Source organism: Notamacropus eugenii, chromosome 1 (genome assembly GCF_028372415.1).
Source record: "Notamacropus eugenii isolate mMacEug1 chromosome 1, mMacEug1.pri_v2, whole genome shotgun sequence".
Taxonomy (NCBI): Eukaryota; Metazoa; Chordata; class Mammalia; order Diprotodontia; family Macropodidae; genus Notamacropus; species Notamacropus eugenii.
In genome coordinates, this window is record NC_092872.1 from 618,336,332 (window position 1) to 618,480,510 (window position 144,179).

Genomic DNA, 144,179 nt, shown 5'->3' on the forward strand with positions numbered 1-144,179 from the left:
ACCTAAGTGACAGATCTCTTGGAATAATATTATAAATTATTTACAATTTCAGCAAAAATATTCTAATTAAGAACAGTAACATGTTTCCTGTTGGAAGGTGGGGTAGGAAATAAGAATCTAAATGTGAAATAAGGCTCCAGCCTTATTTTTGTATGTTTTCCCAGTTCTGAATCGAGACAAAGTGAATCCATTTTGTAATACATTAATGTGATGTTGTCTTTGAATGACTGATTTTACAATTTGCTTCCTGGATGCAGCCTAGAGGAACGTGGGCCAAGGTAGAGATAGCAGGTGTTTACTTCAATAAAGAAACCGTCCTAAAAGTTATTACTTACTCATAGAAGAAATCAATGAAGAAATCCATTTTATTTATTAATAGCCTATTGTATGCCAGGTACTATCCTAGGCATGGCGCATACAAGTACAAAGAATGAAAAAATCCTTATTCACAATCAGTTTACATTCTGATGAGGGAGACAATATATATACACACACACAAATACAAGCATATATAACAAATGTATAACATAAGCACAGAACAAATATATGCAGTATAAATATGAATATAAGATATGAATACATAAAGTACAAATATATACAAAACAGACAAATGTAAGGTAGTTTGAGAGTGAGGGCATTAGCAGTTGGCGGAACAGGAAAGGTTTCTTGCAGAAGATGGCGCCTTCTTACACTTGCGTCTTTGAGGAAGAGAGGGATGGTGTGAAGCAGAGAGAAAAAGGGAGTGTTAGCCAGTGCAAAAGCATAGAGTCGGAAGATGGAGGGTTGTTGTGCGTGAGGAAAAGAGACAAGATCTGTTTGGCTGGATTTCAGTGTGGAAGAGCAAGGCTAGAATGTCCAACGAGGCTGGACAGATACATTCGGACCAAGTTAGATGGGGTTTTTAAAGCTAAACAAAAGAATTTGTGTTTTATTTTGGAGGCAATAGAAAACCAATGGAGTTTGTTGAGGAGGAAAATAACAAGGTCAGATCTACATTTAAGGAAAATTATTTTGGTAGCAGTTGTAGTGGAGAAGAGACTTGGGGCAGGAGACCAATTATGAGACCTTTGCATTAAGCTAATTGAGAGACAGTAAAGGCTTGAACTAAGGTGGTAACTGCATAAGTAGAAAGAAGGAGTTGGAGGTGAGATATTGTGAAAGTAGAAATTGTGAAATTTGGCAACTAATTGGGTTTGTAGGAGGAGGGACCTAACCAAACCCCCTCTGCTTATGGATATAAGGCTACCTTAGGGCACCCTTTCTTTCGGAAGTGTGCAATATTCTCTACTATCTTCTTCATGTAAAGCTTTCTATCTTAATTTCAAGTGAAAAATAAAATATTACTTGGGATAGCTAGGTGGCACAGTGGATAGTGTCTGACCTGGAGTCAAGAAGACCTGAATTCAAACTTGGTCTCAGATACTAGTTGTATTTTCTGGGTCTATCTCAGTTTCCCCATCTGTAAAATGGATAATAATGGCCCCTACATCCTGGGGTTGTTGTGAGGATCAAATGAGATAAAAATTGTAAAGTGTTTAGCTCAGTACTGGGCACTACAGAAGTGTCAGCTATCATCATCATCATCATCATCATTATTTCAAATGAATAGTGAAATCCATTAAAATGGTACTTGGGGCAGGAAGAGCTTGATTCTCTATAAGAGTCATTAATCTTCAATTCAATTAATTCCAACACACATTTATTAATTGTCTACTATGTGCAAAACACTGCATTAACTGTTCAGTATACAAAGACAAAAATTAAAAATCTATCCCTGCCTTCAAGGAACTTAGCCCTCCTTCACTCAAAACAAAGTCAAGTGCAAGTCATGTCATTATTTCTCTGATGGCATGGTCTTCTTTGGCAATGAAGGATGAACACAATTCTCCTAGTTAGATAGAGTGTATAAACAGATAAGTTAAAATATGAGATTATTTGAGGAGAAAAATCAATCAACGAATCAATAAAAATCTAAGTGTGCCAGGTACTGTGCTAAGCACTGGAAAGAATTATTATAGGAATAAGGAAAAGTTTCCTATCATAACAGGCCTTGAAGGAAGCTAAAGATAAAGAGGAGAGCTAAAAGGTGAGGAGGAAGTACATTTCTGGCATGGCAGCCATCCTATGCAAAGGCATGGAAGCCAGAGATGAACTGCAGAAGAGACCAGTTTGTCTGAATTGTAGATTTCATAAAGGAAAGTATTATGAAATGAGTCTCGAAAGGTAAATTGGAACCAGATTGGAAAGGCATTAAATGCTAAGGTGGAGGAGTTTGCATTGGGAGGCACTGAAAATTCTTTAGCAGGGAATGACATTGGTCAGATCTGTGTTTTAGGGAGATCATTTTGGCAGCCTTGTGGAGGATAGATGAAGGGACATATGGACTGGATAGCAGTGAACTCTGAGGAAGAGTCCTGGAAGGAATCAAGAGTAACAGAGTGGAATATGAGGAGCACAAAGCAGTAGAAAAATCTGCATTAGACCTGCATCCTGGATAAGGAGGAATGAAAAGCTGGAGCATGTTTGCATTTTTACAGTGATGTCAAAGAAATGCCATATTGATCCAAAAAGAGTCATACTTTCCCTCCAAATCTGATTCATCCACAAAGTGACTGCCTGTAATACAGCTTTATATGAACCACAACAAAAGGGACAAATAAGAAGAAAGCAGGATTGGTAAGAAATTAAGTGTCTTTGCTTCTAATTTCAATAAAAATATCTCCTTCCCCACCTTTACTGGAAATCAAGCAGATCTTGAATGATTGCTTATTGGGACTGACTTAACTCTTGCTTCAGGTGTAGAGTGCATTAGGTGAGCTCTGAGGTCCCTTCCAATTCTGTAATTTTGATTTTGAAAAATTTTCAGGCTATATTTGTAACACCTGTATTGGCTTTGGAACTACTTTCAATGACCACTTGTAATGTTAGGTTGGGTCCCCAGAGCAAGGCTACGTCTCCCTTCAGAGTTCTAGGGGCAAAAGTTAGTGACTGGGGATATCTTTCTCTAGTACTATAATTCTTCAGATCCCATCTAATATATTTCTCTCATTAATATCATTGCCAGTTAATATTTCCCCAATATCATCTAATGAGAGATTAGCAAAGCAATACCAATTTGCCTGTTGTAAGAGATCCTTGATATCCCTGACAATCAATTAACATCTGCTTGCTTTTTCAGAGGGTATTCACTGAGAAGATATAGCAAGAGCTGAAGTACAAAAATATCCTCCCAGGTTGGGGTTTACCCTCCTCCCTCCCCTTTAGTTTCTGGAATCAAACTTAAAGAGACAGTGCAAAGCATTCCTCCCACCAAGCTCTCTTCTGGGTGTGGCAGAACCAATGGACATGCAGTTACCTTGTTTGCTGGACAGGGAATCTTTGCTGTCCTGTCCACTGCTGGCCTGGTCATGCAGGGCACTTCTCAGGTTCATCAAGCTTCACTTCTGTGTCTCTAGCCTGCCATTACTTGATATCTGGAGGCTCTTTTGATCTTTTGAGGTTCAAATGGTTGTTCTGTCTCTAATACTCATTTACCTAGGATCAGAAAGAAAGAAACACAACAGAAACAGAAGAAACAGAAACACCATGCATTCATAGCCACATGGTAGCCCAGGAGGAGAGCAGCACCCTAGCTGTTTCTCTCCTCATCTGGAGCCTTATAGCAGTTCTTGCCTCTCTTGCTACCAGGAAAGAGAGAGTTTTCATCTGTTTATGTCTCTTAGTTCCATCTCAGTAACCCCTGAAAAGGTTTCTCATCATGACAAAGACAAATTTAAACAGTCGCAGAATACAAAGCATGTTCTAAATCAGGGACAGGGTCCTCTAGCACACACTGGCTTCCTTTAAGCCAGAAGCAGGCTTAAAACTCTTCATATGGATATGCAGAAGAGAACACTGTTCAGGAACTGGGCTCACCATTGGTTTGAGTCTCTTTAGTTGGTTCAGTAAATAGCGTTGGAGTCAGGAAGTCCTAAATTCAAATCTGGCCTTAGATACTTACTGACTGTGTGTCTCTGGGTAAGTAACTTAAACCTGTTCACCTCAGTGTTCTTATCTATAAAATGAACTGGAGAAGGTAATGGCAAACCATTGTAGTATTTTTATTTTTTTTATTTATTTTTAACACAGTTTATAACAGATAAAGCCATTCAAACTTTTGGTCAGGTGATACTTCTTTTTAAAGTATTTACAATATGGACCACAAAAGAATTTTTTTTAAACATTAACCAACTGAGACACAAATAATATTTATGTTGCTAACTTCACAAGTTCTTGACCTAATTGTCTCCACAGCATTACTAAGACTTAAAGGACCCTAATTTATTGTTGTTGGTCTAAAGTCCTAGGCCTAATAGCTTAATTTTAGACAACCTTGGATGTTCATTGTAGTATCTTTACCCAGAAAACCCCAAATGGGGTTACAGAGAGTCTGACACAACTGAACAACAACATAATTTTCATAAGAAAATTTTGCATAGATATTTCTTCAGAGAGGTAGTGGATAGAAAGTTTGTCTTGCTTTTGACATACTGACTGTATGACCCTAGGCAAGTCACTTAAACTATCTTGTGATTTAGGCATTTTCTTAAGACTTAGTTGAAGAGAAAGTTTCAGACAAGCCACATTGATGGAAAGGAGTCCCCTCATTTGGGAGTTCTCTATACTAATGACATCACAGATCTAGCCCCTAACATACCCACTTGTGTGACCATAGGTACTTAGCATCCTTATATCTCAGTTTCCTCCTCTGTAAAATGAGGGGATTGGACTAAATGATTTTCCGGCTATAAAACCTAAGATCTTATATATATTTTAGTAGACAGTTGAGGGTGTAGTTGGAATAGGAAAAAATGGTCAGTTTTGTTTGCTGAAGGACAGAGTAATGATTCATAACCATTCTATCATTCAGTAAGCTATCTAAGGTCAGGTTCTATTTTTCATTTTGCCTTTATATTCCCAGCATGCAGCTAGTGCCTTGCACATAGTAGGTATTTAATGGATAAATTTCAAGTGGTAAATAGCAAATAAGATGCTTAGGACAAACACTACAAAATTCACCAAAGGCAGACATAATAAACCCAACAGGGGTGAAATTGTAGAAATCCAATCAATTTTTAAGGATAAACTAGCTGAGGATTGGCTTGAGAGACTTCAAACATTCACCAACCTGTGGGTTGGGACCCTGGGTCACCTTCTACTGAGTAAAAAGATGTGAGAGAAGGAAACAGATTGGAGCTGGGCTGGGCAGGCACTTACCTGGGGTGTAGGGGGAAGGAATTGTACTCTCTGATAGCTTACAATAATAATGAAATATTCTTGCTAATTAAGTGCTAATCTCAGGGGTTCTACTTACTGAAGTAAATGTCGTCAGTACTTTCTAAATTTCAACATTCTGGAACAAAACTCTGGTTGCCCCAGGCTAATTATGGTACAGCTACCATTTCCTTCTGGTCTCATCAGTTGAACAAACTGAATGATTCCTTGACCCTAATCACTACTTGTGCCTTGATAAGCTTTTGTACCAGTAAGTGTTTAAAAAAACCCAACAACCCAGAAAACCAACAAATAGCTGTTAAGACAGCTGACTCAAGCTAACTTTCTATTCAAGGAAGATTGATTGACTAGCCCCACCTCTATCCCTACCTAACAGACAGTCATTTTTTCCCGGTAGGTAACAATGGATTAACTTTTTTTTTTTAAGATTCTTTGAAAGTATGCTTTGGTATTTAGTAACAATTTCCAGAATGTATTCTAGGGTGTGCTAGAAGTTGGGAAATCTGGGTCACATTTCTAGCTTCCCAGCAGACTACATGTGGTACCTTGGGCAAATCACTGAACCTCTAGGGGGACAGTTTACTTCCTCTGTAAAATGAAGGAATTAGACTTAATGATCTCAATGATCCCTTCTAGCTCTAACATTCTATCACTAACTCTATTTTGATAGGAGTCTTCTATGTATAGGAGTGGCACAGCAGATAGAGTTCTGGGCCTGGAGTCAGGAGGATGAGTTGAAATCCAGCCTCTGTGTGACCCTAGGCAAGTTGCTTAACCCCAATTTACCTCAACTTCTCCATATGTAAAATGGAGATAATAATAGGTCCTACCTCCCAGGCTTATTGTGAGGATCAAATGAGATAAAATTAGAAAGTACTTAATACCTGGCATACATGTGCTATGTAAATCTTATCAATTATTATTAGGATCAAATGAGAAAATGAGTAAGAGAGGCAAGTGTAGACAGTTTTCATTATTGTTATTGTTTAAGGGGATCATTTCTGGAAACTTTACTGAAGTCTTCATTGGCTATCTCGCCTTGTGGTCATGTTGAGGTGACTCTGGATTCCCAAAAGCTGTTGTCCCCATAGGATGTAAACTCTGGAAAGCCCTATCAATCTGAGGAGCCTTGGAGTATGGGCCTATATGAATCTGCTCTCTGAAAGACTAGTCTAGCCACATACCCCTGGAGAAGACTGGTAAACAAGTGGAGGGGTTTCTTTTCTCGGTCACCCATTAAACAAACAAAAAATAAGAAAGGAAAATAAAACCTTTATTGTAAACATAAATAGTTCAACAAAACAAAGTCCAGTATTGTCTATACTTGAAAATATATTCCTCTCTCTGCATTTTAAGTTCATCACTTCTCTGGTAGGAGGTGAATAGTATGTTTCATTTTGGGTTTTCTGGACTCATAGTTTAATATTTCATTGATTAGAATTCTAAAATCTTGCAAAGTTTTTTTTACAATGTTGTCATTATATAAATTGTTTTATAATTTTTATAATTATATATTTTGTATATAATATATATATTTTATAATATTTATAATTGTAAATTATTTTGGTTCAGCTCACTTTGCTATATATGTTTATTAAGATCTTTCATTTCCTTTAAAATTATCCATTTCATCATTTCTTGTGGCACAGTAATATTCTATTACATTCACTATCATAATTTGTTGAGTCATTTCCCCAAAAGTGTAGCCCCTTAGTTTACAATTTTTGGCTATTACAAAAAGAATTTATATAAATATTTTTATACATAAATGTTATTTTCTTCTTTATTCGGTCTCTTTGGGGAATAGACCTATGTATTGTTAATGTATTTTTGCTTAGTTTGAAGATCTTTCCCACCCATTAATAGTCCTGTATGACCTGCTTAAATCGCACGGAAACCTAAATCACATCTGGTGGAAGGAGCTGCTGAATGGGTAGAACAGGAAGGGTGGAGTATAGTTGGGAGAAGTTTGTGAGAGCAGTTAGAGCTGAGGGAGAAAAGGAGGATACGCTAGGGTTGTGAGTGTTTGCTTCTGGGAAGGCCCCAGCAAAAGTGGGGGAAGGCTTGGAAATGGTGTTGTCCCCTGCTGTGATAATGTGTATTGAATTCTTGGTTATTATGAGGGATGCCTTTCTGGTGTTGGGATATGGCTTTCTGGTGTCTGAATAAATGTTTTTATTCTACCTTTTATATGGAGACTCTGTTATATTTTGTGATTCAGAACTACATCAGCGTGCCATCAGTGCTGTGAACATTGCCTAGGTGATACAGACTAGTAATTGTACTGCTTGGGTTGAAGAGTTTGTATAGTTTAGTAACTTTTCAGACTTAATTTCAAATTGTTTCCCAGAATGGTTGGAACAATTTACAGCTCCACCAACAGTGCATTCGTGACCCCCAACATTTGTATCTTCCTCTTTTGCCATCTTTTCCAGTCTAATGGGTGTGATGCATTTTTCTAATTATTAGTCATTTAGAATATTGTTCATGTGGTTATTAATAGTTTGGGTTTATTCTGTTGAAAACTGCCTGTTTATAACCTTTGAACATTTATCCTTCGGGGAATGTTTTTTATTCTTATAAATTTGAATCAGCTGCTTTATTTGAATCAGAGCTTTATTAGAGAAACTCGGTGCCAAGGTTCCCCCACCCCCACCCCCATTTACCAGTTTCTTTTGTAATTTTAACTACATTAGGTTTATTTGTTCTCATGATAAAACCATTGCTGGCTCTTGGTGATCACTGCTTCTGTATCTAAAAGCTCAATTACCATTTAACAATATATTTTAGAATCTTGCCAGGACTTGAAGATTAAGGTCCCTGGGTCATAGTGTGCAAAATTAGACTTTCTTTCCTTCTTTTGAAAACGTAGTCCCATTCCACATGATATTTTGAAGATTGTTGACAGTTACTCAACGATAACATCTGCCAATTCTTTCACAGCCTTTCAATGTCTGTACCTGGTGACTTGGAGTAAACAAGGACAGGAGGAATCCTAATTATTTTCTAATTTATCTTGGGTTTTGACTCTCTTTGCCCTTTTTTGGTCTAGATTTGTGATTTCTTCTGTATAGAGAACTCCCCATGAAGAAAGTCCCTTTACCAAAGTCTAGTAGTAATAGGTGAGCAATTTATAGTCTTAGAGAGTTACTGGACACACTGAAAGATTGTGGCTTTCCCAGGGTCACACAATATGTATCACAGGCAGGACTTGAACCCAGATCTTTTTGACTTTTCAGCTAGTCATTTATCCACTGTCCTACACTCTTAATTAAAAAAAAAAATTGCGGCATTTTCCCCTCAATTACATGTAAAGACAAATTTTTACATTCATTTTTGGAAAGATTTTGAGTTCCAAATTTTTCTCCCTCCTCCTTTCTTCCCCCCTCCCCAAGATAGCAAGCAAGTTGATACAGGCTATACTTGTGCAATCATGATGTGAAAGAAGAAACAGAACAAAAGGGAAAAAAACATGGAAATTTCCCCCTCCCTAACAAGTGAAAATGGTATGCTTTGATCTGCTTTCAGACTCCATCAGTTTTTTCTCTGCATGTGGATAGCATTTTCCATTATGACTCTTTCGGAATTATCTTGGATAATTGTATTGCTAAGAAGAGCTAAGTCAATCATAGTTGATCATCATACCTGTTATTATTACTGTGTCCAATTTTCTCCTGGTTCTGCTCATTTCATTCAGTATCAGTTCATATAAGTCATTCCAGGTCTTTCTGAAATCCTCTGGCTCATCTTTTCATATAGCACAATAGTATTCCATTACATTCATATACCACAACTTGTTCAACCATTCCCCAATTGATGGGCAATCTCTCAATTTCCAATTCTTTGTCACCATAAAAAGAGCTACTATAAATATTATTGTACATGCAAATCTCTCCTCCTCCCCCTTTTTTGGGGGAAGTTTGGGATACAGTCCTAGTAGTTGTATTGCTGGATCAAAGGCTACGCAGTTTGATTGCCCTTTGGGGATAGTTCTAAATTACTCTCCAGAATGTTGGATCAGTTCACAATTCCACCAACAATGCATTAATGTCCCAATTTTCCCACATCTTCTCCAACATTTACCATTTTTCTTTTTGTCTTATTAGCCAAACTGCTAGGTGTGAGGTGGTAATTCAGAGTTGTTTTAATTTTCATTCCTCTCAAAATCAATAATCAATAATGATTTAGAGCATTTTTTCATATGACTATAGATAATTGATTTTTTCGTCTGAGAACTGCTTGTTCATATCCTTTGACTATTATCAGTTGGGGAATGACTTGTATTCTTATAAATTTGACTCAGTTCTCTACTATCTCTCTTCAAATTGCTATCAGCTAGTTATATTTTATTCTGTCATCTTCAATACAGTTATAATTTTTCTTGGCAGAGAAAACAGAATCAAAATAAGAATTGAGTAGTTCTACCTTCTCTCTCTCTCTTATCCATTATTTTCATTCCATTCACCTCAAGATGGAGGCCTTATCCCTTCTTTGAGGCTCATCTTTCTTCCAATATAGTCAAATTTTCATAGTTGTTATCCTCAATATTCCTCCCAACCTCATTTTATTCTAAGATTTAGCAAACTTGACACTGTTCTTAATTAGGCAACTCATTGCCAGCTGCACATACATAACAGAGTCAGGAATGCAGTCAAATGGGAGAGGAAAAATGACCTTGCCCTCTGGGCTTAGGTTTTGTTTTTTTGGTTTTTGTTTTTTTTGCTTTCTTAGATTCATTTGTATGGTACAGCTCAAAGGACTTTGGGTACTCAAGAAAAGGCAATCTGTGAGTCAGTTTTGTAGTTTTTTTTTTAGGGGGGCAGAGTCTCTACCTGAAATACACATAGGATCAGTTTTCCTGTATGGAAATTAAACTAGAGTTACAAGGATTTTTTTTCTTCCACCTTTTAAAAATATTTTTATTTCAAGTTTTGAGTTCCAAGTTGTATCTCTTCTTCCCTTCTTTCCCCACTCCCCAAGATACTAAGCTGTCAGATATAGGTTACACATATGCAATTATGTAAAACATTTCCATGTTAGTCATTTTGCACAAAAAGACTTGAATAAAAGAAAAAATGAAAGAAAGAAAGTGAAAAATGGCATGCTTCAAACTGTATTCAATCAGTATCAGTTCTTCCTCTGGAGCTGGATAGTATGCTTCATTATTAGTCCTTTGGGATTGTATTGCTATAAATAGCTAAGACATTCACAATTCTTCATCAAACATTGCTGTTACTGCTTACAACATTCTCCTGGTTCTGTTCATTTCGCTATGTATCAGTTCATGTTTTTTTAGGTTTTGCTGAAAATATTCTGCTTGTCATTTCTTTATTTCCATCTACTTAATAGTATTTTATTTTTTCCACTTATATGTAAAGGTAGTTTTTAACATTCACTTTTATATGATTTTGAGTTCCAAATTTTTCTCCCTCTCTCCCCTCCCTCTCCCTAAGATGGCAAGCAGTCTGACATAGGCTATACATGTACAATCATATTAAACATATTTCCACTTCAGTGATGTTGTGAAAGAAGAATCAGAACAAAAGGGAAAAATCATGGGAAAGAAAAAGCAAACAAAAAGACAGCAAATAGTATGCTTTGATCTACATTCAGACTCCATAGGTCTTTCTCTGGGGGTGGACAACATTTTCTATCATGAGTTTTTTGGAATTGCCTTAGAACATTGCATTGCTGAGAAGAGCTAAGTCAATTAAAGTTGGTCATTGCAACAATGTTGCTGTTACTGTGTACAATGTTCTCTTGGTTCTGCTCACTTTGCTCTGCATCAGTTCATGTAAGTCTTTCCAGGTTTTTCTGAAGTCCAACTGCTTGTCATTTCTTATACGGTAATTATATTCTATTATAATTATATACCACAGCTTGTTTAGCCTTTCCCCAACTGATGGGCATCCTTTTGTTTTGCAGTTTTTAGCCACCACAAAAAGAGCTGCTATAAATATTTTTGTACAAAATAGGTCCTTTCCCCTTTTTTGGAAGTTTGTGGGCTATAGACCTAGAAGTGGTATTGCTAGATCAAAGAGTCTGCACAGTTTTATAGCCCTTTGGGCATAGTTTCAAATTTTTCTCTAGAATGGTTGGATTAGTTCACAATTCCATCAATAATGCATTAGTGTCTGAGTTTTCCCATATTCCCCCTAACATCTAACATTTTTCTTTTCATTATACTGGCCACTCTGATAGGTGTAAGGTGGTACCTAAGAGTTGTTTTAATTTACCTTTCTCTGATCAATAGTGATTTGGAGCATTTTTTTCATATGACTAGAGATAGCTTTGATTTTTTTTGTCTGAAAATTGTCTATTAATATCCCTTAACCATTTATCAATTGGGGAATGACTTATATTTTTATAAAATTGACTCAGTTCTCTATATATTTGAGAAATGAGACATATATTTCAGATACTTGTTGCAAAAATTTCCCCCTAGTTTTCTGCTTTCCATATAATTTTTGGTTGCATTACTTTAGTTTGTGCAAAAACTTTTTAATTTCATGTTGTCAGAATTATCTATTTTACATTTTGTAATGCTCTCTGTATTTTCTTTGGTCCTAAATTTTTCCCTTATTCATAAATCTAACAAATGAACTATTCCATGCTCTCTTAATCTGCTTATGGTATCACCCTTTTATGTGTAAATCATGTATTCATTTTTGATCTTATGTTGGCATATGGTGTGAGATGTTGATCGATACATAATTTCTGCCATACTATTTTCCAGTTTTCCCAGCAGTTTTTGTCAAATAATGAGTTTTTGTTCCAAAAGCTTGGATCTTTGGGTTTATCATATAGAAGATTACTATAATCATTTACTATGATGCAATTTGTACCTAATCTGTTCCACTGATCCACCACTCTGTTTCTTAACCAGTACCAGATTGTTTTGACAATTGTCACTTTATAATACAGTTCGAGATCTGGTACAGCTAGACCACACAAGGGCTTTCTAAACTTAAGTCAGGAATAGGGACCCTGATCATTGAACATAAAGTTAAGATTAAAAAACAATTAGTCCTAGCATATGCTAATTAACTGGCTCACTGCTCTGTTTTTTAAGAGAGCTTGGCCATTGAAATTGAGAATTCACCTTTTGAGGAAGAAAAGTATGCTCTGAGAATAGAAAGAAAGCTAAGAGTTTTTCACTAATACAATAATGTTGAAATTTAATTCTTTGAGCTTTAAACTAAAAGAGAGATGGTAGAGTCCACTCTTCATCTTAGGGGAGATAGATAGTACCTTAGCTGAAGACTTCAGCTAAAGTCAGAGCTAAAAGCAAAGAGTAATCCTACAATCATATGCCAAGAAGAGGCTTGTTTGGCAGCAGAGCATCGTCCAGCAATGGTCATGTGAGACTAACTGGGGATAATGCCTGGCACAGATGACATGCCACATCCACACACCTAGAAAAGAGCACATCTGGCAGACATGTCATGCCATGTTCACCAGGGAAGGGGACCTGCAGGACCAGAATTATGACATCATCAGAAGACATTGGCAGCTCTTCACTGTAAGAGGAATGAGTTATTCCTTCATGTATGTGACCTGGCAATGAACATTCCCTATGAATTTGCTCTTCTACACATGTGCCCTACCCACCTGTGTTCTTAAGTAAATGACATTCCATGAGAATATCCCTAGGTGTATCCACTCTTTCCATTGATGATTAAATGATAGAAAGGGAAAATGACAAATGTTGGAGGGGATGTGGAAAAACTGGATACAAATATACTGTTGGTGGAACTATGAACTAGTCCAACCATTTTGGAGAGCAATCTAGAATTATGCCCCTAAAATTATAAAACTGTGTATGCCATTTGACATAGTGATACTGTTATTATTAGTTATTATTATTATTATTAATATTATACTATCAGATCTATTTTCCAAGGTGATCAAGGGAGAAGGAAAAGATTCTATATATTCTAAAATATCTATAACAGCTCTTTGCAAAGATCTGGAAATTGAGGCCATCAATTGGGGGATGGCTAAACAAGTTGTGGTACACAGTTGTGATGGAATACTTCTTTATTGTAAAAAATGATGAGCAAGTTTATTTTTGGAAAAACTTACTTGAAATAACAAAGAATGAAGTGATCAGAACCAAAGAAACATTGTATGTAGTAAAACATCATTATTACTTAAAGAGTAACTATGAATGACTAAACTATTCTGAGTGTTATAAATACTCACATCAACTACAAAGGACCTATGAAGGAAGACACTATCCGTTTCTAGAGAAAGAACTAATAAATAGTGGTATGCATAGTATGGTTTCACAAACACATACACGTACACACACACATCAGATGGTGGCCTTCTCTAGTGTGGGATAGGGAGGGGGATGATTCAGAACTTAAAATGTAACAAAAATTAATTTAATAAAAAAAAGAAAATAAATGAGAGTGATGAGGGAAAATTATGAAAAGACAAATATAGCTTGGTAAAAAAAGACACAAATTTGCAGAAAATAATACCTTATAAAACAGAATTGGCCAATGTATATAGTAACAATATTATTGTTCAAAAAATGTGAGTGACTAAGCTGTTCTTATATCCATAACAAAGGAGTCAAATATATAAACATAAGAGCCATTTCCCAATTGATAAATGGTCAAAGGATATGAATGGGCAGTTTTCAGAAGAAGAAACCAAAGCTAACTATAGTTTTACAGAAAAATGCTCTAAATCACTATTGATTAGAGAAAGACAAACAACTCTGAGGTATCAACTGTGAACTGGTTCAGCCATTCTGGAGAACAATTTGGAACTATGTCTAAAGAGTTATAAAACTATGCATACCCTTTAACCCTGAAATACCACTAGTAGATCTGTATTTCCAAGTGAATGAAAAAAAAGGAAAAGGATCTACACATTACAAAAACATTTATTGCAGTGCTTTTGGTAGTGGCAAAGAATTGGAAATCAAAGGGATGCCCACCAATTGGAAAATGGTTGAACAAGTAGTACTATGTGATTGTGATGGAGCACTATTTTGGTACAGGAAACGATGGGGGTGCAGAGGGGTGTTAATTTCAGAGAAAATATAGCAAGACCTGTACGAAATAATGCAAAGTGAAGTGAGAACTGGGAGCTCATTGTGCACAATAACAATGATGTCATAATGATGATCAGCTATGAAAGATTTGTTACTCTGATCAGTACTACAATTTTAAAGGACTTATGATGAAAAAATGCTATCCATCTCCAGAGAGAGAACTGATGAACTCTGAGTGCAAATTGAAGGATGCTTTTCTCATTTTCTTTATTTTTTTGCCTCTTTTTTGGCAATAGGGCTAATATGAAAATATGTTTTACATGATTTCACATTTATAATATATATTATATATATGTATATATCATATAACATATTGCTTGCCTTCTCAGTGAATAGGAGAGCAAGTAGGAGAGATGGAGAGAATTTGGAGCTCAAAATTTAAAAAGAAAAGAATATTAAAAATAAGTTTACTTTTTAAAAAAGAAAAATACTTCTAATGATTAAAGAAGACCTCTTTTTTTGTTTCAAATTCTTTCCTTTTAAAAAAATTTATATATACATTTTTAGTTTTTCAATGTGTTTTATATATGGTATCTCATTTGACTTTAAAACAACACTGGGAAGTGGTATTATCAAAGATAACATTAAAGAAACATTATCAGAAGACAAAAATGTCAGATGGTTTCCATGAGGAGACTGAAGGATAACAGATGAATAGCTTTGAGTGTTACCCAGGATCATATAAGCAATATATACCAGAGGCAGGATTTAAATCCTAGTCTTTGGGGTTCCAAGGCCAGCTATCTATCCACTACACCATCCACAGGTGAAGTACTTTAACTGCATGGCTCACTTTAAAGTACTTTAATACATTGACCATTGATGTGACTACTTCTTCCATCATTGTGGATCTTGACCCAACAGCCTTCTTATTTCATTCAAGATATCTGTCTTCTTCCAGATACATTCCAAAGAATAGAGGTCTTTCTTTGGGGTGAGTACATTCATAAATATAGATATGTTAGTGGAGATCAGTAGTGGCAGAAGTTGATATAAATATTTTCTTGCTCAAATTAATTTATCCAAATCTAAATAACTGTGAAATAGGTTTCTTGATTTTGATGGTATTTGAAGTTAGACTCATACATCTTTTATTTTAATTTTCAAATATGCATATTCTATGTGATAGTATCAGACCAAAAGGGAAATATCCAGATAATTCAAGTAAAAGGATTTTTCAGAAATTAGTTTATTTCCGTTCTTCATTTCAATTTGCTTTTGTAGGCATAACAACTTAAATTCAGTAGTTACACTAAATAGCAAATGAGTAAATTAAATAACTTTAAATTGATTATCAAATTCTTTCCTTTCCCTTACCCCATCCCCCATCCAGTGAGAAGGAAAGAAAAACAAAACCTTTTACAAATGTGTATGGTTTTGCAAAAGAAATTTCCACATTAGACCTGTTTCTGGAAAAAAAAAAAAAAAAGAAAGAAGAAAAAAGTGCTTCAGGTTTCTAAGCCAGACTCACTCATCTTCATGGAATACTTTCAAAGAGCAGCAAAGTGTCTGGAAGAAACAGTCATGTAATGGCTGTAAACGGAAGCAAGCAAAATCTCCATGTAGAGCAAATTTTCTAATACTAGTAACATCTCTTCATTTCTCATCTGCTGTTCTGCTTTGGGACTCTTGACTCTTCCTCCATGTCTCCCTGTTGGGGACCTTCCCAGGTCACCTCAGCAATTTTCCTTTTCCTTTGTGTGTTGTCTTCTCCCCTCAGATTGTAAACTCCTTGAAGGTAGAGGCTGTCTTTTTTGTATTTGTATCCCCAGCACTTTGCACTTTTGGCACATAGTAGGCACTTAATAAATGTTCACTGAAATTGAGTTATCAATTTCAGCATCTGGTGAATGACACTGGAGGAAACTTGATTCCTGTTGTATCTCATTGACAGGATAGCCTGTTCAGCAGTAAGAAAACAGCTTAGGTCCAGAGTCAGAGGACAGGCTCAAAGGATCACCACCTGTCTAACTTTGACCAAGTCATTTAACTTTCCGAGGTCTTTATTTCTCCATCTGTGAAATAAGAGAGTGTATTACATGGCTTCTGAGTTCCTTGTAGCTGAAGATCTATGATTCTATGACTGGTATTTTCTTTTAGTTACAGAATTTAGACCTGGAGTGGTCCTAAGAAACAACACAGGTCCAAATGAGGCCTAAATACATTATGTGATGTACTTTTCAGCCATTTGTCAGTAGTGTCCAGAATTTCATGACTCCACTTGGAGTTTTCTTAGTAAAGATACTGGAGTGGTTTGCCATTTCTTTCTCTTGTACAATTTATAAATGAGGAAACTGAGGCAAACAGGGTTAAGTGACTTGTCTAAGGTCACACACTTTTACTAATGTCTGAGAGAAAGTGTTGCAAGAAAAGAGAAGAGATATTAGGATGGACTCTTGGATTATACCCACAGTTAGATGGAGATTGAGGAGTGACCAGAAAGGTAGAAGGAGAATCAAGAGAAAACAATGTTAGGAAAACTCTTAGAAGAAAAAAATATCCAGAAGGAACTGTCAAGTGTCAAATGCCCCAGAGAATTCAAGAAAGCTGAAAGCTGAAAAGAGGTCATTGGATCTGGCAAACCAAGAGATCACTGGTAACTTGGTGGGAGCAGTTCAGTGGAGTAATGAGCTCCGAAGCCAGACTACAAGGGGCTAAAAAGTGAACGAGGGGAAAAAAAGTAGAAGAAAATATCTAAATAGTTTTTTTCTATGATAGGGAGAATACAGAGTGATATCTTGAGGGGATAATGGGATCAACTGAGGGTATTTTAAGGATCAAGGAGAGCTGAACTTGTTTGCAGAGGGCAGGGCAAAAGCCAACAGAGAGGAAGAGATGAAGAGATTGAGATGGGGGTGGAGGTGGGGGAAATGATCACTAGGGTAATCTGTAGAAGGAAAAAGAGAAGAGTATCAGGGTGTAAATAAAGGGGTTGGCCTTTACCTGTCACCCTGCTCCTATCTCCTCTAGACAGAGCCTGAAGGAAGGGAGAAAACAGGAGATGATGTAACAAGATTTTGAGATGAAGAAGACTGGAGAAAACGAAACTCACAGTGGGTACCCTCTGCTTTTTCATTGAAGTGTGAATTGAGATCTTCTATTGAGAGGCTAGTAGAAAGGAGTGGTGTAGGAGGCTTAAGAGGAGATGTTTGGAACAGCTGGTGGGGAATATCATAGAGATTAAAACAGAGTAAAAAGATTGCTTTGTAGTGAGGTCAAGTTGAGAATAGGTAACATAAATTTATAGTTACCTGATTATTGACTGAGTGACTTCTTCGAGTCCTGAATATGGGTAGGAGCGGAGCAAGAAGAGGGTGGGGTATAGTCTAGGGCAATCATAGAAGAGAAAGATGGCCAAGGGGCTATCATTCTGTATGACTTGGCACATCCTATGAGGCTATCTACTGCTCAGGGAAATAAATCCTCAGTCATCCTCTGCCTGACCTGGACCACCAGGAAACTCAAGGGTCTCTTGCTCTGATACTACAATAGATTTCTCTGCTTCGTTTACTCTGAATATAATTGTGTTTGTTCCATCCAGCTGCTTAAACCTCAGTTGGAAATGAACGTTGTAGAGGTACACAGAAAGTGAGGCTGCTTCCACAAGACAGATCCTCATAACCCACTCTGACCTCTGTTACCCTATGTATTAGAGAATGACAAACTATATTTGGGGCTTCCTGGGGGCCTTGGGCAGGCATCAGCAGGGTAAAAGGGGAAGTGTCTTTCCATTACTTCTGCCACTGGAAAAAGAGTGGTCAGTTTGGAGCATGATGGTTGGAGAAGAGAAAGTCACATAGTGGCAGTGACGTGTGAATGGGAAGTAATGGAAATAGGTTAATTAGTTTCTTTTCAATTGTCAAGTCTTCTTGATTGAGAATTTAGGATCATGGAAGACTGGGATTTACATATATTTATGTCATGTATATTATACATACACATATACAGATTATGATAAATTGGAGCTAATCTCAGAAGGAAAGCATTAACATTAAGAAGAAATTGCAAAGACTTCTCGTAGAAAATGAGATTTTAGTTGAGATGTAAAGGAAGCCAAAAATAATCAGGAGACAGAGGGAAGGAAGATGAAAGTGCATCAAGTCAGGAGGTGGAATGTCTTATGTGAGCAATAGCTAGGAGAACAGAGACCATTGTAATGTAGAGCATGTGAAGACGAGTAAGGAGCAAGAAGTTTGGAATGGTAAGAATGAGCGAGGTTATAAAGGGCTTTAAAAGCCTAACTGAGGATTTTATATTTGATTCTGGAGGCAATAGGGAGCCATGGGAGTTTATTGAATAGGGTATGACATGGTCAGAACGCACTTTACAAAGATCACTTTAAGAGCTAAATGGAGGATGGAATGGAAAGAGTAGAGACTTGAGGCAGGGAGACCAACCAGAAGGCTATTGGAATAAACCAGGCATGACAGGATGAAGCCCTATATTAGGGTTATTAGAGTGCCAGAAGAGGGTATATAAGAAAAATGCTATAAAGGCAAAATCAGCAGGGCTTGGCAATAGATTAAATATGGGGGTGAAAGAGAATGAAGGGGGGGGAAGATGTTTGGAACAGCTGGTGGGGAGTATCATAGAGATTGAAAGAGAGTAAAAAGATTGCTTTGCAGTGAGGTAAAATTGAGAATAGGTAACATAAATTGAGGTGATACCTTGGTTGGGAGCCTGGATGAAACTAATTTGGATCTATACTTCAAAAGTCACTAAATTGAGCCTACCTTTTAACCTTGTGATATAGCTACTAGATCTATATCCTGAAGAGATAAAAAAAAAAAAAGGAAAGAATATTTATAGCAGCTCTTTTGGTTATAGTAAAGAACTAGAAACCATAAGGGTGACCATCAATTGAAAATCATTTTTTAAAAATTGTGGTATTTTAATGTAACAGAATATTATTATACCCTAAGAAATGATGAAAGGGACAGTTTTGGAGAAGCACAGGAAGAGTTATATGAACTGCTACAGAATGTAGTAAGCAGAACCAGTAGAAATATTTACATAATAACAATAACAGGGGAAAAATCAACATTAAAAGACTTAAGAACTGTGTTCAATGCAATGACTGATCTGTGGTCTCATTTACAATCCTCTTTTTCTCTTCTATTTTGTATAAGGAAATTCACGTTTCATTTGGTGTTTGTTCAATTGGTGTAAGTTAGCTTTATTAATTAAAAAAAGATATTGGAGAATTATGAACCTTTCCATACATGTGGAAGATAGCCTTGGAAAGGAAAGGATAAGGTGAATTTAGAGGGAGATACTTTGAAATGGGTGCAGAAGTGTGCTGGTAAATGACTAATACTTAGCTTTCTGAAGAGCATGCTATACTTTTAAGTTTAATCTACATTACTGACATTTCCCCATCTCTTTATTAAATCTAGAAATCAATAAAACAACAAGTCAAGTGTTGATTTGTAGCATTTACCAATTTCCCAGGTACAAACGCTGATACTGAACTTTTAACAATTGGGTCTAGTGAAGTTGTTACTAGCTGGTCTGGTTGTATGCATCTGGACTCTGGCCTTAAATTCCCCACTTGCAGCTTCACTAGTAACACAGAGACATTTCCCCTTCAGGGTTTTAAGGATACTTCTGGGGGGCAGTGGGATTCTTCTGTGTAGTTTGAGCTCTCAACCAGTGTTTCTTTCCAGACTGTGAAGAACACCTTAGTTTTTATAAGGGAATTTTTACTGAAAAAATATAGTAAAACCCAAATTGCAACTACTTGTGAAACTTAAGGTGTCCTCTCCCCTCTAAACACCCTTTGGTCCCTGGGGAAAGGAGATTCCAACCTAAATATTTCCTATCTGAGTATGGCATGCCTGATGTATGAATTACTTCTCTGTTTGCTAATCACTGTGTCTTGGCTACCAGGTGGATCATTGCTGGTCTGAGTCAAGCAGGCCACTCCTCAGGGCTAGTTCCCTGCTGGGCTCAGCTGCTGGACATCTGTTGCCTCGTCTGAATTTTTTTTTTTTTTTTTTTTTGGGAAACTCACAAAGTTGCACCCTGGACTGTTCTATCTACTACTCATTCACCTAAATGGAAGAAAGAAGAAATAGTAGCCACGTTTGTTCAAGGCCATATGTGAGCCCAGGTGGAGAGAGTAGACTTCTGGCACCATCTCTCTCCACACAGAGGCATTCAGCAGTTTTTGCTTTGCTTTCCATTTGGGAAGAGAAAGATTGAGTTTCTCTAGATACACTCTTAGTTCTAGCTTGACAGTCAGTTAAGGCTTTTCTACACCACAAGTGCAGTAAATGGACAGGAAACAGAGAACCTTCTCTTACTTGTCATCACCATTTTCTAGAAGCTGGCTCACCAAATCCACCATATGCATTAACAGCAGGCAAAACCACCATGCATGCTCTGAGGACTAGACCTCCACTGAGCAGTCCCTCCCCCTTTTTGGCCCCCATCCCCACCCCATGCAGAAAAACTCTGGCTCTTTGGTCTTGATTTTTTCAGAAAAGTAGGGGAATGCTTTACTTTCAGGGGATGGAGAGAGATATGGGGATTTTGTGGTTTAGAATAGAAACAGGGAAGCATCCTTACCTCTCACTATCCTGTTCTCCTCTACCTTGTTTCTTTCTTCAAATGCTAAATCCTTAGGTTCATTTAAAAATATTTTATTTGAAAAATTCCCCATTGCTGTGATAAAAACCAAATAAAATGAGCCCTTACATAAACAAAACATAACAGAAAAAGAAAATTTGTACACAAACTGCAAACCTGACCTTTGCAGTCAGGCAAAGTCAGGCTTCCTTCAAGTCCCAACTGAAATGTCATCTTTTATTAGAAGACTTCTCCAACCCTTCTTAGTTCTAGTGCCTTCCTTCTCTAATTATTTCCTATTTATGCTTTATATGGCTTATTTTATATATATTTCTTTGTGTGTTATCTTTCCCATTAGATTGTAAGTTCCTTGAAGACAAGGATTTCGCCTTTTTTTGTATCCCCAGGGCTTACCGCAGTGCCTGGAATATTTTGTTGCTGTTGAATCATTTCAGCCTCCTCTGATTCTTTATGAGCCCATTTGGGTTTTTCTTGGCAAAGATCTTGGTTTGCCATTTCCTTCTCCAGCTCATTTTATAGTTGAGGAAACCAAATCAGACAAGATTAAGGGACTTGTCCTGGGTTACCTAGCTAATAAAAGTCAAAGGCCATATTTGAACTCAGGAAGATGAGGCTTCCTGATTCCAAGCCTAATGCTTTATCTACTGTGCCACCTAGCTACCCTCACTAATAGCGCACATAGTAGGCATATAGTAGGTGTGTAATAAATGTTTATTGATTGATTGACTCTTCATCATATAATAGCTTGTTTTTCCTTCCAAGTATATGACAAACTCAATACGTAATGTTCAAAGCTGTACCTCTTGTCTGTTTCCTTATGATCTTCTGTTTTCTTCACGCATCCAAAAAGGAAAAAAAAGGCTTCAATGCCCTCTTTTTTCTTTTGGCAACTCTTTCATATCCTTCTCTTCCTCACACTTGCCTCTTTCCCCCACTGGAAAAAAGCAAACAAATTAGGTCCATTTCTGAATCTACTGTGCTCTGGAAGCCATGGTTCAGGAAGGACATCACCTGTCTGGAGTGTATCCAGAGGAGGACCTTCCAAGAATAATTGAGGAACTTGAAACTCTTTTACACTCTAGACAATGAAAACCCTGAGGCTATAGAGGTCATTCATGGTCTAAAAGAATATGAGGTATACTGCAAGGTGGTAAGAGAGGGATCTCACCTTCTCAGATTGCACCAACTTTAGGTGAAACATGCCAAGAACCAACGCTCCTTCCTGTTTCTTCATACGCCCTTCTCTTTGTCTGTTTATTGTCTGTTTGAGATGTTGGTACAAAATCTTCTCATTGAATGGAGGGTTCACATATGGCCACGTTCACAATGAGAAGCCTTTTTTTATATATATGTTGCTTGGGGGAATTAAACAGCAGTGTACTATTGGTCTTCATAGACACTGTGTTCCAGACAGTGACCCCAGCAGGTGTTTGGCTTGTAAACCTGTTCTTGTTTGCAGTCATAGCAATGTCAGGGGCTTTTAACTTGGGGTCCTGTTTTTTTTTTTTAGTATTTTGATAATTGAATTTCAACATAATTAATTTTCTTCATAATCCTATGTATTTTATTTTACAAATTTGAAACCATTATTGTGAAAAGGGGTTTGTAGGCTTCACCAGACTAGTAAAGAGGTCCATAATGTGAACAAGGTTAAGAAGCCCCACTCTAGACATACTGCAATCCAACCCCCTTTTTTAAAAAGATATTTATTTATTTATTTGTTTTTAGTTTTCAACATTCGCTTCTGTAAGATTTTGAGTTCTAAATTTTTCCCCTCCTTCCCCTCCCACATTCCCAAGACAGCATGCAATTTGATATGGGCTATACGTGTATAATCATATTAAACATATTTCTGCATTAGTCATGCGATAAAGAATTAGAACCAAAGGGAAAAAACCACAAGAAAGAAGAAACAAAAAAAAGAGAGAGAAAATATTATGCTTCTATCTGCATTCAGACTCCATAGTTCTTTCTCTGGATGTGGATGGCATTTTCCATCATGAGTCTTTTGGAATTGTCTTAGATTCTTGCATTGCTGAGAAGAGTTAAGTCTATTAAAAGTTGGTCATCACACAATGTTACTGTTACTGTGTACAATGTTCTGGTTCTGCTCACTTCATTCAGCATCAGTTCACGTAAGTCTTTCCAAGTTTTTCTGAAGTCCACCTGCTTATCATTTCTTATGGATCAGTAGTATTCCATTACATGCACATATCACACCTTGTTCAGCCATTCCCCAACGGATGGGCATCCTCTCAATTTCCAATTCTTAGCTACCACAAAAAGAATTGCTGTAAATATTTTTTGAACATGTGGGTCCTTTTCCAATTTTATGGTCTCATTGGGATACAGACCTAGAATCAGTATTGCTGGGAAAAAGGGTGTGAAACAACCCCTCTTTTTTTAGTGGAATCTAAGGGTCAGAGAATGACTTGCCCCAGGACCACAAGTCAAGATAGTGGCAAATCAGAAACTAGAATCCATGTCTTCTGATTATATCTAGCAGTTTTTACCCTGTTCTGGGATATCTAGAGGAGAGGGGCCAATGGAAGGACCTGAGAGCAGGAGGAGAGATGAGGGAACTCTTATCAGATGACCTCAATTTCTTGAAGATGAAAGAGAGAAAGGGATGAGAGGGGAATTGGAAACTTACGGAAAGAACAGTAGAATTAGAATAGCTGCTATGGAGAATAGGATAAATCAATAAAAGAGGAATAAAAGCTTAGTCTGAAACAGTAATGGCCCACTTGGTGCTAATTAGCATAATTGGCAGTGGGGCCAGTCAGCATCCTTCTGTAACTTCTTCTACAAAAGACTCAAGACTTGGACAGAGGATGGGCTAAGGAGTCATGTGGAATTGAGAACTAGCATAGCAATAGCAGAAGATAAGAAAACCAGGGATTCAGGGGTGGAGAAAAGGGCATAATTGAAATAGCTGTCCACAGAGTCAGGACCTGGGAGGGACAGAAGTAAAGCTAGAACAGAGATGGTAGCCTAGGAGAATAGGGAGGGATGAAGGGCCTGGAAAGGTTCAGGAAGACTGAAATCATGGAAAAAATGTCAGGACAGGAAGTTGGGGTTGGAGTTCAGGATCTAGAGAGCTGAATGGTTTTAAGTGATGGCAAAGTGTATAAACTGATTTTTACCACTGTTTAATCAACAAAGGATCCTTGAACAATTCTTCAACAGGAGCTTTGGTCAGGGGAAGGATGGCTTTCTTCACTATGGTTAAAAGTTGTCAGAAGTAGAGTGTGCGTCCTGGATCTGTCCAGTTTTGTAACTTTAGGCATTCACCTCTCCAAATGTCATTTTTCTTACTTTTAAAATAAGGGGTTGAACTTCCAGTTCTAGCAGTATGCCAAACTATGAGTCTGTATTTGAAGGGTTATCAAATTTAAAGAGAAATAAGAATTACTCTTGGCTTCAAAGTATAGAATTGAGGTCAAAAGATTGGGGCCAATTTTGGTTCAATATAAGAAAAAAATTTCAAACAATTCTAACTGTCCATAAACGGAAAGGACTACCTCATTGAATAGTAGGTTCTCTATCATTCGAGGTATTTAATCACAGACAGTATGACTACTTTTTCAGGGATATTGTTTCAATGACAACTTTGCTAAGATAAGAGCGATAAAATTTTCGTTTCAACTGTGCTTTTTATGTCAAGTCAAAGTCCATAAATTGCCCCCACCTTCTACTTTTCCTTCTATTGATGCTTGCTAGAGAAAAAGCAGAAATTCATGCATTTGCATCAATTCAACAAACATTTGCTAAACACCTAAGTGCACTAGGAGATTTACAAAATTTAAATGAGATAGGTCTTGCTCTCATGGAATTTATAATGTAGTGTGACCTTTAACACATATGCAGATAACCATAATACTTCATATTACGTTTTAAGTTCCTAGAAAGATGCAAAACAAAATGCTATATGAATCCCCAAGGAGTAAGTTACTATCAATGGTGGGATCAGGGAAGACGTCATGAATGATGGGACATTTGGATTGGGCTTTAAATGTAGGACATTCTGGGCATAGAGAACGATGTAAACAAACTGATGGAGGTTAGTAAACGTAGGATAGAATGGGAATGAGGTGGAGGGGGTGGCTCTATTTGGTTGGTGTATAAATTGAGGGATATAGTATTAGCTAAAGCTTCAAAGGTAGGGAGGTCTCAGATTGTACAAATCTGTAGTTTAAATGCTAACTTCAGATAGACCTTGCTAGGCATCCTTTTTACTAAAATCATAGCCCTGTAATTTTAGAGCTGGAACAGACCTTTCAATTCATACTTATTTTTAAAATTAAATTGATTTAATATTTAATTCATAATTTAGCTCAATACCTTCATTTTATAGATGAGAAAATCGAGGTCCAGACTTGTTTTTCACTGTGTAATTTGTTCTAAGTTTTCACAGTGGCAGAACTATATGGCCTAGTTGAAGGGGTGGGGAACCTGCAGCCTCAAGGCCACATGTGGCCTTCTAGGTCCTCTGGTGTGGCCTTTTGACTGAGTCCAAGTTTTACAAAACAAATCCTTTTATTAAGGGGATTTGTTCTGTGCCTAGAGGGCCACATGCGGTCTTGAGGCTGCAGCTTCTCCACCCCTGACAGTGGTGACCTTGGAGATGAGAAAACTAGGGCTCAAATCTTACCATAGGTACTTCCTTGCTATGTGACCTAATCAAGTCATTTGACTTCTCTCGGACTGTTAATACCTGTGGCACTTCACAGAATGGATGGAAGGATCAAATGAGATAATTTGCAAACACTGGAGCTTCTAGAGTGAGAACTCTCTGGCTTCACTTTCCCAGAGCAAGGCCAGCTATATTTGCCACTTGGGGTTTAGGAGTAACCTTGAGAGGTTGGGAGGAACAGGTTCTTTTTTAATGCCTTCAGCCTGATCCTTTATTCCAGAGGTGCTCCCCACTCTGCTAGACATGAGTGGCTAGCATTCCAGTTCCTTTTTAACTAATTAGCATCAGTTAGCTTTTACAAAGGAATATTTACTTCACAGAGAGCAAGAACAGAAGTATCAATATTTTCCCCAGTACCTCAGAGGCACATTCTCTACTATACTGGTTCAGTCTCCGGGGAGAGTGGCTCAGACTTAGCACAGTTTCTACTTAGCATTTATCCCAACAAGTTTACATCCAAATAAATTATCATTGCTGCTGGGTAAGTCCTTATTTCAGCTACCTCTGGGTTAGGATCCTAAAGGTTAAGGGCTGCTCTTCTCTTCCTAATGGCATCAATGCTGAGATAACTGTAAAGTCCAGCATGGACCCAAATCCTTGGACTTTCAGTAAACTTGCTCTCATGATCTTTCAAAACTCACAAGGCTGTAGCCTCCAGATTAATCTCCTTTTCTTTTACCTATATGTAAAGAGAATAAATACTGAAGCAAAGACCTGAGGTCTCTATTCAGAAGACCACATGTTGATCTCCAACGGAGTAGACCAGAGGCCTCTCCCTTCAGAGCACTGTTGCTCTTCTCTCAACAGAAAGTACCCACACAGGGGAAAAAAATAGCTGAGGATGTCAAATTAAGAAAGAAAACTAAGTCAATTACTGCCTTTGGAGTGCATCTCCAGTTCTAACCACGTAGCCAATCAAAGAGGTTCCTCTTTACCAGGTGGTTAGCAGACTAGAACCAGTTACAGAATATTTATTCATATTCCAAATTTCTCCAAGGCATTTCTATTACGCAGCATCATAACTCTCTTGGAAGCAGGCTCCCCAGCCTCTACCATGTAGGGGATATAATCAGCAGTATCCTGAGCATGCTCATAAGGATTGGGTCCAGTGACCAATCCCTCATTACTCATCCTATAAATGCCAATTATTAGTATTATAGCTTGAATCCAGGATTTTTTACTCCAAATCCAGTGCTTTTCCCACTCATTGATTCTCTAACTCAGTCTCCACTGACTGACTGTTCCCCTCAAAATCTAATCTCACTCTTCCTCATCCTTCCCTGACTCTCAGCAGGTGTGTTGGTCTTTGATATTATTGAGAAAGTCAGTGCCTTTTGTTTTGAGTTTCTGCATCTTCCCTCCTGACTCCTCAGAATCATGTTTTTGAATGAATAATTAAAAAAAAAATTTTAAGATTACAAAAGAAACCAATTATATTGAAATAATTATTAAAATAGTTTTTAAAACTAACTTCACAGACACCAGGTTAAGAACCTCTCCTCCACATTCTGTCTGATAAAAATAGATGACCCCTTTCTTTTCCAAAATCACTTAGTTCTCTATCCACCACACCTCATTACAGATGGCCATTCTTTTCCTGTCAAAGCTTCCAATCCCCTTTCAGAATGCGTTCATTCTCTCAGTTATTTCTAGTCATAGAATGACAGATCAAGAATTGAAAGAGACCTTAGAAGCCATCATGTCCAAGTTTCTAGATGGGAAAAGTGAGGCACAGAGTGGCTAGGTGACTTGTCCAGGTTCACAAAGCTAGTAAGTGTCTGAGGCAGAATTTGAATCCAGGCCTTCCTAACTCCAAGGACAATATTTTATCCATGATGCCATGCTGTCCCACATTGCATCTTCAATTTCTTTCTCAAGGATCTTTCTCCTTTTTCTTCCTTTATGTGCCCATTTGGCCTTGGTACCTCCTTAAGTGAAACTTTGATTTCTTTCCTTCCTTTCACCACCATGCTTCCTGGATGGATGATCTCCATCTGCTGTTTCCATTTTCCATCCAACTATTTCATTCTTATTGGTGTATGGTCCTCATCTCTTTCCTAAACCAGTGCCACGATCACCTAAAAGTCAAATTCAATGTCCGTTTCTCATTTATATTTTACTTTAACTGATCTAAACCATTTGGCAACATTTACTCCTCTCCCTACCTCTCCTGGCCATTTTGAAAAATTATTGATTCTTTGGTCTCACTGAGAGTACACTTATTAAGCTTCTTTCCCTGCTTTTCTGAAGGGGCCTACTCTGTCTCTCCACCTCTGATTCCTCCTTCCATCCTTAGATGTGGACATTTCCCCAAGGATCAGCCCTTGGCTCTCTCAATGCCCTTTCTGTTGGCAATCGCATCCTCTTCCCTGGCTTCAAAAATCACAGAATCTCAGAGTTGGAAGGCCCCTCACAGGTCATCTGTTCCATTCTTTAACTGAACAAGAATTGTTTCCATAACATCCCTAACAAATAGCTCAATCTTTCCTTAATGCCTCTAGGGAGAGTGAAACCACCACCTCTAGAGGCTACCTATTCTACTTCAGGATAACTAATTATTAGGAAGTTTTTTTTCTTTTGTCCAAACTAAATTTGTCTCTCTGATGCTCCCATTTATTGCTGCTAACTCTATCCCATGAGGGGACAAGCAGAACAAATCTATTTTCTCTTCAAAGTGACAGTCCTTCAAAAGCCTAAAAATGTCTATTGTGCCTCTGCTCATTCTCCTCTTTTTCTAGACTAAATGTTTCCAGTTCCTTCAAAAAATCATTATATATTATGATCTTGAGGCCCTTCACCATCCCAATTGCCATCTTCTGTATGAGCTTCAGTTTATCAATGTCATCCCTAAAATGTGGTGCCCAGAACTGAACACAATCCTCCATATCTTATCTGACCAGAGCAAAGTATAGGGGACTGCCACCTTCTGCATGTTGAACACTACGCTATGAATAGTGGCTCCTCCTTCTAGACACTATGACACAAAACTACTTTATTATGTTTTATATTAATTATTTTATTATTATATTAATTTTTTCTTAGATTATTGATCATGTTGATTGAATCAATGATGACTATAATTATATTTGATTATATTAATTTTTTGATGGTCATGTCAGTTTTGATTTATTTCTATGAGCATGACTACCAATTATAAATTTCTCTTGATTTTTCTCCTTAGTTCTTCACCTTTCTCTGCCTTCTAGATGTCTCCATTTACATATGAAACCTCAGACTCAACATGTTTAAAATTAGATTCATCATTTTCCTCCTTCCCCACCTCTCAGACCAAGTTCCTCCTCTAGTTCACCCTGTTTTTTGCTAATGGTGCTACTATTCTCCCTACCACCCAGGCTCCAAATTTCAGCCATCTTTGACTCCTCTTTTCTCCTCATCACTCATATCTAATCAGTCATCAAATCCTGTCAATCTTTCCTTTATGATTTTTTCTAGTCTTTTCTATTCCCATTTCCAACACAGTAGTCCTTAGCATCTCATGTCCGTACACTTCCTGTAAAGTCCTAACTTAGCTTGCTTTCTCTAATCTCATTCCATTCTGTATAATGCTATCTGCTGATTCCTTTTAAATATGATTTTCTTTAAATTACTTTCATGTTCAAAAACCTTCAACTGCTCCTCAATGCCTGTTAGATCAAGTTCAAATCCTTTGTCTGTTTTTCAAAGTTATATTCAACTTATCCAAGCCTATTTCCTACTACTTAAATTTTTAAATACTTAAATTCAGCTTACATTCATTCTTATTGTTCCTTCATGGGAGCGTTCCATCCTTATTACTTTCTCTTGATCTCCTAGCATCATCCACTGGGATAGCAGTGACTGGCTGAAGTCCTAGTGGAGAATCTCTCCAATAGGCTTGCCACAATGGTACCTTGAGGTGATATGTGATATCTCTTCAAGGCTGTTTCCTTAGCCAATCTGAACTCTCTTATAGTCAACATCACTCCAGTTTATCCAAGGACATTTCATAATTATTCTTCAGTGTTTGTTTGATTGATTGGGACTTCTCACCTTGTTAAGATATCAGAACATCTTACTTTAAATGGAGTTTTCTCAATCAATCCCACCCTTGCATATATATAGCTATAGAATACGGAATTCAGAAGTGGAGGCTGCAGCTCCTGGTGAAAGTCCTTCTTGGAAAACAAGACAGAACCACAACCACCAAGAAGCTTTTCCCAGGGTACCTTTGGATCATTCTTGTTGAGGTGTGTTGGAGCTCTTGGTTAGGCAGGATAAGTAAGAGAACTACTAAGACTCTCTTTATGTTTATCTTTTTTTTGTAAACATTATTTTATTTTTTCCAATTACATGTAAAGATAGTTTTCAACATTCATTTTTAATAAGATTTTGAGTTTCAGTTTTTTTCTCCCCCCTTTCTCCTCCGTCTCCAAGATGGTAAACAATTTGATATAGGTTATACCTATGCAATCATGTAAGCACATTTCCACATTAGTAAAACTCTCTTCATAAAGAGAGAAGGGAATAGAGGGAGAAGACTGGGGAGAGTATGCTTGAAGCTCTTTTCCAAGCCAGGAAAGAAAGAAAACAAAAAATATAAAAAACACCCTTTTCAGAAGAAACAGCACTATCAACCGAGAAGAAAGGAAAACAAAACAACAGCATTATCAACCCTTTTGTTGTTGTTGCAGCTTAGTTGTTTTAGTTGCATCTGACTCTTTGTGACCCCATTTCAGGTTTTCTTGGCAGAGATACTGGAGTAGTTGGCCATTTCCTTATTCAGCTCATTTTACAGATGAGGGAATGGGGCCAAACAGGGCTTAAGTGATTTGCCCAGGGTCATAGACCTATTAAGTGTCTGAGGTCAGATTTGAACTCAAGAAAATAAATTTTCCTGACTCAAGGTCCTGGTATACTATCTGTTGGGTCACTAAACTGTCCTTACTTTCACTGATAAAGATGACTATAAATATATTTTTTTGTACCAGCCTACCTTTTTGTATTTGAGTTTGTCAACTCTTTGCAAGTTTCTTCTTTGCTTACTCAAGTTAGATAGTTTTACAAAAGATAATTATAAAGCAGTTATGTATCTTGTTCAAAGTCCATTCTAATTTAATGTGGAAGAGATTAGCTGATGGGGAAGAGCACCACCTGTGGGCACTATTCATTTTTGGAGTGAGAATTAGATTGACCTTACATAATTTTTTTCATGCCATTGATGTTCAGCCGGACAAGATAAATTGTTCAGAATTGCTGAAGTTAGGGGTCCAGTGAGTCCTTTGGCTCCTGTTGATATATTCTTAACTCTAAGTGCTCTGGTCCTCAGTTTCCTCATCTGCAAAATGAGGAAGCTGGACTAGATGATTTTTAAGATTCCCTTCAGTTCTCAGTCTATGATCCTATGATCCAAATCAAAGCTATGGATAGATACAGAGTCACTCATGAGTTTCCATTAAGATGGTACATGTGACCTTTACAATGTGATTCAGCCCATCAGACCAATCTGCCACTTCAGTTAAGCAGGAAATGTAAAGATGCACAGACAGAAGTGTTTCCTATGAGGGAAGCTACAGAACAGCTGATGGGCTCCAAAGGAACTGGTGTAAACCTCACAATTAGTAAGCTCCAGAATTAGCATGCTTGTTGTGAGAAACACTATCAGATGAAACTGGTGAAAGGGAAGCATTGAAAGAGCATCAGTTTAAAATAGTCATCATTACTTCCTTAGGGTGAAGAGGGGGGAGCTAAGAAAACTATGCTAAGGTTCATTCACTAGGCAAAAATTCTTGACACAGGAAAAAGGCAAGAGACATAGCTTCCTGATGCTTTAGTGGAATGATGAGTCCCGGCAGAAATAATGACTCCCTTGTCGCCATCTATCTTCTCATAGTTTGCCCCACTGCTTTCACATCCTTTACTGATATAAACTGCCCACTGCATAAGCCATTACAGCGGGGGCCTGCTTCCCGTATCAGAGGTGACCTTACTGTTAAGATGAAATTGACTTTGGCAGCTCTCCCTGTGAAATTTTCTGGCATGGAATATGTTCTAATCCCTAGAGATTTGCCAAGATATCGCCCTTGTTTGGTTTATCACTCCTAATTTCACTTTAATTATTGCTGGGTTTGTTTTTTTTTTCAAATCTTCAAAGAAAATTACCAAAAAAGCTATGGGAAAAAAGTAAATAGGTGAAACCCAGCAAAATGTGTGCTAGTCACTTAAGATATGTAAGTCCATATGGGTTGCTAATGTGTAGCTCAAGGGAGGCATTGATAGGTATGATTTGAGGTCTAGACCACACTTTGAGGAGGGCCAGCATGATAGCTGAGTTGGGAGAGGGAGGGAGAGGCAAGGTAAGGATTTATAGAAAAAAAATTTCCTGGCCATGAGGATTGTAGGAATATGTAGAGGAAATGAAAGAAGAGATACAGAATGGAAAAACTAGGGAGGAAAGAATATTAAAGAAAATTGACACTTTAGAACACCTAATGGAATACCTTACTCAAGAACTGAATGCCTTGAAAATTAGAATGAGCTAGACTAAAAATAGTGATTCAACAATTCAAGAAATATTTTTAAATTCAAAAAAAAAATTAATAGAAGAAAATCTAGGAAATGCATTAAAAACTGCTAACCCAGAAAATAAATCAAGAAAATAAATCAACTTAAGAATAATTAGACTTTGAAAATTATGATCAGAAATAAAGTCTAGATACCATATTTAGAAAATTAAAAGTGATAATTATCCAGAACTCTTAGAATGAGAGGTTAAATTAAAAATAAAAGGAATCTGCTAGTCACCTCCATAAAGAAACCCAAAATGAAAACTCTCAGGAACATTATAACCAAAATCTAAAACTTCCAGAAAGAAAAAAATGCTACAAGCAATGAAAAAGATTTTCAAATACCAAGGAGCTATAGAAAAGATTACATAAGATTTAACAGCTACTAATGTAAAGAAGAGGGGAGCTTAGAATATGATATTCCAAAAGGCAAGAATAAAAGTTTACAATCAAGTTTACAATGAATAATGAAAAAAATAGAAAAAATGGAAAAAATTCTGACAAAACTAAGCATAATTTTAAAAGGGAAAAATAAACCTTTAATAGAATAGAGGATTTCCCAGCATTCTTTATGAAAAGACCAGAATTGTGTAGATATTTGGAAAGATAAATGTAGGCATGAAGATAAACATAGAAAAGAACATAAAATTTCATAACCAAAAGGGAATTTTAAGGGATGAAATGCTTATATGTTATTGGGGAAAATAAACAAATGTCTTCTCAGAACCCAAATATCTTTAAGGTTAACAGAGACAAGTTAAAATAATAGAAAGTCTGTGGGTAGTTTGTTTTACTTTTCTGATTTTAGGAAAATACAAAAATAGGAAGGACAGAGTACTATAATAACTAGGAAGAAAGAAGGAAGAAATCACTATTGCATAACAAAGATATGCAAGATGAAAAATATATGGCCAGGGAAGATGACCGAGAGGAAATGGGTATCTCATGAACCTCATTTCCATCTGAATTAGATAAAAGAAGACCACTCTTTACTCACCTCCATGAAAACACATTGAAATCTTGGTGTGGAAATATGTTAAATTCAAAAAGGAAATAGGAGGGAATAGGAACAAGGCAGGGAAAGATAAAGACTTAAGAGGGAGAGCAGGATAGGTAAGGGCATAGTGATAAACCAAACAATCTCAAATGCTGGAGGGAGAAATGTGAAGGGAAGATTAAAATGTAAGGAAAAAGAATAAGAAATGATGGGGGCAGGGAGAAAAGAAGAGCTAAACAGGGAGGAAAGAGACCGTTTCATAAGGTCACAGTTATTAGGCAAATTTCCTCTCTTTTAACACCTAATTATTTCTTTTTGCCTCAAATTTATTAATTTGTTTCCAGTTTTCAACAATCACTTCCATAAGTTCCAAATTTCCTCCCCTTTCTTCCTTCTTTCTTCCCCAAGACGGCATGCAATCTTATATGGGCTCTACACATACATTCCTATTAAACACATTTTCACTTTAGTCATAATTATTTCTAAAGAGGAAGGTAGTAGTTAAGATAGGGGAAAGTACAAGTGGCAGAATAAAGGGAAATATACAATTAACAATCATAATCATGAATGTGAATGGGCTGAACTTACACAAAAAAACTGAAGAGGACAGCAGAATGAATTAGAAATCAGACTCTGATAATAATACTGTTTGCAAGAAACAAACTTGAGACACAAAGATTTACATGGAGTTAAAATGAGGTGCTGAAATGAAATCTATTAAGCTTCAGCTGAACTCAAAAAAGGCAAAAATAATAGTCCTGATTTCAGATAAAGCTACAGGAAGTATAGTAAAGATAGAAAAGATAAGCAGGGAAATGATGTTATACCAAAAAGTACCATTATCCATTAATTAATGTCAATTTTTTATAGATACATGTAATAACACAGTATCAATTACTTGGATAAGGAAAAGTTAATCAAATTAGAAGGAGAAATAAAAAGCAACACTATAATAATGGAGGATTTTAATTTACTCAGACCTAGACAAACCTAAACAAAATATAAATTAGAAAGAAGTTATGAACTTGAATAGAATTTTAGAAAAATTAGAGATGATAGACCCCTAGAGATTACTAAATAGGAATAGAAAAAATTTACATACTTACGGGCTGTATATGACACGAGTAGAAAAATTGACTATGTTTTAGGTTATAAATACCTCACCAAAAAAAAAGAATAAAAAGGCATAAATGCTAAACACATCATTTACTGATGACAATGCAATACAATCATATTAAATAAAGGTCCTTTAAGGAAAGAATTTAACCAGATATGGTAATACACACTTGTAATCCCTGTTACTGGAAGGCTGAGGCTAGTGGATAGATTGAACTCAGAACTTCTGAGCAGAAGTAGAGTTTTAAATGAGTTTAAAAGTACATACAGTAGCTTCAATACAAGTATGGTAAACTCCTGCCTAAGAACATAGGAAATGGCCCAGACTGAAAACAGAACAGGTTAAAGTTTCTGTGCTGATCAAGACTGCAGTTGGTCTCAGTGGTTGCTGTGCTTCCAACCTGAGGGAACTAGGAAGGTCTAGTTGAAAGGAAAGAAGGAAAGAAGAAAGGTAAAAAATTATAGATTAAATAGCATAATTGTCAAACACTGGTGAGTCAAAGAACAAATTACAGAAAAAATAAAATATTTCATTAAAGAAAATTATAATAACAAGATACTCTACCCAAATGTATAGAATGCAGTTAAAGTGATTCTGAAGGGAAATGTTATGTTTCTAAATGCTTTCATTAATAAAAGAGAAAAAGAATAAATCAATGAATTGGGTATCCAATTGCAAAGTCTTCAACAACAGCAAATCAAAAATATTGAACTAAATAGCAAAGTAGAATTCTGAAAATTAAGATTAATAAAGTTCCTAACAAAACTGAAAACTTAGAAGAAATAGATGAATATTCATATAAACATAATATACTCAGACTAACAAAAGAATGAATAGACTGTATAAGTAACCTGATTTCAGAAAACTAAATCAAATAAGCTATAAATGAACTCCCAAAGGGGAAAAAAAAATCTTTAGGACCAGATAGATTTAGAATTCTATCAAGCATTCAAAAACAATTAGTTCCAATGTGATACAAATTGCTTACAATAAGAAGAAAAGAAGGTGCCCTTCAAATCTCTTTTTATTATGCAAATATGGTCTTTATACTTAAATCAGGAAGAGACACAGTGTAAGAAGAAAATTATGGGCCAATATCCCTAATAAACATTGATATAAAATTTTTAAATAAACATAAGCAAGTAGGCTATAATAACATATTGGAAAGATTATACACTACAATCACAATGAGTTTATACTAGGAATGCAAATTTAGTTCAACACAAGGAAGATGGTAAATATAATTGCGTACATTAATAACATGTAATAAAATCTATGTGATTACATAAGTAATTCTGGGAAAGGATTTGACAAAATCTAACACTCATTTCTATTAAAAATTCTAGAAATTATAGGAGTGGACATACCTTTCCTTAATTTATTAAGTGTTAATAGTTTTTAATCTAAATCCAAAAGCAAACATTATATTTGGTAGAAAAAATTATAGGTCTTTCCAGTAAAGCAAGGAGACCCATATCACCGCTACTATTTAACACAATACTAGAAATGCTAACTATAGCAGTAAGACAAGGAAAAGAAATTTAGGGATTAAATATAGACAGAGAAAGAAAGTTATTTTTTTTTTGCAGATGATATGATTTTCTTAGAGAACTAGAGAGTCAACAGAAAACTAATTGGAATAATAACTTCAGAAGAGTTGCAGGACAAGATAAAATCAGTGTAATATATGATGAGTGCACAAGACAATAACAAAATAGTTTATGACATCTGAGGTAGAAGGAGGAATTTCCATCTGGTAGAATCAGAGAAGTATTCTTAGAGGAGGAAGCATTTGAGCAGGGATTCAAAGTACAGGTAGGATTGCAACAGACAAAGATGAAGGAAGAATTTTCCAGGAGCTGGGAGGGTATGAGCAAAGACACAGAGCAGGCACAGCATGGTGTGTGTACAGAAGATGGTGAGCAACCTGTTTCATCTGTATCAAAGACAGGAGTGTGCTAGATCTTATTATTATATTATTATTAAAATATCAAAGTGAGATTAATACCTTAGAAATCACTACAAACCAAGTCTTGATTTCGTTTTATTGATTTAATAGACTTAAGAAAGTGATAAAGAAAATGTTAATAATACAAATTAAATTTGAAAGTATGTCCTGCTACAGCTAGGTAGCATAGTGGAGAAAGCACCAGCTTTGGAGTCAGGAGGACCTGAGTTCAAATCCAACCTCAGACACTTGACAGTTACTAATTTTGTAACCCTGGGCAAGTCACTTAACCCCACTTACCCCACCCCCAAAGTGTGCCCTGTATACATTTTTTTGAGAACCAGTTGTCAAGCATTTACCAGCACAATCCTGAATAAGGTACTTAAAGGAGAGCAGATTGAAATAAACCAGGAAAGGGAAAGATGGTGCCAGCTCATGGTAGTCCCTAAAGGGATTAAGGGACTTGAACTTTATTTGTAGACAATAGTAATTCCTGACACTTATATTTAAGGTTTGCAAAGTGCCTCCTACGTGTTATCCCCCAATCTTATGAGGTAGGTATCAGAAGTATTATTACTCCTGTTTATAAGATGAAGACACAGAGTTAAGAAAGTTTAAATAATTTGATCATGGACATGCTACTAGTAAATGTCAGAGGTAATAATGAAACCCAGGTCTCCCTAACTCCAAGTCTAATGTACTTTCTATAGCATCATGTTCCGTGAATGGTTTTAAACACAGGAGTAACCTGATCAGAAAAGTATTAACCTGGCAGGGATGGAAAGAATGGAATGGAAAAAGCAGAGGTGGGAAGATAGAAAGCAATATTATTTTACACAGTAGATAGTAGCCTTAGGGGATTTGACACCTTGAAGCAGACGTGCATATTGAAAATATAAATAAGTTCATGAGAGGATCCTTGCTAACAAAGTGGCCATCCAGCTTCCATTGGAAAACCTTCACTGATGAGGAACTCACTACCTTTAACACTGCCTATTCTGCCACTTCTGGACAACTCTAATCATTAAAAAGTTTTCCTTCTTATGAAGTCTAAATCTGCCTACTGTAACTTCTACTTATTGGTCTTAATTTTGTTTTCAAGGATCTAATATGATCCCTCTTCCTTGTTTGTCACTGGTCTGGATAAAGATTTAGGAAAATCCATGCTAGAAAGATACTAAGGAGATTTCAGAACCATAAAGATCCATTCCCCTCAACACCATTGACTACCAGAATATACTCCATAAACTTTGAAGTCAAACGCTCTTTTCCCTCTTCCTTTTCTGTCTTAAGCCACCTTGTCTCAGCCCCCTTGGTTTACCCACTTCTCTCCTTCAGGTTGCAGTAGACATGATGTCATTTCTTTTTCGGATGATTAGGGTCTGATTTTAGTTCTCCTTTCTAATGCCATGTCCTGTTGCCTATTTAATTGATAATTGGGGCCCATCACTGTTAGTTGTTCCCCACGATGTTGCTCTGAGACTATGACTCATGGGACCTGTGGAGAGGAAGGTCATGGAACCACAGAAACAGTGCCAAACTTGGGAACTCTTGAGAGAGCACTTCCTTGCCAGCTATCCTTTGTCCCAGCACTCCTTAGGATTCTATTTGGTCTTGTTCATAAAATTATCCTTGATTATTTGAAATATGTATTGTCTGACTCTGGAAAAATCATTCTTTCTCACTGGGGATTTGTTTTCAAGGTCACAGAGGCCAGGAAGGGGCTATGTCGACATCCTGCAAATCACATATAGAGTAGACACCTGGTTCCTATCATTTTTAACCTCTTTTCTGTGTACTTTTGCTTTCCTCCCACATACTCTGTCATTCCCCAAAAAAAATTTTTTAAAAAAGATCTGTAATTTCGCTAGTAAGCAATAACACACACACAAAAAGGTTTTTTAAAAGTGAAATTCCCATAGACTGTGATTGAATTAGGCTTAATTTTCATTTTTTTCTTCTCGTCTCTCCTTCTTTGTCACAATTAAAAGCAGGATTCATTTCTATTAATCCAGTAGCTAATAATTCAGTATTATTCTAAAGTGCTCCTGGAATTCTGCTGGGGGTAGGGAAAACCATCTCATATTCATTGGAATGTGAGTAATTCCCTTTCCTGATTTAGCCAACAGAGCTGCTCGGAGATCTGCATGAGCAGCATCTGGTAAATTCAATTGCACAAACATTTAATGAACAACTTACGAGTGTGAGCACGGTGCTAGGCCCTGGAGGGGGAGATACAAGCTTTAGATGAGATGTAGTCCCTGCCTTCATCAAACTTATAGATTTGTAGAGTCAATCATAATACTCTAAATAACATGATAGTATAAGATAAGGTGCTATGAGGAGTCTCAGACAGAAAGTTGTTGCTAGCTTCATGGTGCATTTAAGTTGGGTTCTGGTAAGATAGGTAGATCTTCAGCAACTGAAGAAGGGGAGGGGAAGGCATTCTGAGCATAGGGAAAACCATGAACCTTGTCTGGAAGCTATTAGAGAATAGGTCAATTTGTCTGGAGTGTAGAGGTGTGGAGGGGAGTTATCAAATAAAGCTAAAATGATGGTCAAGGGTCAGATTGTGAAGGACCTTGAAGGTCAGTTCTTCTAATTGCTGAAATGCTAATTGTTAAGTCACTTAATAGATAATATTCTCTCCTGTGAAAAGCTCATCATAGCTCACTTCGGATGGCTGCTCCAGCTTGCTAAACACCTTCTATTCCAAGGTGCCCCCTTTTCATGATGGCTCTTTACAAGCAGATCTTGCCAAATGGGCAAAGAAGTCTGCCGTTGACAATTTTTTTTTATCCTTTTATCTCTCCTATGTCTCTTTTCAGGGTTCCTCTCCCTGAGCCCACAACTATGGTCTCTTTCCAGTACTGGTACAGGCCCCTTTAGGGTATTGGCTGATAACCAGATAACCTAATCCCAGAGGTATTCACATTTTTAATGTGAAATTCTGGAAAATTGAAAAGCCGCCAAGAACAAATAGAATAACTCAAAGGGTGGCATTTTAGGCACTATGACAGATGGTGGGAGACACTTTGGGGTGGGGACCTTGCTTTAGTCGTAGGTGACTGGCAGTGTGGTGTAATGGAAAGAACACTAGGCTTGGGTGGTCCTGCCCTCTGAGTAACCTTGGGCAAGTAATTTCCTGCCTCTGGACATCAGTTTCCTCCTCTGCCAAATAAGATGATTGGGCTAGATGACCTCTAAGGTCCCCTCCAGTCTATGACTCTATGGCAGGACAACATTTCCCAGTTGTCATCTGACCATTGCCTGCCCCTCCTCTCGGTGGTCTCATCCCTTGGCTCCATCTGGCCTTGCTTGCTATCCTATCCTTGAATTGGTGGGCCTAAACCTGTCCAACCCTCCACCACATGTCAGTGGAGGCCAGGTAACTGCAGTGGGACCCCAGGTCTGGACAAAGAAACTTCCCAGCACTTGTTTATTTATATACTTACTTAGAAATCCAAGTGTGTCTTTACAAAATCAAACCCAGTGAATAATACAGACTGGCCCAAGGCCAGACAGAGCAGGCTAGGTTGGCTATCTCATACTTCCTCCCCCTCCTTAGCAATAAAAGCAGGCCCGCCCCAGCTTGCCTCCATCTCTCCAGCCTCTCCACTGGGCATTCTCCTAGAGGGGAGAAACACGCCCACTCCATGCAACAGACCCCACCTCTGTCACTGGAATTTAAAGGAGCCGGGAGCTGTTCAGGGAACTCAGAGCTGAGATTCAGCCACGAGCCTGGAACTTGGCAGAAAGTCCTTGGAGAGGTACAGGAGACCAGGAGAGGTAGGTCTTATGTATTACATATCCACTGTCTGTTAGCTGGGCTCCTCTTTTCCCTTTGCTAGGCATCCCGAGGAAACCCCAACAATAAAGGGATTTCTGAAAGTTAGTATTAGCTTTGCACTGTGGATAGAAGGAGGCTGAAGTGGGACCTCTTTCATACAGCTCTCACCATTTGCCCTGGGGCTTACTTAATGCAGTGTTGGGGCCATAGTAGGGGTAATAGAGAGTGCTGTTTACATTAGGAAGGAAGGAAGGAAGGGAGATAAAGAGAGAAAAGAAGAAAGAAGGGATGAAAGAAGAAAGAAGCACAAAGCCAGTCCACAACTTTCCAGTAGTTCTGTGGCATGGGTAGGAGAGTTTAATAGGTATAACCCTTGGAGAAGAAGCCTCTGATATGCAGAGTCAGGAAAAAGTGAAAAGCAGTTTGCAAAAATGATGTGCAAACACTTGATGACTAATGAACCTGAAGTCATCTTCCTCCGGGACATTAACATGATGCCAGTTTACCTGCCTGATACTGGCTGGGTGTCTCCTAATTAGCAGAAGGAATTGGAAGGTAAAGGGGGAAGGTGAACATCTCTTTTGCATGATTGGAGTTTCCTGCTGAGGTGTGCTAGGTAGGGGAGTGAGGGGGTTGGGAGTGGAGGGGTGGGCAGGAGAAGTGATCTGTACACACAAAGACCTCTGGGCTCGTTCCCCAGATTTCCTCCTCATGTTCCCTCCTTTTTGTCTCCAACTTTCTTACCTGGATGATGATAGACAGGGTACTTTAAGGATTTCTCTCTCTAATTGTGGAAAAAAAAATAAGCTGAATAGCCTTTAATCATATAGCACTTACCCCCTGGAAGCCTATAAGCCTCTCTAGATTTTCACTCCTGTAATCTTTCATTTTCTTAACCTCCCAAGGAGGAAAGGAGGCAAACATACCTCAGTCCTCAGACCACTGGTGGCGAACAGCATGAAGGAGAACAGTGGTTCAAGTGGTTCTAAGGTCAAACAGTTAACTTGGTGGTAGATCTGGACTGCCAGCTGAGGTCTCCTGACTACTTGATAACAGCTCAAGCCACTAATGTGGTCTTTCATTCATTCTCTTCCAAAGAAAAAAAAAACAAAAAAAGAGGAACAGGAGAAAAGGAAATAGTCTGCTAATAGTTTTTTATATTTTCAACCCAGTGAAGAATACTCTCCCATTCCCATGGATATTTGGGGGCATCTGAGGATCTAGACATTTGGAAGGTCTTGAATCAATATGTGAACACTTAGCTTAAAAAAAATGCTTCCTATTGGTGCATTAGTCAGGACACCTTGGCTATTGAATTATAAATAGCACCTTTCCTCCCTTCGGTGTGGGCTAGCCTTCCTTTTCAAAGATTCCAGCTTTAGAGTCTCAGAAATTTAACCCAAGCAAATAGTAGCTTTCTTTAGCCCACACTGCTCCTTCTTAGTCCTGTCTCCCCTAGGCCATTTCAGTTTATCTCCAAATGCCTGGAGCCAGTTTCTCTCGATACTCGAGATAATTTCTCTTTTGTAAGTCTGGCCTTGGTGGAAGTGATCTGTGCTCCTCTGGGACGTGGTGCAGTATCATCTGAGATAGAGAGATGCAGCTTCGAGAGCATGAAACATAGACACGGCCAGGCACTGCAGAACTTTAGGAAGTCTGACTCACCACCTTGTAAATTCCTGTTGGTCAGAGGAGCCTTACTGAGTAAATGAATGTTGATTAGTTGAGCAGATTATAATAGTGCTATCAGCTCTCTCATCTGGTGTTTAAGTACGATCAGCTAAAGTCAAGTCTACATGAGGCCAAACATCTGGGGGAAAACTGAAGAAAGAGATTAATTCTATAATTAGATTCAATGTATTTATTAAACATCAGGTTGAAATGTACAGCAAACAGTTGTTGATGAAATATTGGAACTCAGGAGAGAGTGATGAGGGCTGGATATGTAAATTTGGAAGTCATCTGTACAGAGATGATCTTTGCATCCACAGATAATGTTGTGATCACCAAGACAGAGAGTGTAGAGAGAGAAAAAGCACAGGACAAAGCCCTGGGGTACACTCATTGATAATAGGTGCGTGCTGCCAAATGCCAGCCTGCTCTCCTCAACCACCAAAAAATGTATCTGGCCCCTTCCCCTACCTGAAGGCTTTCAGTTTCTAGCCTGCTCAGAATGGATAGGTGACTTGTCCAAGGTCATCTAGGTTGTAAATATCCTAGCCAGGATTTGAACCCAGTTTGCCTGACTGCAAAGCTTATGTTCTTTCCGTTATTATTCCTCAAGATCAGTACTTGGTCCTGTGCTGATCCACATTTTTATCAGTGACTTCAATGAAGCTTAACAAGTTTATGAAATTTTCAAAGAGCACAAGACTTGGAAAGCATTAGAAAACTCTGTAGAAGCTAGAGCAGTTTAGTCAGTCATTAGTCAATAAACATTTATTAAGTGCCTACTGTGAACTGTGCTAAGCACTAGAACATTGGGCCAAATCTAACAAAATTACATTTAATTGGGATGAGTCAGGTTTAGAAAATTAAGTCTACAAGGACAAAATAAGGGTGTCATGACTAGGCAGCAATTTGTTTGAATAAAATCTGAGGATTTTAGTGGAATGTAAAGCTCTGTATGAGTCAATAGGGTTATATAGGGAAAAAAGTAAATAAGTGGTAGCAAGCGTGCATTTTTAGTGCAATGGGCATTAAAAAAAAACAAAACTTGTATAATCTGGGGTCAAACTAAGAGATGCAGAACTAGGGATGTGATGAGTCCTGCCATATGCCACCTTAGTAAGACCATACTCGAGGTGTTGCATTTAGTTCTAGACATTTTAGGTAGCCAACCAGGATGGCAAAGAACCTTGAGATCGTGCTGTAAAAAGACTGACTGAAGGAAGTGGAGATGTTTTACCTGGAAGAGAGAAGGCTGAAGGGGGTATATGATAGCCATCTTCCAGTACTGGAAGACTATTCTGTGGAAGAGTAATTCCATTTGCTATGTTTGCTCCCAGAGGGCAGACCTAGCTAGGATCAATGGGCAAAAGCTGTAGAGAGGAAGGTTTAACTTGATATGTGTGTGTATCTCTATCTATGTATCTCTCTATGTATCTATGTGTCTATGTATCTATGTGTCTATGTATGTATGTATGTATGTATGTATGTATGTATCTATCTATCTATCTATCTATCTATCTATCTATCTATCTATCTATCTATCATCTGTCTACCTACCTATCTACAAGCCTCCCTGACAATTAGAGCTGCCCCAAACTGGATGGGCTGTCTGTCAGTGGATATTGTGAGCTCCCCTTCCCTGGAGGTCTTCAAGTAAAGACCTGCTAACCACTTCTCAGGTATGTTGTAGAAGGCATTCTTGTACAGGTGTGGGCTAGATGACCTTTGAGGTCAACTCTGAGATTCTGTGATTCTTTAGCCATGTACAAATGATGTCTCTAGGTTTGTCCACCTGGGAGGAAGTGGGAGCTCCTGTACGTTCCTTTGAAGGTTCACAAGTTGTTAACAATCAGAGCTATGTAATAGGAACTAGTTTTCTACTATAGGTCTTACTCATATTGTCAGGAGTGAATGGGGCAGAGCTTTTGATTTCAGATAAATTCTTTATATGACCTTAAATATTTGGATATATGCAAAAAAATTCTTTTTCCTTTTTAATCTGGTTATTTGACTTTGTGTAGACCAAGCCAAAAAGCCAATATGCAGAATGGATTTGAACTCAAAACCCAACACTTCTGATAACAACAGAAGAAAACTCCTACCTGTTGTTGAGTCATTTTCAATCATGTCTGACTCTTCATGACCCCATTTGGGGTTTTCTTGGCAAAGACACTGGAGTGGTTTGCCATTTCTTTCTCCAGCTTATTTTACAGAAGAGGAAACTGAGGCAAACAGGGATAAATGACCTGTCCAGGGTCACACAGATAGTAAGTGGCTGAGGCCAGATTTAAATTTGGGAAGATGAAGTCTTCCTGATTCCAGGCCTGGTGCTCTATCCACTGCACCACCTAGGGGCCCCCAAAGGTGTTTAAGTTCTACTATAACATTTTGTAAGTTCATGTTATTAGAGCATGTTACTAACATCATCGTTATGATGATGGCTGCACTTATATAGCACTTTGAAGTTTGCAAAACACTTCATAAATAACATCTCTTTTGTTCTTCACAACAACCCTGGGCATAGATACTATTACTCTCTCCATTTTATAGATAAGGCACCTGAGACTGATAGAAATTAAATCACTTGTTTGAAATCACACGGTTGGTAATTGTCTGAGGTCAGCTTTGAACTCAGGTTTTTCTGACTCCCAAGTCCAGCATTTTATCCACTAGGATTATACGATAAGCCCTCAGACACAGAATCTGCTTCTCTCCCTTAGCAACGTGAGCCTATGAGTATTGTCAGTCTCATGGGAGACTGGGTGAAAGGATGAAGATGGTTATCAAGAACCATCGTTGTTATTGGAGAACAAAGCACAGAGATCCAGACTTCTTATTCTAGTGAGTGGACTATTCATTTACAAAGGACAATAAAATTTTATTAATTTCATTAATCTGCATGCGAAATAGACCTCCCCCCCCAAAAAAAGAAATAGACTTCTCCCAAGATAATTGAGTGACTAGGAACAAGAAGATTGTGGTTAGTTAGAGAGTGAGATCTGAAGGGAAGGAGGAAAAACATTCCCTTAACCCTAGGCCTAACTTGGCTCAGTCTAGGTTAGGCTAGCTTAGTCTAGCCTTTGGCTAGTATGGTCTGACATCATCTAATTAATTAAGCATGGTCTACTTTAATATAATGATGATAATAACAGTAGACATTTACTGTACCTATTAGTTTAAGGTTTACAAAGCCCTTTACATACATTGTTTCCTTTGAATCACACAACAATAAGTGTTGTTATTTATTCTCCCCATTTTACAGAGGAGGAAACTGACTAAGCAAGGTTAAGTGACTTGCCTTGCTAGTTAGTAAGTTTCAGATGTGGGATCTGAACCTGAGTCGCCTGTGCAAACCTAGCCTGGTATGGCCTATCCTCGCATTAACCTAGCCCAGCTTGGCCATTCAGAGCTGAAAATGGCTTTAGAAATCTCCTAGTCTAACCCTTTGCTTTACTGTCAAAGAAAAAGAGGTTTGGTCACATAGCTATCTGGTAAAAGAGCTGGGACTAGAATCCTATTATAAGTTAATAGATAGGTACTTAATTGCACAAGTATATACTGCTAAAAAATACCCAGCTGTAATAGTACTATGGATTATCTGCATGGCAGTTTTCTAATTGGATGACTGAGAATAGAAAAGAGGGATGACTTGGGCAAAGTGCACTGAAAATGGGTCTATTATGCTTCTGATTTATAAATTTACAGTTGGGGAGCCTTCAGGGTTGTGGGTTGTAGGTAGGATGAACCTGGCAATCCACTTTGAATTGTGACCCCTTCAAGGGGTCCACCATTTGCTTGAGTTGACACCAGAGATAAGACAGGACTCCTCTATTGGGGACTTTGCCTCAACTCCATATGAGCCGGAAGGTAGCAGGGAATCTAGTTTGAAGTCAGTCAACAATTTGCTAAGTGTTTGGGAATTGCTGAGGATTCCAGAACCGCATTGCTTCTTGGAGGATCCCCAGGTGTCTTTGAGTTCTACCTGTTGGCATTGCACTTTTTCTACTCCCCTCCTCAGTAATGTACCATCCCCCAAGGTATTTGCCCTGAACTGCCACTCTTACCTGTGGGCTCATTGTTACTTTGCTATTTAGAGCAAAACATTGAGCTCTTGGGCACCTCTTAGGAGATGGTGGATTTTGGGTCTGCTTGTCTTCATTGCAAGGGAGCTAAGAAATAGAAGTTTTAATAGCTTAAGCCAAAGAATGATTTCAGATGGGTATTTAAATCTTTTTGGGCAGTGGCAGGTTTGTTAGACATTAGAGTGGCGTGACAATATATCAAAGGAAGTTCTAAATCCTTTTACTCTGGAGAGCCTCAAAAATAGCTAGGGAGGGGAGGAGGGCAGATTATAAATCTGGCCACAAGGTATGGATCATTAAAAAAAAAAAGACCACACAGGAAATGTTATTCTTCTCTTTTCTTCCCTGTTTTTTATGATTATAGGAAAAGGAAATATATTATTTTTGCTTGCTTATAGCTAAGGTTATGCCAAAAGCTAGGGACGGCCATCTAGGTCACACAAAGGTGTTTTTTGGAAGGTTCCTGTTACCTTATTTTCCAGCCTTGCATTTTTATTCATGTAAAGTCTTGTGTCCAACCAAGCCTGGCCGTATTATAGTCCTTAAAATGGATCTTTTCAGGTGTGAGATTCTAGAAAAGTCAGCTTCTCATTTTGGTTTCTTATGATTGAAGGGTGACCACTTAAATTTTCCATGCCCAGTCACTCTCTCTAAGGCTGTAAATTACAGAACAGTGCAGACCTGCATTGGTAGCTGGGGAATTTCCTCTCCAAGAAAGTTTTCTATATGGACGAAATTACAGATCCTAATCACCTTCCCCTTATGCCCTCAAAATAATAAAAAGATTGGACACAAGGTTACAGCACATGCAGAGCAAATACCTCTGTATCAGAATCATAGAAGCAGTGAAAAATAAATAAAAAGCCAATAAAATCAAGTTAAGGTAACTTCCCTGAGCAGGAAATAAGATTACTTATTAAAAAGGCTATGAGTGTAGACAACTGGTAGACAGCATAAGATAAAGGTTTATTGGATCAATAGAACCGGTTACAAGTTGATACAGAGGACACAGAGTATTTGAAGGTAGTAGGAAATACGCCTATCTGCTTTTCATCATTAACTGATAAACATTCTTTATAACTTGGAACATATTAAAAGTCACATATGCAAGGCTTTATTTTCCAGTGCGCAATTTACAAAATCAGAGCTGGAAGGGAGTTTAGAGATCACCTAATCCAATCCTCTCATTTTAAAAGGAGGCAAATGAGGGTCCATAGCTTGAGGAATAAGCAGCAGAGTAAGGATTTAGGGCCATGTCTTCTGACTCCAAATTCAGGGATCTCCTTCCACTGAAGCCCTCTTCCTCCTTGCACATTAGTCACACATTCAGTGTGACATAATGGAAGGGGGAAAAAAAAAGGAGAGCTCTTGTTACCATACTATGAAAAGCCTCAGTTCTTTATTTCCTGACTGTCCACATGGAAACTTGGAAGTAAAATGGAGCATTGTTGTATTATTGTGTATTTCATTTCCCGGATTATGCCACTTGTGTGGGGAGGGTGGAGCATCCTTTAAAAAAAAAAAACTAAAATATTTTTATATGAAGTTTTGAATTCCAAATTCTATCTCTTCCTCCCCTTCCCCCCACCTTGATACAGTAAGCAATCAGATGTAGGTTATAAGTGTGCAACTATGGAAAACATTACCATATCAGTCATTCTGTACAAGAAGACGAGAACAAAAAAAGAATGAAAGAAAGTGAAAAATAGCATGCTTCAGTCTGCATTCAATCAGTATCAGGTCTTTTTCTGGATGTTGGTAGTATGCTTTCATCATTACTCCTTTGGGATTGTCTTGCATCATTGTATTGCTGAGAACAGTTAAATTATTCACAATTCTCCACTGAACAATATTGCTGTTACTTTGTACAACATTCTCCTGGTTCTGTTCACTTCATTATGCATCAGTTCATGTAAGTTTTTCCAGGTATTTCTGAAATCATCTTGCTTATCATTTATCATAGCACAGATATTCCATCACAAGCACATGCCACAGCTTGTTTAGCCATTCCCCAATGGATCGGCATCTCTTTGATTTCCAGTTCTTAGCCAGAGGGTGGAGTATCCTTGAAGAGCAATAATTATTATTCAACAAGAATCCGATTTGATGGTGTTTTCAGGATTTATTTAAATTCCAACTTCAATGTTAACAATTCAATGAATAGATTAAATAGAGTTTTCAGAAGGAACTTGGATTGTTAAATTCCTCTTGTTTTAGATTTTTGGTGGTGTTGTTGGGACCACTCCATTTAACAAGCTTAGGCTAGGTCTTAATCATTTAAATAATACCTCATGTTTTTATAGCACTTCGAGATTTGAAGAGTATTTTCCCCAAGATATCCTTTGTGAGATAAGTAGTGAAAGTATTGTTAACCTGTTTTAGGGAGGAGAAAACTGAGGTTCAAAGAGGTTACTTGAATTGCCCATAGTATGTGTTAAAGCTAGAATTCAGACCCAAATTTCTACTGATTCCAAGTCTAGGTGAAGCTAGTTTAGTTATAGTCACTCTTTGTGACCCCGTTTGGGATGGTCTTGGCAAAGATATTGGAGTGGTTTGCCCTTTCCTCTCCAGCTCATTTTACAGATGAGGAAACTAAAGTGTACTTAAGGTGAGATTTGATTTCAGGTCCTACTGACTCCAGGGCCAGTGCACTATCCACTGCACCACCTAGCTGCCCTGAGATCTAGTCTATTTCTTTCTCCACAACCAATCCCAGATGCCCTGGAGACTAGGTTGATGGTAATAGAGCATGTCAAGAATTAATGTTTCCATGACAATTTGGCTAATTTCATATTTCACTACAAAACTTTAAAGAATTTTGGGAGAGGAAGAGAAAATTTTGCCCCCTTTCTACTTTAGGTGAATAGTTTTGTAAAAGAAGAAGTAAATCACTTGGGTAGGATTTGAACTAAGGTTGTCCTGATTGCAAGTCTGGGACTCTATTTGCTACACTTCATTGCTTCTTATCCTTCAAATTCTCTTTTTGAGCTGTAGGTCTCTCTCAAGACTCTGGGAGTCTTTTTCTTTCTCTACATTCTCTTACTTGGTAGTGTCATCAACATCTCTGAGCTTAATTACCATCTCCATAGAGATGACTCCCAGATCTAACGTCTCTCTCCTGAGCTCTAGTCATGCATCTTTATCTGCCTATTGGGCATTTCAGATGGAATGTCTGGAGCCATCTTGAATTCCACAAGTTCAAATCAAAACTTGTATCTTTTGCCTCAAAATTGGTGCATTTGGTTGTTGGCTAGCCTCTGTTCATGGATACATTCTCCTCTCTGGGTTTTCCTGATGCTGCTCGATCTTGGTCCTCTGCCTTCCTGTCTGTTGGATCACCATCCATCTCTCACCCCCCCAACTATGGGTGTATACCCCTCCCCCCAAGGCTCTATTCTGATCCTTCTTCTCTTTCTACACTTTCTCACTTGGTGACATTTTTGCCTCCCATGGGTTCAACGATAATCTCTATGCAGATGATTCTGAGGTCTATACATCCAGCACTAGTCTCTTTCCTGAACTCTAGTTCCACAGACTGGATATCCTATAGGCTTCTCAACTTGGCATCTTCAAAATGGAATTGATTATCCTTCCCCCTAAGCCCTTCTTTCTTCCAAACTTTCTCAGTCAAAGGCATCAATGTCCTTCCAGGTCACTCAAATTCACAAACTTTGAATCAGCCCCAACTTCCCATTTTCCTTGATTTCTTACATTCCATCAGTTGCTGAATGTGGTATTCTGTGTCCACAGCATCTCTCCTTTCCATTTCCTCTCAATTCACACATCTACCATCTTAGTTCTGGCCATCATCTTCTCTCACCTAGACTATTGAAATATCCTCATAATTGGTCATCTTGACTTAAGTCTCTCCTCTTTCTAATACATTCTTCACAAAGTGACATTCCTAAAATCATTTCCTGATCACATCACTCCTCTGTTGCATAAACTCCCAGCTATGTGACCTTGGACAAATTCACTTAACCTTTTTAGACCTCAGTTCCCTCCTCCCCAAAGAAGGTTGAACTAAGTAGCCTCTAATACCCCTTCTGGCCCCAGATCTAAGATTTATGGATATTAAAGGTCAAATACAAATTCCTCCTCTTGGCATTTAAGGCTCTTCAAGCTGACCCTAATCTTATCTTTCCAAGCTGACTCCACGGCAGGCTCTTTCCTCCTGTCAAACTGGTCTGCTTGCTGCTCTCCATCTGTGTCCTTGCATAGGCTCCTCCCATCCCTGGAATGCCTCCCAAACCCTCTCTTCACCTTTATCTCTTAGAATCCCTAGCTCCCTTCAGGACTTGGCCAAAGTGCCAGCTCCTTCCAGAAGCCTTTCCCGATTCCCCCAGTCATTAGTGTCCTGTGTCCTTCTCAAATCACCGTGCATTTATTTTGTATGTATTCTGGATGTCTGTGGACCTGTGGGAAGCTCCTTGAGGGCAGGAGCTGAATGTCCTACTTTTACATGGGCATCCCCAGCACCCATCACAGTGCTTATTATGTTCAGTTGTTTCAGTCTTGAGTGGTGGATTAGACTAGACAGCTTCCTGGATCTTTGTTGGGTCATTTCTACAGTTGTGTCCAACTCTCCATGACATCATTTGGGGTTTTCTTGGCAAAGACACTGGAGAGGTTTGCCATTTCCTTCTCCAGCTCATTTTACAGAGGAGGAAACTGAGGCAGAAAGGGTGAAGTGACTTGCCCAGGGTCACATAGCTGTTAAGTGTCAGAGGCCAGATTTGAACTCATTATTCTTCCTAATTCCAAGTCCAGTACTCTACTCACTGTATCATCTAGCTGAGTCTATCCTCAGTATATAGCAGATAGTTAATACAAGCTTGTTGATGGTTGATTGTTCCTATAGAAATACCCAGACTCATTATGGTTACAAGATCCTTATTAAGTCATCTAATTTCTCCAAAACTCAGTTTAGAAAAGATAGGAGACAGGGACTGGCCCTGCAATTTGTTGTTATAGGGAACTTCTCTTCCAGATGAGGAAACTCCTTTTACAAAAGTAGGTATCAACAACATGGAGAGTTGTGTAGAGACTAAGAGGTCAGTTTGACTTACCCAGGGTCTTCTGGGCAGCATGTAGGTGTGTGAGTCGGGGTAGGGAGGTAGTTGTACAATGGTCTTTCTGGCTCTGAGGCCAGTTCTCTAACCATTCTGGTGCACTGCTTTTCCTTCATAAATGAGAATTAAATTGCCTGTGCAGTAAATACCTAATTCTGCAGAATTGTTAAGAAGATCAAAGGAGATACTATATGGAAAGTGATCTGTAAACCATAAATGACTAGATAAATGTGAGTTAATGGAAAAATTCCCCAGTTGTCCTGACTTTACTTTTATGCTCTTTCCATTACCGCCTATTATAAAATAGTGCCAATAATATCAACAAGAACGAAACAGGTTTATTAGAAGGCTGGAAATATTCTATCATTTCAGTTCTAAAATCTTTACTTCCCATTCCTGGAACAGCATTGTATCTTTTAAGACCATGGGCCTGGAATTTCAGAAAAACCTGGAAAGATTTATATGAACTGATGCTGAGTGAAGTGTGTAGAACCAGGAGAACACTGTAGATAGTAACAGCAACATGGTGAGATGACTAACTTTGATAGACTTGGCTCTTCTCAGCAATTCACTGATCTAAGACAATTCCAAAAGATTCATGATGGAAAATGCTATCCACATTCAGGGAAAGAACTATGGAATCTAAATACAGATGGAAGTAAGCTGTTTTCTCTTTTTTTGTTTTTTTTTTTTCTTTCTCATGGTTTTTCACTTTTCTTCTGACTTTTCTTTCACAACATGACTAATGTGGAAATATGGGTTTAAAAAAAAAGGCCATGAGTCTGGACTGCCCTCTCACTATGTGGCACCTTTCCCTTGTGTCCTCAAAGCTATATATTTGGTGATTCTGCAGAAAAACATGAGGAATCCATATCACAACATAGTGACTTTTTTCTTGGGGCACTTCAAATCTGAGAGATCCTTTAAGTACAATCAAATGGGGGGGGGGGGGAATCATCTTACTGTTTGTAAAACAAACACCTGAAAACATTTTTCTAAGCTTGTCTTTTTGAAAATTTCAGTTTTGAATCAGCTTTATTCTCCCTCCCTTCAATCTCATGAGTTCCCATCGATACCAGCAAGGGAACTAAGAAATGTTCAAAATTGATCCCACAGATCTATTGTGTGGCTTACTGGGTTTTGTTTTTCTGAGGGGGGTGTTGCATTCTCCTCTTCTTTTACCCAGGCAGCTGTCCCTGACCCCTACCTACCCCCAACTTCTCTGACAAAGGACAGACAAGGAAACTTTTCATGTACCATCCCCCCTCCCCTTGTCTCCTTTCCATCAATTTCACTGGCTCACTCTGCTGGTCTGGTGACTAAGTCCTTTGTCATCTTTCCATCCCACCAGCCCCTCCAGCTGCTCTAATGGGCTCTGTTTATGCAGCATGGGTTCAGCCACAGTTCTGTTTGTGTGTGAGACTAGCTTGAACTGGATTAGCTCTGTGTGTGCATGTGTGTGTGCTTGTATGTGTGGCTACTGAGGAGGGGGAGTGTTAATAGGGAGATAGTGGGAATGGGAGTCAGTAGGGAGGTACCTTCATTGACAGTCAGCTTAAAAAAAACCCAGGAAAATGCCAAACCTTGGTAGCAGCAGAAAATGACAATAACTTCCCCTTACCCTGTTTTCTTGTGTCCTAAATGCAAAGAGGGCCCTGTGTCCACAGTGCTGTTGGACATTCCCATCTAAATTTCCTTGCTGAAACTCGACAGAGGGAATCTTTTCCTCTGAGGAAAGACTGATTTTTTCCCACTTCAAATGAACCGATGATGAAAGTGTGGGCATTCCTTCCATTTTTGTAAATAGATCACAGTCCCTCCATAGTTTAGTAGGTGGTTTCCTGGGTTGTTGTGGCTAAAAAAAAAAACCCAAACCAAAAAAAACCTTAACTCCTATTGTCCAACCTCCTGATGGAGACCTTCTCCATGCTTAGCTAGACTAGTACTTGGATGAGACACAGTCTGTTTCCCAGTCTGCAGTCAGGTTTTCCTTTCCAATTTGGTGGGATCTGCCAGGCCTTATGCTCCATTGACTCAGAGACTTTGAAAACTCAGGGTGACCTCCACACTCCAGTGAGGCATGAGAGGGGTGCTTTAGCGGAGGCAAGCTGACAGGTGAACAAAAAGTGAATTCTTCCTTCATTTTCCAGCTCTTAGGATTGTGTTTGGTTGGTGGTGCTTGGGGCTACTAAAATATGGAACTTAATGGATGCCAACTCAGTTCAAGCACCTATCATGGGCTATGTACTATGTATGTGATCCATGTTAGGGATGAGAAGATGAAACTGGATATCATATCCAGGAAAAAAATAGCATTTACGTAGTGCTTTAAGGTTTTCAAAGGCTTTTCTTATTTCATATTTCATTCAGGAAAGACAAGATAGTGAGGAGGAGATGAGCAGGGAGTAATCAGAATTAAAGGGCTGTTAAATTTAGGATGGAAAAATAAAGGAGTTTAATTCATTCATTCATTTATTCCAAATTTATTGAGATAGCTGGAATGTGTAGGACATTATCCTACATACTGTGATGGACATTAAGCCTTTGTGGTTAAGATAATAACCTAGTGGGATATCAATTTATAAATATGTGAAATTTGTAAATACTAAGAGAAATTTATTTGAGAACCACCACTTGAAAAATTAGCAATGAGATGAAATCAAGAAGAGGAAGTTAAAGGAATAATTAGGGGAAAGTGGAGAAAGGGGAAATTTAGGGAAAGCAGGAGAAATTCCCTGTGCTCAGAATATTCCAAAGTATGTTCCAGTCTGGAGATACCCTGGAATTTTCCCTCCTTTCTTTTGGAGTGATCAAGAAATGAAAATCATAGGACTTTTCCTATGTATGAAGTAAAATCATTCCAAAAAGCAGCAGATAGAAGTGGTCATACTCTGAGCTGCCCAAGTCAGACAAAGACCCAAACAACTGGACTTTTATTTCCTTCAAGGTAAGGAGAGGAACTGAGAGTGAAGACAGACACCATAAGCAGGAAATACCTTTGAGTTCATCCAATATATGCTTTTTGGGGAGTCCTTCTAGATCAAATACCCCTGCACATCCTCCTATTCACCCTCCCAGCTCCTTATTCTTATCAGCCCTTCATGCCTTAGTTTTTCTTCTGTTTTCCAATTGCTGGTTACCCAGGAAAAGTTCAGTCAGGTACAATGAGCCTCCTTGTCTCTCATTCACCCTGAAAAGATCAAGTGGGAAGGTGGGAGATGACTTAACTTTGGCAGGAGTTTTATAAAAGAACAAAGAGGAAGTCAATAAAAGGCAGGAATAAAGGCTTGGAGAGTAAAGGTTCAGCTGGAGTTGTCTCTGCACAGATGGAGGAAGCCTAGTTTCTTAGAGCTTTGGGGAAGAAAGGGGAGATAAAGAGGAGGGGAATGGGATCAAGAGATTGTTGTGACTGAAGGGAAATGAGTCAAAGGAAGAAAAGCATTGATTTAATTCTGGTGGATGAAGGAGTGAGATGGCTTGCCAGACCACAAAATAACACCCCAACCAACTAACCTACTTTAAGTGCCAAGGGAAAGACAGGAGGGAAAGGCAAATGGAAACTGGAAGACTGGAATCCAGGAATAGATGAGTTGAATCCTGCAAACAGGATGCTGGCTCTCATTTCTACACATTCCCACAGTGCTGGACTCGACTCCATCAACAGAAAATGAGACAGTTGGTTGGCTTGGGGGCAGGGAGAGGAGTGACATTTGCTGGTAAGCATCAGGAATGGCTCTAGAATCTGTGTCAGTGGCAACGATGGGGAAGGCACTGAGGACAAATTGAGATTCAACTAATGCTGAGGTGCCAGCAGTAAGATCTAAATAACTTCATGATTTCTAGTAGAAAAATGAGAGAGAGAGAGAGAGAGAGAGAGAGGAGAGAGAGAATACTTTAGTTAGCCTCAGGTGGCAGTCAGGAATCACTTCTATAGGAACTCAGGTTAGGGTGCTTGACTGACTCTAAAGAAATGCCATTGAACACCTCTTTCAGCCTATAGATGGACATATCTTCCGAGCATTGATGCCAGTGTTTTCCATTCTTCTTCATCTTCCCTCTAACTGGCATCAATGTCCATCTCTGTCTGACATCAATGCTTGGGTCACTGGGTAGTATCATATACCTGGTCTGGTTGAAATCTTGAAGTTATCTTTTACTTTCCCTTCTCCCTTGCCTCTCATATCCAATCAAGTTCCAAGCCCTGGCAGTTCTACTTTGACATTTCTCAAATCTGTTTCCTCAACTAGATTATAAGATCCTTAAGGACAGAGACAGTGTTATCTCTAAACTTTCTATCTTTCCTAAAGTTTTCAGCTGTGTTGTGTATACGGTAAGTGCTTAATAAGCATTTAATATTTAATTCAGTTTGGTTCCGGATCCAGACAAAGAAGATCCAGTCACATTAGAGCTACAGCATCTTGTACCTGCCGAACAAATACTGATTGATTTATTGGACTTTGCGATTGTCTTCCAGTCCTCATCTCGCAATATTAATCCCATTCTTCTCTTCTTTTTTAAGGACTTGGAGGAAATCAGAGAAAGGAAGTGTGAAAATGACAGGTGAATTCTTTGCTTTTTTGTTGCTGTGTGGAGTAGTCTCTCTCTCTAGCCAGGTAAGGAGCCTGCTCACCTACGTTGTATACATTGTCAGCTGAAGGAACTGGGTATGTTTGAGGGCTTATCATGTGGAAGAGGGAACTGGCATGTTCTCTTAGGCCACAGAAGATAGAATCCATAGCAATGATTAGAAGTTGCAAAGAGGCAAATTGATGTCAGGAATAGCCCTCTATTTATAGCTATCCAAAAGGATATGATCATAGAACTAGGTTGGAATGGCCCATGGCAGTAATCTGGTCCATCTCTATTTCCCAAAGTTACAAAGTGGCCGACTGGATTGCCTTTGGAGGTAGTTGGTTCTCCCTTGCATTACTTATTCTGGGTGTTGCACTAGAGATTTATTTGGGGTTATAACTTGTATTAGAAGACTGCTAACCCCTTTATTTGAGAGTATGGAGTAGGCCCTTAATAAATATTTGATTTGTGATGGAAGAGCCCCAGATGGGGAGTCAGCAGATCTCCTCCTGTAGGAGTCATCCTACAAAGTAATCTTAGAGACATCTGGTTCAGTCCCCTCATTTTGCAGAGAAGGAAACTAAGCCCCAGAAAGGTTGTGTTTTGCCCAGTGTCTGTGGCAAGATCATGATAAGAAATGTACCCAGGTTTGCTGACTCCTGGCCAGTGTTCTTATATCATGAACCCAATATTTGTTGAGAACCTACAACACGCTCTCACAAAGCCTACATTTTTGGGGAGATACAGAAGTATAAGTTATAGTCCCTTGTTTAAAGGATATCAATCAATCTGGTGAAATAGACCATAGACTATTCTGGAAAAGATACTTACAAATACAAGGTATAAATGTCAAATATAGGTGTGACCTAGGCAACAAGCAACACAAGAATCCATAGAAAGGTGGCATCCATGTGGGGGCAAGGTGATCAGGGAAGGCTTTCTGGAGAAGGTGGACTTTACTGGGATCTGGAATGATGGGTAGGATTTAGAGAGGTGGGAGAAGTAAAACAGAATTCCCAATAAGGAGAAATTAGCTTGAAGGGAGAGAAAAACAGGAGCTAATAAATAGTTTTCTCATTGGAGAAGTTGTCTTGGGTGGCTGCCTGGTTTGGTAGGTGCTTATTAAATAGTTATTTCCTGAGACAGCCAGCATTCACATATCTTTCTTCTCTCCCCTCGTTTCTTTGCAGCAACTTCACAACCATTTCAAACGAGGAGCTAGATCCTCCACAGGTGAGTAAGAGGTGGGGTTGGTGAAGAGAGGTTTGAGAAAACAGAGGGCATGTAAGGAGTCAAACTGTGGGAGAGGCAGGAAGGGGCAGTTAAGGATGTTCTTAATGCACACACAACCCTGTTTGCACAAACTATGCAAAAGTTATGTTTTGTAAGGAGAGCAAGTCCATGGAGATAGATGTATAAAGATATTTGCATATGTTTATCTATGTGTCTCTATATGCTATTTGTGATTGTTAAATAATGAGGGAGTTGTCAGAGGCATGGACCTTCGGGATCTGGTGTGAGGGAGAGTCCCTAGGCTAGTCAGGGACAAAAATCCTTGGGTCAGGCATCCCTCTGTCTATTCTGATAAGAGAATGTATTCTGTAACAAGAGAAGTTCTGCAGATGATCTATAGACTCAGGAAGTTAAGCCACCATCTCTGCCATTAGCTAGTGGTATGACATTACAACATTTCTTCAACAAGCATGTATAAGCATCTGGCACTGTTCATCAATTCATTCATTCCATAAATACTTATTGAATATCTACTAGGTACAAGAAATTGTACTAGGTATGCCCAAGGCATGGTTCCTGTCCAAAGAGCAAGATAGTCATGAAGTCATAAATCTTAAAGGAGATTAGGGATTATAGATCATCTAGGCAAATGTCTGATAAGGAGCCAAAGTCCAGAGAAGGGAAGAGATTTGCCCAAGTCTACATAGCTCATTAGTGTCAAAGCTGGAACTCAAACCCTTTTTGATCCAGAACTTCTGACTCCTGGTCCAATATTCTTTCCTGGGCTATAATCCCAGCTCCGCTAGGAACTACTTTTTGGTGTGAGGTTGTTTAACCTTCCAGTGCCTCAGTTTCTTTCCATTTGTAAAATTTAGCTATCACCTCTGACTGTGATCACTCACCTCAGTTAAGAAAAAAGCCCAAGATGCCATTTGGAAGAGAACTTTATAGTTTTCTCCCCTGTAAAACAGGGGTAATAATACCTGTCTTAGTACCTGTCTCACAGAGTTGTTAACTGATAGAACATAATTGAAAGTGCTTTGCTAACTTTAAAGTATAATGTAAACGCCAGCTATTATCACCATCATTATCATTTGTGGGGGCATTGGATTGAAACTGTGGGGCTTCTCTTCATAGGGTAGAGGGGGATGGGCACCATTTGGTGCCTAAAACACTAACGAGAGTTGTCCGGTTTGTTGTCACAGGTACCTGCAAAGATGAAGAAACCCAGATGGTTTACCAGGGACAGGAATCATGGCTGCGTCCTGCTCTCAGGAGTAACCGGGTAGAATACTGTAGGTGTGAGAGTGGCTACCCTCGGTGTCATAGCGTACCTGTCCGAAGTAAGTATCGTTATTGAGGCGTGCTCTTAACACTCCAAACACACAGTCTCACTCACTGGAATTCTGTCCTAGAAAGGTCATAGCACTTTTTTAAAAAGTCTTTTTTTAATTTTAGACTTCAGTACCAAAACTTAAATGCATAATAAGAAAAGAAAATATATTAGAAACCTATATATTTAAATATAAATATAAAATAAGAAAAGAAAAAACCATGTCATGTGCACAGTAGAATGTAAGAGAGGGTTCAAAATATATAGCAATAAATTTCCATTTCAGGAAAGTCTATATATTAAATACTATGTGTTGTGTTGAGAGCTGTCGATCTTTACTTCCTTGTAAGTTTTCTTTTGTTCTCTGCTGCGTACTTTTTACTTTGGGAGATCTCTCCCTTTTTCTCCCATTTCCATAAATTTAAACATTCTTTTATATGCCCTATTCCCCCACCCTCCCCTCTAAAGATCCTTCCCTTATCCTCCTCCAGCCCTTTTGAGAGACAGAGAGATAGAGACGTGTTGGAAGTTCTTCCCAGAGCCTCTGTAAAATGCTTCCCCTCCTCATTTCTGCCTATTGAAACATTTTCTATCCTTTAAGAGACAGGTAAAATGCCATCTCCTCCAGGAAGCTGATCTTGATTGCCTAGATCACATGTTCTATAAGTACAAAGGACTATACCTTAGCTAAGCTTTGCATCGTACCCTGTATCAACCACAGGTCTCTGAATATAGTAGGTTCTCAATAAATGTCTGTCAAAGTGTTGGTGACAAATGGAATAATTGAATCTTGATGGAAAATCTAAAGTAAGCAAGAATGATTGGACCTGAAGAGAGTTGAAAATGTAGTGGGACAAGAAAGAGGAGGAAGGACAAGATGATGTGCAAGAGATGAAATTTAGAGGTCAGGGAGTTGTCTTTGGTTATACACTATTCCTCTTTACTCCCCCTTAGATTTGCTTTGCAAACTAACTCCATTTTTCTTTGCATTTAATAGGCTGCAGAGAAACAAAGTGCTTCAACGGGGGCACTTGCAAGGAGCCCTTGTATTTCACAGATTTTATCTGTCAGTGTCCCAGAGGTTTTAAAGGAAAACAATGTGAAATAGGTGAGTGGTTGAGTGAATGACTAAACCCCAGCTCTACAGAGGAAAGCAGAGTGTCGGCATAAGCCAAGGTCCTGTCAGGGGACCAAAGAGGGTAACGTTGAGGTTTTAGGAGTAAGAGGCTATAGGGCCTAGTAGAAGGAGTTCTTTTGCTAGGTCCAAGGTATAATGTGAATAGAACTGAGAAAGGAGGGAGTGAGGATATAGCTAGCTAGCAAAGGCGTTCAGTTGTTTTTTAGTCATATTGGACTCTTTGTGACCCCATTTGGGATTTTCTTAACCAAGATACCAAAGAGGTTTGCCATTTCTTCTCCAGCTTGAAGAGGTTTGGGATAGAGGTCAGGGGTGCTGAGACCCCGAGAATGCCAAGGCAGAGTTGCCTGTGATGAATTCACATACTCAAGCCATCTTTCAGTCAAGAGACAGTTTATTGTAACACCAATACAAGTGGGCAAATTTCCTTTGGGGAACTTGCAACCTAATGGGGGTGAATCTAGAGCTTATATAGAAAAGGGGCATGGGAAAGGAATGCCATTAGGTAATCTGGGGGTCCAGGTAGTTTGGAAGCTATGGATGGGAAAATGTAGGGAGTACACTAGACATTGAAGGAGGTGTCAGAGGCATGGACCTTGGGAATCTGGTGTGAGGGAGAGTCCCTGGGCCAGCCAAGGACAAAAATCCTTGGGTCAGGCACACCTCTGTCTATCCTGATAAGAGAATGTGTTCTGCAACAAGAGAAATTCTGCAGATGATCTATAGATTCAGGAAGTTAAGTCACCACCTCTGCCATTAGCTAGTGGTATGACATTACTCAAGTTGCTTAAAGTACTCCAGGTCTCAGTTTCCTGTGGACATTAGCATAGTCTTGAGTGAAAAGCCAATAGGTTGGAAGTTGGGGGTCCTAGGTTCAACTGCTGATTTCTGCCACGTAATACCCGAGTGACCTTGGCCAAGTCTTTTAAACTCTCTTAGGTACTCTTCATCTCTAAAATAAGAATGCTGGGCTAAATGATCTCCAAGGTTCTTTCCAGCTTAAAAAGATAAGAGGCAAAATGCTTTAAAAATGGTGCCAGAAAAATCAGATTATTTAATGCATTATTTTATTATGTTCCTCTTTCTAATCAGATACTGATGCTGTGTGCTATAAAGACCTGGGCTTCACCTATAGGGGTACATGGAGCACAAGTAAAAGTGGGGCTGAATGTGTCAACTGGAGGTCGAGTGGACTGTACTCCCAACCATATAATGGGAAGAGGCCAGATGCCCTCAAGCTGGGACTTGGCAACCACAACTATTGCAGGTGAATGAGACTTGTTTGGACTCTTGGAAGTTTTCTCTGGGAAGGGCCCCACAGAAGGGAAAACCTTGGTAATTTTGGAGATCAGGAGAATTCCTAATCCTCCCTCTGCCCTCTGACATTTAGGAACCCAGACAAAAGTTCCAAGCCCTGGTGTTATGTCTTCAAGAATGGATTTTATATCGAGGAGTACTGCAGCATCCCATCCTGCTCAAAGAGTGAGTATCTGAGGGGTGTATTTGATCTGAACATTCCCATTGGCCTTGATGGAGGGAAAAAGTCACCAGGTTGGGGCGTGGTTAAGTGGCTGAGAAGACAAGGCTGATGGCCCTTGGCAAAAAAGGGGTATAGGATGGTTTTGACTTGTTTCAGTGGAAACAAAGTTCCAGGCTGTTTTGGTTTTCCGAGGCAAGGGAAGAGCAGGCTTTCTACATAATTTCATTCAATTCAACAAATATTTGTCAGGTACCCACTATATGTAGAGTACTGTATTAGGTGATGGAGATTTAAAAAGAAGAAGAAAAACCTAGAGACCTTGTCATGTGATCTAATGGGCTAACAGAAGACGGGTTTGCAAGCATATGTTATAATCTTTTATCAAAGCCTTTTTCTTTACCAAGGCCTTGTAGTGACGGACAGGTGACCCTGGGCTCTCAAAGGCTAGGTTAAGAGAGCATAATTTCTGGCAGGTCCTTTTGAACCATGAGTATGAACTGGTAATAGACTATGCCAGCTATCCAAAAATCTACCTCGTTTAGTTTAGAGATGTTTTTTTACCACAATACTAATAAGCAAGTGATGATTTTAATTTTTTTTTTACAATAGCAACTCAGGGAGACCTTTCATTAAAGAATAAGGGGGGGGTTGCCATCTGCATTATCTGAAAGGAGACTTGTATGGGTGAATCATGACTCTGGAAGAAGTATGAGAAATATTAAGTGCACAGGAGAGAGGTAGGGCTTTTTTTTTTTAAGAGATCACTTCTAGGAAGAACTTAAAATTGATGGTTCCTGTGCTGGTCTTTGAAGGAAGAGAAGAATTTCACCAGACAGAGATGAAGGGCAATATTATTCCAACCAAAAGCAGAAAGGCAAGAAAAGGCCAAATTAGAGAATAGTGAGAAATGAATGATAGAATGAGGACTATGTTAAGGGAAGTAGTTTGAAATAAGACTGAGCCTGGATTGTGGAGGGCTATGAATACCAGATTATAGAGTTTTGGTAGGCAGTGAGGAGTCATTGAAATTTTTAAAGCAGAGAAGCATTAGATTATTTAGGAGGCTAATATAATCATCTGGGCAGCTAGAGGGTTCAGTGGATAGAGTACTAGGCTTGGAGACAGGAAGACTCATCATCCTGAATTCAAATCTAGCCTCAGACACTAGTTGTGTGACACTGGGAAAGTCATATACCCCTGTTTGCCTCAGTTTCCTCATCTGCAAAATGAGCTGGAGAAGGAAATATCAAACCACTATCTCTTGCCCCCAAATGGGGTCACAAAGAGCTGAACACAACTTAAACAACTGAACAACAACCACAAACAATACAGGCATCCAGGCAAGAGAGGAGTACCTGTGTTAGAGGGGAAGTAATGTAAGTGGAGAGAAAGGAAAAAAACATCATAAGAGATAATGTTGAGGGAGAATTTTAACTGATAGGTTGGGGTGGTGGTAAAGAAAAGTAAAGAGCTCTACATAAGGATTTAAGTGTCTAGATAACTAGAATAATGATGAAATAGTAAAGTCTGAAAGAAGAAAGTGTAGGTTAATAGAAGCATGATTTATTACTACAGAACTATTCTGGAATCTGACAGTGTATTAAGATAGGAACTCAAAACACTTAGGAACTCAAGGGGGAAATAGGTCACTACATTATATCACAGTGTCCCTCACTCCATGCATTACTAATACTTCAGAAGCTATGGTTTCCAGTCTTGGTTTTGATAGGGTTAAGGATGTCCAGGAACCCCAAAGGCTGAAGTTCCTGGACAGGGTCTTGTGGAATGAATTCATGGATTCAAGCATTCTTTAAGTCAAGTTGGCAAAAATTTTGTTATGCTATACAGCAGGCAAAAGTTCTTAAGGAATTTGCAATCTAAAAGGGGTACATTTAAAGTTTATGTAGGCTATTCTATAGTAAAACATATGCCAAATATGCTACCTAGGTGATTCAGGGCAGGATTAGGGAACGGTCAGTTTTTAAAGGAACACATACTTTTAGTATCTACTGCCAAGGCATTTTACCCAGAGTTCACTGGGAAATCACCCACAGAGGTGTGATTTTAGGCCTGCAACATCACTAAGTCAGCTAATGATCAGGGTTACCTGAGAAATGCCCAGGCTGTCACCCATCAATGTCTTATTAGACAAGATAGATGTAGGGAATATACATATGTGTAAGTCTAGGATACACATAATGAGGAGTCCAGGATGCATATAATGAGGTAGGGAGATGGTATACGTAGTCCAGTGGGTATTAAATATCTTTATGAGTTGGTACAAAGCCAGTTCAAACCAATAAATCCTATATGTGCAGTTTACTACTGTACCAGGAAGAGATAAGGGTTTTTCTGGGGCCCACTCATGATCAGGCATAGTATTCTTGGACTGGGGAGAAACTGCCCAGTGTTTTGAGGCTAGAAAGAAATGTAGTTCTGGAATTGGGGTCCAAGCACAGGCACCCAAGCACCCCATCAGTTTTGCCCCTAATTTGTTATGCAGCTATGAGGGACATTCTTTAATCTCTCTGGGTCAATTTCCCAAGATGCAAAATAGAAGGGTTTGAAAAAGTGATTGCTAAGGTTCCTTCTAGCTCCAAATGCCAACTGATAATATTAAATGGGACAGTTTGTCAACTGTTTCAATTAGAGAGAGAAGGAAGCAGTTTCTCCTAGAACTTGAGAGAACAAAAAGGAAGCGATAAAATTTCAGATCCTTCTGAAAAGAAGTTTAGCATCCCATCTTGTCTTACTCGCTCCAAGCCCTCTCAGAAAGGACTTACTATTAATTTGATTTATTAATAAATTTTTTGTTTTACCCTTTTTTCCCCCTCCTTAATATAGGTACCGCTGAAGATTGCTATTTTGGAAAGGGCACGTACTACCGGGGTACTCAGAGCAAAACTGAATCAAACACTCCCTGCCTCAAGTGGGATTCCCTGCTTCTGAAAATTAGATCTTACACAGCTTGGAGGGAGGATGCACGTTACTTGGGCCTGGGCAGTCATAATTTTTGCCGGTAGGTTTGTATTTGTATGTATGAGGCTGACTTTAATGGGGGGGGAGGAGAGAATAGGGGTAATAGTTGATGTTTCAAGTTAAAATATTAGTAGATTTTTGTGACCTTGTCTATCAGAGAATGCCAAGAATTTTCACATAGCTTCCATATCCTCACAAATTTCCTGGGAAAATATATTTCTATTCTCATTTTCTTGATGGGGAAAAAGTTTCAGGCACAGAAAGATCAAATAATTCTCTTGAACTCACATTGTCATTCAAAGAATAAAATGTGGAACACAGGTGTCGTGATTCTCGACTTTTAAACTGCTCTATGACGTATTTTTTCCCAGGTTCCTCTTTTCCCCTAAACCTTTTCTAAGAATAGTAGCTAGTATTTACATAACAATTTAAGATTTGCAAAGCACTTTACAAATATTCACTCATTTTACACTCACAACACCCTTGGAAGGTAGGTGCTATTATTATCCTTTTTTGCAAATGGGGAAACTGAGGCAGAGGAAGGTTAAGATCCTATCTTAGCTCTCTGAGCTAATAAGTCTCTGAGGCAGGATATGAACTTGGGTCTTGCTGAATCCAGCTCCAGTGCTCTATCCACTTAGCTATCAAGCTACTTCTATAAATAAAGAAATTTTCTTTCTACTAATAAATAAACAAGCAAGCAGATTAATGCATGGGTCTGTGATAGTTTTCCCAACATTCATTATATAACAATATAATTTATTCCTAAAAGAATTATTTTTAGATTATATATGATTCATTAGTGTGTTATCTAGAGGTAGCTAACATTCAAGTTAGCCTGAAGGGGCCCTAAATAGCTTTACAGAATTACCAATATATATCAGTCAAATTATTATTAAAACTTCCTTTTTCTCCAAAATTCTGTTGTGAACACTGCTCCTAGAAGGGATTTGGGAATTCAGTTGTTTCTCCTATCCAGTTGGACTTCTCTGGACCTTTTTAGCTAGTGGAAAAAAGAGCATTTCAGCCTGCTTAACCTTAATTAAAAACTAACTTTAAAATATAAAAACTAACACAATTTTTCTTAATCTTAATTAAAAATCATAATCTTAATTAAAAACAACTTTAAAATATAAAAACTAACACAATTTTTCCTGAGAGAGGAGATATTATGGAGACATTCAAAATCTTACCTTTCACATTCTGAGCTCTACACTAGATTTGAGAATGTTGGAGGTAGAATGGATGAGAGGAGGATGCAAACCTTCTTTAAGGCATGAGTATCTAGGTGGCACAGTGGATAGGGTGCCAGGCCTGGAGTCATGAAGACTCATCTTTGTGAGCTGAAATCCAGCCTCAGACACTTAACAGCACTATGACTCTGGGAAAGTCACTTAACCCTGTTTGCCTCAGTTTCCTCAACTGTAAAATGGATTGGAGAAGGAAATTGCAAATCCCTCCAGTGTCTTTGCCCAGAAAACCACAAATGGGGTCATGAAGAGTTGCACACGAATGTAAAATGACTGAACAACAGCAACGTCATAGAAGAATGGGAAAGATTTGAAGGACGATGAAGGAGACTTGAAATCATGTCATAAGACCAACTGAAGAAGCTAGAAGGATGGCTATCTTCCATTATCTATCAGACCATCATATGGATAAAGAAACCAGAGGGCAGAACAAAGAACAGCAGATAGGAGTTCCAGGGAGACTCCCCGTTCCTATCTTCCTGATAATTACAGGTTGTCCAGCAGTGGAATAGTCTGCTTTGGTAGATGTTGAGTTCTCCATTGTTGAGGTCTTCAAGTAAAGACTAGAGGGCCACATGTTTGGCACACTGTGGCAGAGAGGTCCAACTTAGGGCCTGTAGGTTCCATACAATCCCCAATGCAATCCAAACCAGATGGAAAGACAATTTCATAATGTTTAACCAAATGAATAAAAATACTCCATTGGTTACATGAATTTGTGGTTTTCTAAGTCAGTATGTTGCCAGAAGGAATACATTCCTATTTGAGTTTGACATCACTGTAGAAGTCACAAGTTCCCTTCCAACTGTGAGATTTGTAAAAGTTCTATGACTTGCTCATTGAGAAAATCTAGATAGGTAAAATACTCTATAACCTCTTTGCTTTCAGGAATCCCGACAATGACAGAAAACCTTGGTGCCATGTGCTGAAGGGTGGTCAGCTGACATGGGAATACTGCAACGTGTCCAAATGCTGTAAGAGGCGGACTTTGGGCATTTTCTTTTGTCGCTTTCTCTAGCTCTTTTTCTTCCCTTCTAGTTGGTCTGTGATTATAGCAGCCACTTCTCCAGTGGGTCAGGAACTTGGATGAAGCTAAAAAATATTCTGTCATGTTTGTTCCTTAACCTGACAATTAATGAGAGTGAACACAGGTTTCCATTGCCCAGGGAGTTGGGTGGGTGGGAGGTATCGGTAGTCTCCTGGTGGCAGTATCAGGAAAAGTTTCAAGCAGATCTGTCTTTCCCCACCCCCAAGAATACTTTGTCCCCTCGCTCCCTCAAAAATGTCTCCTTTCAGTTTTTATCATGTGCTTCAGCTTGTGCAGAAGATCTAGGTCAGTGAGAGGGAGTGGGTGAAAACAGAATAAAGAAGAGGAAAATCAAGAGTTGCCCCCTTAACCTTCCCGGATTGTCCTTTGTATGCTCTATGTTCCAGCTAAATCAACTTCTTTGCTATTCCCCAAATACAACGTTCCATCTTCTGCCTCTGCAATTATTCACAAGCTGTTTTCATGTCAAGAATGGTCTTTACTATTCATTCATCAACCATTTATTGAGACCTAACTCTAATGATAGTCCCTATGCTAGTGCTGGGAATACAAAAACAGAAATGAAATGGTCTTTGGCCTTAAGGAGCTTGTGCTATATTGGGGGAAATGTACATAAAAAATTAAGTGCATATATATGTATGTATACTATACATATATACACATACACACGTGTATATGTGTATACATACATATATGTATGTGTGTATATGTATCTATACATATATATAAAGATGACAGAGACAGAGGTGGAGAGAGACAGAGAAACAGGAGAGAAAGAGAGCAAGACAGATGGATAAACAGAGAGATAAAGAGAGAGTGAGTAATTTCTGGTGAAAAGGCACTAATATCTGGGTGGATGAGGTGATCTTTGAAGGCAGCTAGGAATTCTAAGAGGCAGAGGAGAGGAGAGCACTTAAGAGATATGGGGGTTAGCTTATACAAAGTCATGGTGGCGGGAGATGAGAATAGCAAAGTGCACCAGTTTATCTAGAATGTAGTGCCCGTGAAGAAGGGTAGGGTACAAGCCTTGGAAAGGTAAGCTGGCACCATATTACAAGGGACTTTTCCTCTTGTTACTCCTAGTTTCCTTCAAGTCTTGACTCAGGAGCCACCTCTTTGAGGAGGCCTTTCCTGATTTATCCCAGTTCTTAGTGCCCCCACCCCAATTACTTTGGATTTATTTTATATAGACCATATTTTCTTATCTGCAATCACATTTTATCTCCCCCTTCTCCCCAATAGAATGTAAACTCCTTGAGGGTAGGAGAGAGATTGCTGTGATCTGAGGTAGTTGTGGAAGAGGTGGTATTCATGTTGGGTCATGAAAGATGGGTAGAATGAAGAGAAGAGAGGAGAGGAGAGGAGAAGGGAGGAGAGGGGATGAGAGGAGAGGAGAGATGAGGAGAGGAAAGGGGAGAGGAGGGGAGGGGAGGGGAGGTGAATAACATGCTTCCTGTAGTCTTCTCCATCATGTTGTATGCTTATAGAGACTATCTATTTTGCCAGAGCTCAGAATACTAAAATTGGGAACCAAAATGACTGCAAGAACCCTTGCAGACCTCTGCAAGGTCTGACCTCTTTTTGCTTTGTGTTTTGCTTTTTCCCAGCTACTTGTGGCCTGCGGCAGATTAAAGAAAGCCAGTTTCGAATTAAAGGAGGCTTCTTCACTGACATCACCTCTCATCCCTGGCAGGCTGCCATCACATACATGGACCGGAAATCCCCTGGGAAAACAAATTTCCTGTGTGGAGGAATACTGATTGACTCCTGCTGGGTTCTCTCTGCAGCCCACTGCTTTCAAGAGAAGTAAGAATGAGGAAAACCCACAAGTTATTCTTCTCTAGACATTGAAACCAGAGGAAACTCTTATAGAAAGTCTGACAGGCAAGGAAATATTCATCTAAGGGAATGGTGATTTGGCTGCAGGCATTCTTAATTTTATTTTGTTGGTCTAGACCTGTGATTTCATTGATGTGTAGGGAATTCATGGTGAGGAAACTCCTTCTACTACTTCAATTGGAAAACCATTCCCTAAAGTATAGTCTTAGGAAACTGTTTAGGGGTATTGAGAAGTTAAGTGACTTGCCCAGACACACCGCCAGGATAAGTCATAAGTAGGACATGATCCCAGGTCTTCTTTACTCTAAGGCTACCTCTCTCTCAACTATGCCAAAATGTCTTTCTACAGCTTAACCATTTGCAATGCCTGAAGATGGTCTAGTTCTGGGCTAGCCATGAGAGTGCAGAGCCAGACCGTTATTCTATTTCCTAGGTTGGAATGGTCCCAGATTATGACTGATCTTGGAGATGTTGGGAAATTTCCAGTCACTTCAGTCATCAGTGTCAACCATATGATCCCAGGAATCTCTTAACAAACTTGCAGAGTAGTGAAGGTGGGGGAAGTTGCAGAGTTGGAGAATGAAGCCAAATCTCTTGAAAATGCTTAAGATGTCAGACCACTGGGCAATTGTCATTATCCCGTGGAAGTAGTCCAACCCTGGTCTATTCATATCAGTAAATTGACTTTTTTCTAGATTATTTTCTAAAATAATAGAAGACAAGAAAGAATGATGAATGATAATAGTCTAGAGAGTTAACTCCAGTCGTGCAGGTACTAGGTACTTCCATTCTTCCATTTTTATTAATTGTAATTTTACTTGGGAGTTAAATCCCTTCTATTCACATGGTTATCAAGGATGGATTGGCATTCAGAGATTAGAAAGTGGTTCATACAAGCATAGGATTGAGATCTGGAAGGAACTTTAGAGACTAGTCTATAACTTGATTTTGTAGGTAAGGAAACTGAGCTGTTCAAATTCACAATCCCTAAAAGCAACTAAGAAATATAAATAACCCTAAGAAGTGGCTAAATGATGATTTTTGCAACGATCAATCTTCGTTCTGGAGATTAGGTGGTAAAACACACTTTCCTCCTCTTAGAGGGGTCAAGATCATAGGTACAGAATGTTGCCTAATAGATAATAGCTACTTTGGTGGTTATTTTTGCTTAACATTTTAAAATTGTTGTTATTAAAAAGAAGGGTTCAGAGTGTGTGTGTGTGTGTGTGTGTGTGTGTGTGTGTGTGTGTGTGTGTGTGTAGCTGGAAATGCTTATGGTGTTTAAAACAAAAGGCATCAATCAGTAAATCTTTTTTTCAAAATTTTAAATGAAAGAAGTTAAAATGATAGAGCTCTTGGGCTGTTAGAGACTGACTCCTCTTCCCTGATTCTATCATAGGATTTAAGACTAAAAGCAAAGGATAAAAATAGCAATGGGGTCAGGCAGACTGAGTTATAAGTTGGTTTTCTTCTTCTTCTTCCTGAGCCATTCCCAGATCATGGGACATGCTCATTGCATTGCAATCTGGTGATGACATACATAGGCTTTTAAGCCAGGAAAGGATCCACACTATTGTGTTCAGGAATAAAGCAAATATACTGGGGCTGCTATTGGTTTCAAGGTCTTTGTTCACTAGTGGGACCAACTCTCCAGAAAACTTCCATCCTGTAGGACAGTGAAGGTTTTGCCTGAAGGGTTGAGCACTTAAAGGATCCTACGCTACCATAGGATCTTCTTGTCCCTCCCCAATGGCATAGGAAGCTGAAGTCCTTTCTGAAATTCAGTCCCATATCTTACCAACTGCCTGCTCCACCTGCCTGTTAGACATCTCCACTTGGATGTCCCATATCATCCTCAGCATGTCCAAAACAGAATTCATTTTCCCTCACAAACCAATCACTCCAAATTTCTGTTTCTCCCGATGGTACCACTATACTTCTAGGTACCAAGGTTCACAACTTCAGAGTCATCTGATTCCTCTCTCTCAACCTTTATATTCAAGTAGTTGCCAAAACTTGTCAATCCTCCCTCGACAGCCCTCACTACTGTGCCCTTCTTTGCACTCTCATAGCCTCCGTCCTAGTTCAGCCCTGCATTAACATTAACTAACCTTCTAAATGGTCTCTGCCTTCAGTCACTCCCATCTCCAATATACCTTAACTATTGCTCAATTCCATTCCCTATATAAAAATCTTCAGTAGCTCCTTATTGCCCATTGGATGAAATAGAAACACTTCAGACTGGCATTTAAAACCCTTCCTAATCAGTGTTATTCCCATCTTATTTTCTACTGCTCCCCTTTACATATTTTCTGTCCCAAAATGGCCTGTTTGTTCTTCCTTTGTATACACGATTCCATGTCAAGTGAATAAGCATTTTCTTTTTTTTCTAAACATTATTTTTTATTTGGCTAAATATTTGCCAGTTATATTTTAAATAATATATTATTTTTTCCAATTACATGTAAATACAATTTTTAGCATTTTTAAATAAAATTTTGAATTCCAAATTTTCTCTCTCTCCGTGCCCTCTCCTGTCTCCTTTTTCCTCTCCCCTCTTTAGATGGTAAGTAGTTTGATATAGTTTATATCTGTAATCATGCAAAACCCATTTCCATATTGTGAAGGAAGAAACAGTTTGCAAAAAAAAAAAATTAAAATTGCCAAAGGAAAAAACAAGCATTTATTTTCTCTTGCCTTCTTGTCTTGGCACAAATGATCCCTCGTGACTGAAATATAAGATATTCTCACCTCAATCTCATAAAACCCCCTAGCTTCTTTCAAAGGATAGCTTAAGTCCTCTTCCTACCTGAGACCTCCTACATGAATGTTTTCCTGATCTCTCTAATAATGAAATTGTTTTATCTTTCCCTCTTGAAATTATTCTGTATTACCTTGTATCTTTGAATATACTTCACATTTACATATTTGTATACAGGTTGTATCACCCTAGTAGAATGTAAGATTCTTGAGGGTAATGACTTTCATTGTTGTTATTGTTTAGTCTTTTCAGTCATGTTTGACTCTTTGTCACCCCATTTTGGGGCTATTTTGACAAAGATGCTGAAGTAGTTTGCCATTTCCTTCTCCAGCTTGTTTTATCGATGAGGAAACTGAGGCCAACAGGTGATTTGCCCAGGGTCACACAGCTAGTAAGTTTCTGAGGCTAGATTTGAACTCAGGAAGATAAGTCTTCCTGACTCCAGGACTCTAGCACAATCAGCTGCCCCAATATACAGAGTAGGCACTTGATAATATTTTTAAATTAAATTTCCAACTCACTTTCCTACTCATGGTCACCTAAAGAAGTTTTTGTGACAATAGTCATCAAAGGACCTTTTTCTTCAGCAGGTTTGAAGTCCATCAACTTAGGGTGGCTCTAGGCAAGACCTATCGGGAGGAGAAAGAAGAGGATGAGCAAATATTTGAAGTGGAAAAATATGTCATCCATGAAAAATTTGTTTTAGAGACTTTTGACAATGACATTGGTAAGATGGACCTTCTCTAAATTTTCCCCCTCTGAAATCTGGCCCTTGTCCACACATGTACACTCACCCTCTCTAGTTCCTTGCCCTTTATAGTGCTGTTCTGAAGAAGGAAATGTGTGTGTGTGTGTGTGTATGTATGTGTGTGTGTGTGTGTGTGTGTACGTGTGTGTGTATGTGTTTGCACATAGGACTTAGCATGCTCTTCCTTGTTTCTCTTCTCAGCTCTCTTGCAGCTCAAACCTAAATCTGACTCACTACAATGTGCCCAGGAAACCAAGTCAGTCCAGACCGTCTGCCTTCCTCCCGCAGGCCTGCAAATGCCTGACTGGACAGAATGTGAGCTGTCTGGCTATGGCAAACACGAGGAGAGTAAGTACGATACCCACTGGATATAGGAAGTTTACAACTGTAACAATTCTGCAGAATGTAGTATAGTGAACCTGAAAGACAAGGAGTCAGTAGATCTGGATTCTAGTCCCTGCCCATTCCCTCCTTCCCTGGGACTTTAGGCAAGTTGTCGGCTCTCTGCTCCTTTACTTGTACCTTTGTGTAATGACACTGTGCTTACCTATCTCATGGAGTAATTTTGCAGATTAAAAGAGAGAATGAATATGAAAATGCTTTGCGAAGAGTAATTTTTAGCATGCTTCTGGCCTCTTGGCACAGAAGGGATAGACTGGAGGGACAAGATGAGACATATAATTTCAGAAATAGTGAATGTGCCAATATGTTTGATCAATGTGTTAAAAGGAAGGGCTTCTATTGGGAGTGGGAGTGAGGGGGAGGTCGATGAGTCAGTGAGAAGGCTAGAGCTAAAAAAAAAGCATGAATAAAACATTTTTAAAAAAATACACAGAAGAAGAAAAAAGTATGTCCAAAAGGGGACACAAACATAGCAATTTTGTTACAACTTTGATAAATTTAACATTCATTTTTAAAAACCAAATTGTGCACATTTACCAGAGGCACCTAAGTGGCACAGTGGGATAGAGCACTGGGTCTGAAGTCAGGAAGACCTGAATTCACAGTTAGCCTCAGATACTTCCTACCTATGTGACCCTGGCCAAGTCACTTAACCTCTGTTTGCCTTAATCCACTGGAGAAGGAAATGGGAAGGCATTACAGTATCTTTGCCAAGAAAACCCCATGGACAGTGTTGGTGTGCTACGATCGGCGGGTCACAAAGAGACAGAGGTGACTGAACATCAACAATGTACTTAGAATCTCCTTTTGTGCTTTTCCTTATCTGATGAAATGTTCACATTGATAATTAAGTTCACAACAAAAAAACAAGTAATTATAGGAGATGTCTAGTACTGAACAGGTGGTAAGGATTGAGAAACAGTCTCATCTCTTTTCTATGGGAAGGAACTAAGGTTGTACCAGAAACCATGAAACCATTTCTATCTCTTGCAGCTTCTCCCTATTACTCTGAGAGACTAAAGGAGGGCCATGTACGTCTGTATCCATCCAGCCGCTGCACGTCTCGGCACCTGTTTAATAAAACGATCACAGAGAATATGCTCTGTGCTGGGGACACAAGAAGTGGAGGGAAGGAAGTAAACCTCCACGATGCCTGCCAGGTAAATAGGTTTTTCTCCATCATTCAGATTACTGTGATAGAGGAAAAGAAGGTTTGAGCCAAGGAAAACATCAGTCAGAATGGAATAAATGCATTTAATCTCTAGAAGCCAAGTAAACCTTGGGGACGATAGGTAAGCTCCCTTGAGACTAGTGGAAGGGAAAGACCAAAGAGTCCTAAACTAAATAAATTGTAAGAAATTTCCTTAGTTTCTGGGAAGGAAACCCCACCTGTTGCTGGATTTCCTGCAAGCCCATTCAGTGAATCGACTGTTGCAATGACAAAGGAAAACAGGGGCAGCGTGGTCCAGTGGAAAGAGGGCTGGACTTAGGAGTCAGAGAACCTCGGGTGAAGGCTCAGTTTCCAGCTGGCTCAGTTGCTAGCCGTTCTGCATACCTAGTTATGAGGCTCAAATGAAATAATAAAGTGTTCCTAGAATAAAGTAAGCACTACATAAACGTTTGCTATGATTATAGCTATTATTTATCATTTCATCTCTCCAGGCCTCTGTTTCATTCTCTGTAAAATGAGAGGTTTGGCTTAGATGATCTCTAAGGTTTCTACTAGCTCTAATATGCCGGAAGTTATATGAGAAACTCCTGATTTCTATAGGTGCTGGGAAATGGGCCTCTCCTCTGAGAAGAGGCAGGAGCTACACCTTAGTGTTAAGCCTGGAGTCAGGAGTTCAGATCTGACCACAGACCCTTACTAGATGTGTGACAAGTCACTTAACACTGTTTGCCTCAGTTTCCTTCTCTCTAAAACGAGATGGAGAAGAAAATGGTAAACCACTCTAGTATCTTTGCCAAGAAAACCCTAAATGGGGTCAGAAAAAAGTCAGACATGACTGAAACCAGTGAAAGGAAAGAGAATAAAAACATTTATGAATAGACTCCTCACCTTTACCTCCTACAAAACACAGTTCATTTTCCAGTTCTTTTGGGAAACCCACCTTGATCTCCCAGAACTGATGGTACCTCCCCCTCCAAAAAAAACCCCCAACATATTTTGTATTCACCTGGGGGCTGCTAGGTGGTATAGTGGATAAAATGTTGACCTTAGAGTCAGGAAGACCTGACTTCAATCCTGCCTGCAACATTTACTGTATGTACGACCTGGACATTCTTTTGGCTTCAGGTTTATCATCTGAAAAAATGGGGATGATAACTGGTGTGTTGTGAAGATTAAGATAGCATAGGTAAACTGCTTCATAAACTTTAAAGCGCTTAACAATTATAGTTAGTGAGGGATCCTGGGAATAACTTATGATATGTAAAAAACAGAAGATGTCAATAAAAACTTATTAAAATAATAATAATACTTATATAGCACTTTAAAGTTTGCAACACACTTGATAAATATTATCTCATTTGATCTTCACAACAACCCAGGGGGATAGGTGCTATTATCAGGCTCATTTTACAATTGAGGAAACTGAGGTTAAATGATTTGTGTGGGGTCACATAGCTAGTAAGTGTCTGGGGCCAGATTCCAACTCAGGTCTTCCTGACTCAGTCCCACGTTCTATCCATTGCACCATTCTGTTGCTATATAAATGCTAGCCATTACTCCTGGAAATAGTGCTTATTAAGGAGAAGGGAACCAATATAAATGCTTACTGCATGCCAGCCATGGTACTCAATATTTTACAAATATTATCTTATTTGATCTGCACAATGAGCCTTAGAAGTGGACAATATTATTAGCCCCATTTTACAGGTGAGGAAACTGAGGCAGAGACTTGCCTAGAATACTTTACAAATATTACCTTATTTGATCTGTGCAATTACCCTGAGAGGTAGGTGCTGTTTTTAACAGGGGAGGAAACTGAGGGAGACAAATTTGCCTAGAGTCACATAGCTAATAAAGGTCTCAACACTCTTATCTACTGTACCACCTAGCTGTCTCTTACATGTTGTTTTACTTGGTAAAATAACAAAGAATATTTCATTTTTGTAAAGACAAAAATGGGCACAGGAGGCACTTAATAAGTGCTTGTTGACTGATTATGAGCCAACTATATTTAAAGCACCATGCCAATCACCAGATAAGATACAAAGTTTTTCATAGAACTTCCAGGAAGTTAGGAGACTGGGAAATAGGATATGGAAGATTTTATGTCCTAGAGAAACAGTTCATTTGGGAACAGTAGTAACAACATTGCACAATCAACCAACTGAAATTCTATAAAAGACAAGTTGTCTAGGAGGAATGGGCTGGCATTCCTATGTGAGAGTACTCACATTCTGTAGTAACATGGTGCTGAGCACAAACCAGACCTGCCAGCTGAAAAACTGAGTATTGCAGTCGGCTTAGAATGTGAGTATGTACTCCATATGGAAAGAGCTCGGGCTTTGTTTTCAGAGGCCTGAGGACTGAATTCCAGTTCTGTTATTTATTACCTGTGAAACCACAGCCAATTCCCTTCTTTCTAGATCTTTATTTCCTTATGTGTAAAATGAGGGAATTGGACGAGGTGATCTCTGAGGTCTCTTTTAATTCCAAAAGATAGAATCACAGGATCAGAGCTGGAAAGGACATAAAACTTTTCTAGTCCAACTCTCTCATTTTACAGATGAGGAAACTGAAGCTGAGGGAGGTAATTTTAATTTCCCTAGACAATTAGAGACAGCTAAGTGGTGAGGTGGATAGAATGCTGAGCCTGGAGTCAGAAGATCTGAGTTCAAATTTTAACTCAGACACGTATTAGCTTTGTGACTCTGGGTAAGTCACTTAACCTTTTTTTGCCTCAGTTTCCTCAACTGTAAAATGAAGATAATAAAAGCAGCTACCTCCTAGGGTTGTTGTGAGAATAAGATGAGATAATAGCTCTTGCGCTACCAAGACATAGTAGGTACATTTTTTAAAATATTGATCTATTTTTAGTTTACAACATTCAGTTCCACAAGCTTTTGAAAAGTAGGTACATTTTTAACATTTGCTCCTTTCTTTCTTTCCTTCCAAAGTCACACAGGCAGAGGTAAGGTTTAAAACTTAGTTCCCCTGACCCTTCCCATTTCACCTTGATGGCTTTCCAGTAGAGCTAGTCCTAGACTTGGGAGACAAAATACCTGGGTTTAAATCCCAATTACATTACTTAATGGCACATAAAGCAATTCGGGCCGTCTGATCCAATGACTTCCTTTTATAGATGAGGAGATTAAGACAATAATGAAGTTAGATGATGTGCCCAAGATCACACTGGAAACAGGCCTTTTTTTTTCTTTGAAAGGTTTTCCAAGTAGGCATCTTGCCATCATTTCTTAAGTAATGGGGGTGATCAGAGAGCCCTCTGCTCCCCACTTCTGAAGTGGGACCTGCATCCTGACCCCTTCCTACCTTTCCAGAGTTCTTAAGCTTTACTCCTCCCCACACACTGCCCGATTCAGACACTGCCACCTGCATCTGTCACTCTTCACCCTCTATCCTCCACGTTTGGAGTGTTCTTCCTCCACACTTCTGTCTCCTGATTTCCCTAGCTTCCTTCAAGACCTAACTTAACTCTCTCCTTCGAAGGACTTTCCCATTCTTGCCTCTCTGTTAGGGCCTTCCCTCGAGGCTCGCGTTCACCCTGTATGCGTCTTGTAGGTACCATAGTTTGTACACTGTCTCCCCTACTATAATAATAGCTAATGTTTTTATAGGTTTATGTGCTAAGCACTTTCTGGTTATTATCCCATCTGAACCTCATAATGACCCTGAGGAGGTACTGATGGGAGAGAACGGGAGCTTCCCAAAGGCAGGATTGTGGCTTTGCTTTTCTTTTTGTTTTTTTGTCATTGTTCAGTCTTGTTGGACTCCATGTAACCCCATCTGGGGTTTTCTAGGTAGAGATGCTAGACTGCTTTTGTCATTTCTTTCTCCAGTTCATTTTACAGATGAGGAAACCGAGGCAAACAGGGTTAAGTGACTTGCTAGTCAGTGTCACACAGCTAGTCGGTGTCTGAGGCTGAATTTGAACTCCAGACTTCCTAACTCCAGGCCCAGCATTCTACCCACTGTCCACCTAGCTGCCCCTTTCTTTGTATATCCAGTGCTTAGTTCAGTTTCTGGCATATAAGTACTTAAAAAGTTTGTTGACTGATTGACCAAGCGTGCTAAATGGGCTTGTCTTGGAAGGCTCCAATTCAACACATCAAGGAAAAAGGATTCTTTGCATTTTCCCATAGCTAGAGGCCTGAATAAATGCTTAATTGTTTAAACACTGCTGATTTGTCACCGGATCTAATGGCTGCAAAAGTTATAATTTTAAAAAAATACATGTTATAGGACCAAAAAAGTGTTTTATACATAGTAAGTGCTTAAAAGATATTTTTGCATTTTAAGACACTTTTTTTGGTGAGTGAATGCTAAGTGGCACAGTGGATAGAGCACAGGGCTGGAGTCAGGAAGACCTGAGTTCAGATCCAGCATCAGATATTTTGCTAGCCATGTGTCCTCGGGCAAGTTACTTAACCTTTGTTTGTCTCTCTTTCCTCAGTTGTAAATAAAGATAATTATACAACCTACCTCCCAGCATTGTTGTGAGAATCAAATGAGAGATTTGTAAAGCCCTTAGCATAGTGTCTGACACATAATACTATAATATATATTAGTGTTATATATACATATATATGCATATATGTGTATATATATAATGATATATGGCACACAATACTATATATTGTTATTATATGTTGAAATGGAAATATTTTACCTCAATCATTTTTCTATATCAAGTCTAAAATGGATGGGTTGGGGGTCTGATTCACCTCAACCTTCACTTAGTAACAATTTAGCTATTTAGGCAGGGCCTCCAGGACTTTACAAAAGATGAAGAGTATTTTTTCAGTAAATTAACTGAAAAAAACAAAGGTAATTGTCATTATTATTATTATTAAGAACAATCCAGGTCTCCACAACACTGCTTGCAATCTGTAGACATGGTGGCAGTACTCACTTGGCTGGCAAAGGTGGTTGATTAATTTGTCCTCCTGTTGCAGGGTGACTCAGGAGGTCCTCTAGTGTGCATGAAGGACAACCGTATGCATCTGATTGGGATCATCAGCTGGGGCATAGGATGCGGAGAGAAAGATGTTCCAGGTGTATACACCAAGGTTATCAATTACCTCAAGTGGATCGAGGACAAGAGGAGGCTGTGAACAATTAAAAAAAAAAGCAATTTTCCTCATAATCTAATGGTCTCCCACCCACCTCCCTCTCAGATGAAGCACTGAAAAGACTAAGGAGCATCTTTTTAATTTTTATAATCCAATTTCTCCATAAACTGTCATACAGTGAAAATAGGAGAGGAAGAGAGAGAAGGAGCGAGCATATATTTTCTAAGGTACTTTTCCACTTTAGAAGTTATCAGGAGTTAAAGTTTGGTTTTAATTTGCAATCTGTCAGGAGGAAACAGAAAGGTGAATTGCAATCGCCCTGGGGAAATACCACCATCTAGGGACAGACAGACAGATAGACAAGCAGACCGAAGACGGGGAGAAGAAAATAGCCGAGCATGAGGTTAGAAAAATGGGACCACAAAGATAAAAAACAATATTGCCAAAGTGAGAACTAAAGAAATTCAAGGGGGAAAGGATGTCATTAGTTAAGAGAGTGTGCCAGGGGATCCAGGGAATGCCTCACCTGAGCTATCAATGTCTGACTGATTGGCCAGTATAGGGTTCTGGCTTTCTCAGATACTGAAGAGCACTCCCTCACAAAATCCCATTATCCCCATGGTTTCTTTTCCCCATTTGACAACTGCTGAACCACATTCCTGGCTTCTGGGTACACTGTAAATCTTTTCATGTGTTACTACTTTTTAATATGCTTCCTTTAGTTGGGCAGAATTTGTATATCACTTTAGGGAATGATCTCTTTGGCATATTTATAGTTATCAATCCATATTTTTGCTTGTATTTGTTAGGGACACAATTCTGTACCATATTTCTTCAATATAATAAAAGATATATTTTTCACATGGTTGACAAACAGTATACTGTGTATTTAGTTACCCAGCATGGGGTGGCAGCATCCATCTGCCTGTCCAGCTACATTATCACTCCTCTAGGAAGCTTTTGTAACTGCAGTTTGTCTTAGATCTTGATGACTCATCCAGCTATAGCCCTAATGGTCTGGATCAGAGGAAATGATATGAAACCTCCATCAGAAAGAAAACACCCCCTGGAATATTGTACCCCAGCACAGTTATCCTTTTCACATCACAACTTTTCCCATTGTGGTTTTGCTTTATCATGCACTGGCATAAGAAATTAAATGGAAATTTGGGGGGAATTTTGCAGAAGCTACAGATGACATGCAAAGGCCAGCAGATGACATAAAATTTAGAAACTCCGAATTGCATAAAATATATGTATGGTATTACATCATATCAACATATTTTATCTTTTAATACTGTAATCATGCAGACTTCTCTGGTTTGCAGAGAGGGCCCAAAATTGTCACATAGATTTTCCAGATCACAGAGCAGTGGTGGGGGTATGGTATCTCAAGCCCCCAGCCACCAAAATGTGGAAGGGATAACTGTGTTTCTGATCTGTACTCCCCTGATTTCCAGTTTGTCTTTGCTCACAGATGCAGCCTGGCCCTCACCCTCCTCCTCCTCCTCCTTCTCAGTGTAGCCTGTTGTTGTCTCTGGAGTCAACAACACCCCGTATCCAAGAATAAAACTGATGATCCTGTTGGATATATGCTGACACAGAGGCAGAGAGAGAAAGGGGAGAAGGAAGGTGACAGTTTTCTACTATCTCTTGAGATATTGTCAGAACTGTTCAGTTCAGCATTTTCTTGGTAGAAAAGCAGGTTCAGCTAAAAAAGAGAGAGAAAAGAAGGGGGTATCTACTGTTTGAAGCCTTGGGACATAATTTAGGAAAAAGAACTCCTCTAAAAACTTGGACTCGTCCCCAAAGCCAGTTAAATACATGCAGACCACAGAAACTTGAGTCATAGATTTTTGACTTTAGGATGGCTAGGTTTTAACTTTCCCTGAATCAGTGCCAGACATGCAACTGAGCCATTTAAGAAAAACATAGATCGAAGAGAACAGTGTGGCAAGAATCCCAGGCTGCTGCATCTGGCAAGAATTCGAGCAGTCTCCACCCCCACCCCCACCTCACCATGCATGGGGCAGGCTTTGTTCCGACACTTTGGTTAATGAAATGAACTGAAGAAGTATGGCCTCCTGGGATGGAAATGCAAAGTTAAAAGACTCCAGCATTCCTCTGAGTGAAGTCCTGGAAACCACAGACTATGTCAAGACAATAGCTCAGAAAAGGTCACTGACTCAGTTATAGGGCAGACACGGAGCCCAGCAAGGAGGGGTCATGTGAGTTACGCTCAAATGTACTCAAACAGCATGATGTGATCTGTTAGCAACACTCTTGTTTAGAGAAGCTTTTGGGCAGGATGAAATATCCAAAGTGGGGTGAGAGGGAAAAGGCAGACAAGGGAATCAAACATTTGGTCCTAGCTATCACTCGCTAACACATGGCTTCTAAAGAAGAAAGCTGCCACAACCAGTGAATAAGTATGATTTTCTGCCAATGGCGCTAGGAGTCTCATTGAACAAAAGGGAAAGAGAGACCCACAGATGACTGGAGCTGGCCCATAATCCTAGGCCTGCCTATCAAAGCATGTCATAGGCTTTCTCCTTCTCATTCAACTTTGAGTCAAAGAATCGGATTTAACAAAGCTCCCTAGTGTTAGCATTTCAAGTGTCAAAGCTTGAAGTTAAGCTCTCTTTAAAATACAAAATATTTTCAATCGTTTGCTTGTTGCTGGCATTAAGTCACCACCTACTGGTCAGAGAAATAAAGTGCTAGTATTGTGATAAATAGCTGTATTACAGTTACATTTCTTTCTTTCCTTTTTTTTCTTTGAGTTACATTTATTTTTATCAAAATATCCTGGCCCATTTAAAGCTGGAAAGACTGGGTATAGAAAGTGAGCATGCCAAGGGAAATTTGGGACCAGTGTACAGTAGTGTGACTACTGTTCAATGTAGATCTGTCCATGCCAGCTCCTACTTGATTAACACGTCTCCTTACTCCCTCCAGGATCAAATTGAAAGGCCTTTGTTTGGCACAACCTGGCCCTTCCTAACTTTGCAGTCTGTTCCTATCTGTCTGCTCCTCTCCTCGCCACCCACTCCATGATCCAGCCCCACTAACCTCCTCACCCAGAACACTGTGTCTCCCATCCCTGACTGTGTCTTTGCACTCACTGGCTACTCCTCATGCCTAGAATGTCGCCACCCCCCCCACTCACACACGTGTCCCCACCTTTGACTTTAAATCCCCATGTTCCTTTAGGACACAGCTCATGCATTATCTCTTCCATGAAAGGAGGCCTTTCCTGGTCCCCTCAGCTGCTAGTGTCTTCCCCTCTAAGGTTACCTTCTATTGTCTTTCTTGCATACCCTGATTTATATATTATGTCCCCCATTAGAATGTGGGCTGCTTGAGGGGAGATTTTGCTTTGTATCTCCAGAACTTAGACAGTGCCCAGAAGAAGGTAAAGCTTAATAAATGTTTACTGATTGATAGCTATACCCCCAAGGTATTTTACTTAAGTGAATTTCAAAAGACAGCTAACAAGCCCAGGGCCGTCAACGACATCATCTTTCACTCTCCACTGTTAGTCTAATTAACAGTGCAAGCCCAAGTTAGCAAGAAGGTACTAGATTGGGAACTAGATCTAAATTCTTAGACCTGGACTTGACATTAACTCCCAGACCCTGAGCAAATCATGTGAATATGTCATTTAGGTTTCACAACTGTAAAATGAGGTTAATACCATCTCCTTTTATAGGAGACCCTATCAAATATAGAAGTACTTTAAAGTTTTTTTAGACAAAACAGTAGCTATCAATACTATATATATATATATATATATATATCCTTGAACAATATGAAAATTGCACCCAGTGACTGAGAACAAAGACTAGGTAACTGTTAGGCAACCTTAGCATATTCTTAGTGATCCAGGTGGCCAGTTCTGACCTCCTTAAGAATGGAACTCAAATTTTTTCCCCCATGGAATCTAGCCGTATAACCTATGCCCCAAACATTCATAATCTATTACTATTAAGAACTTCTTTAGATGGGACATTGATAGTGTCATACATGGGTTTGGAGATGGAAGACATGTTAGGGATCATATAGTTCAACCCCCTCCTTTTATAAATGAAGAAACAGGCCCAGAGAGATTGACTTGTCCTTGTGATTCAGCCATGAACATCCAGCTAGTCAGTAGCTGGGTTGGGATTCTGAGCCAGGCTCTTTGACTCAACTTCAGTGCTCTTGCTACCATGCTTTTGGGGCAGTGTCATGGCAGGCCCCTCAAAACAAAACACTGGACACAGAGTTCTGGTAAAACAAACCTTTATTGAGGCTTGGATGAGCATTTACTTCTGTACGAGCCAAACACACAGTGTCTGAACGGCTCCTTTGAGACAACCCTGCATCATTTATTACAATGGTACGCAGCTGTGTGGTTGGAATGGTGGACCACCATGCACCAAAGACCCATTACACAGGTCACAGATGACGATACAACTGTCACTTTATATGCTTACCCTTGCACTTAGGAGGATGCTCCCCTTCCTCTTGGGTGTTTTGCCTGCAATTAGAATGAGTTGCTCAAGAGGAAAGTGAACAGCCTCTGGAATTTTAGATTTATAAACTCACACATATGCAGTAACAACAGGAATATATCACACTATGAAAAACAACACACTAGTTACATTGTCATCCCAGGAAGCCTACAAGTCATCCAGGGACCTGGGAAGAGGTGATTCTAAGTGCTACAAAGTTCCTAAAAAGGGGAACTCCAAAGTTCAAGTGATTCCACAGCAGGTTTTGAGCCCAAGTCAGACTCTGAAGTGAGACTTGGCTGCTGTTCGCAGTGTACCTAAAACACTTCCCAGGGAAGCTGGGAAAGAAACACATTTCTCTATTCACAGCACAGTTTATCCAGAGGAAAAAATACAGTGCAATACAAAGTTACATACTATTCATTAGCAAAAACAATTCCAGAAAAGTAAAGAGTTATGAAACTGAAAATTCATATATCAGCAAAGATAGGATGAAGAAATAGATTTCTTTCATTGCTTTCTACCCACTCCTGCCAGGAAACAGGGAATAGCACCTTCGCTGAAGCTAAAAATGAATGTTCATGGCTTTTTAATATCTAAATCAATACTACACATACATATATATATATATATATGTATGTATGTATGTATGTATGTATTCTTGAACAATTAGGAAAATTGCAAGCCACTTAGTCACCCAGTGACTGAGAACAAAGACTAGGTAACTGTTAGGCAACCTTAGCATATTCTTAATGATCCAGGTGGCCAGTTCTGACCTCCTTAAGAATGGAACTCGAATTTTTTTCCCCATGGAATCTAGTGGTGTAACCTATGCCTCAAACATTCATTTTCCAGTGCTGAGATATCCCTGAACAAGCTAGGCTAGGATATGTGGAGTCACCCTTCTCCAGCCCTCTTCACCTTGTGAAAGCTAGAGGAGAATCAGATATCAGGAAGGAAGTTAGTGAAAGTTTTTAGTGAGTTAAATTATCTGGGGTTAACAAGGACAAATGAGAATTGTATAGCTTGTCAAGTCAGTGTCCTATGAGAGAGGCTCAGACATCCTCTTCTTCCTTTCTACCAGTGATGGAAGATCTTACTTCCTCTGAATATTGAGATTAAAAATAATTGACAGCAGCTCATGAGAGTAATTGGTACAGGATTGTAGGTCTGCAAAAAACAATTTCTTTTACTGGGTTTTAGTATTTTAGTGATGGGTTTAAAACAATTTTGAGAAGTTTATCACCCCAGTCCAAATTTAGTGAATGTTTGACAAGTAGAGAAATCTACATATAAGATATCAACCAACCCCACCCTTTCATTTCTTTCTACCCTTCTCTAAATGGGGTCCTAAATTACTTCCTATATCATTCATCCTCCTACGTATAACCTCCTTTACACAAAACTGTCCTCCAAGGATTTCTTATTCCCTTCCACAGGTCCACAGTTAACCCTTCCTTGGCTAATATTCACCATTATTCAAATGATGGAACTTTCTTATCACTATCTTTTAGAAAGGACTATTTTCCTAACTTTAGAAAGAAAGGTCAGGCAAACAATATATGCCAACCTTCTTCAGGAAACAGATTAAAAAGAGTGAAATATAAAGTCAAACAAATCTGCCATGTCTCATCTCCTTTTTGAGAATGAAATTGTCACTGATTCAACTTCAGATATGTCCAGTTCTTCTGATAACTCTCCTTCTCCCTTGATTTGTTCAGTGAGACTAAAGGCTCCATAGATTCAACACAGAAAAAAGGGAGAATGTTGGCCCAAGAAGAAATTGATGTGCAGAAGACAGGCTGGTTCTTTACTTCTGGGTAAGACAAAATGGAAAAAGTATTTGTGGCTCTCCCCTCAATCTGGGATTCTTTTTTCAGGTTCGGACTTGAAACTTCCCAGCTTTGGTCATGTATTTTATGCCCTTGAATGGCTTATACTTTTCTCCATACATATCTAGACGGTTCACTTTCAATCCTAGAATAAATAAAGGAATGTAACATAGGTGTGAAGAGAAGAGAATGGCACATAATATGCACTGCTACATTTGACATAACTGATCACCTTTCTCTCTCCTGAACTCTCTCCTCTCTCTGCATTGGGACGCTGTTCTCCCCAGGTTCTCCTTCACTTGCCTGTCTTGCTCCTTCATCTCCTTCACTGGATCACTATCCACATTAAATCTCTTAAAAATGTGTAATCCCTTGACTCTTGTTCCAGGCTCTCCTCATCTCTTTGCTCTCTACATCAGGGATTCTTAACTTTTTTTTGTATGATAGATCTCTTTGACAAGCTGGTGAAGGCTATGGACTCCTCCTCAGAATAATGTCTTAAATGCATGAAATAAAATACACAGGATTACATAGGAAACCAACTATTTTGATGTAGTTGTTAAAAAACAACCAATTTCATGGACACCAGAATAAGAATCTTTCTAGTATACTCTCTCTTAGTAACCTCATCATTTCTATGAGTTTAATTATCATCTCTACGCACTCAAACTCAGAGTGAAACAACCCCTACACCCAAGGAATTTATATTCTGGTGGAGAAAACAACAGACTATCTCTAAATGTACACAAATTAGATGGGAAGACAATAAATACAAATAAATTCAAAGCAGTTAAGTCCAAGGCAGTTTGGGAAGGAGGACACTAGCAGTTAAGGGATCAGAAAAGATTCGTGTAGGAAAGGAGTCTTGAGTTGCACTGTGGAAGAAGAGAGGTATTGCATATATCATTACATCAAACTAAAGTCTCTCTTCTGAGCTTTCGTCTCACATCACCAATTGTTTATTGGACATTTCAAACTGGATATCCAAGAGACATGTCAAATTCAACATATTCAAAACAGAATCCATTATCTCTTTCCTCTATATCCTCCTCTCTTTTTTCCCCCAATTTTTGTTGAAGATATCACAGTCTTTCAATCTCCCTAGTCTGTAATCCTCGCACTATCCTCAATATTCCATACTCTTCCTCATGCCAAATCTTGCCATTTCTACCTCTACAATATTTTCTGCATCCAGCCCTTTCTCACAGAGCTACTACCTTACTTCAGGCCCTCATCCACCTTTTGCTGAAAGCAGGGGTTGGGAACCTGCAGCCTCAAGGCAACATGTAGCTCTCTAGGTCCTCAAGTGCTACCCTGTGACTGAATCCAAACTTCACAGAACAAATCCTCTGAATAAAAGGATTTGTTCCATAGAATTTGGACTCAGTCAAAACACCACATTTGAGCACTTAGAGGGCTGCATATGACCTCGAGGCTGCAAGTTCCCCACCTCTGGTCCTAGACTATTACAAAAGCCTTCTGTTTGGTCTCAATTCTCTACCTCAAATCTCTTTCCAGCTCATTTTAAAAACTGCCTTTAAAGTGATTTTCCTTAAGCACATATCTAACCATGTCAGTCTCTTAATCAACTCTAGTATCTCTCTATTGCCTCTATAGGATACCATATTAACTTCTCTGTTTTATTTGTAAAGTCTTTCAGAACTTGACCCTTGCCTACCTTTCCAGCCTCAACAGTCATAACTCACCCTTCTGCTCTCTGCACTCTAGCCAAACTGGACTTCACACATAATACTAGAGCTTCTGAATCTGTGGTTTTTCTTTTACAGGCTGCCTGATACCTGGAATGCTTTCCCTTTTTACCTCCTTCTCCTGGTTTAAGACTCAGTTCAAACCCCATCTTCTGTAAGAAGTCATTTTGGCCCCCTGCAAGCTTCTCTCTCCTCCCTTTACCCCCACCTGCCAGGTCATGGGGCTTCCCTCTGAGATTTCTTCCCATTAATCTTATGCGTACATAGTTGTTTACATGTTGTCTCCCTTATTAGAATGTAGGCTCTTTCTGTGTCTCCTTTATACTTAGTCCAGTACTTGGTATACAGCACATCCTTAACAAATGTTTGATGAGGAAGAGGATGCCTAGAACATACTCCTTCCTCTGCTCCATCTCTTCTTCCAATGTGACTCAAGACTCCCTAAACTGCCTCGCACTTAACTGCTTTGAATTTCTTTATATTTATCGTCTAGACTGTATACATTTACAGATGTTCTGTTGTTTTCCCCCACTAGAATATTCCCCACTTGGGAGTATAGATTGTTTCACTCTTTGTATGTATATCTCCAACACCTAGCACACTGCTTCGCACATAGAAGGTGCTTAATAAATGCTTGTTGATTGACTGATCATTATATGCAGAAAGTGAAGAATTGATATCATGCCCTCCTTTACAACATACTGGTATGTTTTGGATGAGGCAAGAAAATGGGGAAATAAAGGTTTTTGTACAGCGTTGGAAAAATCACCACAAAAGTTCCACTTTTATATTATCGTTGTATGAAGGTGACCTTCAGTTCTCTAAGACCACACCAATGGAGCACAAGTTCTAGCAGGTTCTATTACATGGGAAAAGTTCTGAGTACAGTCCCAGTTGCCCAATGATCAGCTTAGTGATGTACTGAAAGACTTATCATGGGTAAGTTGGCCACTATATGATGAATTCTTTGGTCATGGCAGCCCATGAGAAAAACAAAAATAAATAATGGTTTTTAGCCCCATCCATGTTAACAGAGTAGCAAAAAGTGGGAATAAGGTCCTACAAATCACACTGATTTTAGATCACATATGACCATTAGTTGTACCGTTAATATTCAAAATGTATGATTCTTGTCCAATAAGAATTTATCAATATAGTTGAATTCCTAGTAAAGGAATGTCCTACTAGAGAAATTCAATTATACTGACATACTATAAATTAATTTTAAAAAGCATAAGGATATTGTAGCTACATAGAAAGAAGGCTCACTAGATTTCTTTGAAGAACAAAAGAGGGAGCTGGCAAAGTTGTTTTCAGTAAGTGCTCAGTGCCCAGGATGAACATAAGCAAAAAGACCCTTAATGAAGACAACCATAGCTGACAAACCAGAAACTATTGAAGAGGATGAAGAGGTAGAGAACTCTATGAACTAGACAAAGTTCTCCAAACCAAGTCAAAATATATCTCATTACTGGATGGCTTTAATGAGAAAAATAGTAAAAAAAAATGTTGAAAAACACAATTCAGAATTAAGAACTGAAAGAGGCCAAAGGTTATAGACTATATAGAAGCCTTGTGTCTTAATTCTTAATACTTAATAACTAATATACCAAAGACTAGTGTTAACCAAAGAAGAGATATGAAAATGAATCTTCTGGAAAGCAGAAAGCTGGGAAACAATTTTTAAAGCTAGTGTCTCCGATAAAGACCTCATTTCTCAAATATTTAGAGAACTGAGTCAAATTTATAAGAATACAAGTCATTCCCCAATTGATAAATGGTCAAAGGATATGAACAGGCAGTTTTCAGATGAAGAAATTAAAGCTATCTGTATTCATATGAAAAAAATGCTCTAAATCAATATTGATTAGAGAAATGCAAATTAAAACAACTCTGAGGTACCACTTCTCACCTCTCAGATTGGTTAATATGACAGAAAAGGAGAATGATAAATACTAGAGAAGATGTGGGAAAATTGGGACACTAATGCACTACTGATAGAGTTGTGAAATGATTCAACCATTCTGGAGAACAATTTGGAACTATGCCCAAAGGGCTATAAAGCTGCACATACCCTTTGATCCAGTAATACCACTACTAGGAAAGAGATCATAAAAAAGGGGAAAGGATCCACAAGTGCAAAAATATTTATGCAACCCTTTTTGTAGTGGCAAAGAATTAGAAACTGAGAGGATGTCCATCAACTGGGGAATGGCTGAACAAGTTGTGGTATATGAATGTAATGGAATACTCTTGTTCTATATGATGAGCATGCAGATTTCAAAAAACTAGGAAAGACTTACATGAACTGATGCTGAGTGGAGCGAGCAGAGCCAGGAGAGCACTGTGCACAGTGACAGCCACAGTGTGTGATGCTCAGCTGTAACAGACTTAGCTCTTCTCAGCAGTGCACTGAGCAAAAGACTCCTGATGGAAAATGCTCTCCACACCCAGAGAAAGCACTGTGGAGTCTGAATGCAGATTGAAGCACACTATTTTCACTTTTTTTTTCTTGTTTTATTCTATCTCATGTTTTTACCTTTTGTTCTGATTCTTCTTCACAACATAACTAATGTGGAAATATGTTTAACATGATTGTACTTATGTAACTTCTATCATACTGCCTACTGCCTTGGGGAGAGGGGGAGGGAGAAAAAATTGAAACTAAATGTTACAAAAATGAATGCTGAAAACTATCTTTACATGTAACTGGAAAAAAATAAAATACTATTATGTACAGAAAAAGAAAAAAAGAACCTTCTGTCCCTTCTTTGTAGAGATAAGGGATTATGGGTGAAGAACAAAATGTCACAACTGGTTGAGTTGGTTAGTTTTAATGAATGTTTTTTTCTGTGTTTTATTCTTTGTTATAAGAGAGGCCTCTCTAAGAGGGAGTGAAGAAATGGATATACTGAGAAATAAAGGTTTAAAACCTTTAAACCTAAAAAAAAGTTTAAAAAGGTTTTAAAAATTTAAAACATCAAAAGGCTTTGGACATGATGAACAACAAAAACAGAACCATGTCAACTGACAGAAACTGACAGATTATCTATGTAAATGTCATTTCTGTGTGTAGTCAAATAGATCAGAAACTAGTTAGAACAAAGGTCAAAATCAACACTTAACTGGAAGAGAAGATCAAGATAAGAGGAAAGTTGTGTAACTACAACCCTTCTGAAATGACCAGCTATTAACAATAAGAAATGGGAAATAGAGATCAAGGAAAAGATGTTAACAGACATAGATGATCACCATCTTTCCTACAGAACCTTAATAAATGTAATGCAATCACAACAAGAAGGAGACCAAAGAACTCCAGAATCAACCTTAACCAGCAAACATTTGATCTTGCCAAGGTAGAGGTAGGGCAATGCTACTTTAGAATGCATTCCTTTATGAAACGTGATAAAAATGGACAGATTATAAGAAGAAGAGCCTCCCAAAAGAGAGAAGAATGATGGGAGGAGAATGAATCTCCAAAAAGTCTGGCATAAGACCCAACTAAGATAGATCATCTCAAAAGAGTTTATGATAAAACCGTCAACAACAGAAGAAAAATACAACAGCACTTTATAACAAACTATTTTCATCATCAACGACAATAGAAACAGAACATTTGGACTCTAATACCTTAGTCTCAATATGGAATATGGTAGAAATTACACTGAAGAAAATTAAAGAGCAGCTGGATCAGATCAAGTATAAACAGAAGAATCTGGAGACAGATGTGACAGGTCTTGAAGGCCTGCAAGTGATTTTGAAAAGATATCTCAAAGACAGGAAGACTAAAAAAGAAAAAAATAAACAAAAATAACCTGGAAAAAATCACAGATAGAGTCTTTTTTAAAAAAGGCATTTACAAGGACATTGACAACTACTGATCCATATACCTACTCTGTCATCTCTATAAAATCTTTTAGAATAGTCTACCTATACTTATGTCAAGAGTTTCCTTGATGAGAAAATGAGAAGGGAACAGGCAGACGTCCATAAATGCTTTTCTGAGAGGATAAGTAAATTACCCATAGTGTTGATTTCTTGACACCCAAAAATACCCTCTTCAGTGAGTTCCAAAACTCCTCAAAGGAGATCAATCTGACAATTCTAACAAATCCAATATTTAAAAATCCAATGGATGAAGAATAGCTAACTACTGTTCAGATTATGACAATTATATGGGCAATCCATTGAGTTTGTTCATCAGAAAGCTACCTGGACAAGCACTACTGATGAATAATCAAATAGGCCCAGATACGAGTAGGCTAGATAACATTAGTGAAATTATTTAGCACTTTAATTATCCCAAACAATTAACCCATCTTTTAAAACCAATATCCTTCCAATGATGTTACATGCGTATAAAAACCTAGAACACCAGTCTTTAAAAAAAAAAAACAAAATTGTGGGTGACTCAAAAGGCAATAGAGAAATACAGAAAGGACTGTGGTAGTTCTAGTGGTACATGCTGCATTGGCTCTCATGGAATGTTAAAAAGACCTAGAGGAAGTCCTCTAGGATGGTGGGTAGATCCTCCATGGAAAATGTATGGAAAGGAAGGGACAAGAATCCCACAGGATGACAGGGAATATGTAGGTTGTGACCTATGTCATGTAAGGAAACATTCATATCAATAAAATCACTGATCCATCGAAGTATGTTAGAAAATCTACTCTTCTGTTTTTTAAGTGGCTGTGACTTGAAAGTGATTTATTTGAAGGTTGAGAGAAAAAGCTAAGTAAAGAGCATGATGAATAAATCAAATACCAAGTTATCTGTGATTAACAAGCTAATTAATATTAACAATGTTCTAAGTATGATAGGCCTAAGATGATGCAGATACAATCTTCAAGGATCTTATGTTTTAGGGTAATTCTACTCACCTAACTCAGTCAATAGCCTGAGAGTTAGCGGAGGAAAGACTGATTTTATGGAGTTCTGAAGGCAAAGACATTTACCAGAGCAACTCTAGGTTAGGGTACGTTGATCTGGGTGAGTTCAATGGGTCTAGAATGATTGATTATCAAATATAGGTCAGAAAAAATCATTTCGGATCAAAGCCACCATCTTCAAAAAAAAAAAAAGGACATACCTTCAAACTGTAGATCCTGGGAACTAAAGGCAAGAATCTTCTTGAGTCAGAAAGGATTTAAGTACAACCTCTTATTAGTATTATTCATTCTTATTTGTAGCTAGTTCCTTTCATTTAGATAATTTTGGTGATTTTACAATCAAGGACTATGAAATTTTCCCCAAAACATGGTGGAAAAGAGCCACACTTTCTAGTCTAAAGCTTACATTTCATCTAGAGAAACAAAATTCTGTAAATAAATAGTAAGCTGTCAAGAGGCTTTTAAAATCAGCAAATCATTTCTATCTCCTGACATTCAGTTATTGGTTACTTACCAGAGATGGCCAGTTGCTGGATTTTAAATTGCAGGTTGATAGTAGGGTTCTCATCAGGTTTGGAAGCCCCAGCTTGAAGGCTCATAGTCCCCTTCAAACTTGGCAACTTTTGGGGATTTATTTTTCCTACATCCCAAGAGAGTAACTTCAGAGAGAAGAGGGAAAATGATAACAGAATTGATGAGTTAAATGTGCTAGGAAAATACTTTCATTAATCTTGTTTCTACACAAAAAAAAGAGTCTACAAAACTCTTCTTGAATGTATTTTAGCTATGATCTTACAGAAAAAAAGTTTTTTAAACCAAAAAATTAGTTATACTGGGATTAACATTTGAAAGAAGCTGCTCTTAAGGTTCCATATGTGTAAATAAGCTGCCCCATGGTATTTTTACCTCTGAAGTTTAATGATTATAATTTTCCTTGTCATGTCAATCCAATGAGGGCAAACTCTGTCCCAACTTTCTTTTCAACAAAGTCACTTTTGGAAATGCCTAAATAGTTACTGTGGTATCAGACACTTCCAATTCAAAATGTCCTAATCTATAATCACTTACCTTGGTAACTGGGTCAAAAGTGTGGGTGCCCTGAGATGGAGTAAGGCTCATATTTAGAACCCCTTTGGGCATTTGACTGGTGACAATCACTCCCTCTATAGTTTTTCCCATGGTCTGCTTGGGCCCCACTGTAATCTCAAAGCGTCCTAGTGAGCTACTGTCTCGGAAACTGATGTTATGTTTGACATACACTGGAATTGCAACCAAGCTGAGAGAAAAAAAAAAGATAGACAATTCATTTTATTATTGCATTGAAAACATGCAACATCTCTTCACCTTTCCTTTTTCTCCTGGCATCATATTTTCCTCTTCACATGAATTAATTTATGAAAGTACTTAGCATACCTTCAAGTACTATAGAGATGTTAATTATTATTACTGTAACTATGTCCTCATCCCTTAGCTCAATCAGTATACAAAGAGTAAACAACAAAAATACTTTTCTTCCTTTTCTTTTTTCAAGGACAGACAGTATTTAGTAGCTAAATTATTAGATAGAAAGCACAGAGTCTTGATTCTGAATTTCCAGCATTGCTGAGACAGTGGATTTCTCAAACACTAGTCTCAGATTCAGAAAATCAGAGTTTGAATCCTGGCTTTACCACTCACTAACAGTGCGGCACTGGGCAAATCACTTGTCTCTCTGAACCTCAGCTTCCTTACCTATTAAATGATGGAGCTAGACCAGATGATCTCTGAAGTCCTTTCTAGCTCTAAAAGTCAATGTTTCTAAAAGTAAAATCAATAAAGCCCACAAATACTAAGCATCAGGCATCCTGTGTGACACTAGGAAGTCACTTTACTCCTGTATTTCCATTTCTAGATTTATGGAGTGTGGTTAGTGCTTATTTTCTTAAGAGTGTACTACTACCACCTGATATTTATATAGCACTTTTAACATTTTTCAAAGGCCTGTTGCATTATGATATAATTTGATCCTAATAAAACAATGAAATAGGTGGGGCGTTATTTTTTCCATTTGATAGGTAAACAATTAAAGAAAGTGAATTGGGTCATTTAACAAGTTACTGGCGAAGCTGGGACCAGAATCTGGCTCTCTGTAATTTCTTCTGTATTTTATGCTCTTTTTGATTAACTCAAACTTTCTCTAGGGGAATTCAAACCCTCAAATCAAAGAGACGAATGAAATTTTTAACAATTGTTGTTTTTTACAGTGTTTAAAATGTTTGTTGAATATAAGAACACAAATCACACAGGTGTGCTCACGTCCTACGTTGAGGAAAATGTTCTGATTCAGACACACATAAATACATTTCCTTCACATGGAGAATCGCTGCTTACTTCTGAGCACTGACATGGTAGGAGAGCAGGCGGAAGTTTCCATCAGGGGGGATGAAGGAAAGGATACGCTCAGACTCCCAGCGCTTGAAACGAACACATGGATGAAAGCTGACATCATCCAACAACCTAGGATTCTAAAGTCACCATATGTAGAAGAATAAGGAGCAGGAAATAAACACTCATATATCATTCAGGGAAATTATTTAGATGTTTTTCATAAAAACAAACAAAAACCCTCTGGTTACATAGAATGAATTTAGTTAGCTAAATACAAGTTGTTTTAAATTTTACCAAAACTTTTAATTTCTCATTTTATTTATTTCTTTTTCTTTACCACTAAGTATGCCAACATCTCTTTTCTCAATCACTATATCTCTAGCCCAGTGTTTTACCATGAAAGACAGCGTGAGGTCTGGCATCCCAGTCAGCTTGACACAAGCATCAATGACTCCTTGGATCTCAGCAGTGATTGTAGAACCTGACACAAAAAAATAAAAAAAAACAGAAAAGATGGATGAACCAGAAAAACGGCTTCATTCTGATTAAAGTTCTAAGACATTTCATGTAAGCTAAAGGACCATAATAAAATGTAATTTCCTCCAAATTCTAAGATGTTATATTTATCTCAATATCTGTCAAATTAAATAAGTAGGGGAAAACATTTCATTAGCAACTCTGTTAGTGATAACCTTTACCAGACTGGTCCTAGCAATAACGGGTAAAATGCCTTAGGAAAGCAGCACTAATTTCTACTAAAAAAAGTTCAAGATGGCAAAGAGAATTGTCAGAACAAAGCTTAAGCCATATGAAATCTTTAAAGTTCCACACTAAAATCATAAAGTATCAAGACAAACCTAACTACTGATAAATAGGATAACAATGGAGAGTTAAGTCATATAAGGGAAGCATGCTCCCAATATAAATTAATACTACATGATGAAATGAACTGCTCTTACTTCTCTTGGTGCTCAAACACTTTTAGATCATAGCTGCAGATACCTGATTTATCAATGATGGCATCAATTTCCTCAATCACATCAAAATATGCTTCATTATTAGTATATTTCACTCCAGTCCGTCGCCATGGTACCACTGATAACTGCCCGGTGGGAAGCTGATCACCCACATTTGTGCTTCCTAAAATAGTAATTAATACAATTTTATCCATATGTGATTCTAACTTTCTACTCCCCTTAACCAAACTTCTACACAATTAGTTGTATATTAAAGATACACTTTTCCCCAAAGGCTTTTTTCCTCCTTATATAGGAATGACCTATTTTAAAAATCTCTTGTTGCCATCTGGTCTGGCACTCTTAAAATGAACACCACCTCCCTTAGTCACCTTCTCCCTTCTCCATCCTGGAGAGAAAAATAAAGCTACCTGAAGAACAGATTCCATTATTATGGTTTTGAAAGTAACCTGAACTTACTTTCTCAAATTCCACAATAGCCTGCAGTTTAAATAATGTAATGGCTTCCACCACGGATATCAGTATATACAGTGGTGTACAATTTTCATGGTTAAAATCATCTCGTTCTTGCTGAGTTCTTGAGTACATCAGGGCTCCAGTATCAGAGTAAATCCATCAATACAATCTCTCTTAGACCAATATTAAGGCCAAGGGTTTAAAGCGTAAAAGACTACTGCAAATCCTTTCTGTTATATGCCAGCTAAAGATGTGTTTTCAAGTCATTTTTATATTCCTCATAAAAAGGTAAAGAGATCTAAAAACCACTAGTACTAAAATTCTGTAAGACTAGTCTTCTTCTAAGCTTTGTTCTCCCACTATTTCTTACACCTTCTCAAACTGAAGGCAGAGATAATGAATTTTAAGCCACACCCTTACCAGTCAGTATCTTCACAGTCAGGTGTTGGGGAAGTTGTTCTTAGGCATTAGTGTCCTAGGATTGAGTTGGACACAGGATATTTGTGACTTTGTAGTGTTTTTATAAATGACCCACACTTCATGAAAAATATATGGAACAAAGCTGTAAAATTCAATTCTAAACTTCAGTGGTCTATTTCTCTTCTTTGTCAGAATGCTCAAAAATATGGGAAATGTTTTTTTACCTTGAAAAGGGGTAGTATGAGTTGCTCGAACTTGAAGAAATTTTCTGTCTAACCAACAGTATCATTTCAGTCCATGCTCAACATTTGAAGAATGTAGATACAAAGCAAACATTCAAATTAAAGCAACTAAAAGTCAGAAATCATTTTTCCCTGAGACTAGCACTCAGCCAACACAAAGTTTTACAACAAGAAACATGATGAGTTCAGCAGTCAGAGCCTACAATTAGTTTTGTACTCTTCTCCATACCTGTGATAGTGTTAACAACAGTTCGAAGGATAGTTGGAGGTTTTATCAGTTCTTTCAAGATGTTTGACTCAGTAGCCAGTGGAAACCCATTATCTAGCATCTCTTCGAGTACTTCATAAACCACAACAACATTGTCTTTGATAACTAGCTCTGAACAAACTCCAAAATAATCCTGGGGGAAATAAAACAAAGATATTAATCACACACAGAGAATAAGAAATATAAAACCTTTCCCAATGAAGATCTAGTCTTGTCTATATTACTTTTTAAAAAGTTTATATTTTCTCAGTAACATATAAAAACAATTTTAACATTTGTTTTTTATAATTTTTGAGTTTCAAATTCCTTCGTCTCTTCTTTCTCCCCACATTAAGAAAGCTTTTTGATACAGATCATGTATGTGCTGTCATGTAAAACATACTTCCATATTAGCCATGCTGCAAAAAAGAAAAACCAAAAAATGAAAAACTAGAAAAATAAAATTTTATTGATCTGCATTCAGACTCCATTAGCTCTTTCTCTGGAGGTGGATAGCACTTTTCAGCCTTCAGAACTGTCTTGGATCATGATATCGATCAGAGTAGCTAAGTCTTTCAAAGATGATCATTGTAAAATATTGCTGTTGCTGTGTATGATCTCCTGGCTCTGCTCACTTCACTTTGCATCAGTTCATACAAGTATTTCCAGGTTTTTCTGAATGCATCATTTCTTATAGCACAATAGTATTCCATCAAAACCATATACCACAGCACAATAGTACTACAACACAATTATATACCACAACTTGTTCAGGTATTCCCCAATTGATGAGAATCTCTTCAACTTACTTTGCCACCACAAAAGAGCTTCTATAAATATTTTTGTACATACAGAAGCTTTTCCTTTTTCTTTGATCTCCTTGGGACACAGATGTTGTAATGGTATTGCTGGGCCAAAGCGCATGCACAGTTTTATAGCCTCTCAGAAATAGTTTAAAATTACCCTCCAAAATGAGTTGGATCAGTTTACAACTCCACCAAGAGTGAATTAGTGTCCCAATTTTTTCACATCCCCTCTAGCACTTGTAATTTCCCTATTCTGTAATTGTTGTTGTTCAGTTGTTTCAATTGTGTGCAACTCTTTGTGATTCCATTTGGGGTTTTCTTTGCCATTTTTACAGATGAGGAAACTGAAGCCAACAGGGTGACTTGTAACTTGCCCAGGGTCATACTGCTAGTAAATGTCTTAAGACAGATTTGAACTCAGGATCTTCCTAACTTGAGTCTTCCTAACTTCAGACCTGGTACTCTATCCACTGTGCCACCTAGCTGCCCCTTCTGTCACATTAACCAATCTGATAGATGTGAGGTGGTACCTCAGAATTGTTTTAGTTTGCATTTCTCTAGTCAATAGAGATTTAGAGCATTTTTTTCATGACTCTAGATACCTTTGATTGCTTCTTGAAAAAACTGCCTGTTCATGTCCTTTGACCATTTATCAACTGGGGAATGATGTGCAATGATTCTCTTCTTTATATATTTAAGAAATAAGGCCTTTATCAGAGAAACTTGCTGTAAAAGTTTCTCCCTAATTCCTTGCTTTCCTCCTAATCTTGGCTTCACTTGTTTTGTTGGTGCAAAACCTTTTTAATTTAAGGTAATCAAAATTATACATTTCATATCTGTAATGCTTTCTACCTCATTTGGTTATAAATTTTTCCTTTATTCCTAGATCTGACAGGTAAAAGTATTCCATGCTCCCCTAATGTGCTTATATCACTCTATTTCTGAATTACATACACATTTTGACCTTATCTTGCTATGCTGTGTGAGATGTTTGTCTGTACCTATCAGTCTGCCAAAATAATTTCCTCTTTCCCCAACAATTTTTGTCAAAAAGTAAATTCTTTCCCTAAAAGCTTGAATCTTTGTACTTATCAAACACTCTGCTATGGTCATTTGTTACTGTGCATTGTGTACCTGATCTATACCACTGATCTACCACCCTATTTCTTATGTACTACCAGACTGTTTGATGATTACTACTTTGTAATACAGTTTGAGATTTGGTACTGGTAGTCCATCTTCCTTCACATTTTTTTCATCGATTCCTTTGGTATTCTTGACCTTTTGTTCTTCCAGAAGAGTGTTCCAGCTCTATGAAAGAATTTTTGGCAGTTTGATTGGCATGGTATCGAATACGTAAATTAATTTAGGTAGAACTGTAATTTTTATTATATTGGCTCTGCCTATCCATTACTATTTCTCCAATTGTTTAGATCTGACTTTGTTTGTGTAAAAAGTGTTTTCTAATAGTTTTCATAAAGTTCCTGGGTTTGTCTTGGCAGGTAGACTCCTAAGCATTTTATAGTGTCTGCAGTTATTTTAAATTCAATTTCTCTATCTCTTCCTGTTGGACTTTGTTGGTAATTATATTACTTTTTTTAAATTTTTTGCTGAGGTTTTCAGATACTTTTTAAAAAGACAGATTTTTTTTCTATTCCTTTTCAATATCTCTATGTGTCTGTATGACAAAACAAAAACACAAGAACTATAGCTTACATTCTATTTCTATTGACTGGCAAAATTTACTATAGAAACTTAGGATTTGCCAGTGACTTTAAAGGTCATCTAACCCAACTCCAATCTAGCATGAGAATCATTCTTTACAATAATATTGTGGCCAAAGTATTGTCTATTGAAATTCTTTTCAAGCATAAAAGTCTTGTTTTATTTCTTCAGAATATCTTCTATTGTCTAGAAGCATCATAATAAAAGGGAGGGGGCATATGCAAGTTTGTGAATAATATGATTTTACATTTGTAGAGCATTTTATAGTTGATTCTAATAACCTTATGCTGTATGCAGGTATTATTCCTTAACAATTACTTATTCCAAAATCAAACAGACTACTTTGATAGGTAGCAAGTTCTTCTTCATCTCTAGGAGTCTTTAAGCTAGGCTAGATGACTACTTGTTGGAGTATATAGAATCCCAGAGTTAGAAGGGACCTCATATGTCATTACAGTCCAATAACTGAATCAACAAAATCCAATAACTGAACTGTAATCTCATACAACACCCCTGAAAAGTAATCATCCTGTCTTCAGAGGAATCTACTACCTCCTGAGGCAGTCCATTCCACATTTAGGGAGTTCTGGTTGTTATTCTCCATAAATCATGCCTAAATCTGTGTCTTTGCAACTTCTACCGGTTGCTCCAAGTTTTATACTCAGGATCAAGCACAAATTTAATCATTCTTCCATATCAGAACCCTTCAGATATTTAAAGTCAGTTATTATGTCCCTTCTTCCCACCAATATTTAAACATCCTGTGCTCGTTCAACTGGAAATCTATAGCATAGTCTCTGGCTTCCTTAATATTCATGTTGCTTTCCTTTGGATGCACTCCTATCTATCAATGCTCGACCTAAACTGTGGCATAGAAAATGAACACTATTCCAGATGAAGTCTGACCAGGTAAGTACTAATTACTAATTTTGGACACTGTGCATCTTTTTTGGTCTGGACCTGTGATTATATTGGTGCAGAAAATTTCCAGGGAGGAAACTTCCTCTACCAATACAGGCCAGCAATTGCTCTGCCTCTTATAGTCTGAAGGTTGTCTGGGGCCACTGAGAGGCTATGACTTGTCTCGGATCACATAGCTGCTGGACTTTAATCTAGATCTTCCTAACTCAGAGGCTGACTCCTTATTATCTACACCAAGCAGTCTGTTGAGCCTCTCTTTATGCAGTCAAATATTAGCTGACATTTAAATGGTGTTTTAAGGACAGCAAAGCACATTAGATACATTATCTCCTTTGAGCCTCATCACAACTCAGGGAGGTATGTCCTACATACAGCACCAGGTGCACTTTAGAGATGAGAGAACTTGGACACAAAAAAGTTAAGTGCCTTGCCCGAGGTCACAGAGCTAGTGACCAAGGGTTGATTCAAATATAAATTTCCTGACTCCAAGTTTATATTCTACCCATCATGTCATGGTGCCCTCGGGCTAAGGTCTTACTAGTTTTTTTGATTGACAACATGGATCAGTGTCTCATATTCAGCATGCAATCCATTAAAACCTTCAAATGTTTTTCAAACTGCTGTCTAGCCATTCCTCTGCCATCCTAGACCCATGCAGTTAAGTTTTTTAACACAAGTGTAGGATCTTATACTTATCTTAAAGTCTACCATACTAATATATTCAGCACATTATTATTACAGCCTATGAGGATCTTCTCAGATCCTAACTCCTGAAATATTAGCTATGCCTCCAGGCTCAATAAACTCCATTGGTTCCCTATTGTCTCTAGGATCAAACGCAAAATGCTCTTTTTGGCATTCAAGGCCCTTCATAACCTACTCTTTTCCTCCTTTCCAGTCTCCTAATACTGCCTGCCTCAAGTCTCTCTCTGCTCCAATACACAGTCACTAAAGTGACTTTCTTAAAACTCATATCCCACCTACTCAAACTGACTTAGAGTAGCTTGTAGTCTACTTAAACCCTCTAGATCTTTTTCAGGTGAGTAGGTTTCTAGTTCTCTCATCCTGTACTTACGAAAAAAAGTAAAAAAAAATTAAGTGTAAGACCTTGCTTTTGGACCTATTTAACTTCCTTCATTTCCAGAAGCAAATACAAAAATGATCAGTTTGGCATTCAAAGCTCTTAATAAGCTATATATAACAGTGATTCCATTCCCTCTTGGATTCCAACCACCTCTTTGTTGTTCTTATTTCTCCTCCCAGCTTTTGCTCATTGTGAACTTTTAAACCCCCCTGCTCATTATTCCAAGTTTTCATATTTATCATCTATTTGTGCTTCTTTTTAAAAATACAAGTTGGTCACTAAGTTTTCCGTGCACCAACATCCATCTCTTTAAACAGCTTTCTCTTTTCCTCCTTTTATTCCGGGCTAACTTCTACTGAACAATTTCAGTGCATATGAATCCTATCTGTTCTTATTCTGAACCATTTGAAATCTGCTCTCCTCAAATTTTGAATGCATGTTTAGATATATTCGGCTTTCCCTTGTTCTATCACAAACTCTAAGGTGGAATGGTCACTCTAAGGTTTCAATTAGTTCCATCTCTGAAACAAGTGCCTTATCACTGGTGAGAATCAGATCTAGAATAGAATTTCTCCATGTTGGTTCCTCCACCTTTCAAGGGTAAAATGACTATTAAGGCCAAGAAAAGAAATTATTAGACATTCTGCTTTTTATACAGTGAGAGCACTCTAGCAGATGCCCAGATAATTGAAATCTCCCATTACTCCTTTATTACTCTGCTAGGTCTGTGACCTGTTTCCTTAACTTCTCATCTAATTCCTCTTTCTGTTCAGGTTGTCTATTGCATATTCTGAAGACAATATAGCTTGTTTCTGATTCTTCTAATGTTCACTCAAATGCTTTTCACCACATGCTTCTCCTGATAGTGTAGAGATTTCCTCATTAGACTTTCCCCTTGAGAGCAGGGGCTGCTTTTTGCCTCTCTTCATATCCTGAGTCCTTAACACAGTGCAGTGCCTGGTACAGAGGGGAAGGGATGGAAATAAGCATTGATAAAGCATTTACTATATGGCACAAACTGTACTAAGCACTGGAGATACATTATCATCATCACCACCACCATCATCACATGGAAAAAGAATGTATATATAATTCTTGTTATCCTGTCTCCTATGGGACTTATACCAAGAATATTTTCAGCAAGTCTACAGAAAATGAGCTTACATCCTAACAGTTTTATTTAACTACAAAAAGAATTCTTTTGTTTACTAGTTCAATAACCTATAGAACGTTAAATGTAAAAAAACAGGATAGCAAGTTGTCTCAAGATCATTTTTATCTGAAATCTATCAAATAATAAAAGAATGTTATCTTGTCATTACTATTAAATAATCACCTCTCAATGCCCAAACCATCATTGATATCATGGGAAGAGGGGTATAGAAATGGCAAAATGGGGGAATGTCAGCAAGGATGATGTATAGTAGAAATTTTGTGTGCTCTGAAACTGGTAGCTACGAAGACATTACAGGAACCCTGAAATGTATATAATGTGAGGTGTTGATGTAAACCTAACTTCTGCTAGACTACTTTCCAGTTTTCCCAGTGACTTTTGACAAATGTTGAATCCTTTCTGCAGTAATTGGGCTTTTTGGAATTATCAAACATGCTACTGTGTTTGCTTCTACATGATGAATATCTGATCTATTCTATTGATCTCTCTCATTCACCACCAAATCAGTTTAGTGATTACTGTTTTGTAATACAGTTTCAGACCTGGCTGATAGACCTTCTTTCCTTTTCACTTTTCTTTTTTCATTTTTCGCTTCAGAGTATTGACATTTTGCTCCTCCCTATTTTATTATTCTTTCTAGCTCTACAAATTATTTTTTGAGAATCTGACTGGTACCACACTGAATAAGCAAATAAATTTAGGTAATAGTTACATTTTTATATTGGCTCAATTTACCCATGGACACTTAATGTTTTCCCAGTTATTTAGGTCAGTCATTTCTGCGAAAAGAGTGTTCAGAAGGTAGATTCATATAGTTCATGGCTGAATCTTGGAAGATACATCCCCAAGTATTTTATAACTTCTAAAGTTATTTTGAAAGGAATTCTTTTTAGAATTCTTATTACTGGGAAGTGTTATATATGAGTGCTGATGATTTATGCAAATTCATCTTTTTCTTGCAAACTTGGTCATAATGTATAACCTTTCTAATATATGGTTGTAGTTTACATGATATTCCATTTAAAATTTTTGCATCAAGTGAAGTGAGCAGAGCTACAACATTGTACATTGTAACAAGGATATCATAAGGACGATCAACTGTGAAAGATTTAGTTACTCTGATCAATACAACGATCCATGACAATTCCAGAGGACTCATGATGAAAAATATAATCTACCTCCAGCGAGAGAAATGATGAACTCTCGGTGCAGATTGTAGTATATTTTTTCACTTTATCTTTCTTGGGGCGTTTTGTTTTTGTTCTGTAACATGGCTAATGTGGAAATGTTTTGCATGACTTCACATGTATAATGGGTATCATACTTTATGCCTTCTCGATGAGTAGGAGAGGGAGAGAAGGGGAGAATCTGGAATTAAAAAAAAATGGCATCGAAGTTCATTAGGGATATTGGGATCTATAATTTTCTTTTGTCTCTGGTTTAGGTATCAAGACCATATTTATGTCATAGAAAGGGATAAGAAGGGCCTCTTTCTTATATTATAGTTCATATAGCATTTGGATTCATTCTTTAAAGGTTTAATAGAATTGACTTGTGAACCTCTCTGAGGAGGGATTTTTTTTTTAATTTGGGCGTTTATTTATGGCTTATTGTAATGGTAAGGGAATCTGAAGATCTTCTCTGCTCCTTAATAGATCCATGTGACCTACTTTGAGCTTTGGCCCAGTCCACAGCTTGAGTCACATGAAGTCCATGGTGGGAGGAGCTTGCTGAATGGGTGGAGCAGATGCAGCAGGAAAAAAGAGTGGGGTGGAGCTGAGAAAGAGGCAGAGGAAAAGGCAGGGCAGGGCAGGACAGGGCAGCTAGCTTAGGTGAGAGAAGGGCATTTTGCCTAAGGGAGCTTGTTTGTGGGAAGACCTGATGAGGGAATGGCCATTCTTCTTCTATTGGTAATGTGTATAAACTTCCTTGTTACCATGGTGGAATTGGCTTTCTGGTATCTGAATAAATACTTTGGTTTTGTCTTTGAGGAAAAGAGTTTATATTTTGTAAATTTACCCTGGAAATTCGCCTGCATATCCATGGTGGCTGCTATGGTTATCACATTGGTGCTACACTTATTCAATTTCTTTTTTTGATATTGAGTTATTTAAATAGTCTATTTCTTCTTTTGTTAATCTAGGTATATTATATTTTTGTAAGTATTCATCCATTCCCTTTAAGTTATCAGTTTTGTTGACATATAACTGGGCAAAAGAGTTTCTAGTAATTTCCATTATTTCCTCTTCCATTTTTAGAAATTCTTTTTAATTTTTGATATGAACAATTTGGTAATCTTCTTTCTTTTTAAAAATCTGAAAAAGAAGTGATCTACTCAAGATGCCAAAAAGGAACGTATTTTCGGACACAGCCAATGTAAAAATTTATTATATTTAACTGTGAATTTTTGCAAAGATTCTGTTTTTCTTTTCTCATTTTTTCAATGAGGGTAGAGGTGGGGCAGAGTATTTAGGAAAGGGAAGGAGGATGGGGAGAGGGTTTCCATAAAAAAAGAAAAGAAGAAAACAAAAAAAGAAATGTGCTATCTCACATGGAAGCGTGGGTTGCGTCAAGACTGGTGAACATCAACATCTCACAAGGCTAGGTCTTTTATGTCCGAAGTGATCAGGAAACCATATCAAGGTTCATCAGTCTTCTAGATCAACAAAGAGCAGTTTCCCTGAACCTTTAAGGAAAAACTATGACACAAAATGTTGCCTAACACAGCTTCACGCTGCTTTCTGCCAATGGTATCTTCAGCTCTAAGTTGTCCAATAATGTATTGGAGATCAGCGCTGAGCAACTCTAAGAAATAACTATTCTGTTGTGTTCAGTCATTGTTTCAGTTTTGTCTGACTCTTCATAACCCCTTTTGGGGTTTTACTGGAAAAGAGTGGTTTGCCATTTTCTTCTCTGGCTCATTTTACAGATAAGGAAACTGAGGTAAACAGGGTTAAGTGACTTGCCCAGAGTCACACAGAAAGGCTACATCTGAATTTAGAACTTTTTTACTCTAGGCCATGTATTCTATTCACATAAAATAAGAGTCTAAATGAAGGAGCTACTTAAATCTAAAGAGGGAAAAGCTGCTTTTATCACAAGTTTACATGATTAGAAAAAGCAGTCATCTTATCCACCTGCACAATAGTTCAAAGAATATAACAGGATATTAGACTATCAACCTATCTATGCGAACATCATTAAATATAAAAAGAGAAGAATAATAATGATTCTGAAATTGATATAGCTCCTCAAGGTTTGCCAAACACTTTCCATCTGTGGCTCAAAAACAACCCTATGATCTCTCCTTCACCTAGTTTGTTATCCTTACTATGTATATCACATGAGATCTTTCTTTAATGTACAAGCTAATTTAGAGATCCTGACATGAAGAAACATATTTGATCTCAGAGAAATCCCTGAGACTTGATAGGACTGGATCTAAGATTGGAATAGAGTTCTAGAAAGGTATCTTATTCAAAAGGAATGGGATAGGTAAAAATGAAGATTAGTCTGGGTAGTAGAAAGAAGGCTGCAAATTAAGTTCTATTCATGTGTGGAAATCTGGGAACCAGCAGAGTTTAGCATGGCAATGACCATATTGTTAAAGAACAATGAAGGAAGGACTTTCAGTGCCAAGATGACAGAATGTGCAAAGGAGTTCCCTGGAGCCTCTCAAATTCCCCTCCACACAACCTTGAAAAAGGCCTCAGAGAAACCACATGTCTCCAGAGAAAACTACAGACCACCTGCCTCTTACCTCTTCAATCCATTCTCCACAGAGCTACCAAAGTGAAACACAGGTCAGACCATGTCACTCCCCTGTTCAATAAACTCCAGTAGCTCTAGGATCAAATAAAAACTATTCTGACATTTAAAGCCTTTACAACTGGCTCCAACCCAGCTTTCTATTCTTGTCATATATTACCCCCTTTCAGGTATTCCGTGATCCAGCCTATTCCTCACACACAACATTTCATTTTCCTTCAAAACACCTTTGTATAAGCTGTCTCCCATCCCTGGAATGTATTCCTTACCTCTGCCTCTTATAATTCCTGGATTCTGTCAAAGTTTTGTCCAAACATTATAATCTCTAACTAAAGTCAGGCCTTTGCTGACTCCCCTGACCCAGCTATTAGTGTAGCTCCCTTTCAAAATTATCTTGTATTTAGTTTGTATATATGTTTCATATACTTCTATCTGCACATGTTGTCTCCCCTTCTAGAATGTAAGCTTCTTGAGGGAAGGGACTACTTATTTTTACTTTTATCTCCCCAGTTCTTAACATAGTAAGTGGCTCATTGCAGGAGCTAAATTGATACTCGTTGACTACAAAATTGCTCGATTAGCGAAGTTAAGGAACCATTCTAAAGTCTATGATAGCATGGATTTTTGCTCCCATCTGGATGGGATGGAAGCTGAAGACTCAATTCTGTAGTTTTAATTCTAATTCTGTGGCTCTGAAATTCTGGATTCTGGTCAATTCCATACCCTTAGATAAGATCTGTCTTAACTAAACATTTCTTTCCTACTAAAATGGGGAGTTAAGGACAAAACAAGTTTTACCTATAGTTATCATCTATCTTTTTTTAAATCACAAGATATTGATGTCACCCTAGACCTTGAAAAAGAGGTTTCTAAGATACAAGCCTTTAATAATTCTGAAATGAACACTTATGTACCAATGTATCAACCTACTCCTAAAAGCAAAATGTAGGTATCACTTTTCAAAGAAGACATAAAATGTAGGACTTCTCTGATTACCCTCAAAACTGTTAAGTTCGAAAGTCAAACCTGAAACCCAACTAAATTTTTGTCTTCCTAAACTCCTCTGTGGTTTAACTAGATTAAACATCTTTTCCTACTTCCTGTATTATAATCAGTCACATATTACTGCTATGCGGATGTTAACTAGCTGTCACATGTTTCACCACAGAAACCGTTACATCTTAGGATAAGATAAAGTATCATATGTGGGCACCTAAGCAAAGAATGTACAGTTAAAGTGATTAAACACCAGCTAGCATAGATCAAGTATCATCACACACAAATCTTTCCTTCCTACCTCACACTCCTTTCCAGGTATTTCCCTAAACCCTGTTCCTTCAAAGTCCCAAATCTTCCCCTGCTGTCCTACTGATTTCATCCTCTAGAATCCCCACTGCTGTTAACAAATTCCCCAGTGGTCTCTCTTTGCTTAAGCCTGGAGGGGCCAGGGCAGTAAAGGGACTGCTCCAGAACAACCTCAAAGCCTCACATACCCTAAGCCTAAGCATAGCAAAGGTACTTATGAAGTTTTACTTTGCAGAACTCAGGGACTGGGAGCTTAATGCCTGCTCCAAATGCAGGGTATCTTCTGGATATACTTCAGCCCTACCATTCGAGGAGATAGCCTTGAACCCTGAGTTCAGTCCAGTTGTCATCTGCCATCATTATGTTATTCTTTCTCCACCTTCAGGGTCTCAAAATTATAAATATAAATAGGCCTCAGAGAATCAGCAATAGTAATAGAATCCTTAATGACTCTGTACTTAAGCATAACATGTTGCTTATGCATTGGGGCTCTAACCAACTGGTAAGAATTTTCCTCATGCTATGGTGGGCAAATTCTCAAATCCTACACTCTTCATCCTAGAGATTCAGGTAGAGTCAGTGACTTTTGAGAGGATTTTTTTTTATGTCTCCCTATATGCTCATCCTTAACTACCTCAGTCTTACCTTTCAAAAGTTTTCATTTTCTTTGGTTCTCCTATGAAGCCTTTAAAACCTCCACTCTCTTGTTAATACCCCTTCATCCTGTATTTCTTGACTTCACATTATGTTCCTCTTGCAGGAGTGAAAGTTTGGCTTTCCCCAAAAGGCAGAGTATCACCTACTTTAGTCCTGGATGCTCCTTCCCTCATGCAGTTCAAAAAAGTGGGTCAGGAGGAGGAGGAGACAAACTGCTCATTAGCCACCATCACTCAATAACCTCTCCTCCATTGATGTTCCCTCTGTCTACTTCACTTTATCCTAGGAGGTAGCTAAGAGGCATAGTGGATAGACTGCTGCACTTCAGGTCAGGAAGACATGAGTTCAAATACTGCCTCAGGACATTTACTAGTTATGTGGCCCTAGAGCATCACTTAGCCATTTATAAAATGGGGATAATAATAAAATCTACCTCATAAAGTTATGAGGATCAAATGAGATAATATATGTAAAATGCTCTATAAACCTAAAAAGTATTATATAAATTATATTATTTATCACCCATCTTTATCACTGGGTCCAAATTCTTGTTACAGTTCTCAACCAACCACCCTTCTCTCTCCTTTCTTAAGGAATTTTGTATATGGCTCATATCTTTCTCTCTCCCACCAGCCTGCCTTCTGATAAAATAGCAGACATCTATCTCCTTCCCTATGCCATTCCTTAAAACTTTTATCCTCTTTTGCTCCAATCTGATGAAAAGACATCCTTTCTCTTTGTTGAGACCTTTACTTGTACCTTTGATCCAACCACTTTACCCCATCTTCTCTGAGAGGTTGTCCCTTAAATCATTTCTTCTCTCACCTTTAATTTCTCTTTACCTGCTGGCTCCTGTCCTGACACTAACAAACATACTCAGGTTGGCCTCATCTTTAAAGAAGCTTTCATTTGACCCTGCAGTTCCCTCAAGCTATTACATCTTCTCCCTTTCACAGTCAAACTCCAATAACTTCATACTAACTCTAGGATAAAACACAAACTCATTAGCCTGGCATTTAAAGCCTTTCACAATATGGCTCCAACCAACATCTCTAATCTTATTTCACATTATTCCCTTTTACACTCCATTGGAAACAAACTGGTTTACTTGATGTTTCCCATAAATGACATTCTCACATTTTGTGCCTTGACATGTCATCTTCATGTCTATAATACACTCCTTCCCCACCCCACCCCCCACCTCTTAGAATCCCTAGCTTTCTTACAGCTCTCAGGCTATCACCTATAAGAGGCCTTTCCTGATTCTTCCTATTATTAGTTCTCTCTCCCTCTTGAAAATACTTTGTGTATACTTATGTATTTACATATTGTATTCTCTAGTACAATGTAAGTTCCTTCAACATACAGACTTTTTCAGTCTTGTCTTTGCATCCTTAAGGCCTTGTACATAATAGGGACTTAATTCATTTGTCAAAATTACTTCCTCTGGCTTCATCTCTATTACTTGGTGGATCATTTAATTCTATAGTTTTCATTTGCTTTCATTTCATCCATAATTATCACTTGCTTCTATAATTTTCACTTTATAAAGTAGCTAGGCCACTAGGATTTATAATGCCTTATAATGGCATGGGTGTTAAACTGCCAAGGCTATGCCAAGCAGTGTATAAGTTTTGGAGGGTCTTAGCAATTGACTGCACATCTGTCATCTGAGACACTCCCTAGACAAGTGAGGAAAGACTTGTCATCAAAAGACTGGCCATCAGGAAATTTTTTGGCCAGCCAACTCATAAAGATCATCAAGAAAGGCTTAGAAGGATTGTTCTATTTTCCCCATTACTGTGGAGGGCAACAACGTTCTCCCTGGCACTCCAGTTCACAACCAAGGAGCCATCTTGGATTTCTCACTATCTCTCACCCCCCCATATCCAAGCTGTTGCCAAGACCTGTCCATTTTATTTTTGCAACATCTCCTGAATATACCCTCTTTCTCTCCTCTGAGATTGTTACCATACTAATTCAGACCCCCTTACCTCACACCTGGACCACTACAATAGTCTGTTGGTGGGTTGGCCTGCCTCAAGTCTCTGTGCACTCCAATTCATACTCCATTCAGCCACTAAAGTGATTTTCCTAAAATATAGGTCTGACCATGTCACTTGCCCTTCTCCATAGATTACATTAGTTCCTTATTGTCTCCAGGATCAAATACAAAATGCTTTGTTTGGCATTCAAAGCCCTTCATAACCTAGCCCCCTCCTATCTTTCCAATATTCTTAGACTTTACTCCCTAGCATGTAGTCTTAAATTCAGTGACACCAATCTCCTGACTGTTCTACCAACGAGACACTCCATCTTTCAGCTCTGGGCAATTTCTCTGCTATTCCCCTTACCTGGAATGCTCTCCTTCCTCTGCTCTGACTTCCCTGGCTTCATTAAAATACCATCTAAAATCTCACCTTTTAGAGGAAGCCTTTTCCAAACCCTCTTAATTCTAGTGCCTTCCCTTTGTTAATTATTTCCTATTTCTCATGTATATAGCTTGCTTTGTACATTTGTCTGAATGTTGTCTCCCCAAATAGATTGTAGGATCCTTGAGTGTAGGGACTATCTTTTACCTTTTTGTATCTCCAGAACTTAGCACAGTGCATGGCACATAGTATGTGCATAATAAATGTTTATTAACTGATTTACTGATTGTGATCTGCATCAGGAGTGCAAATACCCACATTGATGAAATTATACATCTCCGAAATATGAAAGAAATAATTGGTGCTGCATATCAATCTTGAGATTTCAGAACTGCTTGGGTTTTTTTTTGTATTACAAATCTTTACGAGTATGTGTATATTATGTGTGTGTATTATATATACATATATATATATATGCACATACTAAATTAAGATTATAAAGTATTCTTTGGCTTTCCTTGGGATAAAAGAAGCTTTAAATATGTGATAGAGCTAGTTTCTAATGATGCTTTCCATTTGTATTATCTCAGTGTTTCAGTGTTCATGTTCTTCTCTGCCAACTGTCCAACTTCTGTATTTATACAGCTAATTCCAGAACTCACATGATGCAGAAGTTAAATCAAAGAGTCCTTACTTTTCATCACTATCAAAATGCTGATCATGGGAACTGAGCAGAGTTTGATTTGGAAGCAATCATAGTTAAGTAGAACATTTTACTGTCTGAAGCCAGAACTTTGGCTAAATTGCCCCAAATAACTGAGAAACTTGTGTTTTACACTGTACACTGTATGGTCTTGCATAACTTAATTTTCTCCTTGAAGACTTGAAGTTTGCCTACCTTTGAAGTCACACTCCAAAAGAGAACACTACCTTGTGAAACTATGCAAACTAATTTTAGTAATGAAGTCTTCATAGGTTTCTATCTGCAATAAAGGTTTAACACCAGCACTATGAACACTTCATTGTTGTTCAATCATGTCCAGCTCTTCATGATGCCATTTGAGGTTTTTTTGGCAAAAATGCTGGAATGGTTTGCCATTTCTTTCTCCAGCTCATTTTTTACAGATAAGGAAACTGAAGCAAACAGGGTTAAGTGACTTGCCCTGGGTCATACAGCTAGTAAGTGTCTAAGGCCAGATTTGAATTTAGAAAGATGAGTCTTCCTGACCACCTAGCTGCCCCATTATGAGCTCAGTCAGAAGCTACAGACAAACATCCCAAAGTAAAGGCTATTTGTGTCCAAACATTCACCTCGGCAACTGGCATGCCGCAATAATAACAATTAACTTATGGCACTAACTTATAAAAGCACATACCTGTCCTTCCTTTTAAATGATAAATTACAAGGGTAGAAAACTGAATGTAATATCAGTCATAGATACTTCTTTATGCTATTTTCCTTAACTTTTCAATGAGTGTACCCTGTTGGTGATTTGTTTGTGAAGTTGTTTGCCTGCTGTGTGAACCCAAATTTGTCAATAAAAAACATTAACTTAGCTCATTCCTTTTCTCTTTAACAATCTTCCATGGTTGTTCTTATTTTGATGTAGCTCAAAGCAATTTATTGCTGTGGTTAGTTTCCACAAAGAACCATACTGTAACATATTTCTAGTCATCTAGCTTAGGAATGAAAATGGAATTCAAACTAGTCACCAGAATTGAAAGGGTTGTGAACCAGCAACTTTAGTATCATCCAAGCACACCTGGTCAAGGACAGGTAGTACTACATGGTGTTTGAAATAGTGTCCAACTTTCAGAGACTGTGATAGTCCCTTCCATCCAAAAAGGATCAGTTTATTATTTTAGAAGTAGCTGGTTAAAAGTGACCAAAGCATAATTTTCATCAGCTGTGAGGCTACTTTTCTGCTAAACTGAACAACAGCAAGACTCTCTTGGAAAGATACCTCCCTCTTCATTGATACTGATAAATATCATAAACAGCATTGATATATGCTAAAGGTGAATTGTTCAACTGTGAAACTTTGAAAGCTATTACAAGGAAGTAGTCTCTGATTCACCCACCTGGAATGTGTCTACCACACGATGAAGGAACTCAATGACAAAAAGGGGTGGTACTTCTGTCTGGATCACAGCCACAAAAAAGATCTTGTGGCGATAAACACTCAGGAGATAGTGATGAGGAGTAGGAATCACAGGAGGCACATTTTCTGCCTCAGTAGCTCTCTCCTGGGCCTCAAAAAAGTAATCACAAACAGAACGACTAACCACACTTTTCCAGTGCTTCTCTAGAAAAATATCCCCAGAGGAGTTGATTAAGAACAGGCTGTGAATCATGGTGAGAGAAGAAAGCCTTTTTCAGTATAAATGACTCAGAGACTTGAGAGAAGTTAAACCCTGGAAAACAAAATGAATTAAGTAAGAAGGTGATGCTCCACCTGTCTGGAATACCCACCCTCTCCTTTTTTCACTATCCAAATCATACCTATCCATCAAAAAACAAGTGATGTTCCAGTCCCTCAATAACAGTCATAGCTATAGATTAAATATTTCCCTCTTCTGAACTTTCATATTAATTACTATTTGTGTGGTTCTGTTAGCAATTAATTATAAACCATCTTGTAACATCTCTCTTATTATACTGAATTATCATTTCAATCTTTTATAATTTCATTTTTAATACATTTGTCTTGACTCCCCATAGAGTGTAAATTATTTATAGGGAAGGTCTCTCCTTGCTTGTACACCTTATTTAACAAACATAGGGTCCCAAAAGTTATAGTGCAATGCTTTAAGCTTTGATAGCTTAAAAATTAATTAAAGCTTAAAGCTCTGATAGCTTAAAACACTGCACTAAAACTTTTGGAACACCTTGTATTAGGATCTTACTGTATAAAGAACATTATGCTAGGTATGAGAAAGCTGTTTAAAAGTTTAGATAAAACAAGTAGTTATTTACACTGAAAAAGCTTTCTTCTCTTATCTTGATTGACAAGGTACTTCATGTAATTCATAATCATAGATGGCAAAACTTAAAGATCCAGAGATGATCTAATCTCTTCATTTTACAGCTGTGTGAACTGAGTCCCACTGAAGATAAGGGACTTGACCCAGGTTAAACAGGTAGTAAGTGGCAGTCATCACTGGAAACCTAGTTCTAACACCAAGTCCTGTTATTTCCACTGCGCCAAAATGCAGTTTTCTGCCATTAAAGCTCAACACTGCATGGACACTCTGCCTAGCTGCCTTATATTAATGGTTTATTTCACCAATTTGGCAACAGTTTACTCACACTCTAAACAAAAATCAACTCTCTGAGGTATAGTTCAGACCTTTCCTGCTGCAGCAATATCTCTGTATCTCTAAGAGAGAGAGACAAAGGGAGGAATAGGGGGGTGGAAGAAAAAGAGGGGGAAAGGGGGAGAAAGAAAGAGAGGGAGAGAAGGAAGGAGTGAGAAAGGGAGAGGTGGAGAAGGAGTGAGGGAGGAAAGACAGAGAGAAAAGAAGAGAGAGAGAGAAGGAGAGAGAGAGGGGGAGAGAAAGAGAGCTAACTTCCAATATGGCCGAACAGGGGCAGAGGTGAGTTCTACCAAAAATGCTGGTGCAAGGCTCCTCAACCGCTCTAGTCCTAGAACTTACATAGGAAAAGGAGCAGGAGAGTGGGAGCCTCAGCTGATGAAAAGACATGGAGGCAGAGGAGGAAGGGAAGAAGGATGGATGGAGGGATGGATGGAGGGATGATGGAGGGATGGATGGATGGAGGGGGGATGGAGGGATAGATAGAGCGATAGAGAGAGGGATGGATGGAGGGCTGGAGGGAGATCTGGAGGGAGGGCTGGATGGATGGAGGGATGGATGGCACGGTTGGGGACAGTGGAAGATGCCCAATCCGCTCATTTCAGAGCTGGCCCCACCTGGTTTCAGGAAGGCCAGCGGGCCTAGGTGACACGTGTGGAGGGACTGAGGGGGAGGGGTAAGGAAAGGAGGAGGATGGGGTGATGGGGCCTTCCCAGTTTCCATACATCCGCTGCCATGGCAACGAAGCTTTCCACCCCCTCCATCCACCCCCCATCCCCCTCCACCCCCGTCCCCGACAGTCTCCGGGTAGGATCCTGAGCCTCCCCAGGTCTTCGCCCTCGAGAGAAGCCCCCACCCCCAACCTCTCAATATGTCGCATTCCAGAGGGTCGGTTTCTGAGGTCTGGCACGACCCCGACTCTCTCCATCGCACCCCGAGAATATGCCGCTCAACGCGTCCCTCGAGCCCCGCACGAACCCGCCCTGGACCCTCCAGTCCCCAGCGACAGGGCGCTAGCGCAGCCTCCAACCCCCGACCTGGCCCGGAAAAATAAGGGGCCCCCTCACCGGGTTTCTCGCCGACCCGCTACGCCGCTCTGGACAAGCCCCGCCTCCAGCCACCCTCCTGCCCCGCCCACACCGGAGCGCGCCCCGCCCTCCTTTGCGATCATTGGCCGACGCGACGAGCCCGCGCTCCGCCTCCTGGCAGGGAAGAGGAGGGAGTTGTTGATTGGATTTGTCGTTCTTCTCCTCCTTCGTCCTTTGGTTTGGCACCTCCCGGAGGCGCCTCCTGGGCCTCCAGGCTCTGAGTTTCGTGATTGGTTGTTTTAGTGCGACCTCTGATTGGGGGGTAGCCAGTCGCTCGGGCCTCTGATTGGTCGGGCAGAGGGGCAGTGGGCTTGGGCAGGTCTGCGGGTGGTTGCCCTATTTTCAGTGTCTCTTGGCAGCTGATCGTCGCAGCTTCCCGCACAGAAACGGGAACGGTACAAGATGTCTGTTTTGAAACAAATTTATCAAATGCTCAATATGAGAAGGAAAGCAATATCTTCGATCAGCATGGTGCAGCGGAAAGGGCAATGGTTTTACAGTCAGAGGAGCCCTGGGTTCGAATGCAGACTCTACCACTTATTTTCCTGTATGACCTTGAGCAGGTCCCTTCTCTAAGGGCCTCAGTTTCTCTATCTAGACAATGAGGTGGTTGGACCAGATGATCCCTGCTGTGCCTTTCAGCTCTAAACTCTGTGCATGATTCTCAGTATTTGATAAATGCCTGATCTTCTGGTTCCCCAATCATTCTTTCCACTTTAGTGTGCTTGTGTTATTCTGAGACAGTATCCAAAAAGGCTAAACCTTTGATACAATGATTCAACAAAGAGGTCTGGACTTGGCAGTGAGGAGCGTTGGATGCTCGTTCCAGCTCCGCCAATAACTGGCTGTATGACCGTGGGCAAATTACTTCCCTTTCCGGTCCTCAGTTTACTGATGCATTATGAAAGGGATGGTTTGTGAGAAAAATAAACAGTTAGAAGGTAAAAGACACCATCCAGAACAGGTCGTGCCAGACTAGCGTCATTTCCTTTTTTAACAAGGTAACTAGACAGGTAGATCAAGAGAATGCTGTTAGGCACGATCTACCTGGATTATGGCAATTCAATTTGATAAACACGACTGAGTAAGAGGCACCATGCTAGGCACTGGGGAGAAAAAGGCAAAAATGAAAGTCTCTTTCTCAAAGATTTTATATTCTTACTTGGGGCATAGGACATGTACACAGATGAGTATAATAAAAGGTAGAGAGTGAAGAGCAGGGAAGACAAAGAGGTCTAGGAAGATTTGAAAAGGACTAGGGAGCTTGACAAAATCTCTCAAGTTATTCTTCAGTGAACTTTTGAACCTCCTTTTCCATTTGGTTAATTCTGCTTTTTAAAGCATTCTTCTCATTGGCTTTTTGAACCTCTTTTGCCAATTGAGTTAGCCTATTTTTCAAGGTGTTATTTTCTTCAGCATTTTTTTTTTGGTCTCCTTTAGCAAGGTGTTGACCTGCTTTTCATGCTTTTCTTTCATCTCTCTCATTTCTCTTCCCAGTTTTTCATCCACCTCTCTTACTTGATTTTCAAAATCCTTTTTGAGCTCTTCCATGGCCTGAGCCCATGGTATATTTATTTTGGATGTGTGGGATACAGAAGCCTTGACTTCTGTGTCTTTCCCTGATGGTAAGCCTTGTTCTTCCTCATCAGAAAGGAAGGGAGGAATTATCTGTTCACCAAGAAAGTAACCTTCTATAGTCTTATTTTTTTTCCCTTTTCTGGGCATTTTCCCAGCCAGTGACTTGACTTCTGAGTTTTCTTTCCACCCCCACCTCGCCTCCAGATCTGCCCAGCCAGCTCTTGGGGTCTGAGATTCAAATGCTGCTTCCCAGCCTCAGGGCTTTGGGGGGGGGGGCAGGGCTGCTCTTCAGTGTGAGATTAAGTTCAGGTGCTCAGGTGGGGGCAGGGCTGCCACAAGGGGCTCAGTTCCCTCGGGGTTTATGTGGAGACCTTCAACAATGGATCCAAGCTCCTGCCTGCTTTGGGAGCCCCTGTCCGCCGCGGCCGCCCCCCTCCCCCCGCTGCTGCCTCCCGAGGGGGCCTGAGTTATGGAGACACCCCACTCCCCTCTCGACCAGCCAAAGAGACCCTCTCACCAACCCTTGTCACCTGTAGGTGGAGGGACTTGCGCGCCTGCCGGGAGATTCTGTCCCTGAAGCCTGCTGGGATCTGCTCTTCTCGGTGCTGTGAGGCCAAGGCAGGGCTGGGCTCTGCTCCAGGTTGGTGCTGGAGGGACCTTTTGCATCAGGTTTTCAGGTCTCTCTGGAACAGAAATCTCATCCGCTCCATTGTTCTGTGGCTTCTGCTGCTCCAGAATTTGTTGGGAGTTCTTCTTTACAGATATTTTATGGGCTGTGGGTTTGGAGCTAGCATATGTGTGTCTTTCTACTCCGCCATCTTGGCTCCTCCCCCTCTCAAGTTATTCTTTTGAACAATTTGTAGAGCTCTGACTTATAAGAAACTACAGTGAGGTGAATTCAGGACTGGCTGAACAACCAAACCCATTAATGAGCCTCGGACAACTTAGAAGGAAACCTATAGAGGGGAAGCACCCAGAGATGGTGATCCTATGACACGCAACATTTCTTTATCAATGGCTTGGATGAAGCCATACATGTTGTTTTTATCAAATTTGCCAATGCCTTAAGTTGAGGGAAATAGCTAATTCATTACATAACAGTCAGTATCCAGAGAAATCTAAACAATACAATAGGTCAAATCTACTTTTTTTTTCTATATAGCAAGAATCTATAATTTCATTGATAATGATATTCCCTCCATGACCAAGCTCTTGTGTAAATTAGTAGATAGTCTTTGAGAGATGTTGTGGCCCCATATTTATTGCTGTATAGCCAACCTAGTGATGAACTTGTCTAAAGGTGGCTAAACTGAATTTCTTTTTTATTTTTAACATTCATTTTTTTTAGAAGTTTAAGCTCCAAATTCCCTCTCCCTCCTACCCATTGAGAGGGATTAGACTGAATTTAGAGCTATGCTCCAAATGTAACCAAATGACTCAATGCCACTCTTAGGCCTATACTCCCAAAGAGATCAAAGAAAGAGGAAATGGGACCTCATATGTACAAAAATAATCATAGGAGTTCCTTTTGTTATAGAAAAGAACTGGAAACTAAGGAGGTCCCCATCAGTAGGGTAATGGCTGAACAAATTATGGTATATGAATGTAGTAGAATACTATCATGTTGTAAGAAATGATGAAAGTTTCAGAGAAACTGGGAAGACTTGAATGACCTCATAAAGGGGTAACATGAACAGAACCAGGGCAGCAATTTACACAATGACTACAATATTATTAAGGTAAACAACTTGGAAAAACTTGAGAACTCTGATCAATGTAACGACCAATATAATTTCCAGAGGATTGCTGCTAAGGCATATACTATCTACCTCCTGATTGAGATGTGAAGGACCTGAGATGCAAAATAAGACATAAATTTTCAGAGTCAATGTAGGAATATAATTTGCTTAACTATGTGTATTTGTTTTTGTTTTTATTTTAAAATTGTAGGTAGGGGAGTGAGAGGGAGAGAATTGGGGATACAATAGCCAAAAAGCCTGTCAACAAACATTTAATTAAACACTAGTTATATTATAGACATTGTAATTAGTGCTGGAGATACAAAGACAAAGCAAAAGATAGTCTCTGCTCTCAAGGAGCTCACAGTCTAAGCACCATGTACAAACAAGCTAGATAACAGACAAATTAGAGATAATCAACAGGGAGAAGTCACTAGAATTAAGAAAGGAAATTGTTGTTTGTCCTTCATTTTCAAAGAGGACCAATAACATCCTAATGTCTTGACTTGCAAGTGAATTGGATTTAAGTGAGGCAGAGATCAGCCTCACTCTCTCCTATAGAGTCATGACAGTCCAGTGGCAAGACAAAAGTCAAGATGACTGGCAATGGCCCAGGATGCAATGGGTGACCTTGGTCTTTTTTTTTGAAGAAAGGAATAAAGAAAAGAAAAGAAGCTTGTTGGAAAATTGTTTAAAATGAACAGAAGAGAAGGAAAGGAAGGTCAGAAAGTCACAGACAAGCAGAGCAGCTTTGTGAAAGTTACATGCTGAATTTATTTTATATTTTAAAAGAAAAGCAAACTACATAATAGAAGGGTACAGTTTCATGAATAATCTTCTTTTTCTGTCCTACTACATATATGAAGATGCTAATTTTTTTTGATACTTGTTGAATTCAGAACTTTTAAAAATTCTGTAAAAATCAGCTAGACTAGCTCTGAGGCTGCAGACACACAATTGATCCATCCCTGAGTTTCTTTTCAAAATGTTCCCATCTTGATAAGACTTATGTCTACTCCACTGGCACAATTCTCAAGAAGCCAGGGTCACCTCCACACCATAATGTATCTTGGAGTATGGCTTTAATGAAAGTCAGATCTAATAAAATGAAATGGAATGGTAATAAATAAAATTATACATCTGAGGGTTTCAAAAATCGGCTTCATAAGTACTTGATGAAAAGGCATGATTACATTATAGTTCAAGTTAAAAAGATTTGGGAGGTTTATCAATTGATCATCAATCAATAAACATTTATTAAGCACCTACTATGTGGCAGGCACTATGCTAGGCGCTAGGGAAACAAAGAAAGGCAAAAAACAAAAATAGCAATAGCTAGCATTTATATAGTACCTACTATGTGCCAGGCACTTTTTTAGGCACTGAGAAAACAAAGGCAAAAACCAAAAATAACAATAGCTAGCATTTATAGAGTACCTACCAAGTTCCATGCACTGTGCTAGGTACTTTACAAATATTATCTCATCTGATCCTCCCAACATCCTTGGAAGGGAAGTACTAATATTACCCCCATTTCACAGTTGAGGAAACTTAGGTAAACAGAGATTAAGTGACTTGCCCAGGGTCATACAGTAAGTGTCTGAGGTGGGATTTGAACTTCCTAACCCTTGGCCCAGCACTCCCTCCCTCATGCAAGAAACTCACATACTAAATGCAAGAACAGCTTATAAATAAGTACTCATCTATAAGATATATGTGTGTGTGTATGTATATTTATATGGAGTTTGGGGAAGGTAATTTCAGAGAGGGAAGGTTCTAGTAGTGGGGAATTGGGAAAGGCTTCCTGTTGAAGGTAGAATTTGAGCTGACTTTTAAAGGAAGCCAGGGAAACTAAGAGGTGGAAGTAAGGAAGGGGAGTACTCCAGGCATGGGAAACAGTCTTTGCAAAAGCCCATGATTAGGAAATGGAGTGCTGTGCTCTAGGACTAGAAAGTAGGTCAATGTAGCTAGATCAGAGGTACATGGAGGGATGTAAAGTATAAGATGACTGGAAAGGTAGAAAAAGGTCAGTTCGTGAAGGACTTTCAGTGTCAAACAGAGCATTTTACATCTGATCGTGTAGGTAATAGGAAGCTATTGGAGCTTATTTAGCAGGGAGGAAGGGTGAGGTGGTCAGACTCATGCTTTAAGAAAATCACTCTGACAGTTATAAGGAATATGGTCTGGAATGAAAAAGATCTGAGGCAATGACACCAGTTAGAAGGCTGCTGCAGAGGCATAGCAGCAACCACTTCCTTGTTTCTTCCTATAAGACATCTAAGATAAAGAGGTTTTTTGCAATGAAGTCTAAGTAAAATTGCCTCATTTTTTTAGTTGGTCCTCATGAAAAGTGTCCAGAAGCCTAAGTGGGGCCCTAGGAAGAGACTCTGGAGGATGGAGTTAGACTCTGGGAAGGACAGAAGAACTCATGAAGAACTGCCAACATCATAATGTTAAGATTTATTTTGTGCCAAGTCCAAACACCTCATCATGGCACTGCCCCTGATAAGAAGTAAATGCCATGACTCTCCCATTTTGGAAGCTGCCTGCTAAGAGACAGACGTAAAGAAACTTATTGTTGTAGAGACTGCTCCTGACCTTTTTTGATTCAGTAATAAGTATGTATGTGATATTTTAAACTGTTGACCTCTGCATCCCTGTTTGTGTAATAATTGTATATTGAAGGTTGCCTTGTGTATGGCAGTGTCTATAGTGAATAAAGTGCTGGGCATGGAGTTAAGTTGGGTTAAAATCCTGCTCTAAACATGAGCTTTGAAATCCTGAACAAGTCATTTAACTTGGTGTATAGAAAGACTCATCTTCTTGAATTCAAATCCAGCCTCTGATGAGTACTAGCTGTGTGATCTTGGGCAAGTCACTTAACCCTGTTTGCCTCAGTTTCCTCATCTGTAAAATAAGCTGGAGAAGGCAATGGCAAACCATTCCAGTATCTTTGCCAAGAAAACTCTAAATGGAACCAGAAAGAGTCGGATATGACTGAAAATGATCTAACAACAAAGAACAAAATAAGGTGGAGATTATGGTGGTGGCTACCTCATGGGGTAGTTGTGTGGCTCAAATAAAATCATTCATGATGGGATTTGCATGCCTTCAATGAGGTATAAATGTGACCTTTCTCAGCCAACCCATGTATGGCACAGTCAGATGAGTTACCTCTTGACCATAAAGAAATGAGCTTTCTTGTTTCATTTTGTTGGGAGCTTGTGATTTTTGACATGAACAACTTGAGACATAGTATATGCATGTTAAAGAGATCCCAGTCATTGTGGAAACTAGACTGGGGGCAGGTGAATAGTTTTTCAAATTGTTTGCTGAAGATGAAATTCCATATATAAATGATATGTTGTATAATAAATAAATAAAATATAATAAAAGAAAGGGCTTCTATGGGGAAAAAAAACTATTGCAATAGACCAGGAGAAAGTGGATGAGGGCTAACACTAGGGTAGTGGCTGTATGAGGGGAGAAAAGGAGGTTGTGTGCAAGAGATATTGTGAAAGTAGAAATAAGATTCGGCACAGATTAGATATATGTAGTTGATGAAGTGAAGATGACACTGAAGTTGTGAGTATAGGTGACTGGGAGAAAGGGTGATATCTTTGACAGTAATAAAGAAGTTGGAAAGAAAGTGGGCTTTGGGAAAAGATAATAAATTAGGTTTGAGACATGTTGAATTTGTGATGCCCACTAGATATCTGACTTGAGCTATCCCAAAAGCAGTTGACAACGCAGGATTGTATCTCAGGAGAGACAAATGTTGGATAACTAGATCTGGGAATCATCTGCATGGTGATGACAATTGAACCCACGGGGAGCTGATGAGATGGAAAAGATAGAAGCCCCAGTACAGAGCTGCGTGGTACATCCACAGTTAGTGATGCTGACACAGATGAAGATCCAGCAAAGGGGACTAAAAATGGTCAGTTAGAAAAGGGGGGAGAGAACCAGAAGGAAGCAGTGTACTGAAGACCTAGAGAACACAGAGTATGCAGAAGGAAATGGTGACCAGTGGTGTTAAAGGTTCTATAGAGAGTGGTCAAGAAGGATGAAGATTGGAAAAAGGCCATTAGATTTGCCAATATAGATAACTTTGGGGAGGTTACTTTCAATGGAAAGATAAGGTTGAAAGTCAGACTTCAGAGGGCTTAAAAGTGAGTGAGAGAAGATAAGTAGATGGCTTTCTCAAGAAACTTAGAGAAGAAAAGAAGGGATATAAGTTGATGACTTGTGGGGATGGTCAGATAAAGTGAAGACTTTTTAAGTTTAGGGGAGACACTGGGTTGTTTGTGGGCACCTTGAAAAAAGTCAGCAGATAGGAAGAGTTTGAAGATTAGAAAGAGAGTAGGGCTATTAGTTGGGGGCAATCTCCTGGAGAAGACACAATGGAATGGGATAAGAATGCATGTAGAATAACCTATATGAAATTGTTTACTGAGAAAATTTGGAACTCAAAATCTTATTAAAAATGAATGTTAAAAAAGAAATTCACATAGAGGGGTTTGCTTTGGCAAAGAGAAATGTTATCTCTTCATCAGAGGTAGGAGTGAAAGAGGAAATAGCAGGGAAGGATGTCTGAGTGATATGAGATAAAAAAGGAGGAAAAAGAGTTCTTAGCAAAAGGTCTCAAATACTTTTCAGTGAAATATAAGGAAAGGTTTTCAGCAGAGAGAGTGGGGGTAAGAGTAGGATGGAGAAGGGATACAATGGGAGGCTGGATGAGGTACTAAGAGATTTGGAATAGCTGCTATAGTGAATGCAATAGAGAATCAATTAGGGAGGTGTAAAAGAATTGCCTGGATGTAGAGAGAGCCCAGTTGAGATCATGTAACGTAAAATTTTAGTGGATGCAGTCACAAGGCCTCTTGGTTTTCTCTAGCTTCATTCAACAACACATAAAGAGGGGTAAAAGAGGCAGATGGTGGGGATTAGAGAACAGAGGGTAGTGCAGAGTTGAGTTGGTTTACCAAGTAGTTGGAATTGGGAAAGGAGGAAGGTATAGCTAGGGTAGAGTTGAAGATTCATAGAGAACTGAGGGGTGAAGGGAATGGAGGTCCCAATGAGGACAAAACATAGAGTTCGGCACCATAGGTTATAGGGAAAGATGGAATGATAAAAGATTATAATCAAATAAAGGCATTTTGGAGTACATGAATAGTGAAGGATGATAGCAAGATCAAGAGTATGTCTGCTTCTAGCTAAGGTAGAATGAAGGAAGAATGAAGGAGTAGATCATGGCAATGCAATAAATCAAGGAATGGGGTAGTTAGGCTATTTGAAGGAGCATCAACATGTTGAAGGCCCTTAATATGAAGGTAGAAACTGGGGAGGAAAGAAAGATTGGAGCTAGGGAATGAACTCATGGAGAAAGGATAAGGAATGTACTAGGATACAATAGAGTATGACCACCAGGATCTCCATTGGGTGATACACTTGTATAGTGTGAGTCTCAAAGGAGATGCTGCTGAATGATGGTGGCAGAGAGTGGCTGGAAATGGTAGTAGAAAGTAAGGAGTATTCCAACTCCTCTACTATGATGTTGGTGAATGTGAGGTATGAGTGGCAATCTCATTAGTACTAGAAAAGGTGACCAGGGATGCAGAAGGGGACTAAGTCTCAGTCATTTCCAGAAACTGGAAACAATGAGAACAGAAAAGGTCTAAGATGAAAGGAAGTTAGTTAATTATGGGAACAGCAGAATATGGTAGAAGGGTTGGACAGATGTGGAGTGTGATCTTGTGGGGTTTGGTTTGCGAAATAAGGGAACTGGGATTGGGGAACTGGAGTTTGTACATGCGTAGCAAGGACTTCAGAATCACCAGAAGGAGGTGATTAGACTAATTCAGGTTCCTCCCTCCATAATGTGGTTAGTGGTGATGTGCCCTGGGAGGCCTGCAACAAAGAAGGTGGGAAAAAGAGACATAAGGCCCTGGGGAGCCTGAGTAGTAGACAGGAGGCAGCAGTATGAAGTAGGATATGAAAGAAGATCCTGTGGTAAAGGAGGAAGCCTCTTGGAGCCCGTGATTGGGCCTGGTCTCTGACAGGAGTCTAGCAGTTCTAGATAAGGACTTGGGATGGAGATAGAAGCTAGTAGACTGACAGCCCAGTCTGGTCCCAGGGAAGGCCTTAGGGCAATGACAAAGTCAGAATGTCTAGTGGATTGTAAACCCCAAATGAGTCAACAGTATAACATGAAAGCCAGAAAAAGCTAATGCTATACCAGCTGCATTGAGAGGGGGATAATGTTCAGATCAAATCTCACTGTACTTTCCCTTGGTCAGACAACATCTGAAGCATTGTGTTCAATGTAGAGTACCACAATTTATGAAGGAGGCTGGGAAGCTGGAAGGCTAACAAGAATAGTGAGGTGACTAAGGACCATGTCATATGTGGATCAACTAAGGGAATCAGAGATATTTAACTTGAAGAAGAGAGGGAGGGGAAAGAGCATGACAGTTGTTTTCAAATATTTGAAATAACCATTGTTTCTATTATTTTGTTATTAATATGGTCTATTAGATTTATAGACAGACAAAGCATTTATTAAATACACTGTATCAGGCAAAGCTGTCTTCAAATATTTTATATAATTATTATTTTCATTGCTTTTTTAAAAATTCATTTTATTAGTGCTCTAATTCAGTGCTCTATTCCGTCATAATCTTTTTGAATCCTGAGTGTGTCATCCAGTTTGTGCACTATCCCTCTCTCCCAGCCTTGTATAATCTACAAACCTGACAAGTACACCATTTATGCCTTTATTAAAGTATAACCCCTGTCCAATGTCCTGGGGTCTCTAACTCTCTGGGCTAACTTAGACAAAGTCTGATCTTAGGGGCTGAACCAAAAAATTTGTTTCTTTTTAGTTAGTCATGTTCTCACCCAGAGTTTGCTTTGGGAACTGTCTAAATATGCTCATGTCTAGTTTTCCACAAATGTGAGTAATAGTGTCCCTAGTTCTTTTATATTCATTCAAGGAAGCAAATGCATATTTGGTAGAGTATAGTCTTTATTTTACCCCACAGAAAATGCAGATGTGAAAAATGACTTCCAGGAGCCCATAAACAGACACATAAAACACAATGAAATACTCAGGCTAGTCCATTAGCTCTCCTTGGAAGGGAAATGAACTTAGGGCTGCTAGTAGGTCACACTCCCACAGGAACACGTTCCCTCCCAGAGTCATAGTGCTACCCTCATGTTTGGTTCCCCTTGGAAAGCAAACACACTTTGGGCCTACTGGACAAGCTATCCTCGTCCTATTGCACCTGCACTATCTAAATAACTGATGGCAATAGCAGAAGGGCAAAGTGTGTTTTCTACTCTCCCATCTCATGACTTTAGTCTTTTATTACTCTTTCAGCTATGGAGGCCACATGGGCAATCCTCTTCTATCTCCAAAGTACTGCCCATGACCTTCCCTTCTCTCCTCTAAGTCATATCTCCCAACTCTTAAACACAGGGATTCTTTTAAGGTAGCACCCAAGGCGGGCAGCATTGCCCAAGCTATTTTCCTTCTAAACTAGAATACTAGATACATGCTGCCCATGAAATTTAGGTCCCCTTTCCTCTACCCAGGATGTTCAGGAACATTTTCTATGAATTCCCCTTCTTGACCCTCATGGATAAGCACATTTACTGCTGTTGTAAGCTGCTGCAAGAATTCTGGATACTATACTACTGTGCAGCTGCTGCTGCCATCTTTTGGGTTTCAAAGTTCATTCTCAGTTCATAGGATCAGCTTTCTCATCTCTGATCTATGCTCAGAAAGGGAAACAGGGGCAGAAAGCAGCTATGAACTTGAGGTCTATGAACTCCTTTCTCATGCCATCTGAGCAAGCACATGCAATTTACAGTGTACTTGTGCAAAAAGTTAGCCATTATGGACCCCTGTTTAGGAAGAATATAAAAATTCCTCCCCTTTACCCTGCCCAGTTTATGCTATACTCCAGAAAAAAGGCCCAAGAGAAAAAGCAGAAAAGGGGATGAGTAAGCTCTCTTTTGTAGGCCAACACAGGGGTCGTTACTCCAACAAGAATTCATCCTCCTGAGTCTGACCAACCAAAGCATCTTGGCTGCAAATTCAGTCACTGAATACCATCCCCAAGAAGGTACAATGTGATTGCCTTGACATATACCATCTATTTCATATTGTTGCAGCCTTAGGCTCTAAAACTTAATCAGAAGTTGTCTTTGTCCTTTCAACAGCATCAGTGGTCCTATCTACATACTATGGGAAAAGATGCTTTCAAAAGTTTCAGACAAAAGCTTGCCACCAATAAGTTTATCATGAACTCTACAGATGAATCCTCCCCCCTTAAATAAGTTACTGATGAAGATTGTAAAAAGCAGAAGGCCAAGCACTGATCCCTAGGCATTCCAATGGAGATTATTATTATTGATTTTTTCAAAAAAATGCTAGAATTTTTTTAGGATTTGAAGTCAAGGTCATTGGTCTATAGTTCTCTCTCTCTCTCTCTCTCTCTCTCTCTCTCTCTCTCTCTCTCTCTTTCTCTCTCTCTCTCTTTCTCTCTCAAATTAAGACAGTCAATACATTTCCCATTCTCCATGATTCTTCACAGATCACTGACAGTGATTCAGCAATCACACCTGCTAGTTCTTTCAGTTCCCAAGGATGCAGTTCATCATCTAGGCCAGTTGATCTGAACTCCTCAAGGTCAACTAGGTACTCTCTTATTATTTCCCTGTTGGCCTTACTTATCAGCACCCAATTAGCTATTTTTCCCCTGACTTTTACAGTCCAGAGATCATTCTCCTACCCTGAAAAAATAGAAATAAAATGAACCAAGCAGGAATATCTTAGTTCCATCACCAATTATAACTCTCTCATTCACCCTAAGCACTAGTCCCATCCTTTCTTTTTTCTTTTAATATTTCTTTGATTTATTTATTTTGTTACATTTTGAGTTCCTATCTGTCTCCCTCCCTCCCAACCTAACACTAGAGAAGGCCAACACGACGCAGATATATATGTGGAACCATGCAATATGTACTTTTATATATCAGTTCTCTCTCTGGAGGTGGATAGCATCTCCCTTTATAGGTCTTTAGTAGTTGATTTGAATATTCATATCACTCAGAATAACTTACTCATTCACAGTTACTCTTCAAACAATATTGCTGTATTGTAGACAACATTCTCTTGGTACTACTAGTTTTACTTGTCATTATTTCATGCAAATCTTTCTATGTTGTTGTTTTTTTTTTCTAAATTCAACCTGCTCATCATTTCCTACAGCACAGTAGTATTCCATTACAATCATATGCCACAATATATTCAGCCATTCCCCAATTAATGGACATCCCCTCAATTTCTAGTTTTTTTTTTGTCACAACAGAGAGAGCTCCTGTAAATATTTTAGAACACATAAGTGCCTTTCCTTTTTCCCCAATCACCTGAATAGTGGTATTACTGGGTCAGAATATACATAGGTTTATAATTCTTTGGACATAATTCCAGATTGCTTTCCAAAATGATTGTATCAGTTCATAGTTCCACTATAAGCATATTAATGTCCCAATTTTTCCACATCTCATCCCCCATTTGTCATTTTCCCCAGTCCTATCCTTTCTATAATCCTCTTTTTCCCCAAATATAGTTTTAAAACCACTTTTTTTGGCTAACCTATTCTTTCCTTTCCATCTATCAGTCAATCAAAACACTAAGATGCCTTACAGAATGATGCCATACTTTCAAATTCATTTTCTGTAATCAGTTCTTGCTTCAATTTTCAGTGAATATATTTTAAAAAATCTAAGTGGGTTGGTGAGATCCCTATGTATCAATATGGGTTTATCTTTAGATAATTATCTCTTTTCTTCTTCTCTGGAATTGTTTCTCTTTGTGTTTCCAGTATTTCATCATTAAGAGTTTCTTATCCCTCTTGGGACTTACCCTATTTTGTGTCATGGGAACCTGCTATTTTTCCCCCGAACCCTCTGAAACCTCCTTGTCCCCAATCTAGACTGCATGTCATGTTATTCTCAGCTTTCCTCTCTTTCTCTATCATAAATACTCTGGTGGAGTGAGTAGAGTATCAGATCTCTAGATGCTGGTTTATGTGGAGAGACTTCTCTAACTTATCTGATTATATTTACAACTGAAAAATACATTTTCAGACCAGGATGATTCTGTTCTGTTACTTTTGAAATCTTTTTTTGGGGGGGGGTAGGGCTACACTTAGATCTCATCATCTCTGTCCTTTCATTCCACTGGCCTTTCTGAGGCTTATGGGAATATTCCTTTCTTACACTGCTTAAATGGCTCTCTATTTTCAATTCCATGCAAAATCAAAGAGAATCACTTCTGTTTTTCTCCCATCTTCCCTGAAACCAAGTTGGTATGCCCCTCATTTGCCTCAGTATCACCCACGGAATCATGAGATTTGAATGGAAGTCCCCTCCACTTTTCACTTCTCTTTTTATCCCATCTTCCTTGGGGGTAACTGGCTTGGTGATTCAAATTACCTTAGGATGCTCCTGGAAAGATCTTCAGAAGGGAAAAAAGCCAACTGCTCCCAGTCATACATACAGTGTAATTTTCTTTGTATCTCTCTTATAACCCCAACTAACAATGCCTTATTTATTCTTATTTAACCTGAATTCCACCCAAGCCTGTAGCTGGTTTATATAGACTCTTTGAGAAGACCTTTTGCGAGGCAGTGGAGAAAGGCTTTTGAATGGTAAACTAGAAGCCTCTGAGCCAATGACACCTGTGGGAGCCAAAACCAACGTGCTCCTGACCTCCAAGGCCTGACATTATAGACACTGCTGGAACAGGACTTCCCTGGGTGAGATCATTTTCTTTCTCCTGATTTAGGTTCAGATCTTATCTCTACTTCACTCTTAGCAGAACTTATTTACTCCTGTGTACTTCCTGTAGGACTTCTGTAGTCTCTGTGTGCTGTTTTGTTTGCATTACTAGAATTACTTTCTATTCACTATTTGAGACTGTCTTTTAGGCAACTAGCATTTAGTGGAGTGGGGCTGACAAGTGTAAGCTACCCTTCTTCTTAAGAGTAATTAAAGGAAAGTTTTCCTTCAGAATCCACACTTGAACCCCTAGGCCAGAGGGCAGATAAGAAATTGCCTAATGTTGACTGTCTTGGACCTTGCCTGCCTCTACCCACTGGCTGCATGTGGTTGGTGAAGGCAAGGCCCTTCTTCTACTCTGCAAAGAGTAGGCCAGAATTCCTAGTATATCCCATGCCACCTAAGAGCCATCTCCCTCTCCCCCCCCTTCTCTCTCTCTCTTCATATATGTATATACATATATATGTATGTATGTATGTATGTAAATATAGGCAACCTCTTACTGACCAAAATATGTATCTTGTATCTTGGTTAAATTTCTCCTCAGAACAGACTGCCCTCTCCTTAGACAAGCTCCCTACACTTAGCACAATGCTTTGTCCATAGCAGGTATTTAATTAATGTTGATGGATTAAATGAATTAATGAAGTGATAGGTCTGGGGGAAGAAGTAATTCCAGCCATTGAGTGAGGCCTGGAGTATTGATTGACTCAATAACACTTTGGCCAGCCTCTTGGAGGAAGAGTGACAACTTTTGTGGGGTTTTATAAGCAAACTTGTGGAAACAATTGAAAGTCCAATTTATATGCTATGGGAATCCAGATGGTCTGACACAAACAGGGGTTAATCTATTCAAACTATTTGCTTCAGACAATCTTTGTTTCCTGACTTTGAATTCTTTTATATCTTGGTCTACTTTGTATCCATGGAATTGCTTTCTCTGTGTTTACACAAGACAGGTGTAATGACACCAAATTTCCCTGCTGTGATTGGTCAAGCCTGAAGGTTTACCTATTCAACAATACTTGATTAGCATTGGCCATTTCTTAATGCTGTGCATTCATTAATTGATTTGGAATTGATTTGGTAAATAGGTCCTCCTATTTACCCTCCAGTCACTTCAGCTCTTGATTAGTGTAAGCTCTGACAACATCTGGGTCCCTGCCTTTTCCACAGTTTAGGAGTCCTGGGGTAGAATATGAGTATTCCCATTTCTGCATGCATCCTTTGCACAATAAACAGTCTGCTTTGATGCATTAGCAAGTAAGTTTGATAGCACATTTGTTGGCTCCACTCCAATTACTTAGAGCTGATATGTCTGACTGATACGCATGTAAAGATTTCTGGGGAAACTTCCACTCAAAACCATTCATCTGTAGCCCAGGGTCTAATCAAGGGCCTAATAGTTCCTAGGGAAAAATCACGTAACGGGGATAAAAAAAAAAACCAATACTAGCTCTAGAGTCAGTGGACTTGGGTTTAAATCCCACTTCTGTCACTTATTTCCTGTGTGCCTTTGGGCAAATTGCTTAACCTCTCTGGGACTCAGTTTTCTCATCTGTAAAATTAGAGGGTAGGACTAGATGACTTCTGATGTATCTTTAAATCTATGCTCCTTTGTTCTTTCAGACTCAGTTTCTTCATCTGTAAAAATGAGGATAATAATATTTATAGTGCTTACCTAGTGGGATTATACAGAACAAATGAGATATATGTAAATTACTTTTAAAAAACTTAAAATGCCATATAAATTTCAATATTTCTTTTTTGTTGTCATGTCATCATTATTATCATCAGAAGTTTTTCTATCAAGGCAACAGAATCCCTGCCATCATAGTTTAACGCCTATAATAAAGCACATATACACATATCATATAAACACCTCATTTTAGAATTAATTGTCCCTCCCAAAACAATGCCAATGGACTCATGATGGAAAATGCCATCCGCATCCCAGAGAAAAGACTATGTATGGAGTTGGAATGCAGAATGAAGCAAACTATTTTTGTTTCATTTTGTTTTACTTTGTTCTTTCTCATGGTTTCTCTACTTTGTTATAATTCTTCTATGCAACATGACTAATGTGAAAATGTGTTTGATAGGAATGTATGTGTAAAACTCATATTAGATTGCATAGCATCTTGGGGAGCGAGCGGAGAATGAAAGGGAGAAAATTTAAAACTTATGGAAGTGAATGTTGAAAATTAAAAATAAATAAATCAGAAAAAAGAGAATGAATTGTCCTACTATTCTTGCTCCAAAGAAGAGATTTGAGAAGATTTTTCCTTCTGTTTTTTGGCACATGTGGGACCCTTGATATAATGCCATACCTTTTCAATATGTGGTTTCATTTTGCTAAACTATTTTCTCCCTTTAGAAACAATTTTTTTGGAAACAAATTTGGCTCTTTGGGTGAGGGAAGGAGGAAGGATAAATCAGGGAATGTCAGTAATGTAAAAACAAAAGGCATCAATAGCAATTAAAAAAAAGAATTGTCCCATTTGGGGAAGGGGCATGAGAGAAGTGAGAAGGAGAATCAGCAAGTAGTTTGGTCAGTGTTACTATCTTTCTAACTGAATTACTGAAAGGATGACTTGCATTCTTAAAATGAAGGAGTTGGACTGAATGAACTACCTTCCAACTCTAAAATATTGGAGACCCTTTGAGGTTAAGTAACTAAAGACCCTCACTAAGAACCAGTGAGAAACTCTACAGAAACTGGCTGCTATGGATAAAAGTCTGTATAAGAGGATTTGGACTGACACATGCCTGACCTAATTAGAATCCTAGAGTGAGAAGGGATTTTAGAAGATGTTTAGTTCAGCCCCCTGCTTAGAACATGAATCCCTTCTACAACTAGCCAATCTCAAGTTTTTCCCTTACATAGTATTTAAAAAATTATTAAATATATTCCTGCTGTACAGTCAATATGCCTAAATCCAATAAGCAAAAAAGGTTAAACATAAATAAAGTGAAATTGCAAATAGAGTCAAGGGTAATTATTTCAGGCAGAATATGAAGTGTTTTGAAAATTTTGCAACTTAGTCACTTTAAAGCTCTATCAAATCATTAGCTAAGGTTTAAGCTAAGAATACCACATTATATACGTCTCCTTTAAAATCAGTAGGAAAAAATATCAATTTTAACTAAATTAGATCAGCTAGTTCTTTAGCATGCTCTTCACAATTTATCTTTGGAAACATAAGAAAGCAAAAGTAACTTGGTCCCTTAGCCTGAGAAAGTTTTCAAAATAAGGTGTTTTATTATTTTGTAGATAGCAGTCTAGATGAGAATTAGTCAGAAAAATTTTCCTCTGCCAGATGTGGCAATTTCCTGTTTACCAATTGTAGTACTTAACAACAGGAAAAAAAACCAGAGCAATTAGCTTCTTATCCTTCACCCTCTGGACTTCCCATCACTACATGAGTGGTGACCAAAAGTGAAACTAGAGATAGGCCGGGGTGGGGTGGGGATAAGATAAGAAAACTGGGATGGTAGGAATTAGCCTTTCTTGGTAGAAGAGTTTCCTGACCATTTGTTATACCTTAACATTGGGCAAAACTTTTACATTTATTGCTTCAAAGTTAAAAGTTTTAGCGTAGTTGGTTGGAAAAGAGATGAAAATAGAGAAAATCACATATATTTTTAATGTAAGAAGAGGGAAAGTCATCAATCTGAAGCAGTGATTCCTTCAAACAAACCTCTTCCCTCACCTGTCAAAGTGAAGAGGTTGGGCTAGGTGATCCTTTCAGCTCTAAATCCTATGATCTATCTTTTTTCCTGGCAAGCACCAATTTTGGCACTGGACAAAATTTCATGATTCTTCTAATTTTTTATTTTGGGGAGGCAATCAGGTTTAAGTGACTTTACTCGAGTCACACAGCTACTAAGAGTCTGAGGCCGGATCTGAACTCAGCTCCTCCTGACCCCCAGGGCCAGTGCTCTATCAATTTTTCAAACATTTCCCCTTCATTCATGTCCTACAGCACTTCATTGCTTCCCTGATGCTTCTATGTTCTACAACTACCTTTGACTTTTTCTTTTTTCCTCTTCCACAAATGACTATCATTGTCGATCCTTTTCCCTCAAGACATCTCGACTCCTTGAACCTTTGTATCCTCACCACTTATATTCTCTTTCCCTTCTACATGAACTGAAGATTGCCTCTTTACCTTTCCACCTCCAAACTAGAGTTTTGGGAACTGGTCAGGATGTATTTATTGACCTTACAAAATCAAAGATTATATCTGTTTATGTGGGAAGTGGGTAATAGGAATAGGTACATAGTATTACAGACTATGGCACAGGGGATAGAGTACCAGACCTGGAGTAGGGAAGACTCATCATCCTGAATTCAAATCTGGTCTCAGACACTTACTAGCTGTGTCACCCCAGGCAAGTCACTTAACCTTGCTTGCCTCCATTTCCTCATCTGTACAATGATCTGGAGAAGAGAATGCAAACCACTCCAAAATCTTTGACAAGAAAACCCCCAAAATGAGGTCATGAAAAGTTGGACATGACTGAACAGTAACAACAGCATTAGGAACACAGATATCTTCAAGGAGAGGCTGGATGTCCTCTTGTTGAGGAATGTTGTTGAGGGCATTCCTGTTCAAGTACAGGTTGGACTAGATGGCTTCTGAGGTCCCTTGTCACTCTGAGAGTCTATGATCACTGGTTCCTAAGCAGGTTAATTAACTTTCAGACATAAGGACACATGACATTGAACTAGCAGCATGTATAAAGACTTCACTTAGAGTCACACTAAATCAGGTGATACACATGGATCTGAGTGGGGGACTACTTTGCCAGAGAAATCAATAAAGAGGGCAGGAAAAGAAATCTGTGGTTTATAAGGCATGTTGCCAGGCCTGGAAATTACACTTTAGGGTGAGGGTCCAAAGTGGGTCCAAGAGGTTTGTATAAGTACAGATTTTGAGAATACAGAGTTTATGTGTGTCTAATAGAGTTGTGGGGGTAGATGGGGGGTGTGTGTGTGTGGATAAATATGAACAAGAGGGACTTGGATATGCAACGTGGTTTGTCCCTAGCATTTGTTCCCGCCTTCATGAGCCGGAGTGCTGGATGGGGGGAAAAGTTGTGGGGCAGAGAGAAACAGTGGCAATGAGAAACCCAAATGCCTTTCATCCTCTTTAGACAAAGAGGTGCCTCTTTGGACAGCAGCTGCCAGTGCCACACACACCATACGGCACTAGGGGGGTGAAGGGGGGAGGATGGAGGGAGAGGGGAGAAAGAGAGTGTCTGAAGCAGGAACTGGTTCTGACTTTCAATAATGGGGTGGTTGTCATGGCAACAAGCCATCCATCTAAAGGGGATTGCTGAAAGGACCCATTGTTCTGGGGTTAGGCTGCCCTGGCTGTGCCTGTCTCTAAGAGATACCTTTAAACACCTCCATTCTTTAAGGGAAGGGCTAGGGGACCTTCCTCTGAGAGAATGCCATTAGGCGTTTCACATGAGGCCAACATGCCAAAGACACATCCAGGCACTTGTTCTCAGAAATGCAAACTCCCATGTATTCATGCCCCCAGACACTGCTCTGCGACACATGTAGTCACAAATGTGTATACACACACACACACACACACACACACACAGATAATACACAAACTTACATGGTAGTACATATAGGTAAAGAGACATAGGACAACATCTCTGAACAAGCAGTTTGAATCTGGGGGAGAACTGAGTGGGGGTGGTTTGGGAAAGAGGGTCAGGGGGCTAAAAAGCCCACCCACCCCAAACAGAAGCATAGATTTAGAGCTAAAAAGGATTTTAGAGGTGATCCAGCTTAGCCTCTTTCATTTTACAAATGAGGTAAGTGAGGGCAAGAACTCAAAACACTTGCCCAAGCATTTAGCAAGAGGTAGTCAAGATTGAAACCCAGGTGTTTTGGCTCCCAAACCAACACACTTTCTTGCTTCCCGTAACTTTTGTCATGGTTGAGGCAGAAGTCTTTATTGTATTGAAAATAAAGTAAACCAGCACGTGTACCTGCCTACTTTATGTCCTGAAGAAGAGACCAATGTTTGTACAGTGTTTGGAGTTCTTCGAGTCAAAGTGCTCTCTGAGTATTACAGGGCTTTTAAGTATGTGTACATGTACAAACGTGCATTCACATGTCCACAAGTGCTTGAAGATTTCACAGCCTTGCTCAAAGCACACAGGCATAAACATACCTCCTTCAACGCCTTTCTCCTGGAAAAGAGACTACACAGGAGCCAGCTGTCACTTTGAGAGGCATGCTATATAATCCATCTGTTTATTTATTACATCAAATATATCACAGGGCCCCCAAATAAAACAAACATTATATTAAATTGGGAGGAATCGTCCCTATTATGAAACAACACATAATTAAGGAAATGAGAGGTGTTGAGCATCAAGGCTGTTCGTGATTTTTCTGCAGTGAAGGTCCTGAGTGATAGCATGGTTGGAGTATTATGCTGAGAGTTAGGAGGACCTGGGCTCAAATTCTACTTTTATAATTACTAGCTGTCTTCAGTCACTAAACCCCTCTAAGACTCAGTTTTCCCTTCTATAAAAGGTGGATAATAATATCTGTAGTATCTACCCTGACAAGTCTAGTGTGAGGGCCAAATGAGATCACATATGTAAAGCATTTTGAAAATTTCAGAGTGATATATAAATATCACATTATTAGCTGTGAATTTTTAAAAGAAAATCTCACTTACCTCCCCCCCCCCCAAAAAAAACCTAGACAAAGGCAAATATATAGTACACTGTGATTCCTGAAACTAAATCAGCTTTTCAGTAGTACTGAGCACTGGGCTATTAACAAAGAAATTTGGATGCTAGAATACATACAGTGTATATTTGGACTCAAATATGTGTTTTGCTCAAGTATATGCTTTATTCAAAATAGTTACTTGTGATATTTCAGAATCTACAAAACCACATAAGGCCTCACAGGGTAGATAGTCTATATGTCATTATGTTCTAATTATCATCTTAATGCAGATAAACCCCAGATCTACACATAAAGCCCTTATTTATCTTTTGACTCCTAGTCTTATATTATCAACTCTTGCTGGACATCTACAGCTGTGTGTTCCGTAAATTGTACCTTTTGGCTATCCCTTGATTCATAGGGCATGTATGAAGGCTTTCAAGAAAGAGCTAGCTGATAGGGAGAGATTGAAAGAAAAAGTGAGGGGAGGATAAGGGGATCAATCAGATGGAAAAGACAGAAAGGGATGGGATCAGTCATACATGCAGTGAAGTTGGCTTTGGCCATCATGATCACTTCTTAATCAAAGACTGGATTTAAGGAGGAAAAAGTGTTTTTGTGAGGAGGTGGGACAAGGTATAGTATCAAAGGACTGTGAGATTATGAAGCAAGAAAAAGAGGGAGTTTAGTCTTCAATTTTTCCATGTAAGGGGCTAGGGAGATCCAGCCTGACCCCAATTAATCCCCAAAGGCCCAGACATCTCAAATCCATAAATCAACCAAAAGTGAACTAGGAATGAATTTTGTTGTTGAGTAATTTCAGTTGTATCCAACTCTTCATGACCTCATTTAGGGTTTTCTTGGCAGAGATACTGGGATGGTTTGCCATTTCCTGCTCCAGCTCATTTTACAAATGAGGAAACTGAGGCAAACAGGGTTAAGTGATTTGCCCAGGGTCGAATAGTTAGTGTCTGAAGTCACATTTGAACTCAGAAAGATGTCTTCCTGACTCCAGTTCCAGAACTCTATCCACTACCACCTAACTATTCTAGGTGTAAACAAAAAGTCCTTAATCAATTGGAAAGGCTTTTAGGGACTTTAGATCATTGGATGGAAGTATATGATGCTACACAGAAAATGTCTTGTGATTGGTTGAAAGAATCAGACAAAACTCTGGATCTATGTATAAAATAGAAAGCCAGTTCCAAATCTTAGATTCCAGAAGTAACAAGTTCACTGATGGTTAAATCCAATGTTAAAAGACTTCTATCTTTAGGGGGAGGGAGGGAAGAAGGGAGGAAGGATAGAGCTTTTCTCATTTTTTCCTCCTCACTTTCCCCAATCAAGTGACAACTTTATGAACTTTGAAAGGTTAGAAGACCACTGAAGCAATGGGGGGTAACCCTAAGGACCACTAGGGTTTCTAGTACTACCAGTATTGTATTCCCCCTTGACAGAGGATATATGAAGCAAGAATTAATTATCTTTTAGAAATGGTATTTACTGAGCAAATATAACAAGGATAGTTAAAGAAACATTCTCCTCTCCCTTCCCCTCAAACTGGGGGTCACATTTTGTCCTTATCCTTAGGGAAGTGGGCTCAAGCTTAGATAGCACATGTGGCTAATGAGTAAACTCCTAAATCCAGGTTAGCACCCTCTGGGGTCTCAGCTTATCAGTAAAAGTGCCAGTTGGGCAAGTGAGCCCAGAGGGAGTGTTACATCAAAAAAGTATGAGCAGAGGTCCTTAGTTGAAAGGGAGGAGGAGGGGGAAGGGAGAAGTCTGAGGAGAGCAGACAGTTTGGAACAGACCTTTTGCAAGATGAAAGAAGAAGGGGAGCTGACTGGGTGTCTTGAACTGACTGACTCTACCAAGCTCAGTTCCCTATTTTTAACCTATTTTGAAACTCTCAGTTTCTTTCTTAACTCCTCCTCAAACAACCTTAGATTCATTTGGTATATATTCTCTACGTATCGTCTACCTCAACAAATACAAGCTCCTTCAGGGCAGGAACCGTCTCACTTGTGAATTCTCAGAATTTAATACAGAAAGTCCTTAATAAATGCTTGATTATTTATTGATCCTTTAATGAGTGTGTGAGGAAAAGTCACCAGGGCAATCTGTGTCCAGAGGAAGTCTATTGTCTTTGTTAGTACTCGGTGGAGTTTCCTGCGCTTTTCCTACGAAAGGGTGGTCACTCTAAGTCTGAAAAGAGCATGTTCTTCCATCTCATTATCTCACTTGCTCCTAACATCCTGAAAATAGGGTCTAAATGGCATTCTTGCCCTATGCCTTTATAAACTACAAGAGGGCTCCTCAAATCTGACACCCTGCAATTTTATCAAGTAGATTGGTAGATTCAGTTGATCGAAGCACCTATATCACCCTCCTTCCTACCTCTCCTCCTACATGGGAATATTGAACTCAACATTTCCAAAAGAGAACACATTATCTTTTCCCCAAAACCCACACCCTTGCTAATTTTCCTATTTTCATCAAAGATTACACCATTCTTCTACTCATCCAGGTTAACTCTTGAGCATCTCTGGTATCCTCAGCTCCAATGTGTTTAATTAGCATTTCTCTGAAGAAGATTCCTAGATCTTTATATCCAGCCCTAGTCTTTTTCTAATCCAGCACTGCCAATTAATTATTAGACATTTTAAAATGGATATTCTATGAATAGCTCAGAATGTTCAAAACAAAACTCATTATCTTCTCCCCTCTTCCTTCCCCCACTCCAAACCATCTTTGTTCTAAATTTCTTTATTTCTTGTCAAGGCACCACCATCACTACCACAGAGTTATCGGACTTCTCACACTCCCTACCATCATATACAACCAGTTACTAACTGTTGCCATTTCCACATCATCTTGCCCATCTAGCATCTCACTACTCACACAGCCACCACCTTAGCTCATACCTTTATCTCCTCTCATTAATACTTTTGCAATAGCTGTCTAATTGGTCCTCTGCTTTAAGTTTCTCCCCACTCTAATCCATCCTCCACACAGCTGCCAAAGTGATTTTTCCTAAAGTACATGCCTGACTATATTACTTCCCTACTCAGTACACTACAGTATTCCCCCTCCCCCATTGTCCCTAAGACGAAATATAAATGTTACAGGGGCCTGGCTAATGAGTACAGTCATTTCAAGCATTTGTGACATGTTCTGGTTATGTAATCCCCACACTGAGCATGCATAGATATTCTGTAACTGATTCCAGTCTTCTGGTGAAAAGACAGACTTTTGATTGACTGCTGAACTAGAACTGAGATACATTTAAAAGACACTCATGAGTCACAACGATCTCTAATCTTGTCTGTCCTCTAACTTCAAGGAGACAAACATGGTGTACGCCTCTGGATGGAGAGAGGTTTTGTCACTTGAGACTGACTTGTGGTCCCTGAATATGGATCCCAGACCTCTACCTCTTTTCTATTTTTTTGGTGAAGTATTGGAGATAGCGATTTCGTTGTGAGTTTCCAAAGGTCAGAATGGTGAATCATCAGAGGTCTGGGAGCCAGATTCTGTGCCAGATTTTGTGGCCAGCTGAGACTGTGAGGAGCAAAGTCCAGAAGAACCAGTTTGACTAGAATAGATCAAAGAGAAACAATAGCCATTTATCCATTGGTTATTCTTCATGCTGAAGTGAACTTGAACTTGGTGGGCTTGCTGCCTTGTAGCAACCACTCTAAGTTTGAGTTCATTCTCCCTAGAGACCAAGGTGATATAGAGAATACTCCCTCAGGTGTTGGGGAAAATGTTTGTGATTTCTGTTCATGCTGTTCCTTCTGTAAATCTCTTTGTAAAAGCTTGTTAATTGGTTAAATGATACTGGGTGCTAATCACTGGTGATTAAACATTGGAAGAACGCACAGAAATAGGAGTTTGAACTAATAACACAGAAAAATCACTCAGACCCTTAGGGATACCCCTAGAACCCTGAAAGGAAGATATAGCCTTCTTCTGGGGCATTTGACTCATCAATATGAGAGTGAATTGGGATAAAGATACCCAGAGCTTTATAAGAACTATATATAGGGGTTATCCGGGAACAGTCTACTCATTTTGGCAATCATTCCATCCCTAGGATGTCCTACTCTGATTGATGAGTCCTAAGGGAATTGAGATGATTAGGGTGGTTAATTGTGGAAATTGAGGGAACCACACTGACTCCATCTTGTGGCTTAATTCTGGAGCTAACTCAGTTCCCTTTCTATTCAGTTAAGGGTCTAGTTCAAATTCTGTCTTGTGAGAAAATTTTATTCAACTGCAGGAATTAGGAGAAAACCTTATTGCATTATTTAAACCTAGCCCTTCATGGCTGGGAAACTGGACTCACTTCTCCCTGCTGCTTAGAGACCCCTCTCAAGGACCAAGGTTAAGCTGACTAAAAATTCAGTCAGATCCAAAGATCAACACAAGAAGTTTTCTCAAAATTGTACATCACAAGCAACTCATATATCTAATCTGAAAACTGGCCCCATACCGATCAATCAGTTACTATTTCCATGTTCCTTTGACTGTTTACAGACACTTGAGGGAAGTAGAACACCTCCTTTTTTGATTTCAAGGAATTTCACCTGCTCACTCTTCCCCTCCCAATTTGGGAAGTCTTTAATCTCTCATATAATTAGAAATCAGATTCCCTAATGCATAGTTTCCTTTTAATTAATCGACATTATCTGATTAATTGTCTTTAAGTTGAGGAAGGGGCCTGATCCTGATTTGTTGGTCCATCAGCATGTATGGCATAATAAATCAATATGCTCAGAAGACTGAATCTTTGTTTCTTCAGTCATTTCATCTTTCATCAGCCACTGTTTCTCCCAAGAACCCTATTTGAGAAAACACCCACACCAACTACTCCTTCAAACTTGTCTCAACCCATGAGTCTCCAGACTACTTCTTTTGCCCCTCCTTTGGACACCTTGGCCTAACTTTACCTCCTAACTCCCTTTTTATGTGTTCTCTTCCCCCTTAGAATGTAAGCATCTGAGGGATGAGAGACTGTCCTTCTTTATGACTGTATCTGTACTCTTGCTGCTTGCCATAGTGCTTGGAGTACAGTAAGAACTTAATAAATAAATATTCTCCCTATTTATAAAGTTGGGCCCTACACATTCATCGAGGATTTCAGATTCTCTGGAATTCCACTTCAGTTATTGGTACCATTGCTTTGGAAATACACTAAAGAAAAATCAACAATTCCCTGCTCCTGGGCACCCATCTTGGTGTAAGTTAAAATTGAATAGTCATTTTCCTGGATGTTCCCTTTATAAGTCAGACCAGTTCCTTTTTTAGATCATTTTTGTAGACTTCCGTATTTGTTGAATGTTGACATACTATTATGTTACTGAATCCTGCTCAAGTATTGATATTGAAACTAATACGAGAAGCATATTTTTGTATCACTAAAATACTGATGCCTAGCTGGTAAGAGTTTATATTTTTCTTAGACCTAGACCATTTGCTTTATTTCAACATCCTTAAGGATTGCAGATCCATAGAGTAAGGTTTACCGTTGACCCAGAAACCTGGAATATTTAATGGCATACAGTTAATCCCTTTTCTTGTGAGCCATCTCCTACCCTCCACCCTCACCTCTTATTACAAGGAGTGTGGGGAGGGAATGTTTTTGTAAGTATTCTTAGAACTTTCTTATTTGATCTTATTTTCTTCAGTCTCTCATTTAACCTACTTGTCCCATTATTGGGTAAGTTTGGCATTCCAGCAGAAGTTCCCTTTCAGTGGCAAGTATCCATTGGGGGAAACTTCACATGCTTTTTGGTGTGGGAATCCAGAGGAGATTTGCCTGGTCCTCCAAGAGTATCCCCTATGGTAAGGGACTCCTGGAAAAAATTTAGCATGCATATGTAGAAAGGGATACCTAGAGGATTGTCCAGATTCCAGTTAGGATGGTCTTATGTTCTAAAGGAATCATGAAAAACACTGTCACCCAGTTTGGTTTCTCACCTGGGGATGAAGGAGCAATTTCCAGTCAACTTCAAGAATTCCTGTGGGATTTACATAGCACTCCCTGTAGAACCTAAACTTTCCTTCTGAGATGGATTGGTTTTCCTTTTCTTTTTAAAGTAACGATGATTAAACACATTCTGTGAGTCTGAATCTGAAGCAGAGTGAGGAGAGGGGTAGATAGAAGAAGAAAATGAGGGTAAAGTGCCCAGGCTCTTATACCCATATTGGTTTAGTTTCTCACATGAAGGTTTGTGTGTTGGGGTGGTGGTGATGGTGGTAGTGTTGGGAGGAGCCTGACTCATCAGTGTGAGTATGAATTGGGTTAATGATATCCAGAGCTATATAAGGGCTGTATAAATTCCTCTATTTGGCAGTTAAAGCCTATCACAACCTGGCACCAACATCCCTTTTTTTAAAAAAGTAATTTAAGTTTTTTATTTTCAACTTAGACACCAAAATTATTTTTTCCCAAACACATAGCAAAACACAAGAGAATTATTTATGAAACCATGAATCTCCATTTCACACTGCCTGATTTTCTTTAAAAGCATACAATAAATCCCACAAGTTACTTTCAAAACTGTCCTGCTTCTCTGTGCTTCCTTCTGAATTTTTTTTCTATTCTCTTTTGTGCCTTAAAAAAAAATGGCTTTTTTTTTGCAGGGGGGGTGGGGGTAGGGAAGGGTAGGACTATTACTACCCCTTTATCTCCTCTGACTCATATCCCTGATATACTGAAAGAAAAAAAGGAAAAAAAACTCCTTGTAACAAATAAGTGTACGTTGTCCAGCAAAGTGAAACCACACAGTGGCCTTGCTCAGAAATGTACGTCTCTGCTCCTTGTATCCCTCACCTTTTTGCTTCTCACACATAACACTCACATCTCACTCATCTTTCTGCCTTTGTACAAATCATTCCTCCAAGCCTGAAATATATTCCACGGTCATCTCTACCTTTATGACCTTTAAGACCCTGCTCCATATGAAGCCTTTCCTGATTTCCCCGGCTGCTTAGAATTTGCTGTTTTGTCCAGAACTGTTTACTTCAGATGTATTCTTTATACACTTAGATATGTACATGTCATATTCCTCAATGGGTTATAAGTTCCTTGAAGTCAGGAACTAGTTCTACTAGTCCCACACCCTGTGGACCTATTTAATTGATGGGGGCAGGAGAGGAAGTCATGGAATTGATCAGAAGCTCTTACTTACCTCTGCTGCCTAAGATCCCTAACTTCTTTCAAGTCTCAGCTATTTGTACAATAGGCTTTCCCCAAACCCTGTAATTGTTTGTGCTGTCCCCTTCTCAAAATTACTCCTTATACATCTTGCATAGGTTCTATATTTACTTATCTGTGATCATATTGTTTTACCAAGTAGAATGTAAGCAACAGGACTATGGCTTTCTTTATCTTCATATATCCAGTTTCAAGCATGGTGCCTGGTACATAATAGGTACTTAATTGGGCAGCTAGGTGTCACAGTGGATAAGAGCTCTGGGCCTGGAGTCAGGAGGATCTGAGTTCCAATCGGGCCTCTGACTCTAACTAGGCTGTGTGACTCTGGGCAAATCACTGTTTGCCTCAGTTACTCAACTATAAAATGGGGACACACTACAGAAGGAAATGGTAAACCACTCCAATATCTTTGCCAAGAAAACCCATAGGGTCACATAAAGTCAGACATGACTGAACAACAACAAAGGAGCTTAATAAATGAATTGAATTAAACTGAATAGCTAAGAGATCTTGAAAAAGTCTAATACCTTCTCTAAAATGAAAGAGTTTGATTAGCTGCTCTCCAAGGTCCTTCCCAGCTCTAAAATTCTATTTTATGTCCGTGGAAAACAACCTACATTCATTTAATTTTTAATGAAGTCCTTTTCTTAAATGTGGATCTTCAAGGAAAAATAGGAAGTAGAAAGTATTTTATGCTTTTTAATGCTGAATCTGTCCTATCCTATGAAGTTCTTTTTCATATTCTTTTATAAATTCTTCATAGAGGTTCCACTCAATATGCTACAGGCCTTTCCTTTGGTTCTCTACATAACTCTAGGATACCTACCAATAGCACTTGGGTGGTCCATCTGTTATCTCTCATTCTTGCTAGAGGCCCCATCTCCTTTTCTAGTCATCCTTGTCCCCGATGATATCTTTTATGCCTCTTCTCAACCACAAACCATTATTGGTAACATCGTACTGTGCCCTGTGGATACCCACCATATGTTCCTCTATTGTTTTTTGGGTCACCTGTAATTTCTAGTAATGTTGCCAAGATAAAAGTGGAATTTAACATTACAGTTTTTGGACTCTCAGTATAGGCTTGAGAGGTTGTAATACTAAGGGGGGAAATATAATAAATAATAATAACATTAACAATAATAGCATTTATATAGTGTTTTAAGGTTTGCAAAGTGCTTTTACAAATACCTCCTGTGAGGCAGATACTATTTTTATCCCCATTTTACAGATGAAGAAACTAAGGTAGATGAAGGGGAAATGACTTAGTAAATAAGTGGCTGAGGCAGGCTGTGAGTGCAGGTCTTTTTGACTCCAAGTCTAGCACTTCATCCACTGTACTATCTAGAGTAACTGAGGATTACCACAGCAATTTTTGTCATGATGGTTGCTATCATTTTCCTGGAACATCTCAAGGATATTATGGGACTGTTTCATTTTAAAGATTGTCATTAATGTCTTTAAAAAAAAATCTGTTAAGTTGACAGGAAATTTTACATAGTGGAAAGGGCATTGCTCTGGAATCAGATCACCTGAGATTGAATCCTGACTGATGCTTAATACCTTGGGCAAATCACTTCACTTCTCTGGGACCTAGTTTTCTCATTTACAAACTGAATGAATAATAAAGCATCTATTAAGTGTTTACTCTGTGTAACACACTTCTCTAACTCCGTCCTGGGGACACAAATAAAGAAGTAGGACAGTCCCAGTCTTCCAGAAGTTCCCTTCTAATGGGGGAGACCACACATGTGGAAGTTTTCAGCTGCAATTTAGATGGAAAGGTCCCATGGCTCTTACAGCGCACTTGCAAAGATAAAATCAGATTAATTTCTAATTTTCCACCATATGACAGCACCAAGGACTTGGGTCACAAGGACTTTTCTTTTCTGTGTCTTCATTATCTGTGCCTATAGTACTTGCAGGAGCAATTGCCAGGCACTCTCTCCATAGGGGTCGCTTCCCAGGGCAAAAGAGGGGCTTGGATGAGATGGCCTTTGAAGTTCCTTTCAGGTCTAAATTTATGATTCTTATGAAAGGCATTAGAGGAGGGTCACTGGGATCTGGGGAGGACAGCTGCCACTAATCACGAGTAGGAGACTCATAGGGAAACTGACCCCAGAAATCCCTTTCTATACTGTTGCCTCATTCCATCCTTCAGCTGCTCCACTTTTGTTGTGCTATTACACAATGAAAAATTCTAGGTTGTGCCTATAGACATCATCTACCTCTAAGAGTCAAAGGTTGTGGGTGTCCTTGGGAGGGGTGCCAGCTCACTTTGAAATTTTGCTTCTATGCTCTAGGAACACCAGATCTTCAGAAGCAACTCCACCCAG

The 144,179-nt window shown here is 38.8% G+C and overlaps 2 protein-coding genes across 4 annotated transcripts; one reads left to right on the forward strand and one right to left on the reverse strand.

The window, feature by feature from the left end:
- The first annotated feature begins 39,835 nt into the window (after positions 1–39,835).
- PLAT (plasminogen activator, tissue type) lies at positions 39,836–78,765 on the forward strand. Of its 2 annotated transcripts, none has more exons than XM_072635072.1 (14): positions 39,836–40,024; positions 55,370–55,463; positions 56,613–56,655; positions 57,861–57,998; positions 58,986–59,096; positions 60,219–60,393; positions 60,517–60,608; positions 63,451–63,625; positions 65,724–65,809; positions 67,491–67,689; positions 71,071–71,210; positions 71,433–71,579; positions 72,627–72,793; positions 77,775–78,765. In XM_072635072.1, exons 2-14 carry the CDS (start codon positions 55,404–55,406, stop codon positions 77,931–77,933), a joined length of 1,692 nt encoding a protein of 563 aa, XP_072491173.1. In that variant the 5' UTR covers positions 39,836–40,024; positions 55,370–55,403; the 3' UTR covers positions 77,934–78,765. The 2 variants fall into 2 exon arrangements, with proteins under 2 accessions (XP_072491173.1, XP_072491174.1); XM_072635073.1 differs by having other exon boundaries at positions 71,074–71,210.
- A 3,393-nt stretch (positions 78,766–82,158) lies between these two features.
- On the reverse strand, positions 82,159–113,787 carry AP3M2 (adaptor related protein complex 3 subunit mu 2). 2 transcript variants are annotated; one of them, XM_072635074.1, is made up of 9 exons: positions 113,721–113,787; positions 111,421–111,753; positions 95,509–95,680; positions 94,187–94,324; positions 93,580–93,665; positions 93,188–93,321; positions 91,886–92,093; positions 91,332–91,476; positions 82,159–84,364 (listed from the first exon to the last, which is right to left on the reverse strand). In XM_072635074.1, exons 2-9 carry the CDS (start codon positions 111,691–111,693, stop codon positions 84,264–84,266), a joined length of 1,257 nt encoding a protein of 418 aa, XP_072491175.1. In that variant the 5' UTR covers positions 111,694–111,753; positions 113,721–113,787; the 3' UTR covers positions 82,159–84,263. The 2 variants fall into 2 exon arrangements, with proteins under 2 accessions (XP_072491175.1, XP_072491176.1); XM_072635075.1 differs by lacking the exon at positions 113,721–113,787 and adding an exon at positions 113,517–113,707.
- Between the last annotated feature and the right edge of the window lie 30,392 nt (positions 113,788–144,179).

Bases quoted from the DNA above. Each gene is read 5' to 3' on its own strand.
- AP3M2 (XM_072635074.1), bottom strand. From the start codon at position 111,693: ATGATTCACAGCCTGTTCTTAATCAACTCCTCTGGGGATATTTTTCTA. The intron at 93,666-94,186 runs GTATCTGCAGCT...TTTTTGTGTCAG, and splicing joins TGCCATCATTGATAAATCAG to GTTCTACAATCACTGCTGAG. The intron at 91,477-91,885 runs GTAAGTGATTAT...TTCTCTCTGAAG, and splicing joins CTTTTGACCCAGTTACCAAG to TTACTCTCTTGGGATGTAGG.
- PLAT (XM_072635072.1), top strand. From the start codon at position 55,404: ATGACAGGTGAATTCTTTGCTTTTTTGTTGCTGTGTGGAGTAGTCTCT. The intron at 60,609-63,450 runs GTGAGTATCTGA...TCCTTAATATAG, and splicing joins CATCCCATCCTGCTCAAAGA to GTACCGCTGAAGATTGCTAT. The intron at 65,810-67,490 runs GTAAGAGGCGGA...GCTTTTTCCCAG, and splicing joins CTGCAACGTGTCCAAATGCT to CTACTTGTGGCCTGCGGCAG.